Source organism: Dermochelys coriacea, chromosome 16 (assembly GCF_009764565.3).
Source record: "Dermochelys coriacea isolate rDerCor1 chromosome 16, rDerCor1.pri.v4, whole genome shotgun sequence".
Lineage (NCBI taxonomy): Eukaryota > Metazoa > Chordata > Testudines > Dermochelyidae > Dermochelys > Dermochelys coriacea.
The window spans coordinates 8,763,295-8,907,473 of NC_050083.1; the positions used below are offsets into that span (position 1 = coordinate 8,763,295).

The following is a 144,179-nucleotide window of genomic DNA, read 5'->3' on the forward strand; positions in this document are numbered from 1 at the left end:
ATGGGTCCTTGTGCAACGCTGTGAAGAGGTTCACTTACCACATGGACAGGCATGGCATAGCAGCTCTTGCTCTGTATAGTGCCCCCTGCCGATGGTCACGCCATCTCTTGTGGGGGGGTCTCCCTTCTCGTAACTCGGCCCTCTGGCCAAGTCACAATTCAGTCCTTCCCTTCCAAGGTAACAGAAAGTCTGACATAAAACAGTCTAATGTCCTCACACAAGAGTTTTGGCCCCAATTCCATGCTCATGTCAGTTTGCCAGTGGCTGGTAGGGAAACCTGGGCCCTCCCACTACATCAGGTTCCAGCCCAGGGACCCTATACCAGCAACTAAGGTCTGCGCAGCCCCACTCTTTGCTGATGCTTCCCTGGGTCCCTTTCTCCCCAGCTTTCTCCCCTACAACTTCTCCAGGTTGACCTTTCTTTCAGGGCTAGGATCCCAAAGCTTATCCTCCCTTGGGTTTTCTCCTCACCATCATCTAAAAGTCGAGTAGAGTTGGACCTTGCAAAGGGAATTAAAACCAATAGTAAAAGGTTCTATAGCCATATAAATAAGAAGAAAACTAAGAAGGAAGAAGTGGGGCCGCTTAACACTGAGGATGGAGCGGAGGTTAAAGATAATCTAGGCATGGCCCAATATCTAAACAAATACTTTGCCTCAGTCTTTAATAAGGCTAAAGAGGATCTTGGGGATAATGGTAGCATGACAAATGGGAAGGAGGATATAGAGGTAGATATTACCATATCAGAGGTAGAAGCGAAACTGAAACAGCTTAATGGGACTAAATCGGGGGGCCCAGATAATCTTCATCCAAGAATATTAAAGGAATTGGCACCTGAAATTGCAAGCCCATTAGCAAGAATTTTTAATGAATCTGTAAACTCAGGAATAGTACCGAATGATTGGAGAATTGCTAATATAGTTCCTCTTTTTAAGAAAGGAAAAAAAAGTGATCCAGGTAACTACAGGCCAGTTAGTTTGACATCTGTAGTATGCAAGGTCCTGGAAAAAATTTTGAAGGAGAAATTAGTTAAGGACATTGAAGTCAATGGTAAATGGGACAAAATACAACATGGTTTTACAAAAGGTAGATCGTGCCAAACCAACCTAATCTCCTTTTTTGAAAAAGTAACAGATTTTTTAGATAAAGGAAATGCAGTGGATCTAATTTACCTAGATTTCAGTAAGGCATTTGATACCGTGCCACATGGGGAATTATTAGTTAAATTGGAGAAGATGGGGATCAATATGAACATCAGAAGGTGGATAAGGAATTGGTTAAAGGGGAGACTGCAACGGGTCCTACTGAAAGGCGAACTGTCAGGTTGGAGGGAGGTTACCAGTGGAGTTCCTCAGGGATCGGTTTTGGGACCAATCTTATTTAATCTTTTTGTTACTGACCTTGGCACAAAAAGTGGGAGTGTGCTAATAAAGTTTGCAGATGATACAAAGCTGGGAGGTATTGCCAATTCGGAGAAGGATCGGGATATTATACAGGAGGATCTGGATGACCTTGTAAACTGGAGTAATAGTAATAGGATGAAATTTAATAGTGAGAAGTGTAAGGTTATGCATTTAGGGATTAATAACAAGAATTTTAGTTATAAGTTGGGGACGCATCAATTAGAAGTAACGGAAGAGGAGAAGGACCTTGGAGTATTGGTTGATCATAGGATGACTATGAGCTGCCAATGTGATATGGCTGTGAAAAAAGCTAATGCGGTTTTGGGATGCATCAGGAGAGGCATTTCCAGTAGGGATAAGGAGGTTTTAGTACCGTTATACAAGGCACTGGTGAGACCTCACCTAGAATACTGTGTGCAGTTCTGGTCTCCCATGTTTAAAAAGGATGAATTCAAACTGGAGCAGGTACAGAGAAGGGCTACTAGGATGATCCGAGGAATGGAAAACTTGTCTTATGAAAGGAGACTTAAGGAGCTTGGCTTGTTTAGCCTAACTAAAAGAAGGCTGAGGGGAGATATGATTGCTCTCTATAAATATATCAGAGGGATAAATATAGGAGAGGGAGAGGAATTATTTCAGCTCAGCACCAATGTGGACACAAGAACAAATGGGTATAAACTGGCCACCAGGAAGTTTAGACTTGAAATCAGACGAAGGTTTTTAACCATCAGAGGAGTGAAGTTTTGGAATAACCTTCCAAGGGAAGCAGTGGGGGCAAAAGATCTATCTGGTTTTAAGATTCTACTCGATAAGTTTATGGAGGAGATGGTATGATGGGATAATGGGATTTTGGTAAGTAATTGATCTTTAAATATTCAGGGTAAATAGGCCAAATCCCCTGAGATGGGATATTAGATGGATGGGATCTGAGTTACTATAGAAAATTCTTTCCTGGGTATCTGGCTGGTGAATCTTGCCCATGTGCTCAGGGTTTGGCTGATTGCCATGTTTGGGGTCGGGAGGGAGTTTTCCTCCAGGGCAGATTGGAGAGGCCCTGGAGGCTTTTTTTGCCTTCCTCTGTAGCATGGGGCATGGTTGACTGGAGGGAGGCTTCTCTGCTCCTTGAAGTTTTGAACCATGATTTGAGGACTTCAATAGCTCAGACATGGGTGAGGTTTTTCATAGGAGTGGTGGGTGACATTCTGTGGCCTGCGCTGTGCAGGAGATCGGACTAGATGATCAGAGTGGTCCCTTCTGACCTTAGTATCTATGAATCTATGAATCTCTGTTCCCTGGGAGTTACTGCAGCCTCTCTCTCTGCAGCCCCCTTCTGCTACAAACTTCCTCTCCTTATACTAGCCAGCCTTCCCCTGCCCTGCTGGGCTTTATGATCAGTTAAACCTGGCTCTTCCTCCAGGTGCAGCCAGGTACCATAACTGGCCTCCCAGGCCTTCATTAACCCCATCACATAGATTCTATACAGAAACAGAACAAAACCATGGTCCCTAGCCAAAAGGGCTTGCAATCCAAGTATACAACAGGAAACAACAGATGGAGACAGACCAACCAAAGAGGAGTACAAGGAAATGATATCGGTCAGCATGACAGGCTGTGGTCTCAGCACACCAGCAGTCGAACCATTGCCAGATTTTAAATTGACATCTTAGCAAACTAGAGCTTTGGAGGAGGATAGTGAGTTAGTGTTGCAGATTTTACAGTGAACCTCTCCCAAGCCCACTGATACTTTCAGCTATTTCTGCAGTTTTCTGTGCTTTAGAAAGCATGACTAAGCACTTGGACTATCATACTGAACCTTAGATCTTTCTGAAGTTCACCCATCTCTGGGTGATGCTGAGCATATGTTCTTTGGACACTGGGGTACACCCCTGGTGAGCAAGCATCTCTAGGTCATCTCAATCCACATGGGCCTGGCCTCAACTGACAAACACAAAGGAAACAAATTCCTCCTAAGGAAGCTGATGTGGGAGGTTCAGTGAATCAGCAACCATAAGGAGTGACAGCTGCAAGCCAAGCCAGCAGGGAGCAGTTAGCAGGTGGGCAGGGGGAGATTGCGACAGAATAGGAGGGTGTAGCATATGCTACGAGGCAAGGTGGTGAGACAGCAGCAGCTGCATCAGAGGAAGAGACTGGGGGTGAAAAAAGAAGCCCAGGTGTTGTCAGGCTAGTGGGTGGGTTGAGCAGTGAGCACAGACATTACTCACTACTGCTGGGTGAATCCCAAGAGGACCAGAGAAGCTCTCAGGAGTTCAGATGTTTATCGGAATCTCTGGAGTCTACACAACCGGCCTGCAGACCCCACGTGAACAAGCTGTTTTGTAACGTGTCTCATAACTCCTCCATCTGACTTGGACTGACCATAACACTAGCACAGCCTCTCCCAGCACTTCAGCTTCTGGTCCTGGTTGGAAGCAGGAAGGACCGATGCAGTGGTGGGAGAACTGAAAATGATCCAAAACAATCCCTGTATCAACCAAAAGCAGTGGAATTGCTGCCCAGTACTGGTCCCTCTGGATAGGGTGGGAATCTTCCTAAACTAACTCTGCAATCAAGGTCTCCAAGTTAATCACATGCTGTGGGGCTAGTCAGTTGAACCCTTTCCAAGCCTCTTCTTCATCTGTTCAAACAGTCCCACTGCTGGAAGGTATGAAATCCCTTCCTGTGCTGTATGTCCTCCCTTACATGACCCGTAACTGCAGAATCCTCCTGATGGAAAGAAACCATTGGGGTGAAAATGTCCTCCTAAGCAAACTTGGTATCTTTCATAGACAGGAGGTCCAACCTCCAGCACTTCAACCCCCAGCCTTGTGGATCCTATAAAGTTTCCCAGTGGACAGCATGGGCAAGCCCAGATATCTGGATGACAGTGAAAAAACACAGCCTAAAAAACAATTGATTTCATCTGTCTATGTTCACTTCCTCTGTGTCCCTTTAACATTTCAGATGCTAACAACTTTAGACTTGTTTTCCTGGGCCAAAATCACCACCACACTCGTGATAATGAAGGAGATTTGAAATTGAGCCCATTGTTTTAAATATGGGTTAAAACATACAATACAGATGGGGATTTTCAAAGGAGCTACCACACCCACCATATAACCAGCTTCTTTCCATCCTTTTGCTTTATATTTAGTTCTAAATATAATCAGTTTCTGGCCACTGTCACAAATAGGGTGACCAGACAACAAGTGTGAAAAATCGGGATGGGGGGGTAATAGGAGCCCATATAAGAAAAAGTCCCCAAAATCTGGACTGTCCCTATAAAATCAGGTCACCCTTGTCACAAAGAGGATACTAGACTAAGATAGATCACTGCTCTGATCAAATCTGGGAATGCCTGTGTTGTAATAACAAAATATACATCTGGACATTGAGATCAGGTATTTGCACAAGTTGATTTAAAAACTAGACCCAAGGTTTATAAAAGACTGGGCTTAAAAGAATAATAATTATAACAAAAATCATAGAGCATAAAGTTATATATCTACATGAGTGCCAGGGTGCTATCTTGGAGCACAACCCTTTACACCAGAGTGTGGACCTGAAAATACCCTGCCCTCAGCTTCCTCATAATTCTCCCACTAACTTATGCATGGCCTGGGGTACTTAAAATAACATCCCCCTACTTGTTGTCTACTTTATTAAGTCTTTATACAATACCATCTCCTTTGGCAACTTCAGGCCTAAACACATGCCTCTTGGGGCTTACAGTTCCTGTTTGTAGGACATTCAGTTCCTTCCCCTTGGTTAAGGAAGACAACAATTCTCCTGACTGGGCAGCAGGCTTTTCCCCTGCCATGTTCCTTCCCAGACTGTCTGCCCCTTCTCTTGGTCCTTGCTTTGCCAGAAGCTCCTGTTTTTATCTCCATCCCAGAAGGTCTGATTTTAGCCACATGACCTGCTTGTCAAATGACTTTGTTTTCCTCCATCTGGGGAGGCAAGCTACTTGTGTTACAGGTGGAGTTGAACCTATCACCGCTTCTAAGGCCAGTCCCTCTGTCTGTCTGCCTTTCTCTATGTATATCTATTACAGCCACAGAACTGTTAAAAGAATGTTAAGGTTGCAAGTCAAACACTCTAAAGTTAGGAAATGCCAGAAGTAGCATTGATTGTGAAACCTTCTTTCACTCTTTCCCCCCTTCCCTGGTGTGTGTGCATTATAGTACGATCTTTACTTACACGATCACGTGTACATGAATGAGGATTTTCGCAGGGACATATCTAACACCAGCAGGATGGATCTGCCAAATTTCAAGCCCCTACTCTAACACATGGAGGCACAGAGCTTCTCAACTAAATGACAGTAAAAGTTATTTAAACACAGACAAAACAAACTGTATTTTTCCCTAAGCTCGACTGCAGAAACAGGTGAACTATTTTTGCTGACACTTAAAGAAAAATTAAATAAAACATGTCAGCCTGAGGCAGATACCTGGTATGGAAGATTTCAGCCCAAATGGTTAACGATGTCAAAGTAATAAGCAACTGAAAACAGGGTCAGGAAACCAAACAGTGCTACCAGCTTTGCTTATAATAATGAATAAATACAATTAATAAGTCATATTTATTTTTCCAGTATTAATTATTATTATATTTTAATATAAAAAGATAAATTAATACACAGTGGCATTCAAAATATCCTAGCTACTGTAGAAACACACAGGAAGACACAGTCCCTGCCTTGAGACGCTTACAACCTAAACAAACAAGGAAAATAAAAGATGCAGGAATGTGGCGTACAAGTACACAGTGTGAAGCGAGGGTAGGCACTGTTGTGATAATTGGGCCTACAGAGTTACTCCAATTGTGAGTTCAACTTCAAAAAGTGAGTAGAAGTTCATAAGATATCACAGTAAGTGATCATCACAAGTTGATGGGAAGACGTACAAGAGGAAGACAGAAAGACTAAAGTAGTCCTAATAAAAAGGCCTCCTGATATCACTCAGGAACTCTGTTAAGATCATGCTTGGAAATAAGAAAACCAGAAACCAATGATCCAAAATTGGTGTGTTGGAAATTAGGCCTCATTGGTGGGGAAAATAATGAAGGGATGACATTCCCTTTGTGGGTCTGTGGTGGGGCAGTGCCCCACCCCCAGGCCAGATTGGGCTACAGCAGGCCAGAGTAGCTGCGCAGTCAGGCAGCCAATCAGAGAGGGCCTGTGGGGAGCCAATCAGGGCTGAGCAAGAGGCAGCCAATCAGGGCCTGGCTAGGCCCTATATAAAGGCTGCCCAGGCAAGAGGCAGGGGTTGGTCCCAGACTTTCATGGAGGAAGGTCTGTCTCCTGAGCAGAAGATAAGCACCCCAGACAGCCCAGTGCTGGACAGGCTCGGGGGAGCATAGAAGGATCAGGCCCAATACCTGCCAGACTGCAAGCCCTGATAGAAAGGGCCTAGAGGTGTGGAGGGCCAGAGGGGAAGTGGCCCAGGAACAGTTAGACAAGGGGAGAGAAGGAGGGCAGGAAAGCTGCTGCTAGAGGGTCCCTGGGTTGGGATCCAGAGTAGTGGGCAGGTCTGGGTCCCCCACTTCCTCCTTGCACAGCATGTTGCTGTGACCGACTGCAACTGGCCCTTGAACAGAGGGGCTAGACTCAAGGGGTTGTGGTTGGCCACTGTGGCCCGAGCAAACTGGAAAGACTGCTGTTAACCCTGCCCCCCTGGAAGATGGCAAGTGTGGACTTGAGAGGATGCCGTGAGCTCTGAGCAATGTGAGTCAAGATGCCAATGGAAGGTGAGAAAGTGGGTGGGACACCACAGGCAGAGGGCGCTCTGCACTGGACAGAGCTAATTCCCTGAGGGGCCAGTGGGAGGTGCTGCGATGGTGAGTCCCAACCCCATCCCAGGGTCCTTAAAGAAAGAGTTTAGGAAGAAAAATTTGCTGCTGGAGTGAGCTTCACTATCATGGCTGCTGCCACTCCTGGGGTCCTGTCATCTCCTGGGGTCCTGTCATCCTGATCTTGACAGATGTCCTAAGAAGACCAGGCAAGGGAAAGACCCAGATGACCTCACCACTTCTACTGGCTCCAGGTGAATCCCAAATGCCATCTGGCATAAAATGGCATCAGACTTTAACAGCAGCTTATCTCAACTAACTTCTCTTTCCTGCAGAAGGACAGTTACCTTTGTTAAACAAGGGGGGGTTTCTTTTAACTCCCTCTAGGAAAGGGAACCACAGGAAGTTGTTAAAAATGGAAGCTTTATTTAATGCTTTACATTTCAAATGTTTTAACTCTTTTCTAGACCCTATTCTGCATTTCTACTTTTCTTTATCTTTCCTAAAAGGTTAAAAGGAATTTTCTTGGTGCATTTCCCATGGTACTAAGCAGGCTGAGGTCTCTGTACACCAAACCCTGAACCTAGTTTAACACCCTTTAGTTTGGACAGTTTCAGGGTCATAATAACACAGTTGACTCTTTGGGCACCTATATTCCATCTAAATTTAGTAAAACACTTTCGGCATTCCAACATGGGGCTCAAAGAGCTAATACATACAGCTGGCACCTCAGCAAACAAGCAATTGTTTTCAAAGTTAGTTTAAAACAAAAGCTAGTTTCATAAATACTTAAATGGGTTGTGCTTTTACAGGTAAGCAGACAAAGCAAACTGTTAATGGCTTTGCTTTTTTAAAGAGAGATGGGTAACAACTGTTTTAAAGTTTGGGTTTTTTAAAGCTTTTAACAAATGCTGTTTCATTATTTCTCTTTTATTTTGAGTTTCGTTAGTTTCAGTGATTAATAATCATTCTGAAGGCTTAATGAAAAGGTATATTTAAGAAAAAGCAAAAGGGATTAATACAAAGTGTTTGACATTGCTGAAGATTAACATGCTAAAAGACTTTTACTGAAACAAAATCTCAGGTACCCTCTTGTTAACAAAATGCTAGCTTCATTCAGGAGTGTTGCTGCATTAGCTGTGAATTAAAATCTCAATGTGTTCTTTGTCGTTTTGTTTTTGCAATGTGTTTTTGCCCCCCAGTTTTATTTTTGGTGTGATTACTTGTTGTTGTTCTGTCTGACACAGAACAGTTCTAGGGTTGCTGGTTAGGCCCTCATGATGGGCTAAGGTACCATAATGGCCATGCTGTACTCTCAAATGGTGGTGGAATAGGTCTGTCATAAAAATGTGCAGACATTTTTAGTATATCACCTTTGGGTGTTGCAAAAGGCTCATGAATGCAGAATAGGGTCTAGAAGAATGTCCTCTTGCGGCTTCTTTTGTAGAAGGAGGCAACACCCTTGGGTAGATTTGGGGGATTGTTTGTTTTTGTTTTCCTCCAAGTAAGCAAGCTTAACCACTAGTGCATAATATTTTAATAGTTTATATAAATGCACCACTTTAACTGGGTAAACAACAAAAGAGCATGTTTTTTCCAGCTTTACCCATCCTGGATGTTTAGCCAAAGAAGTGATAACAGCTAGTTTGTTCTTAAACGTCTTATAAACATAACAGCAGCAGAAGTTTTACATTTTGTTTTAGCTACAAATTTGAGGGAGTTGTAAGTTCTTAAACTTTGTTAAAATCTGAAAGGTTTAACTGCAATTGTAATATTTGATCAAGTAAGATTTGTAAATCCCACTTTTGGGATAAGAAATTTACAAACATTAAACTATAACAAAGTACCTTTCCCTACCCTGTACTTATCCTCCAAATGTTTAAATTAAAATCATTGCTTTCTAATTGTGCTTTTATGAACAAGTGCCCAACCCTAGGTAGAATTAGTTCACAAAAGAGAAGGATTATATTTATAACAATTCAACCTACACTTACACTAATTGTGAGTTAAACTGTAAAAAGTGAGTATAAGTTCATAAGATGTCACAATAACCTATAACAAAAAATCCCAATGGGAAAAGATGCACAAGGGAGACAGAAAAACTGAATTTTTTCAAACAAAAAGGCCTGATATAACACAAGGACTGTGTTAAAACCATGGTTGGTAAACAAGAACAGAGTGAAAACAGAAAGCTGTGAACCAAGTCTGGTGTGTCAGAAACTAGGCCTAATTGGTGGGGAAAATGAGGGGGTGGGCTATTCCATCCACCACTCCTTTTGTGGGTCCTTAAAGAAAGACTTTGGGGAGAAAAGTTGGCTACTGGAGCAAGCTTTACCATCATGGCTGCCGCTACCACCACAATCTCCTGGTGTCCTAGGCCTTCATCTTGATCTTGACAGAGGTCCTGACCAGGCCAGACAGAGGGACCCAGATGACATCATTACCTCCACTGACTCCAGTGAATCCCAACCATCACCTTCATGAAACAGGCTAGACCTGTTCAAGTCCAATCCTATTTCAATGAACTTCTCTTCCCCAAGAGGACAATTACCATCTTTGATGCCATCTCAGACTGTCAAACTAGGGGAATTTTTTCCTTCTAAAAACTCTCCCCAGCAAAAGGAAAGGGAATAAGGAATGTTGTTAAAATGGAAGGCTTAGTTAATGCTTTACATTTAAAATGCTTGAACTGTTTCTCCTTTTCTGTATCTTTCATAAAAGGTTTAAAGAATTTTAATGGCGTATTGCCACAGTACTAAACAGGCTGAGATTTCTGGATACCAAACTCCAGACCTCATTTAGCATTGGACAGTTTCAGGGTCATTGTCACATCACTGACTCTTTGGGCCCCTATATTCCATCTAAACTAGTACAACAGCAAGTGTCTTGCCCACCCTATGATAATATTATAACCAACATGTATTTATTTTATTAGAAGCATACTGGACTGAGTCTGAATATTGTCTCTAAGGTAGGGGAATTTAAATACATGCAAGGTGACAATGCAACCCAGTGACACAACTGCCAAATGTCAACCAAAGGGAAAAACCATCCCGTCATGTGAAGGAGTGAGCCTGCATGGAGGGATGGTAATAGATTTACAGACTGATATTACAGCTTGGCTTGCTGGCCCCGGTGCCTCAACTTGCTTGGGAAAATGTTCTTTCCTGTTCTCACTGACATACCTGCAATTGAAATCAATGACTCTGAAAGGGGGGAGGGAGAAAAGCGAGGGAGAGAGAAAGAGAGAGGCTGAGGATGGGAACTAACAGAAATAAAAACCAAGCCATGTGAAACTTTAGTGTACCTATGCTATTTTAAGAGCCTGTGAAATAGCTGGCATGTGAATGAAGCCATCTAGTGGTATTTGCTGGGTGTGAAAAGGACATTGTAATGCAACAACTTATAGGGACAGTATCCTCCGCTGTTGTAAATCGGCATACTTCTATTGACTTCAGCACAGCTGTACCAATGCCCCAGTTGAGGACCCTAGCCCATATATTTTGAAGATCTAATTTTGTCACTTGTGCTGTTAATAGCAAGTTAGATGATTAACAGAAGATTTTTAAAACTCTAAAACTCTAATTATCAGGGCCCACCAAGTGTGTGTGTGAGAGAGAGCAATGGGGTGCATAAGTGGCTTTGGATTAGACCAGCTCCTTATCTCACCTTGTGAAAAGGGACTTCCCAGCTGTCTGTCAGCTGAAGAGGGATATTGCCCCCAGAAGAACCAAGAATTTGCATTTCAGTTGTCTGTTTTTTGCATTTTACTCATCCTGGACTAGAAAACGGTCTCAGAAGTTTCACCTTTTGTTTCTGGCCAGTTTCACTTTTTGGTTCCCGCATATTAGGGTGATGCTGCCCTGTTTGGATTGTAGCAACACTGCAGGGGAATGTTTATGTACATATTGTGTCTAAAGACCGTGAGCCTGACTCACCACCGCTTTGTAGCATATGCAGTCATTACACTCATGCAAAATGCTACCAAGTCAGAATGTGTTTTATGCCCAGTTTACATTCACTTTGTGTCACTGCAAATAACTTTGCTTATGCTGGCCCTTGGCATGGTGGTAAATCTCACCCAGAGAGCTTCAGGGAGTGAACACTGCTTCAAGCAATACTGCACTATTTCTATGGCTGCCAAGCAGACTCCATGCTTCTTCTGCAGCTCCCAATGTCCTCCTGTTTGTGCAATGCTCTACCCTGACATGTTAACATGGAGGGCTGTTAACAGCTATGTTGTGTGGTGGGTGCTAATGTATAGCACCATTTCCCCAGACTTTCTGTGGTTTTGTCCAGTCCATGCCATGCAGTGGAGAGGATTATTCAGGACCAGAGGTCAACAGAGAATTATTGGAAAAGTTGATTTGCATGTTGCTGCTGCAGTAAAATTAGACTGTAATGGAAAGACCAAAAGAGGAGCGTTGTGCCAGTCACCTCCTACATGTCTGGTCAACTCTTGGAAATAGCATCCCCACCTAGGAGTAAAGCAAGACAGATAGCCTTTTCTACTTTTGCCTGGGGCAAAATGAAGCTCCCTGGAACCACTAACCTGGGCACAAAACCTACAACACCTACTTTCTCTTGAAGCTTCTTGATGTGAATTTAAAGGAAGAGCACATCAACACAGGATAAAGCAGACTAAATCTGGGGCTGATGATATCTTATGCACAAGATACAGTTGGTTTGCATTTTGTTGCATTGTTGAAATTTCTAGTTGAAGAGAAATTAGTATCTGGAGTGCTGCATTTAACAGACTCACAGAAACAGATTATTGCTCTTCTAGATTACTGGGCAAAAAAATTCAAAATCACTGAAGTGACTTAGACGCCTAATTCTAATTGACTTTCAATGTGATTTAGGACTTAAGTCACTTCAAAGCACTTGAAATTTGTGTCCATTGATCTCAATGCTTGGTGTCCTTAGCTGGGCCAAATCTCCAAACCGATATAGCTTCATGGAAGTCAATGGAGCTGTGCCGTTTAGAATAACTGAGCATCTGACCTAGTTGTATGGCGTCTCCATTTTGTGAGCTTTACAGCTACATTTTTAATAGGGTGGCCTTTTTTTTTTTGTGGGAACAATTTGCACCTGCCAAAACTACACATTTTTACACTCACAGTTCAATTGGGGATGCAGTTTAAGTAGTTTGCTTCTACCTATCTGATTCCAATCACAAATGGGTTAGCTAAATACATAAGAGTATTCAGCTTGGAGCCCACAATTCATTTTGGACTGGCAGATCTGTCAGGGTGCTTCCACCAGGGGTCCATTTCTTCCCCCTTGCTTTGACTTTACTAGCAACTGTTCCTAATGTTCAGCCCTTTGCAGAGGGCCAGCGGAAGACTTTTGAGTCACCCAAGTCCAACTTCAATCCTATTTTGGGGGTATAAACAGGAGTTAAGAGTTGCCCAAATCTGGTGCTGGCCCTGTGCACAGAGATGAATTTCATCTCTTCTGGAGCAGGGGAGAACTGTACCCAAGAATGGTAACTCTAGCATTTTTTGGCCTCAACTGTGAGAAAGCTCACAAGGTTTGAATTACAATACCCAACGCTCACTAGGAACATTGTATGGAAGCTCCTCTTGCTACAGAAAACCGGCCTTGATTGTCAGCACTGCGGAGCAACTCAGACTGCATTCACAGCTGACTTTGGGAAGTGACTGATAAAAAGTGAGCTCAGATTGCTGAATCAGAGCTGGATTTGGTGGGGATGGCTGGGAGGAAGGTGACATTTCCTGTTCGTACTCACGCCATAGAGTGGATGGTGAAGAAGGATCAGATAGTGACATAATTAGAGAAGAACATGTAGAGGCAAAGCATGGCAGAGTGTTGGCACAAGTGTCTGTGCAAATGTCCAAGCAAATGGGGTGGCAGAAAATGGATCTCCAAGAATGGGTTGTTCTAATTTGAAACTGACTGGCAGTTCATCTACTACTGAAACATCTCAGTGCCTAAGAAAAAGGCCCACTTCACCTACTGGAGTGATTAATCTATTGGGTGTAGACCAGGAGCAGCAGAAGCACCCTAAAAGTGTATGGGGGGCAGCAAAGGTACCCAAACTGTGGCTCCACCCTCATGCCCTCCATTCCCCCTGAACCCCTGCCCCCACCCTCAGCCTCCCATTTCCCCCAGAGGCCCTGACCTCATGCAGTCCTTAGTACCCCAGCTCCCCACATTCTGGCACTCCTGCCGTGGGCTGAGTAGACAAAAACTAAATGAGTTGTAGAGAGATAGTCTTTAAAGAAAAATCCAGTTGTTTTTACTGCTGCTTTCAATGACTACTGCCATATTCACTTAGTGCCAGATTCTGTCTAATTCATGTTGAAAAGTACTATATGCCCAGTTCCATAAAGGGACTTGGGTGCCTAAAGCTCAGTTTTAGCCACCCCTGTGATCCACAAAATTCCAGCTCAGTTGTCAGCTAACCCTGTAGACCCTACGATGAAATTTCAACTGAGAAAGTTCTCTAGCTGCCTAAGTTTCTGCCTCTGGGAATGCATGCTGCTGCCTCACTCTAGGTGTCCAGGTGCCTATCTCCCACCTAAGCCACAGCGTGCACCGTATACTGGGGAGAGAGAGGTACTCCTTCACCTCTGTGCAACCCCTAGGTCCCTTTGTGGATCCATGCCTGGCACCTCAAGAGGTCCCACTAAAACCAGCAGGACTACTGATTGGATGAGATCCTACTCAACATGAGCAGGGCGGCAGAATGGGCCTAGAATATGACTTGAGCTACATGCCTAGACATGGGAGCAAAAAGGATATCCCCAGCCCAGGCTGTGCAGACTGTGGGCTAGATTGTGACTAGGACTACACTTCTACTGCCTACCATCCAGAGCAGGTGGCTGGGAAGTAGGCACAGAGGGATAGGCAATGGGTGGGCCTTGACCCTGGCCCCGCAAGATACTGGCCAGTGCAGCTGAGCTAGTGTAAGAAATGGTGCATATTGCTGCCAATATAAGCCAGAAGTAGCTTATTACTTCCCTCCTTCCTCCTGAGAAAAGGGAGGAACTTGTACCCAAGAGGGAGGATTCTGAGGGTAAAACTCCTGGAATGGTGCAGCCTACATACCGCCCACTGCTCAGGGCTGCCCCAGTGTCACAATCAATCCCAGACATTACCACTTAGCGCTGGCTGGTAAAGTTAGCATTGAAAAATATTTTTGATTTTAGGGGAAAAAATGTTTGATGTAAATTTTCTAAGCTCTTTAACATTTTTTCTTCCAGCTCTGTTACAAAGAGCATTTGGAAATGTTGGGGATGTTTCAGAATCTACAGGAACAGGGCAGAAATGTAATCCTGGGAAAGGTGAGATGCTATTTTAATTACAATTCCAATGGGAACAGCTGATCAATCACCTACATCAAGTCAGGAGGATCTGACCTGCAGTCAGAGACACAGGAAGCTGCAACCTCAGATAAAGAGAACAGTGGGAGTTTTCTGTTACATCCTATGTTACTGGAACCTCCTTTAACCAAAGCAGTATGTCCTCACTCCTGTGAGGTGCTGAGCACCCTCAGATCCCATCTGGGGTGCCAGAATAGAGAGGGTAAATGAACACACTTTGTCATGTTTCATGTAGCAGAACCAACTATGAGCAGTACTACTGCCTGCACTTGTAATTAGCCAAACTCTAGTGTAGCAGCTGGTGGCCAATCAAATCCTATCCTGCAAAAGATCAGCGCTTTCACATCTGCTCCCCTTCACTGTACGTGAGTTAAGTGTTTGCAAAATTTTGAAATGGCTTAGCTCCCCCCTAGTAATATCCTCAGACCACTAAAAGGCAGGCAAAGAGGAGAAACACTCAGTTTATGGCACTGGCTGGGGGAACCTTTGAACAAATGGGACGGATCAGTAACAAATCACCACAATCTGGCTGCACATTTCCACCTACTGTTTTATATAATGTGGAAGGAATGAAACAAGAGTGTCCAGGCCAGAAAGGAGCAGTGCATGAAAACAGCTTCTCCAGTGGGGGAAAAATGTTCTTAACACTGCCTTTGATGAGCAGCAGACACAGCACATTACATTACAGCACCACAGTAGTAGATGCTATAGAATCATAATTTAGAGAGGGAAAGGACCTATTAGATCATCTTGTCTATTTCCCTGAAAGGCTGGAGTTGCCAGCATTTGAATAGAAACCTCTACTGGAGAAACAAAGTCCAGGGAACATGTTTCCTTCCCTCAGCACAGCACAGCCACTGTTTTGTTTCCTAGACATCCTTCTTCTGCAATTCTAGTTGCACTGCCCAGAACACATGCAGGCTTAGTGGTCTGAGCACAGGTGTTTCAGACTCCTAGCTCCAGCTTTGATACCAAAGGCTGCTCAGCCATGGTTTTTGAACCCTGTATCTTAGGATGAAAAACCAGAGCTCTTAATGTTTTATTTCCTTCCATAATGACAGGTGTGTTAGTCTGTATTCGCAAAAAGAAAAGGAGTACTTGTGGCACCTGAGACAAATTTGAGCATAAGCTTTCGTGAGCTACAGCTCACTTCATCAGATGCATCCGATGAAGTGAGCTGTAGCTCATGAAAGCTTATGCTCTAATAAATTTGTTAGTCTCTAAGGTGCCACAAGTACTCCTTTTCTTTTTGCTTAATGTTTTAGAAGTAGTAGCAGAGTCATAAGCTTCTATATGTTGGCTAGCTGCTAATGGGTGACAGAGCTGTATTGTGCTTTTGTGGGTAACACAAGCACCTAATTTGAGAGGCCTCTTTCTGAAAGACTGCGACTAAGTGCAAGAGTTGGTTTTGTTATACTGGAAACCTGGCTTCTCTTCCCACTTGTGCTTGAAATGCCCTTCTGTAAGAACTCAGTCATTTTACCTCTAATAGGTGAAAGATCATTACTGGCTGAGTATAAAGCTTGGGCTCATAATAAAGGTTGTGAAGGCTGGAGAAATATCAGTAGAAGAGCTGATACTAGAATGTATGGACTCTGCTTGTAATTCAGTGAACTTTCTCCTAGGCTACAGGGCATAAAGCAGCCTGTCTAGCTCTTGGTATCATTTAGCATAGAATCAGAACTGGAAGGGCCCTCAAGAGGTCATCTAGTCCAGTCCCCTTCACTCAAGGCAGAATTAAGTATTATCTAGACCGTCCCTGACAGGTATTTGTCCAACCTGCTCTTAAAAATCCCCAATGATGGAAATTCCACAACCTCCCCAGGCAATTTATTCTAGTGCTTAACCACCCTGACAGTTAGGAAGTTTTTCCTAATGTCCAACCTAAACCTCCCTTACTGCAATTTAAGCCCATTGCATCTTGTTCTAGCCTCAAAGGTTAAGAAAAACAATTTTTCTTCCTCCTCCTTGTAACAACCTTTTATATACTTGAAAACTGTTGTCCTTTTTCAGTCTTCTCTTTTCCAGACTAAACAAACCCAATTTTTTCAATCTTCCCTCATAGGTCATGTTTTCTAGACCTTTACTCATTTTTGTTGCTCTTCTTTGGACTCGCTCCAATTTGTCCACATTCTTCATGAAATGTGGCACCCAGAACTGGACACAATACTCCAGCTGAGGCCTAATCATCACTGAGTAGAGTGGAAGAATTACTTCATGTCTTGCTTACAACACTCCTGCTAATACATCCCAGAAAGATGTTCACTTTTTTTTTTTTTGCACCAGCGTTACCCTGTTGACTCACATTTAGTGTGTGGTCCACAATGACCCTCAGGTCCCTTTCCACAGCACTCCTTCCTAGGCAGTCATTTCCCATTTTGTATGTGTACAACTAATTGTTCCTTCCTAAATGGAGTACTTTGCATTTGTCCTTATTGAATTTCATCCTATTTACTTCAGAACATTTCTCCAGTTTGTCCAGATCATTAATTTTAATCCTATCCTCCAAAGCACTTGCAACCTCTCCCAGTTTGGTATCATCCACAACTTTATAAGTGTACTCTCTATGCCATTATCTAAATTATTGATGGAAGATATTGAACAGAACTGATCCCTGTGGGACCCCACTCCTTATGCCCTTTCAGCATGACTTTGAATCACTGATACTACTCTCTGGGAGTGGTTTTCCAACCACTTTTTGCACCCATCTTATAGTAGCTCCATCTAGGTTGCATTTCTCTAGTTTGTTTATGAGAAGGTCAGGCAAAGCAGTATCAAAAGCTTTTCTGAAGTCAAAGATACACAATGTCTACTGGTTCCACCCTATCCACAAGGTTTGTTACCCTGTCAAAGAAAGCTATCAGGTTGGTTTGACATGATTTGTTTTTGACAAAATCCATGCTGTCTATCACCTTATTATCTTCTAGATGTTTGCAAACTGATTGCTTAATTATTTGCTCCATTACCTTTCCAGGTACAGAAGTTAAGCTGACTGGTCTGTAATTCCCTGGCTTTCCTTATTTCTCTTTTTGTAAACTGGCACTACATTTTCCTTTTCCAGTCTTCTGGAATCTTTCCCGTCTTCCATGACCTTTTTAAAGATAATCGCTAATGACTCATATCTATTCAGTCAGCTCCTTGAATATTCTAGGATGCATTTCATTAGGCCCTGGTGACTTGAAGACATCTAATTTGTCCAAGTAATTTTTAACTTGTTGTTTCCCTATTTTAGCCTCTTCTGATCCTACCTCATTTTCACTGGCATTCACTATGTTGGATGTCCAACCACCAACAACCTTCTTGGTGAAAACCAAAACAAAAGTCATTAAACACCTCTGACATTTCCACATTGTGTTGTTATTCTCCCCCCCCCCATTGAGTAATGGGCCTACTGTCCTTGGTCTTCCTCCTGCTTCTAATGTATTTGTAGAATGTTTTCTTGTCCCTTTATGTCTCTAGCTAGTTTGATCTCGTTTTCTGCCTTGGCCTTTCTAATTTTGTCCCTACATACTTGTGTTATGTATGTTTCTTTTTGATTTTTAGATCATTGAAGATCTCCTGGTTTAGCCACTGTGATCTCTTGCCATATTTCCTATCTTTCCTATGCATTGGGATAGTTTGCTCTTGTGCCCTTAATAATGTCTTTGAAAAAACTGCCAACTGCCTTCTATTTTTCTTCTTAGACTTGCTTCCCATGGGATGTTACCTACCAACTCCCTGAGTTTGCTGAAGTCTGCCTTCTGGACATCAATTGTCTTTATTGTGGTGTTCTCCCTCTTACCATTCCTTAGAATCATGAACTCTGTCATTTCATGATCACTTTCACCCAAGCTGCCTTCCACTTTCAAATGCTCAACCAATTCCTCCCTATTTGTCAAAACCAAATCTAGAACAGCCTCTCCCCTAGTAGCTTTCTCCACCTTCTGAAATAAAAAAAGCCTTCAATATCTTCCAATAGCTTATTGGATAATGTGTGCCTTGCTGTGTTGTTTTCCCAACAGATGTCTGGTAGCTGAAGTCCCCAATCACCACCAACTCCTGTGATTTGGATGATTGTTAGTTTAAAAAAAGCCTCATCCACCTCTTCTTCCTGGTTAGTTGGTCTGTAGGAGACCCTGACCATGACATTACCTTTTTTTTCTCTTTATCCTTACCTAGAGACTTTCAACAAGTCTGTCTCCTATTTCCATCTCAACCTCAGTCCAAGTGTATACATTTTTAATACATAAGGCAACACCTCTGCCCTCTTTCCCCTGCTTGTCCTTCCTGAGCAAGCTGTACCCTTCTATACCAATATTCCAGCCATGTGTATTATCCCACCAAGTCTCTATGATGCCAACTATTTCATAGTTGTTTGTTTACTAGCATTGAGTTTTCTGCTTATTCCCCATACTTCTTGCATTAGCATACAGACATCTAAGATACTGATTTGATTTTTCCCCCCAGTCCAGTTCAGTCTCATCTCTCCTTTATCCCTGCTATAACAGCCCATGCTCCCCCCAGATTCCAAACCTTCTCCCAGGTCTCCATGTTCTTGACTTACCTGGGGGTTTTGGTCACCTGCCTCCTTTAAATCTAATTTAAAGCCCTAGTTTAAAGAATGAAAGAGACCACCATCCACACTCTGAACTCCTTCATCCGTACTCCCAGAGCCCTGTAGTTGCTGCTGAGGGTCATACCTTCCAGTATCATTAGTGTCCACGTGGATTAGTAGCAGGGGGTAGAAGTCCGAGGGCCGGATGATCCTCGACACAATCCCTCTATAACGTCTCAGATACAGGCCCCTGGTAGGCAGCATACCTCCCAGGATGCCATGTCAAGGCGACGGATGGCTCCATCCCCCTGAGAAGAGTCACCAACCACCACTACCCTATGTCTCCTCCTGGGAGTCATCATGAGACTGCTTTCATCCAGATCCCAGCTCCTGCTACTTGTGAAACATTTATGCAAATTGTTCCTTCCTGTTGCCCAATCCCTCTTCCCCTTGCTGCCATCCCACCAATCCAGAGCTCAGCTGAGGAGCCATTGAACTGTTCTGGGCTCTTTGGAGAGCTGGGCTATAGAGGCAATGCAGTCCAGTGGCTTGGTCAAGATAGGCAGTTGGGAGGCCTGGGTTTTATGCAAGTGGGCAATGACTTCTGGCTGGTGCTTCTTGGCACAGCTAGAATACAAATAATTAATCATAAATGTCAGGCTGGACTCTGGTTATAAACAATAAAACTTCTTATAAATCTTGGTACAAATCTCAACCACAAAATGAAGAACAGGCCAGTCTTCCTCAGCTCTTGCATAAGTAATAATAAGGATGAGCTGTTAGAATTTTGTCCACTGAAAATCTGGGTTATAATAATTTATTGCTAAACCACTAAACAGACACACAATCCTATTGCGCTTGCTTTTTCGGGTCCTCGGTTGGTTTCAATCACTGGCATCTGCAGGAGCACAATCTTCCAGATTCCAGAATGTTGAAAGAATAAAAAACAGCAGGGGAAAAAGTTAGTGGGTTTGGAAAAAAAAAAAAACAAGTACGGCAAATACCAGTATTGGCAACCCAGGGTGCTCAAAAAAGTCAATTTTGGCTGCAAGTGCTTTTTAGTAACCTTTAGGTCACGAGCCTTTAGGGTACATTCAGATAACATATTCCATTTTCCCCCACAGCCAGGAGAGTGTCATGAAGTCCACTCACAGCATCTCCTGCTTACCATCCTGAGAATTAGCTATGCCAGCTTGCACTCTACCTCCGATAGCATCTCTTCCCCCCCCCCCATCCTGTCTCAGTCTGCAGCCCTGCTCATTTCCAGATCTGCAGCCTCCTCTTTGTAGCTTGGCTCACCAGCAAGGTAACTAAAGTCCTCCCCTTTCAGGGAATTCAGTCTTTCCAGACCTGCCAGCTGGTTCCTCCAACACCCTTGCCACTCCCTAGCGGTTGGTGGGGGAACCCAGGCCTGCCCTCCACAGGGGTCTCCAGCCCAGGAACTCTATAACAAGCAGCCACAGTCCCTGTACAGATCTACCTCTTGTTGCTGTTTTCTTGGGCTTCCACCACTCTGGATTTTCCAGCCTCCAACTCCCTCCACTCAAGGATTAACTGCAGCCTTTCTCAACCTCCCTCTCCCCTTTGCTCTCAGCTCCTGGGCTTCATAGGCCCTGTCTATTCCTGCCCAGCTGAGCCTGATTTAATCAACTCCCTGGCTCCTCCTTCAGGTGCAGCCTGGGAAGTTAATTGGCATACCTGGCCACCTTAACCCCCTTCCAATCCTGTTTGTGGTGGACACCCCACCACAGAGAGCTAGAAACATTCATTGTGATTGAAATGAAAGCTGAGATTCTAATGCCATTCACTGCCTCCAGGAGCTGGGATCTAAGACCACCACCAACTATGCAAAAGAATAAATGGACACAAATCTGACATCAGGAATCATAACATTCAAAAACCAGTAGGAGAACACTTCAACCTCTCTGGTTACTCAGTTACAGACTTAAATGTGGCAATTTTGCAACAGAAAAACTTCAAAAACAGACTCCAAAGAGAAACTGCTGAACTTGAATTGATTTGCAAACTAGATACCATTAACTCAGGCTTGAATAGAGACTGGGAGTGGCTGGGTCATTACACTAATTGAATCTATTTCCCCATGTTAAGCATCCTCACACCTCTTATCAACCTTCTGAAATGGGCCTTCTTGATTATCACTACAAAAAGCTCATCTTAATTAATTAGCCTCTTAGAGTTGGTCTGGCAACTTCCACCTTTGCATATTTTCTGTATGTATGTGTGTGTGTGTGTATATATATATATATATATATATATCTTCTTACTATATGTTCCATTCTATGCATCTGATGAAGTGGGCTGTAGCCTACAAAAGCTTATGGTCAAATAAATTTGTTAGTCTCTAAGGCGCCACACGTACTCCTGTTCCTTTCACCAACTATTATGAAACTCGCAATAAAATCACAAGTGTTGGCAACACTGAAACACACATGTACTATGAAACCTTTGAAAATCCCATCCAGATATATTAGCAACTTGCTATAAGCATAATCCTGACTTGAAATTTCCATTTTCAATAGAAATATGAGTGCAGGACTCTCCATTTCATCCCTAGCTAAACATTTTGCACTGAATGTAAAGGCAGGGCTGGCATTAGCATTTTTTCCAGGTGTGTGATCCACGAGCTGGCCCCAGCCTCCATGCATACCTGCCATTCTAGTCCCCCTGATTTAGGGGTAGCTGCATGAATTTTTGCAGGCCAGTTTTGCATAGACAGGCAACCAGAACAAGCTTTCTCTGTAGCAGGTCACACTTGTGATGCTGTTAAATTATCACCTCTTCAACATGTGCCTTTCAAAAGAGAAAATAAATCAGACTGAAATCAATTGATGGGATAAAGTATTTCCCCATTTCCAGCCAGGCCACTGAGAGCACGTACCTGCTACTTTTCCAGTGTAATTTCTCTTCAGAAAAGTGACTCAATTGGACAGAGACTAATGGATTCATAGATGGAAAAAGTGCAGGAAGAAATATTCCTCTTATTCCTTGAAAAAGTACGTCTGCAGAATTCTGGGAAAGACTAACATCATTAGTACTGGATGTTCTACACTCTATACATTTGTATCAATATTATACCCTCAGCATTCTTTCCTTTACTATGTGAAGGCCCCATGATGGTGTTGCCAAGAATCAAGTTGTAAGCCAGACATAAGGCATTCACTGTTTGTCCTGCAAAAGGCTTTTCTACCTGTCTTTCTCCCTATGTCTCCTGCCACACCTGCACTCACTGATGATATGAGTATGGACTCGCAGACCACTAGGGTCAGAGACTGGGTCTACTATCACTCATTGCCAAACCATTAAAAAAAGACATGCAATCCTCTTCCACTTATTTTTTTGGGTCTACTTTTACTTACTGTGAGTAGTATCTTATTCCTTGAGTCATTCATTTCAATACATCTGTGCACGCTTAAAGGAAGCACTGAGGCAGGACTTGCAAGAACTACACCATTGCTCACATTAAATCAGCTAGAGAGAGGACTGGGGGCCTGGTTTCCCGCAGATCTATAGGACTGGCACTGGGAAGACAGAGGCCATCACATTCTAAGGAAAATGCTCCATGTTGATCTATTTCAAACTCTCTATGCTATCTCATCCCCAGCGCATTGTAGGGCTCAAAGCCTAAGTATGGTACTGAATATATGATGGGAGGAGGAAGAATAAGGCAGCAAAAGGTATGGCTAGAGAGTGATAGGGCCCAAGTTAATCTTAAAGCCAAATTAGAATACATTGAAAAATGACCATTTCTGGGAACACCATAGGTGTTTGCCTCCTCTCTAGAAATTCCAGCTCCCTGACATAGAAGCAAAAGCTCAGTGGAAGTTTCATCGGCTCAGACCAAAACTCAGTTTGGTCCTCAGTGAAATTTTCAACTGCGTATACTTTTAGCATGCGATTTCCAGACTTTGTTTCTCCCTACCTCCTTTGGTTCCAACTGCTGTCAATTCTTATGATTTTATTTGTTTTTCTTAAAGCTCCAACTCTGAGTCATGTGATTTTTGTGAGAACCTCTGCTTTCTTGCTTTCTTTCACTAAGCTTCTATCTCCCATAGTTGCAGGGGAAAGATAGAAAATGTGACACCCACCCCTGCAAAGGCTCAAAAACCAGAAGGCAAATAACCTCCCCCCTAAAAAATATGTTTTTAAAAACTATGATTTGTAAGCCAACCTCATTATTTTTGAGTGCTTGGTGCAGGCAATACTGACCCAGCATAGCTATGTCCCGCATATACAAGCACCTCAGCAAAGGCTTTTGCTATGCCAAGATTTATGTTGATATGTTGCAACTATTTATGAGTTTTATATGCATAACGGAAAGAGTGTGACAATTGTCTTTTTGGGTTTTTTACACTTTAACTCAAAAATGGGAGTTAAGGGATTTTCCTCCAGCTTCCCCCAAACTAAACATAAAACGACAAGGGAAAAAAAAAACAAAAAAGACGGAAACCAAGATATGAAAATTTCAGACTGAATAAAAGTTGTGAATGAAAACAGTGTTTATGATGGAAACCTTTCTGCATCTTGAACTATGGGCAGCATGGTAAGGCCTTTTCTGTAAAACTGGCTGTGCATAAAATTCAAAGCTGTGCATTCACAGTTCAGCAACATTGTGGATGGAGGATCTTGCTTAGTTTGGGTTGCATACCAACCAAACACCAAAACTCCACTGAAATGAACATGTTTTGTGTTGTTTGCACCCAACCCAATAAATCCTTGGGATTCTTCCAAAATTCAGCTTAGCTTCTTCGGAAACTCAGACTAGGGTCACTGTAAAGTTAGTCCAGTTTTGCCTCCGCTTCACCATTCGCTTGAAGCATTTTGTCTACAGAAGCTGAGGATCTGGCCTTAATTCTCTACCAAATGCCCAGTTTAGACGTGCAAAGGTCTAAGAGCAGAAATGCAGATATTAGGCACTTAACTTTTTGTGACTGAGTTTGCAATGCTGGCTTCTCAGTTTAGCATGTTCGGCAATAAGTGAAAGTGTGGCAGAGAGGGTGTGAAATACAGATTTAACGTTGAATACCCTTTCCAATTTTCTGAGAAAGATTAGAGAGGATTTATCCATTTCAAAAAGAACTACAGCAAAAGTGGCTACTGTCTACAAGTCCCCTCTCAGCAAGGAGAATCATTTGGTAACACTGAGCTCCACAGATCCCTACAGATCCCTCTTTGCAGAGTCTGCAGTGTGTTCATCATATGGGCATATCTGGTGTGGGGGGGTTATTAAAGGGTGAGTCCCAGCAGAGGTTTGGAATCATCCAGCACTTAAATAAAGCAGCTTGGCTTTGGAGACTAACAGGCAGAAAGCCCACAAAGTGTTTATAGCAAAAGATTTTGGCCATGTGTTTAGTTGAAGGGTCCCACTTCAGATTTAATCAATCATATTCTGTATAAATCATAACTTGAGTTGTATTTAAGGGCTGGAGATTGCTCTTAAGTAGCACTGGCCAAAAAATAAAAAAAAGTCTTGCAAAAAACTTTTTTGTTTTGAATCTCACATCAGAACAAAACGAAGACGATTCCAATTTTTTCATGAAAAAAATACGTATCTAAGAGAGCGGACACTAGCACCCTGCCCCGAATAGCTAGTGGTTAGGGCACTCACTTAGGATATGGGAAACACAGGTTCACATCCTCGCTGTGCCGTATTTGGAGGAGGAACATTAATCTGGATCACCCACATGTCAGTGAGTGCCCCAACCACAGGGGCGGGTCTCTCTGTTTCACACACACCCGAGAAATTCCATCCTGGATCTGAGAAATTGGCATTTTCCAACAAAAAAAAAAGTTCTGTCAAAAAATTCCCAGCCAGCACTACTCCTAACACAGGCCACATATGGTCCCTGTACTTGTGTAGATTGACAAGACTGAACAATTCCCTGAGGATAAGAAAGCAGAGAGAAAATGCTCTTGACTAAACAGATCAGTAGTAGAAATGTGTGAATCACTCCCGTGGTTCTGGTTTCTAAAGCATTCTGGGACCTTCCTCTTCCATTACAAAAGGGTCACAAAAGAATTGAAAGCCGCAGTTTCATAAATGGCTTAAGTTTTGTATAAACACAAAATCTTGTGCTCATTTGAGTGCAAAGGTGTGCACTTGCAGCCATGGTGCAATGCCAACTTGCAGGAGAGAGGTTGCTGGACTTGGAAGAGGGGTAGCAATCATTCTGCAATTGCTTGGTTATAAATAGTAATGCTAGTGTTTTAAAATCCATTGGTAACCTTTCCCCTGTTGAGCAAGAGGACCTGTTATCCTGTTTGTGCAGTTGTGGCTGAGGGAGACTGAGGATGGTAATGTGGCTCTGATCTTTCCTCTTGGATAGATCCTGGCAGTTTCAGATGGCAGGTGCTTCTCTTCAGCAGTAGGGTCTTGTAGTCTTCGTCTTGTCAGTCTCTTGGTCACTATATATTGTGAAATACTATGGTCACCTCAGTATTCAATTGGGCAACCACTCCTATGTCTCCTCCACATCTAGCACAGTCAGGGCTCTTCCCTGAGGACCCAGTGTCTGAAGGAATTAAAGACCCGGATTAGAAGCATCTGGTTCTAACATAATCCTGGAATGATGGGAAATGAACCTGATAGGCAGAGAGAGGCAAGCAGTCTGCGGAGGTGTCAGGGAGAATGGCCTCACTCTCAGTAGAAAGAATCTGCCTTCTGATGGTCAAAGATGTGCACAGTCTTGGGGTTCTTCTAGATTCAATGCAGCTCATGGATGCCAAAACATCAGTAGTAGCTAGAAAGGCTACTTTATCTCCAGCCAGCCAAGGGATTGTGCCCTGACTTCCCAATGTGCAGACCTTGACACAGTGATGATCACTTCAAGGCTGCTCTGCTTTGGACCCTTCCTGCAAATGTGAGTTGATCCCTCAAAGCAAAGCTGACTAGTGAGATCATAAAAAGAAAAGGAGTACTTGTGGCACCTTAGAGACTAACAAATTTATTTGAGCATAAGCTTTCGTGAGCTACAGCTCACTTCATCGGATGCTCACGAAAGCTTATGCTCAAATAAATTTGTTAGTCTCTAAGGTGCCACAAGTACTCCTTTTCTTTTTGCGAATACAGACTAACACGGCTGCTACTCTGAATATGGGTGCAGCCCTTGCTATCTGTACAACCTCCTATTTCGGTTAACCCTGCCATCACATCTTCATTTGATCTGTTGGAAACTCAACCCAACACTTCTCTGCTGTGCTAATCAAATCACTACTAGCAATCAGAATCTTGCCTAAGTTACAACATTTGGGCCAGCATGCAAGACTCATTTCTTTTGTCTGGGAGCCAAGGATGACAGAATGGCCTTACCCGAGAGATTGAGGATGGTTCTGATTTCTGGAGCTCTGCAAATCTGTGGATATCCATTTTATATCTGTGGACCATGTTTGCGGATCATGGATCAGATGCGGATATACATTTTGTATCCACACAGGGTTCTACTGATTCCTCCTAGACATGTGGTTTAACCTGTAGATTCTCTTTTCACACAATTAACTCACCATGGAAAGACCTGTCTCATCATTTGAGTTTACACAGCACCCAGCACAACTGGAGCCTAATCCTGTGTGTGTTACCATAATATAAATGACTGATGATAATAGTCGTAGGGAAGGGAAGAGAGTCCCGATTCTCTCTCTACAGAATTATTGTTCTCTTCAGTTTTATACAACTGGCCCCCAGACTCTGAGGTGATGATTGCCCTAGTACTACACCTGAATACCATACTAGTGGCAAAGCTTACACACTACACTAAGCATGTGCTTAGATATGCCTAGGATTTCAATAATGTGTTTAGATATGCCTTCATAAATCTGTACTCTGGACAAACCGTATTATGACACTTCTCTCTAACTAGAAGAATGAGAGTATGTCTTATATGTATGAGCCTCAGCACAGAAGTAAACTCTTGGGTTTTGTTCTGCATTGCCTAGAACCCAGTAATTTACTTCTATGCAAAAGGGAGTGCAAAGTCTGGAACATGAGCACATCAAAACAGACAGGTCTAAATGCTGGGTGTCAGGCTCTAAGACTCTGTAGAATCTAATGAGATAACTCAAATACCAGGGAAACAAATTTCCCTGTGAAAAAAATGGCTATAAGTGGTCGACGCAAATGTAACATAAAAGTCACTGTCACTGTCCTCAGTGTTTGGAAAAGGTGCTTTACTAAGCCATGGCCTGCCAGGCTCAGGCACACAACAGAGCTAATGAAACACATCTCCTGCCATATTCTCCAGCTTGCTCAGAGAGCTCAACTGAAATGCAGGCCCTTTCTCTGAGTAACCAGAGAAGATGAAAACAAAATGGCTGTTGCTAAGCTGGGCTGACCCTCTTAATCACAAGCTTAGTCACAGAAGGCCTCAAGCAGAAAAAAAAAGTGATATCTACCATGTGATCTGCCCCAAACTTAAAATGCAACATGACCGGCAACCTAGCAAAGTTGTCAGCAATGCATGCAGAGGAGAGAGGCTTGCAGAAACCTTCTATGAATAGGTTGCAGGCAGAAAGAAAATTTGAACTAACCACTGTCATTTTCATAGATTTGCAATCTGGCCAGAAGGGACCACTGTAGTCACCTAGTGTGACCCTCCTGTATAACACAGGCCATAGAACTTCCCCCAAATAAATCCGAGAACAGATCTTTTAGCAAAACATCTAATCTTGATTTAAAATTTGCTGGCTGGAGATGGAGTGATGGAGAACCTACCCCAACCTTTAGTAAATTGTTTTGAAGACAATAGGCTGGACTCATGCAATGGCTTGAGTTCTTTTTTGATTCAAAGCAAAACCGTTCTAGTAAATATATCAATAATTAGGAAACTGCAAATGGAAGTGGAGAGAGACAAAGAGAGTGAAAAAAGAGCACAGAGTTCAGACAGACAAATGCAGACTGACAGAGATGGATGTGTACAGGCAGACTCTCTAGTTATTAATGTGCGTGATTTCACTTCACCTGAACTTTTCTAGGTAAAGAGATCCCAGCAGCTCTCTGCTGCAGATAACATTCCTCCACCACTGCACTGAGCAGTCAGAGTTGTTCATAATATAAACAATGAGAATCCTCAGACATAGCTAAGCTGTGATTAATGTCTCAGGGAATGGCTTTAGCAGAAGGATGATGTAAGATGCATTCCCCCCCCTCCTTTCTTGGTGCAATCTCACTGTGATTGATGTGGCACTTAAAAACCCTGTAACTGAAGAACAATAAGATCAAGGTAACAGACTTTAGCCTCCAACATAACTGTGGCCATGTGATGAGATCATCTTACCTGACCTAACTTTCTCCCATTTTAGGATGGGAGTTTCTGATGTGAACTGATGTTTTCAATTTCCTGGCCACCTAATGGAGGATTATTAGATCAAGAAGAAGTTTATTTTGGGAAGGGGAGTGGCTAGGACCAAACAAAGGAAAATCCATTCTGCTATTGAGCTGAGATCCTCTCTTAGCACTTCATTCCATTTCTGACTCCTGACAACAAGTCCTGGATGAATATAGTGTTTTGGCTCCTTGTAGATTCGTATATATATATATATATATATATATATATAAGTTTCCCATGTGAACAAAGTGCTTCCCTAATCTTTGTTCCATGTTCATTTCACCTTGGATCTCCATTTTTCCATTGCACACTCAGCCTGGATTGGGCCATCTGTCCCATGTTATGTCACATCCTGTCATCAAATCCCTTCTTGGTTTTATATATTTATATTCCCCATGTGTCATAGAAACAAAAATCTGTTTTCTGCCTGTGTGCATTGCTCTTTTTTTCTGCCTGAAATCTCCCAAGAAGAACAGTCATACCTAGAAGAGGTGAAATTAAATAAAGTGAAGTAAAATAAAGAAAGGGGGAAAAAAAGAAAAATCATCTCCCAAAACTCAAATGGAAACCTTTGGGTGCTGAGCTGCCCTGTCTACTATTGACTTTGAAGTCTGCCCTCAAGTAAGTCATTGGGTTCCTACATTAAATAAATTTTGGATCAGCACTACAGGTGTGCACACATGTTCAATTCAGATAACTCCCTGAACTTGCCCTCCTTTTCCCCAACTTTTTGAGGTTGTCCTGTCACTAATAAGTACATTCAGCAAACTTCCTTTCTCTATTATAAACCAGCTATGGAGGATGAGGGGTATTTCATCTGGTTGCTGCCTGTCTGCAAATCTGATGAGTCCTGGAGTTTTCCAGGAGACAGAGGGACAATCAAAGGCTGGATAGCACTACTACTCAGCATTTTATAGGGGAGAAAAAAATCCAACCCCTTTCACCCTAATGAATGTTGTGGGGAACCTTTGCATGCAAATTTCCTCTCCAGAAGCCTCTCCTATGATGTTTTAAACAGAAGGGGATGATTTGAGGACTTCTTATCATAAAAATACGCCCACATTAACAAAAAAGCTTGCAGAAATTGTGACATATTCCAATTTTTGCAAAAACATATAACCGTTTTATTGGTTTGCTTCAAATTCTGGAGGAAAACGAAAGGCATTTTTTTGTGCTTTAAGTAGAAAACAGCCTTTAATCCCTAGAGGAAACATGTGGGTTTTTTCTTTCTAGTTCTCTTCAATCCTAGAGTATAATCAGAAGCCAAATAGATCTGTACTTTTCACATTAGTGAGTAAAATGTCAGTGATTTGCTGCAGAGGCATAAATTAGGGGATGATCCTGCCAGGTGCTGAACACATTGATCCATCAACTAACTTAAACTTATGAGTAACTTGACTCACATGAACAGTCCCATTGGCTGAGGCTTTAATCCTTCAAACACTAACACACATGCATAACTTTACGCATGAGTTGTCCCACTGAATTCAATGGTAGGATGCAAAGGCAAAATAGGGTGAATTTTAATAAGGAATTTGAAGGAGATAAATGAGGATGCTGGGTGTGAAGGGGGGACAATTTGTTCCAGCCATAGGCCATTATTAAGGACTGAATGTAAGCATGTCCTTAAAATTATGCGCATGCTCACAGTTAATCCTGTGTTTAAGTGCAGTCCTGCATGAGGATGTTTTCCCAAGTATGCACCATAGGAAGATCCTGAAAAGAGCTATGGAAGGAGAGAGGAAGGAGGGGACAAAAGGAAAAAGGTGAGAAATAGCTCAGGGATAAGGTGGGGAGGAACAGGAGAGGAGAGATGAGACGCAGGTAGGAGCAAAGCATTAAAATGAAGGGGAAGAAGTCTGAACTTCCTGCAAATAGAGAATGGTCCAAGCAGCATGTGAGCTGGGCCTGTTTGTGCAAATGGCACACAGAGGATAAAACATCTTAATATGGCCGGGTGGTTGGCTCAGACATGTAATTAACAATCTCCCTGTATTCTCTTTGTTATTCCAAAGAGGGCAATACTACCTAATCATTGTCTTCCTGATAGTATTTTGGGGTATAATTCACTCCTATGTTCACACAACATGTATGGCCACGGAAGGGAGACTTAAGTAGTGCATCGGCCCGGCACTTGTCCTCTGCACAGGGGCAAATTTCAGTTTCACGCTTGAAGAATAAAATTTGTGGGCAGCCGAACTGGATGCTTTTACATATTCTCTCCTCTCTAGCCACCATTTCTCTCTGAAAACACAGACACAGTTTACTATATTGTATATTCCCTGAATTTTGCCCAGCCTTATGGGACCCAACTAAACAGTAAGCATCATGATACCTTGACTACAAAGCACCACTAAGAGCTGAAATCTGGTGCATGTTATGAACTCTTTGATGGGAGCGGACTGATACCACAAAAAACAAACCAAATATTTAGAGTCTATACAAATAAGAGAAGGAAAGAGACCAGCTAGTCCCAATTGAGTCTGGTAGATGATCCACAATGGTGAGAGAGCTTCAGAAACAATGTAGCCCTTTGGCTGATAGAGCTTTAGGTATGCAGGGGTTTGATGCTGTTGTTACTTTTGGTTATCAGTAGAAAATACCCACATTCCGTTCTGGGGATACCATAATCGGAAACTAGATTTAAATTTTTCAAATGGCCCCTGTTTCTGTAACAGGCTGAAGCAAAACCATAGAATATCAGGGTTGGAAGGGACCTCAGGAGGTCATCTAGTCCAACCCCCTGCTCAAAGCAGGACCAAATCCCAATTTTTGCCCCAGATCCCTAAATTCCCCCCTCAAGGATTGAGCTCACAACCCTGGGTTTAGCAGGCCAATGCTCAAACCACTGAACTATCCCTCCCTCCACTGAGCTTGACCTAAACAACTCTGAACTTTGTAGATGCAGAGGGATGAGGATGTAGTTTAACATCTGAAGCCCATCTTCACTATTTAGTGAAGATGTTGGGGAGTGCCAGATATGCCACCCATCATGTTTCCTCAGTTCCTGCTCCAGCCCCATGCCAGAACAAACCCTTCCATCACTGGGTCACATGTTTGTAGCCTTTTCTGGGTGCATCTCTTGGAGTCCTCTGGAACAAGCCACACCTTTCAACAGAAACAAATTGTGCTGCTCTGTAAAGGTTACTCCAAGTGGAAACAATGCTAAAGGGAACACATTCCTTTGGAAAAAAACAAGCAGATTTTTCCAAGCTGCATATAGCATTAACTGAAATATTCTTTTTTGTCTTTGGCACCAAAGCCAGAATTTTGTGACTCTCTCAGCCAACTCTTCAGTGCACTTGGGAAATTCAAGATTTTCAGTGCCATGGATCCACTTCTAGAACTCCTCTGATCTCATGCACACCATCATGGGAAAGGCTTTGCTTTAAACCCAGGATAAAGCAGCCCCCATCATTCTTGAGTTCAACTCTTCTTTATAATCCCCAGAAATCCCTGTGAGCCCTGTCTCTCTGATTAGCTCTTCAGAAGGGCATCTGCACCTCCTCGGGCATCTCTCCAGAGCAGTCCCTCCCTTGCTGGAGAAGATACTACGCCATGTTCCAAGACACAAGCACAATGCTTTAATTTTCCCAGTTGGTTATTATTAATAAGGAGACACAGAGAGTACATGTAAATGATCCAACATATCAGAGAGACCACAGTCCTAGTTTTCCACCCTCTGTAGAAGAAGAAAACAGGCTCTTTGTTTCTCATGTGCTATACAAATATCTTCCCATTTTCAGGAGAGGGGGAGCAAAAGCAGCACTGAAAAGAAAACTCAAGGCAAAAATATAGTCCTTGTTGGGTCATTTGTATCTTCAAGGCCATGAAGTCTTTAGCTGCATATGGCATTTGAAAGATGCCACATGAAAGGTGCCCAGCAATGGCTTTCATCATGGTCATGTCAAATCCCAAAGGTATGTTTCCTCCTTGCAAATCAAAAATCGCAATGACTTTGTCAAAGGGTAAATAAAGACACAGGTTGATTTAACCAGAATCATGCAGCCCATGTAATCAGAATACAGAAATATCATGTCTTTGGAACCAGACACCTGCGCGTTCTGTTTTATTAGCACTGTCTTTGTTAATTTGGTGCATCACAGGCCTTGGGGTGGATTTAACCATCTGTTGTAGGGTTGCCAATGCTCTAGGACTTTCCTGTAGTCTCCAGGAATTAAAGATTATGTCATGTGATAAAACCTCCAGGAATACTTCCAACCAAATGTGGTAATGCTAATCTGTTGATAGTTATTATGGGTGTCAGACAATTCAACCCTCAGATCAGTATTATCTTGTTACCATCATTTTCATGTTATATTTATCTATATTCTTATTTTTACACCTATCACTAGCATCAGTAGGACATCCCCGTGTCCCAGAATTGTGCAGGCCGGTATTCAAAATATCCATTATATCCTGCAGGCTACAAATTATGTTTGGATGTACCTCAGCTGTTGCCTGAATGTGGTCCACTCATTGCTGATCTCAGCTGTAAGAATAGAGAGTGAATTATATGTTGTGTTCTTCCTTTCCTGTTTCTGCACTGGGCTGGACTGTGCAGACATTAACATTGGCTTTCCCATCTTCCAGCCTGCCAAGTTTGAAGAAGCAGATGCTCATCTGGGAAGAGACTGCAGGTATGAATAATGCAGCAGCATTTCAATGGACATGGATGGAAATGCAACTTTTCTAGAGGTCCTGCTGCCACTCGACTTCTGGGCTTAGCTTAAGCAGCACTAACTCTTTATCACTACCAGGCATTCAGGGACTGATACGAGGTCAATGGAAAGACTTCTGTTGACCATAGTGGACTTTGAGTCAGGCACTTGCTTCTGCTAAGTCTGGAGGTCAAAGCAAAAGCATGGCAAGTCAAAACATCACAGTTCTATTCTGCCACTTTTGCTGTATGACTTTGGGCAGGTCATGTAACCCCTGTGACTCCCCAGAATTGATATAGTAATACTTACCCACATCATAGGAGTGTTATAAGGCTTATTTATCATGTGAAGCATTTGGAGATCTAAGGGAAAGGTCTTTTTTCTGATGGCTACAAAACTTAGCAGGGAATCTTGAAGGAAACCTTCTCTCAAGAATATAACAATTTCTGATCATACTAATGTAGACAACAATTCCAGCCAGCAGTGACACAAACCAAAAAATATGACCAGTGGCTGGATAGATTACCTTCCTCATGAACTCCCTTCCTCTTCCATCCTGGCTGCATGACTCAGTCCGTTAATCTAAAATCTTTGGCTCATCAGGTTCCCGAGTAATGTCTTCATCTTTCAATGTTGTAGAAAGCAGGGAGAGGAAGTTCACACAGCTCTGAGGAACTTCTATTCTGTTTCCATCCGTTGGCAAATGCCTCTGTTTGTTAGGGGAACAGGTCATGGAGAGTGGTTACTCCTTGGTTCCATCATCACTTCTTACTCCAATGGAGCCCCGACACCATGGTGTGGAGAGATGTATGTGGTCTCACTTATGGCAGGGGTGAACCTTTCATCATTACTGGTTCCTTGTTTCCCATTTTCCTTTGCTCTCCTTTAGGTCGCCGAGTAGATCAACGCACCCAGCCTGATTTTTGGAGTATTCAACAAAATATTTTAGCACTTGTCTATACCTGAAAGTTAATACAGATTCACAGATTAAGATAAGGGGTGATTTTAAAGTGCAGTAGCTATTCATGAATAAATCCATGTGTAGATACTCTTATTTTGGAATAAGAATTACTTGTTCTTATTTAGCTTAATCCACTTGCTACTCCAATCACTATTTTGTAATAATTCTCTATGTAGGCAAGCCCTTACTTCAGACTAAAGTGCTGTAAATGAGATCTCAGCAAGCAGTGGGTGACCAAGGTCAGCAAAAAACAAGAATCATCCAGAGCAGAGTTGGTTAAATAATGGAAAGTGCTCATCAATTATTATTCAATGGGAAAAAAAACATCAAAATTGGCTACAAAAAGTTATTCTCAGTGGAATACTCAATATTCATTTGTCTAGTCTCGAAACTTCATCCCAATCTAATACTAACTATAAACCTTTATTTTAAAAATGATTAAATTAAAATGTATAAACTCATCATGCATCTTGTGTGGCCAAAACAGGAGACAGAAATATCAAAATAGCACAAAGACATTTTTCTTGTAGTATTTCTAATCACATGAAAACCAGGCAGTACTGAAAATCTTTCAAGGAAGCCTGGCTATATGATAAAAGAAAAAGAGTACTTGTGGCACCTTAGAGACTAACAAATTTATTTGAGCATAAGCTTTCGTGAGCTACAGCTTACTTCATCAGATGCATTTGGTGGAAAATACAGTGGGGAGATTTATATACACACACAGAGAACATGAAACAATGGGTTTTATCATATACACTGTAAGGAGAGTGATCGCTTAAGATGAGCCATCACCAGCAGCGGGGGGGGGGCGGGGGAAGGAGGAAAACCTGGGTGCATGATAAGAATGCATGATAGAGATCTTGTAGGTGTTTGTCTCTGTCTGAGGGGTTGGAGCAAATGCGGTTATATTGTAGAGCTTGGCTGTAGACAATGGATCGTGTGGTATGATCTGGATGAAAGCTAGAGGCATGTAGGTAGGAATAGCGGTCAGTAGGTTTCCGATATAGGGTGGTGTTTATGTAACCATCGCGTATTAGCACTGTAGTGTCCACAAAATGGATGTCTTATGTGGACTGGTCCAGGCTGAGGTTGATGGTGGGATGGAAATTGTTGAAATCATGGTGGAATTCCTCAAGGGCTTCTTTTCCATGGGTCCAGATGATGAAGATGTCACCGCATTTGCTCCAACCCCTCAGACAGAGACAAACACCTACAAGATCTCTATCATGCATTCTTACAACTACAATACCCACCTGCTGAAGTGAAGAAACAGATTGACAGAGCCAGAAGAGTACCCAGAAGTCACCTACTACAGGACAGGCCCAACAAAGAAAATTACAGAACGCCACTAGCCATCATCTTCAGCCCCCAACTAAAACCTCTCCAACACATCATCAAGGATCTACAACCTATCCTGAAGGACGACCCATCACTCTCACAGATCTTGGGAGACAGGCCAGTCCTTGCTTACAGACAGCTCCCCAACCTGAAGCAAATACTCACCAGCAACCACACACCACACAACAGAACCACTAATCCAGTAACCTATCCTTGCAACAAAGCCCGTTGCCAACTCTGTCCACATATCTATTCAGGGGACACCATCATAGGGCCTAATCACATCAGCCACACTATCAGAGGCTCGTTCACCTGCACATCTACCAATGTGATATATGCCATCATGTGCCAGCAATGCCCCTCTGCCATGTACATTGGTCAAACTGGACAGTCTCTACATAAAAGAATAAATGGACACAAATCAGACGTCAAGAATTATAACATTCAAAAACCAGTTGGAGAACACTTCAATCTCTCCGGTCACTCGATTACAGACCTGAGGGTGGCTATCCTTCATCAAAAAAACTTCAAAAACAGGCTCCAACGAGAGACTGCTGAATTGGAATTAATTTGCAAACTGGATACAATTAACTTAGGCTTGAATAGAGACTGGGAATGGATGAGTCATTACACAAAGTAAAACTATTTCCCCATGTTATTTCTCCCCCCCACCGCACCCCCCACTGTTCCTCAGATGTTCTTGTTCACTGCTGGAAATGGCCTACCTTGCTTGTCACCATGAAAGGTTTTCCTCCTTTCCTCCCCCCCCCCGCGGCTCGTGATGGCTCATCTTAAGCAATGACTCTCCTTACAGTGTGTATGATAAAACCCATTTTTTCATGTTCTCTGTGTGTGTATATAAATCTCCCCACTGTATTTTCCACCAAATGCATCCGATGAAGTGAGCTGTAGCTCACAAAAGCTTATGCTCAAATAAATTTGTTAGTCTCTAAGGTGCCACAAATACTCTTTTTCTTTTTGCGAATACAGACTAACATGGCTGCTACTCTGAAAACTGGCTATATGATGTTTCCAGTGTTATTTCCAAATCAAACAGATTCGGCTTAGGGTCCAAACTTCTGCATACTCATCTGAATTAAATAAACATTCTGAAATTGCTCTTAGTCTGGGATCAATCTGATCCACCTCTGAAATTATGAAATAAAATCCATTGTGAAGGATATTAAATAGAGCTGTGAAATCTATTTTTGATGTTATCTGAGTCTCACTGAAAAAAGACTGGGCCCACCTTTCAGTACCAACCAAAAATGCTGCCCTGGATCATGGAATTGGCTACTGCAGTTCTCACAAACCTTTGGGCAAACTTGGATTAGGGATGAGCCTGGGAGGTTTTGTGGTTTTGGCTGCAGCTTTGGTTGTGAATTTAGAAATGAAGGATAGTCCAGACATTAGGGCACTTGCCTGGGATTTAGAAGACCCTAATTTAATTGCCTGCTCTGACACAAATAGTGTATGACCTTGGGCAAGTCACTTAAGCATTGTTGAGGGTCTGCTTGAGGGGCCTAACTCCCATGGGAATTGAGTGCCTAAATCTCAGTGAAACATGGATATGAGAAGCATGATGTGAAACCAAGATGTCTTTTCCTTTCTGTCTACTGCACCTTAACATTTTTGAGCACGCTCTTCTGGCCAAATTCACTGACTCCACTGAAGCCAGTCAAATTATATATGATTAATTTGCCCCTCTGTTTGCAGAGTTCAGCAGCCATTTTGTTCTCAGAGTTCCTTAGGGCGAGGAGATAAAAATACTGTGTTCTTCCATGGAAGCCACTTTTGTTCTTTCTGTATTACTGATCTTTTTCTCATTGCTGTTTTATTTTATGTTTAAATAAACCCAGATTGACGGTACACATTTTGATTGTTGGGTAGGAAATGCCTGTCATAAAAACAAGCACATGGAAATCTACAGTAATGAAACCTTGCAAACCAAAAACTAATGAGCTTCACAAAGACTAAGTTTTATCCCTAATCCCATCAGTCTGAAAATAATAATAAAATTTACCAGATTAATATGGTTTTTTGGCTCCTGCCTATCTTTAAAAACAAAATACAAAGGAGATTTGGCAAACATGTTGTCCTTAACAATATCTAATCACTTCTGAAAAGTATAATAAGAGCCATGTTGTTTCCTTTTTAATCTTCATGCTCCTGATGATAATGAGGATGTTTATAGCCCTATAGTCTCTTAACTTGTTCCTTTGCAGGCAGCTCATTCTTCTTCCTCTGTCCTGGAACTGAACAGCAATTGCACAATTGTCACTATTAAAAAAAAAGCCACATGTGATTTGAGTTTTGTTTAAACTCTGCCAGTTCTGATTTCCTAAGTTTCATTAGGTGTTGTTTTCTCTTATTCAAACTCTGCAGGGGAATGAATTTGGTAATTTGAAACAGATTCTCCTCTCAGGCTTCTTCATGCTTTTTAACTTTGTTCTCGCTTTCAAATTCAACTAGTACAAACCCTCCATGGAGATGGCTTCCAGTATTATTTATCTGGAATAATTACACACTTCTAAATGGAGCTGGGCTGGTGTTAAATGCAAAGAAAGATGTTTTCTTCCAAAAATATGTTTGTCCATAAACTGTATGAACTGCTTCCCACAGATCTGTTTTCAGACTTTAAATTTCTAATGGACCACAGAGTCAAAATACTTGGCTTATGGATCTCAACAACCTAGAATGCTGTCAATAAGAGAGTGATGGACCCCTGAGGACTAGAATACTGGATATGCAGGATTATCAGCCACAAGAAAACAGATATGATTTTTTAAAGCTTCCTGATGAGCAAGAAATCTAGACGCTCACCTTAGGAATTGGAAAAATAGGACGAATTGATGAACAAAGGGAAACAAAGTATTTAAACAATGGAAAGGGCTAAGCAGTCAAGCTCTGCAGAAGTCTAAACAAACCCTTTTAAAATTTTATTTATTTTGCATTTGGGCATGATTTTCAAGGGCTTTTTTTTTTAACCAGATTGAGACATTTTTGGAGCAGAACAACATAAAATCTGGTCTTTCCACCATTCAATAAGTGAAATACAGTGTAAAGACCAGATCTTGGACAATTAGAAAACCCCTTTGCAGGAAGGGGAAGAGAAGCATAAATATGAATGAAAACAAATAGTTGAAACACACTGTGACATTTCACTCCATATTCTTTATGAAAATATGCTTATGATATGAATATGACATAACTGAGATATATTGTATGCAAAATGGGTCTTGTAAGGTATCATTGGAAAGGTTATGATTTACTGAATGTGATTATCCAATTTGTATACATGTATCATTTCTGTATCTAAAGTTAGAAATATGGGCTATGTAACAATTACAAGTGGGTGTGTAATGGGAAGACACCCAGCAGATGACAGGCCATCAAATTTGATGAGCCATCAGGAAGGAACAACAAAACCATGAAGATACTAATCTCTCTACCTCTGGGAGGCATCTGGGGATGTAACTGTGACACTACTAGGTCAAGTGGTCTTGTAACCTGATACTAAACGTTACCTGGAATGTCTTGTAACTTTCCACTGGAAGGGAAGGGGGATCAAGTTTGGGAAACAAAGGATTCCTGCCTTATGTAAATCCTATTTACGGGTGGGGAGGAAGGCAAATGGGACTCCTCCTCTCCATGGCCTGCCTGCCCACAAAGAAAGACTGCCGAAGCCATCTGAAGGGAAGGCGGGGAGGGGGAGTCCAGACTGAGACAGGGGTCCAGTCTGAAAAGAAATATAACTGGAACACTGAACCACAGAAACTTTGAAACCTGCCTAAAATAATATTTAGGGTAAGAAATTACATTTTGTAATCTGTTTCTTAAGTATATTGAGCTTAGCTTGTGTACTTTGTTTTCTTTGCTCAGTAATCTGCTTTGTTCTGTCTATTATCTCTTATATTGACTTAAAATTCACCTTTTGTAGTTAATGAAATTTGTTTTGTTTACTATTAAACCCAGTTTCTGTAATTTCTAACCATGGGGGTGGGGGGGAGTTGTACACATCTCCCTCCACATTGGGGCAGGGGGGAATTTCATAAAACCTTTAGGTTTGTACCCCATAAAGGGACTGGGCACCAGGGTGTTGGGGCAAGCCCCTAAGGCTGAATCTTTCCAGAGAGGATCTCGGTCTCTCTGCGCAGCTGGGTGTGGCCCTGCCTATGGGCTTGACTGGAAGAGGCTTGTGAGCCTAACCAGGTAAAGGGGACCCAGGCTAGCAAAATAGGTTGACTCAATGGCACCTCAGCACATCCGGTGACACCCCAAAGGGCCCAAACCTGTCACACACATGCCAATAAGAACAACTGTTGGAAATGGGCCATCCTGATGATCACTACAAACATTTTTTTTTCTCCTGCTGATAATAGCCCACCTTAATCGATTGGTCTTGTTAAGAGTTGGAATGGCAAACACCATTTTTTTTCATATTATCTGTGTATGTCTGTCTATCTATCTTCCTACTGTATTTTCCACTGCATGCATCTGATGAAGTGGGCTTTAGCCCACGAAAGCTTGTGCTCAAATAGATTTGTAGTCTCTAAGGTGCCACAAGTACTCCTCGTTCTTTCTGCCAATAGAAACAATGGAGCCCATGCACTTTCCTCGGAGGAGAAAATCCCCAAAGGCTCAGAGATTTGCCATTCATCAGCCTTCCAGTATTTCAATGTTTATCTCCTTTTGCCCTTCCTCCAATAGCATCTTTCTCCCGGCACAACAAGGACTTCGTTTCCTTCCTCCATTCCTTCTTTTCTTCATCCTTCCATCTTATTCTACTGGACCCCAAATAGCTCCCAGGAACCTCCCCACTGCACCATTCAATTCCTCTGCTGTCATGTCAACAGGTGCTCTGATCCCATAAAGTGGCACCTACCTTTAGTGATACTCATTCATGGTGCAAGTAATGGAAGGCACTAAGCCTTGCAGTCATAGAATCATAGAATATCAGGGTTGGAAGGGACCCCAGGAGGTCATCTAGTCCAACCTGCTGCTCAGAGCAGGAATAAATCATCCCAGCAAAGGCTTTGTCAAGCCTGACCTTAAAAGCCTCTAAGGATGGAGATTCCACCACCTCCCTAGGTGACCCATTCCAATGCTTCACCACCCTCCTAGTGAAAAAGTTTTTCCTAATATCCAACCTAAATCTCCCCCACTGCAACTTGAGACTGTTACTTGTTCTGTCATCTGCTACCACTGAGAACAGTTTAGATCCATCCACTTTGGAACCCCCTTTCAGGTAGTTGAAAGCAACTATCAAATCTCCCCTCATTCTTAGAATCATAGAATCATAGAATCATAGAATATCAGGGTTGGAAGGGACCCCAGAAGGTCATCTAGTCCAACCCCCTGCTCAAAGCAGGACCAAGTCCCAGTTAAATCATCCTAGCCAGGGCTTTGTCAAGCCTGACCTTAAAAACCTCTAAGGAAGGAGATTCTACCACCTCCCTAGGTAACGCATTCCAGTGTTTCACCACCCTCTTAGTGAAAAAGTTTTTCCTAATATCCAATCTAAACCTCCCCCATTGCAACTTGAGACCATTACTCCTCGTTCTGTCATCTGCTACCATTGAGAACAGTCTAGAGCCATCCTCTTTGAAACCCCCTTTCAGGTAGTTGAAAGCAGCTATCAAATCCCCCCTCATTCTTCTCTTCTGCAGACTAAACAATCCCAGCTCCCTCAGCCTCTCCTCATAAGTCATGTGCTCTAGACCCCTAATCATTTTTGTTGCCCTTCGCTGTACTCTTTCCAATTTATCCACATCCTTCTTGTAGTGTGGGGCCCAAAACTGGACACAGTACTCCAGATGAGGCCTCACCAGTGTCGAATAGAGGGGAACGATCACGTCCCTCGATCTGCTCGCTATGCCCCTACTTATACATCCCAAAATGCCATTGGCCTTCTTGGCAACAAGGGCACACTGCTGACTCATATCCAGCTTCTCGTCCACTGTCACCCCTAGGTCCTTTTCCGCAGAACTGCTGCCGAGCCATTCGGTCCCTAGTCTGTAGCGGTGCATTGGATTCTTCCATCCTAAGTGCAGGACCCTGCACTTATCCTTATTGAACCTCATTAGATTTCTTTTGGCCCAATCCTCCAATTTGTCTAGGTCCTTCTGTATCCTATCCCTCCCCTCCAGCGTTTCTACCACTCCTCCCAGTTTAGTATCATCCGCAAATTTGCTGAGAGTGCAATCCACACCATCCTCCAGATCATTTATGAAGATATTGAACAAAACGGGCCCCAGGACCGACCCCTGGGGCACTCCACTTGACACCGGCTGCCAACTAGACATGGAGCCATTGATCACTACCCGTTGAGCCCGACAATCTAGCCAGCTTTCTACCCACCTTATAGTGCATTCATCCGGCCCATACTTCCTTAACTTGCTGACAAGAATGCTGTGGGAGACCGTGTCAAAAGCTTTGCTAAAGTCAAGAAACAATACATCCACTGCTTTCCCTTCATCCACAGAACCAGTAATCTCATCATAAAAGGCGATTAGATTAGTCAGGCATGACCTTCCCTTGGTGAATCCATGCTGACTGTTCCTGATCACTTTCCTCTCCTCTAAGTGCTTCAGGATTGATTCTTTGAGGACCTACTCCATGATTTTTCCAGGGACTGAGGTGAGGCTGACTGGCCTGTAGTTCCCAGGATCCTCCTTCTTCCCTTTTTTAAAGATGGGCACTACATTAGCCTTTTTCCAGTCATCCGGGACTTCCCCCATTCGCCACGAGTTTTCAAAGATAATGGCCAAGGGCTCTGCAATCACAGCCGCCAATTCCTTCAGCACTCTCGGATGCAATTCGTCCGGCCCCATGGACTTGTGCACGTCCAGCTTTTCTAAATAGTCCCTAACCACCTCTATCTCTACAGAGGGCTGGCCATCTCTTCCCCATTTTGTGATGCCCAGCACAGCAGTCTGGGAGCTGACCTTGTTAGTGAAAACAGAGGCAAAAAAAGCATTGAGTACATTAGCTTTTTCCACATCCTCTGTCACTAGCTTGCCTCCCTCATTCAGTAAGGGGCCCACACTTTCCTTGGCTTTCTTCTTGTTGCCAACATACCTGAAGAAACCCTTCTTGTTACTCTTGACATCTCTTGCTAGCTGCAGCTCCAGGTGCGATTTGGCCCTCCTGATATCTTTCCTACATGCCCGAGCAATATTTTTATACTCTTCCTTGGTCATATGTCCAACCTTCCACTTCTTGTAAGCTTCTTTTTTATGTTTAAGATCCGCTAGGATTTCACCATTAAGCCAAGCTGGTCGCCTGCCATATTTACTATTCTTTTGACTCATCGGGATGGTTTGTCCCTGTAACCTCAACAGGGATTCCTTGAAATACAGCCAGCTCTCCTGGACTCCCTTCCCTTTCATGTAAGTCCCCCAGGGGATCCTGGCCATCTGTTCCCTGAGGGAGTCAAAGTCTGCTTTCCTGAAGTCCAGGGTCCGTATCCTGCTGCTTACCTTTCTTCCCTGCGTCAGGATCCTGAACTCAACCAACTCATGGTCACTGCCTCCCAGATTCCCATCCACTTTTGCTTCCCCCACTAATTCTACCCGGTTTGTGAGCAGCAGGTCAAGAAAAGCGCTCCCCCTAGTTGGCTCCCCTAGCACTTGCACCAGGAAATTGTCCCCTACGCTTTCCAAAAACTTCCTGGATTGTCTATGCACCGCTGTATTGCTCTCCCAGCAGATATCAGGAAAATTAAAGTCACCCATGAGAATCAGGGCATGCGATCTAGTAGCTTCCGTGAGTTGCCGGAAGAAAGCCTCATCCACCTCATCCCCCTGGTCCGGTGGTCTATAGCAGACTCCCACCATGACATCACTCTTGTTGCACACACTTCTAAACTTAATCCAGAGACACTCAGGTTTTTCCACAGTTTCGTACCGGAGCTCTGAGCAGTCATACTGCTCCCTTACATACAGTGCTACTCCCCCACCTTTTCTGCCCTGCCTGTCCTTCCTGAACAGTTTATAACCATCCATGACTGTACTCCAGTCATGTGAGTTATCCCACCAAGTCTCTGTTATTCCAATCACGTCATAATTCCTTGACATCACCAGGACCTCCAGTTCTCCCTGCTTGTTTCCAAGGCTTTGTGCATTTGTATATAAGCACTTGAGATAACCTGTTGATCGCCCCTCATTCCCAGTATGAGGCAGGAGCCCTCCCCTCACAGACATTCCTGCCTGTGCTTCCTCCCGGTATCCCGCTTTCCCACTTACCTCAGGGCTTTGGTCTCCTTCCCCCGGTGAACCTAGTTTAAAGCCCTCCTCACTAGGTTAGCCAGCCTGCTGGCAAAGATGTTCTTCCCTCTCTTCGTAAGATGGAGCCCGTCTCTGCCCAGCACTCCTCCTTCATGGAACACCATCCCATGGTCAAAGAATCCAAAGCCTTCTCTCCGACACCACCTGCGTAGCCATTCGTTGACCTCCACGATTCGACGGTCCCTACCCAGGCCTTTTCCTTCCACGGGGAGGATGGACGAGAACACCACTTGCGCCTCCAACTCCTTTATCCTTCTTCCCAGAGCCACGTAGTCCGCAGTGATCCGCTCAAGGTCATTCTTGGCAGTATCATTGGTGCCCACGTGGAGAAGCAGGAAGGGGTAGCGATCCGAGGGCTTGATGAGTCTCGGCAGTCTCTCCGTCACATCACGAATCTTAGCCCCTGGCAAGCAGCAGACTTCTCGGTTTTCCCGGTCAGGGCGGCAGATAGATGACTCAGTCCCCCGGAGGAGAGAGTCCCCGACCACCACCACCCGCCTTCTCCTCTTGGGAGTGGTGGTCGTGGAACCCCCAACCTCAGGACATCGCATCTCATGCCTCCCAACCAGTGGAGTCTCCTTCTGCTTTCTCCCCCCAGACATATCATCTGGTCCACTCTCCGCAATGGTACCTGTGGAGAGAACATGAAAGCGGTTAGTTACCTGTGTCTGTGTTACTGGAACCCGGACATTCCGCTTACCTCTTCTGGAGGTCACATGTTGCCAAGCTTCTTCACTGGCCTCTTGGCTCCTCTGTGCAACCTGCTCTATATCTTTAGAGCTTTGTGCCCCTAGAAGCCTATCCTGAGTTTGGTCCAGAAAATCCTCAGTCTCTCGTATACAACGCAGGGTCGTTACCTGTTGCTCCAGACCTTCAATCTTCTCTTCCAACATGGAGACCAGCTTGCACTTTGTACAGACAAAGTCGCTTCTGTCCTGTGGAAGAAAGACAAACATGGCACATCCAGTGCAGGTCACAACAGCTGAACCCCCCCCTTCCATATCACCTACCTACTATGAGCTTCCTCAGAGACGTTGGCAAGATGTAAGCCTCACTGGGCTCACTCCAGGCGAACTCCCAGGCAAACTCCTGCTGTGAGCTGCTCTGCTGTCCCCGCTGCTCAGCTGGTTCGCTGCCGCTCAGCTGGTTCGCGAGGCTCTGGCTATTTTTAAACAGCCAGGCTTCCCTGACGCAAACACACAGACACCCTGTGTCTTCTCTTCTGCAGACTAAATAATCCCAGTTCCCTCAGCCTCTCCTCATAAATCATGTGCTCCAGTCCCCTAATCATTTTTGTTGCCCTCTGCTGGACTCTTTCCAATTTTTCCACATCCTTCTTGAAGTGTGGGGCCCAAAACTGGACACAGTACTCCAGATGAGGCCTCACCACTGTCTCTCCCATGTTTCCAGCTGCCATCTTGCATGAAAAGAAGCTAACAATGCATTTATACTTTCAGAATGTTACCATATGAGCAATTGCTGTGGTTGCCATGGGGATGTTATATGATAGTAAATGGGAGGGGAGGTGGTTCTCCAGATTACCTCTCTCACCCTATAGAAAGGTTTGAGACCCTTGTGCATAGGGTCTTCCCAAGGACACAGCTAGCCTTGGAAGTCTAAGTGAGGTGGTGCCTCATCCTGGGATATGCATCCCAGTCCACAACCAAATCGTGACTTCTTTTTATTGACAGCACGTGACTACAGCCAGAGACTCCTTTATGCTGCATGTGGCTGTTCCCTCATGATGGCTCATGATGATCATGTCAAACACATACGTAGAGCTGGTTCTGATTTTCTAAATATAAGGCAGGCCGCTCATAAGCAGATAGATCCTAGAATGTAATCAAATGAGTTATAGCTTTCAGTGCAGTGTCATCACTGTGGTTACTTTGCCATCACAACCCAAGAAAACTGAAACAGTCAGCAGATGGAGAGTCACACCTAATGTTGGCATCCAGCTCTTGGTGATGGGAAAGCCTTTTTTCTGTGCCCCAACTCTTTTCCTGTAGCAGAGCATCCACAGGGATACCTTCTGGCAGCAGCATCAATAACTGAGATTCAATGAAAAGAAGTGTTCTCCTGCGACTTTGTCCCAACCAATGCCCCATTTGTCTTGTGCTTTCATGTGTCTCCATGGTTCACCATTTACAGGGCAATATTCTGAAGTACATGGGGTACTGGTTCTACTAACTGAGGTAAGCAGACCAACACGGCCACTGCTCTGGGAGCATGGTCCAGCAGCTGTAATTTCAGGTACGCTAATGAACAGAAAAAGAGAGAATTACTGAGTGAATAGTTAATACTGTAAGAAGCGGAGCCACTACCAAAATTAGGAAGAATTGTTGTAAGCCAACCTACAAATGAAAAGTGTAATATAAAAGTTAATAATTTATAGTCTCTGTTGACCTGAAGCGGGGGATGAGGGTGTGAGCTCAGCACTCAGCCTCGATTCCCTGCCTCTAAAAACAGGAAGGATGTGCCTATACCTCCCTGAACAAAGGGCAAAGGACCATGCCAGGACTTGAACCTTGATTCCTTACCTCCATTTGCAGGAAGGATAGTCTCCTTCCCTTCTGAACCCTGGAAAAAAGAACAATGATGGGACTAGATCTTAATTCTCTAGCTACAGAAACAGGTAGGAGAATGTCTCCCCATGTGCTGACAAGGGAGTTTGGTATTCAAGCTCTATGTGGTAGCTGATAATTTTATACCTAGACCATATTCTTCTTCTTAACGCCTGATTGACATGACATCCTCCTCCTCCCAGATCACAGTCCTGCTGAGGGAGCAAAAACGTTGAAATGGCAGATTTCTATGGATTTGCTAAAACGCGAGTCTGAGCCATCTCATGATTTCCTAGAAGAACAGGAAGCTTTTGACATACAGCCCGAATGCAACATTTCACTCAGACAAGGTCCAGATGCTTTCCACTAGCTTATCAGCTGATTCAGGATCTTGATATTTTTCTAACATTGCAAAGGAGGCCAGAATGTCTCTCACGCCTCCTCCACATATACACACAAGCACCAGTATTTCTTGTTTAAAATAAGAGAGGATGGTTTCCATGTGAAGTAGTGGAAATCCTGACATCATGTATAAAACTGCTTTTTTAAAAATCCTTTCCTGTTCTAATTGCATTAAGATTTCAAAAGTTTAGGAATAAAATATCTTTTCTGGAGAGCAAGGGCAATCTCCAGGGGCTACTGTTTGTCTGGGCTGATGATGACTCACTGTGTTCCCTTTCCAGTTCATTGACAAATTACAAGAACCAGGAGCTGGGAACTTACAAGGCAAATGGGGAAAGCGGGTAAAGTAAGTCAATTGGCAGCTGAGGGAGGGGGAGAGAGGCTATTTATGGAAAGTTCAAGGAATGGTCCCTTATTTTTATTTTGTATATTTTCCTTAATGTTTTAAAGGAAATGGTTTCTATAGCACGAATGACTCATTCTTTGGACATTGCCAATTGTGTGTTTGCCAGTTCCATATTTTATTTACCTCCTTTTATCTCAGTACGGTGCAATTGGGGGGTTTCCAGATTAGTCCAAGGGGGCTGCAAGACAATGAAGGGGAATAACGGGGTGGAGAAAAATACATGACCCAGAGGATCAACCTCAGCCTCACATACTCTTGTAGCTGCAAGTGGCTCAAATTATCCTGAGCTGAATGTCTCAGAGCTTGATGCTGAAAAATGCTAAGCACCCTCTGTGACACTGGCAGACCAGGTGCCAGCTCATGCCAAGGCCCTTTGGCTTCAAATGAGCACTGAGAAACACATAGCTGAATTAGTCTGGCTCATGTGTGTGTTAGCATTGTTAAAATAGATGTTAAGTTTTAAAAAAAGTATTTAAACTTCATGAAATGCCTGTAGGATGTTGCACATATTTATCTGTACTTACAACATGGTATAAGGTGATATTAAATGTTTTTATTGTAATCTTCTGTAATTGTGTAAGTCATGAAACAGGAAAGAAGAATTAATTAATGTATAATGCTGGATTCCTACAAAAGGTTTTTATTTGCTGCCCCCCAAGAAGGCCCGTTGACATCAAATGAGTCCTTGTGAAACATCATATAACAAAGACTTTGTTTAATGCATTCATCCGCCACCCCCAGAAGAGGAGACATGTAGGTGATGACATCCCATCAGCTTGAACTCAGGAGGTAAAGGAATAACAGTTTCTCTTTGCTAGGCACTTAATTTCTGATGCTGCTTGAATTCTGAGAGGCAAGGATTACTAGGCATAAACAAAAGATCCCCGGTGCTTGGCCTGAGTTAGCCCTAAAGGGACATATAAACTTTGCTTATTATAGAAGCTTCTGTTATTCTTTGAAATTTAAGATTGAAACTCATTTGTGTGTATATATGCTTACCTGCTTTAACCTTGTAAATAATTCTCTTATTTCCTTTACCTACTTAATAAATCTTCAGATAGTTTATTATAGGATTGGCTACAAGCATTGTCTTTGGTGTGAGATCTAAGATACAACTGACCTGGGATAAGTGGCTGGTCCTTTGGGACTGGCTGTAACCTCAATATTTCTGTGAACTTTGGTGTAAGGGACCATCTAATACACGTCAGCTTACTTGTTTGGCAGGAAAAATCAGAATACCCAAGGGGGTCGTATCTCATCTCATGTTAAGGCTATTATAGCAATTGAAGACATCACGCTTGATTGGTGAAACTGAAGCATAGAACTCACAACCAATTTGGGGTTTGTGCCCTGCTTCTGAACAGGTCACCCTGAGGTCAGTACTCATGCTCTTGAGCCGCTCCAGGACAGCTTAATACCCTTATGGCACCTCATTTACATCTAAGACGTAGCAGGGTTCACAGAGTTGGTATTCCCCAGCCTCTCACCTACAGGACGAAGCACGCCAAATCCACACCAAATACAGCCAGGAAGAGGTACCCTCCATTACCCTATAGGCCAGTGGTTAGAGAATTCAACTGGGATGTGAAAACCCAGGCTCCTATCCCCCCTCTGCTGTATTTGGTCAAAGGACTGGAACCCAGTTCTCCATTCTCCCAAGTGTGTGCCCTAACCACTAGCCTATAGGGTATCCTATAGTGAATCTCTCCTGTTGAAGCTGTTCCACTTTGTATAGTGTACTTAAATAGTCATTGGAGCATGGAGAACTTGGAGTCTCATATGTCCCAGCTAAGTGCACTAGCCATTAGGCTATAGGGTAGAAGAGGGGAGAGTGCGATACCAACTCCTCTTCTCTTTTGTTCTTGAAAAAGGAGCAAGCAGGCATAGACAACTAATTCTAGGAGAGGGTTCACAACTGTGAATCCCCACTTGAGATAGGCACCTACCTTTGAAGAGCGGGGCCTAAGACCTGCCCCGCAATTCAGCATTCCCTATTGGTTAGCTTGTTGGCTTCTGAGAATCCCATACTTTGGCGCCTCACTCTCTCCATTGCACAGGGAGTCTGGGCATCGAACACAAGGCTCAGGATTCCAATGGATGGCAAAGCAGCTAAAAGTAAAATCACTACATATCGGGCATTGGCGAATCAGCCCCAAGCTATTTTTTAAACACCCTCTGAAATACAAGACTGGATAAAATCCACTGATTAGGCTACAGGCCCAGGGGCTCCACTATTACTGCGCAAAGATATCACCCATCTAGGAGCGTGCGCAACTAAACATTGAATTGTTTTATCTAAAACATAAAAAGAACTAAATGGAAGCAGTGCACAGAGTTATATTCCTGGAGCCGATGCATCAGGTGTTTTGTTGTTTTTATTCGATGGAATGGAAAGTCAAATGCTACTTTAACAATGCTAGTGAAAGACTAAAATGAGGGATTATAAATAACATTAGAGCTGACAGTTCAGCTCAGAGGTTACAGGAAATAATGAAGGGAAGCTGCCAGAATGAATGCTCACTGGAGTGTTAAGGGAAAACTTAACATTAAAAGACTTTAAAAAACAAAACAAAACCCAACTGATATTGTTATTTTAAAAGCCACATCTGAAGGCCATGTTTCTTTATACTTGATCTACAAATTCAAGACATTTTAAATTTTATTTTAAAAAGATATTTGCCAACATTCTTTCCCCCGGGGTGCTGAGAGCCATTGAACCAAACTATAACCCCTGCATATGATGGAAATCACTTCAAGCCAGGAGGTGTAGCAGCACCCCCAGTTCCAGCACCTATGCTCCCACCCCTTCTTTCCATCTCCTCCTCCTTCCTTCTTCAAATTCTCTACAGTGACCCCTGAATGCAGGTTGCAAGTGAGGCTTGTTTACCGCAGATTCCATACTGCCCTTGGCAGATGCAAAGATTTCTAATGAATCCTGACATGCCAAATTCAGCAACTATAGTTGGGAACGCTCTCGGCCATTGGTTCTGCATGCCAGTCCTGGAGTTTCTAATTAAAGAAGCTGGAATAGAAGCGCCATTGTCATGTGACATACCGTCTCACTTCTCCAGAGGCAATATTGGCACTTGCCCTACTTCTTGAGGGCAATCGCCCTAACAGCCTTGTCAGAGGAGATTTATAACAGTTTACAGGGAGCTCTGAGGCAGAACCAGGCATGGGAAACATGCCTGAGAAGTTTCTCTAGAACAGTAGGAGAGTCACCTACACATTTGTCTCAATCTGGCCCCTATCACTGTAGTATCTAAACATTGGAAAACTAGAAATGACTGGGAATTTTTCCACAAAACTTTTCTTGTCAGAAAAATGCTGAAGTCCTTGACACAGACTTTTCACAGGAAAGGGTTGGGTTTGACAACATTCATCAGGGAATGGTTTCCCAGGTCCAGGATGGAAGTTCTGGTCAAAAACAAGAAAGAGAAAGAGAGAGATGCCTCAGAATAGCCCAGAGCCTGGTGATTAGAGTATTCACCTGGGATGTGGGAGACTCAAGTTAAAGTTCTTGCTCTGATTGGGGCAGAGAGGGACTTGTACCCATGGCATTCATATCCCAGGTGAGTGCCCTACCCACCAGACTAGTTCTGGGAGGAATTATCCACTTCTTACACATAGGGCCCTAGATTATCCATATGTTTATAGCGGGTCTTTTTTTGGTTATGGGAGAAGAGCTGCCTATGGGCTGCCCTGAGGGCTTGACTATATGGTGAGTTAGTGTGTGACAAGCCAGGATGTGAATCTACAGTGCGACAGCTTGCTTTGCATTACCTCACCTTGTGGACCCTGACACAGTGCACTGAAAGCCCCGTAGTGCACGCTGATGTACTACCATATCAAGACAGCGTACCATAGATTCACACCCTGGCTTGCTGCACACTAACTCACTGTGTACACAAGCTTTAAGTTGCCTCAGCTGTTCTGCTGTCCAAAAACTAGCCAGTGTGCTGCACATTCCAGCCTCAGTCTGACATAACCAGCCCCACCCTCAGCATATCCCTTCTGCAGAGGGATAGGTGGCAAAGAGCGGGCTACAAGATTCTCCTATTGTGGGGGGAATTCTAACCTGCCCCCTTAAGGAAGCTTTCCAGACACTTTGTGCTGCTGAGCAAAGGATCTGGCCCTTTTAGCTGTGAATATAACTCAAAGGGTGAAATCCTGGCTCCACAGAATGCAATGGCAGAACTCTCATTGACTTCAAAGGGGCAAGAGTTTCAAGTACTTTCACCTGACTTATATTCAGTTACAGGCAGGGAGAGAGTTTCAGGCATGTTCCATTGAAGTCAATGGAGCTGTGCTGATTTACAGCAGCTGAGGATCTGACTCACAAACTTTCAGTTGGGTAAAGCCCATTATAAAGCTAAATGCAGAGTTAGCCTGAATGAAAGTCTGGATGGATCTGTCTCCTCTTTATGGGCTCGGCAATTTCTCACCCGGCTCTTCATTCATTTTTCCTTGGACTTTTTTCCCCAGCAAGTTCAAAGCGGATTTTCATTCCTGAGATACATACGTTTCTCCATTTACTAGGAAATCTCAGCTTTCATACACATTAGACTAAGATCTTTTATTAAAACAGTTATGGGCCCCCTTCTTTTCACCTGTAAGACACATTTCAGGAGCTTCTAAAAAACCATGTAACATAATTTCCCTTAGTCCAAGCAGGTGCTCCTCATCCCAGTGCCATGAGCCCATACGTCTTCGTTTCAGGTGATTCTAGACAGTAAGAAGGTGTTTCCTTTCATGATGCTGTTGCACAGTTCATAGCTTCCTCCTAAATCCTAATGGTGCAATCTGTTTTTGTGTCTCACTTCCAGATGGTTTAATGCTCTTCCTAGCAGCTGATCTAGCTTTCAATCAGAGGCAATCAATAAGCACCCAAACCTTATTGCCTGTTTCAGAAAACAACGTTTGGTGAAGTAGAAATATGCTCAGGTCACTCATTCACAATGGATGTCAATCCCTCTTCAGCCTTAAGCACCAAAGATCCGACTCTCAATTTTTCACTTCTCCTGGTTTATTTTTGTTTCCTGGCATGTTTGTGTCCTCTGGAGAATAAGTAGTTCCTGTGCCTTACTGAAGGCCAATGAGTCTCTCTTGGCTAGGGTTTTTAGACTATTAGGAAGGGTATTATTGTCTTGGTAAGGGTACAAAACAAAGCGAACAAGACATTTCCAGGTCTCAAGAATGTAAGTTGTTCTTAGGGAAGGCTAAGTAAATTGGGTTTATTTCCACTGGGAAAGAGAAAGATTTTTAGGTGACCAGATAAGCACTTAAGATATTTAATAGTAAGGGACTGATACACTTATATAGGTAAAGTCACAAGTGTTCATTCTGGTAAGGCACTTGGGAATTATGGGCTTGCTTTCTCGGAATCATAAAACCTCAAACTTTGCACATTTACTTAAATACCCGAGGTCAAAACCTCAGGCTTCCCCCCGACAACTTCTATAAAGTGGATATGCATCAGCAATACAAAAAATCTGTAGCATAACACGAACAGTCTCTCTCTCTCTCTCGGTGCAGATATATTCATCACTGAAGCACCTGAGCACCTGACAAACATTAAGAAATGGATCTTCACAACATCTTCCCCTCAAGTGAATTGTTATCCCTTTTGTGCAGATTGGGAACTGAGGCCCAGAGAGGTTTGATGACTAGCTTAATGTCACACAGGAAATCTGTGTCAGAGCTAAGAACAGAACTCAGACCTCCTGAGCCGCAGCCCAGTGCATGAACCAGAAAACCAGCCTTCCTCCCACTGACAGTGTGGAGACAGAGTAAAACAAATTTAATATCAAAATAATGAGGAGTGCTGTGAAGCCCTCGAGACCTGGTCCTGAGGAGCAGGGAGGCTGTTCCACATGGCATTGTTTTGTTGTAAACCTCTGTTAACAAAGACAGTTTGATGAAGAGAACTGCAACTGGGCCACATCAAGCATGATTTCACTTTTCCTGTTTGGTGGATCAGCCCAACAGATTACTGTATTTGTGACCTACCTAGTAAAGAGTGATTGGTTTCTACCTAATAGAGGAATCAGATTTTTGGGAGAGCTCAGTATCCAACACACCCAGTTATAGGCACCTAAGCCATATTTTCAATGACATGAGTGGCAGCTGCTGGGTCTGCACTCTTCTGAAAATTCAGCTGCTTTATTCAGTTGACTACCTGGGATATCTTCCCCATAGACAGTGTAAGCCTCGCTTGAGTCCTCCTGCATACGAGGGAAATGAATATATAATGTGAAGTCATGAAATACCTACTCTCTCTGACCTGATTTGCTCTCCCGTGTATCACTGTAGATCTTGAATTGTAATAAACACAGACTGTACTGTACAATGAATTCCCGTCATGGATGCTGATTAATCCGAAGGGTGATAGATTCCTGGCACATGCCTGTTGTACTTATATGGATCCAATGATTGTTTTATTTATTAAACTCTGCTGGGAAGCTTTGGGGATCTTTACAATGTTTTTTTTAATTGACATTTTTTGGAAGTCTCAACTTTATACATCTTGTCACAACTAAACTTATTATAATATATATTTCTTTCTCTCTCAAAAAAAAAAAAAGAAAAAGAAAAGAAAACAGTTCCAAAGACTTACATAACCTGATAGGATTTATTTACATCAATTAGGAGTCTGATTCTCTTGCTTCCCTGGGGATACACCAGAAGTAAATGTATTTAAGTCTTTGGAACAGAACTGTAGGCGCACTCAACCCAGTAAAGGAATGGAGGTACAAAGGTGGCTTTACACAACCTTTTCACCTTCCTGAACTCAAGGCCATCCAATATCAAGCTCGTCCCCTAGGACATCTCAAAGAAGCCTGAAGGCTGCTCCAACTTACTTGAGCTGTCTACAAGCTTTTTATGGAAGTATTCTATAATAGAGATGTAAATTTGGCATACGTAAATATAGATAGTGAGATACATATATGTAGCACCATCTGCTGGCACATAAAATATATAGCATTATTCATAAGTAGTAGGTTTAATAAAGGTGGTGATGTTATGCTTTACAAACGGTTTCTCTCAGTACAGCTCTTAACAGCCCTTTGGGCCTCATCTACACAAGAACATTGCATTAATGTAACTAAGTTGGTTTAGACATTAAATTCAGTTAAATCAGTGCAACCCCACTATTATTTTAGTTTGTAGCTGCCTTCTATTGATTTAGGTTAACTTGATCCTAGTGGCCAGGATGCAGGGTCCTTACATCTTGGATAAGGTTCGCATGGATATATTTCCTGTGTCAGTCTCCAAGAAGCAGGGCATCCTCAGCTCTGTATGCAGGGGTTATCTTTTTAGGGTTGGATAAGCCAGTTTAAGCACCACTTTGCATCTGCAGAGCCCCACAAAGGTGCCATTGCACAGGGGAACTTCTGGTCTAAAACTGTTCATACCCATGTAACAACACCACAAGAGCTAAGTGAAGTCCTCTGCACCTTTTACACTTTGCTAATGATTCCCTTTCACATTAAAAAAAATCAGATTATAGGTTTCTAGTTACACTTATGAGCAAGCTTCACTGTTTTGTGCCTCCTGCACATGGTTAAGAGAACAACTATGGAGGTGACCTTAAGGATGCACCATTAAGGATGCACAAATAGGTGACTGAGGCTAGAAATGGCCAGATACCTCAAAACATGTCCCATGAATATTCTCTCAAATAAAATATTTAATTCTTATCAACTTTGTTCACTGACCTTCTGTGTTCACTTCCCATGAATATCTAGTTACAGCGTACCATATGGAACAGTTTCTTCCTGACCCCCTGCAAGTGGTCAGTGTATGTCTTGCAGCATGGGGATCAGTTTCAACAAGTCACTAGCTGAGCATAAATTTACATCAGTTGAAACTGAGCTTTCATATAAATTAAGGTTCCAGCAGAACTTTAGGGAGCCCCAGTAACATAGCTGTGACCCCCACTGACTTTAATAGGAGTTATACCCATGTAACTGAAGGCAAGATTTGCCCCTTTAGGTTTTTGTAGACCACGGGCCAAATTCATCCATGGGGTAACTTGACTGAACCCAGTAGAGTTGCATTAGGAATGAAAGTAGGGCTCATTCTGCTCTTATGCCAGTGTATATAAGGAATTAGTCCCACTGACATCAGCTGAGTTAGACTGGTGTAAAACCAGCATAAAATGAGACCTTAATAGGAATATTGGGACATATCGCCTGACTGGATCAGAGCCGGGATCCATCTACACCAATATCTTGTTGCCAACAGACCAGAGCCATCTCATGCAGGAATGATGGGAGGGAGGGCACCCTTAACGATGACTCCATCAGGTAGTCCCCTCTGTTTTGTCCAAGATTCCTTACCCCTTTGGGGAAGCTAGTGCCTTAAGAGGGAGCTAGAAAAGGAGAAATCCCTGCACTCAAGGTAGCTCAGGCATGGGAGTGTTCCTGGGCCTTGTGCAAGGGAATAAAGTTGACAGAAGACTTCTTGGTCCCCAACCCATGCATGGATCTGGCCTTAACATCACTCAGCTGTTCACGTCAATGGGTTTCATGATTTGACCATGTGGCTCCTCTGCTCCATTGTCTCCCCATATTTTTGTCAACATTTTTAACACTTCAAGAGGTCTATTGGAGCCAATGCACTGTGGCTTGCTGAACAGAGAAGGCTTCTCTAGAATCTGCTCTCCTGGATGATGGTAGACTGGGAATCCCTGAAGTGCACTCAGCCATCCTCTAGGGGAAATCTTGTTTAAGACTAAAATAAACTGATGATTCTGTGGTTTATGATATCATGCAAGTTATCTTTCCTATGAATTAAAACAGTTACCACTGGATGATGCGGTCATCTTTTAACCAACTCATGAGTTGTTTTTTTCCACCCAGGTTTTCTAACATCCATTTACATGTCACCTTCTGGACCCTCTCAGGTTCTTGCTGACCCATTTAACTCCTTCTACCGTGATTTTAGATATACTGTGAGAGATTGTGGGCTCTCTTCTTCTAGACATTCTACAGTAATATGCATACAACTGTGAAAACACTCCTGAAAACCGTGGGCTGTCAGATGCTCCAAGCAGAATTAACCAGAAGGCTTTGTTCACCCAATCTTAAAGGTGGTCTAGCTGCATATGTGCCACTTGATGTGCGGCAGATTCTGGCTTGCCCCAACACAAGGTTGCCAGGATCCCTCCCTCCCTTGTACTCCTTGTTGGGGGGCATAATCCCCCCTTTTGACTAACTACTGGAATGAAGGGGAAGAGCAAGTTTATGACCCTGCTCTCTCCCCCAACCCCTGATCCGAGCTCAACTTTCTCACAGGGTGATATTGTTCTAGCATGCCCTTCCTAGGAACTGCCACCGGGACTCAATATGCTCTATCCAGCAGGCAGAGGGCTCTTAGACAAAATCTTGTCCATAGACTTGATGTGACCCATAGATCCTGGTGGTCAGCAGGTAGTACTGCAGTAACTGGTGCCCGTTCTGCCCTGCCAGGGTGCAGAGATATTCTCCTGCAGCAGAACCAGCTGGATGGCAGAAAGAGCTCAGAAGCTCTGCAGTGGGCCTCTGTCAGAGACCTAGAGAGAGAGGACTATACAAAGTAAGCCCAGAAAGAGGCTTGGAAAGACCTTATGTTGCCCTGTCTTGGAAGTGGTCTGGGGAGGCAGTAAGAGGTTGGCATAGTCAGGCCTTGGATGCTCTTTAAAGGGACTGTGGACCAGAACCCAGAGAGGGAGGGCTGAGGCTCACCTAGTGGCCCACTGAGGAAGGTGATGTGAAAATCCTCCAAGGTGAGGGGCAAGGGCTACTGAAATCCCCCATAAAAAGGCAAAGACTAGTGAGTCTGGAGTCAGGTGAAGGCTGAATTTGAGGCTGACAGACTGTAGGACTCTGGGTTTACCCCAGAAGGGGTGGGACTGTGTGACCCAGGCAGAAGGTTGAGCCGGAAGAAGAGATGAACCATCAGCAGGCCTAAGTGGTCATTTGACAGAGACAACTGAGGGAGAAGGCCCTGCAACACCATGCCTGCCCACAAAGGGGAGCTCTGTGAGTGAGTCAAACTCTCTCAGTCCCCTTTAGGGTTTCTTGCACCCTCTCCGGAAGCATCTGGTACTTGCCTCTCTCAGAGGCTTAAATGTGCCAAGGCTGAGCCCCAGCACCTCTAGGCTTGGCGATTCATAACCCCAGCATCTCTGGGCTTGCGACATCAGTTATGAAAGTTAAAAAGTTGCTTGAGCCCCAGCACCTAATTAATTGCTTGATCCCCGGCACATTTTTCACTACAAATTAAGCACAGGGCAAGATGCAAGGCTATATAGAGCACTGGTCTGACTCGGTGTGTTAATTCTTATGTTCATGTATTTTCAGTGCTGTGAGCTGGTTGGGAGTTATCCAGCCACTCTCCCACTAGCAGTACGGTTATTCCATTATACCCCTCCAGAGTCCCACTGTTGCTTCAGGATGTTTGTCCACATATTTTTAACATTAGCATTATAATCTAATAGTCTTTCTACCTTTTGGTATCATTTCAGCAAAGATTTAGAAGAATAGCTTGCTTTATTCTTTTTTCCTAGGTTATCACTCTGGCACTTCATTGTTCAGAGATAATTAGGAAAAGGCAGACTCAATTAGAAAAAGCATAAGCAGTTTTCCATACTGCTACATTATTTACCTACTCTGCCTTTTCTCATCTGCCAATAATATTTAGCAATGCAAAAGCTATATTGGTTGGAGGAACAGAAGAATGTACTCAGTCTCCTACTATCTTAAATGGGCTACAGGCCTACCTATTTTGTCACTAGTTAGCATAGTTATTATGCCCAATTCTCCACTCTTACACCAGTTTTATGCCAGAATAACTATGGATATCCACAGAACACCTTGCCATCACCCAACCACTCAGACACTCACATCTAGGGACGGTTAGCAACATTTCCCCAGATGATCTCAAACTGTCATGTTGATGCCCAAGATGGATGAGTGAAATCCGGGGTCTGTTCAAGTTGAAGTTTTGTCAGAAGCTTCAGTGTGGTCAGGACTTGACCCGTGATCTCAGACTTTCCTGAAGTGGAACCTATCTGTATTCGGGAAGGGCTCTTAAGCATGAGGTTAAGCATATACTTTCATGTTTTCCCAAATCAGGGCCTTTGGTACTCGGGCAACAAACCAAGCAAGGCAGCAGTGTTCTGTGGACTATTCCTGGTGAACAGAGCACTTCCACATCTACAGCACAGTTGTCTACTGCAATGGTGCAACATCTGTCATTCTTCATTCAGCAGCACTTCCTGTGTAGCCAAATACAGGACTCTTCTAGTTTATGGGGGGGGGGGTATTTTTAGACAACCTACACTGAAAATTAAACACCTTCTTTACACCTTGTGCAGCTAACTTATTGTCCCTCTGATATAAATTCAACTGTGATCAAATGTGCAGGAGATAATACTTAACTGTTATATAGTACTTTTCAATAGGTAGATCTCTACCATTTCACAGCTGGGGCAATGGAGGAACAGAGCAGTAAATGATTTGCCTAAGGTCATCCACTAACATAGTTGGGAATAAAACCCAGATCTCCTGAGCCCCCAGCCACTGCTCTATTCATTAGGCGACAGTGACTCAAATCTGCCTTTCAAATTCTTCCTGCTAGAAGAGTAGTACCCTGGGGCTTTGTCATTTCCTTGGGTGAAAGGAGAACAAGGGATGTGGGTTTCCTTTAAACAGGAATTAAGCATGTGAATGCAAGCGGCTCTTGGGCCTACCACACAGTGGGATTGTGACTTTCCTTTTAAATGCCCTTCTTCTGAGGATCCTGCAAGGTAATTGAAGGTTGCATGTGATAATACAAACACAGTATGAAGTCCAGGGCATTAGCTGCCATCTTTAGTGTGTCCATTACACAGCATTATGTGGCTGTCTCATGGCAGTAAGCCATTCCTCCAGAACAAGTAAATCAACTCTTTTGTCTCAAGCTAGGTGTAGGGTCCAAGGCAAGGGCAATCATGCCTAGTGGTTAGACCCAGGGTCAGAATCAGGACTGCTCCAAGGTTCGTGATCAGGAGTCACACTGAGGGTCAGGACTGGAGTCAGACAGCTATGCCAAGGGTGGAGCCACAGTTGTAGAACAGTGCCAGGGTCAAGCCAGAATCAGGGTCCAGTATAGTAGCAGGACAGAAGTAAACTCAGATAACTTCCTGGGCCTCCTTCTGGCTTAAGGAGTGTATCCTGGCCAACTGGTGGGGCTGGACAACTGTTCTGATCAGGAGCTTCATGGGTGGAGCCTCTGGTAGGCACAGTTCTGCTAGTCTCTTTCCCTGCTGGTTCCAGAGACCAGTCAGCTGGTGGTCACCTGGTTGCAGTTTGGGCACCCCTTGGGGACCTGTGGGCCAGGGTTTGAGACCTGAAATCCTTCAAGCTAATTTCCTAAAGGGAGACTGATAAGAATGTGCCTCTCCCTGTCTTTGAGATGGCTGAAGATATTTCCATCTCAGTATGTTCAAGAGGGGAAAAAAAATCTGCTTCAATTTAAACACCAGCCGGGCAGCTCAAATTCCATCAGATAAGAATGTCTCGGGGGATGAAGGGGGTGTCTCTCTCACATTGTTGTATGAACTGAAGTAAACAGGCTGTTCTTGGAGAACCATTTGGAACACATTTTAAGGCAAGGCTTCCAAATGGCTCAGCTTTAAAAAGCCTACTCAGGCAGTAGCTAAAAGGGCAGCTTGGGAAAGAGATAGTTTGTTAGCTTCCTTTGGTAGCAACACTTCACAAATAATGGTTTTGAATGATGCATAAGGCATGACAGGGCTCAGCTGAGATTAGAGACTCTCCATGTGTGAGGTCAGGTAAATACTGAGCCATGATGCTCATACAAATGCTGCACATGCCTGGGACAAAGTGTGATGCTGGCAGATCAGTTGCCAGCTCATGCCAAGGCTCCAAGGCAGAGGTGGGCAAACTAGGCCCGCGGGCCACAGCCAGCCCGTGGGACCATCCTGCTCGGCCCTTGAGCTCTTGGCCGGGGAGGCTAGCCCCCGGCCCCTCCCCTGCTTCCCCCCTACCCTGCAGCCTCAGCTCACCGCGCTGCCAGCGTTCTGGACGGTGGGGCTACTAGCTCCTGCCAGGCAGCGCGGCAGGTTCCAGCCAGGCGGCTGCCAAACATGCTGCTCTGAGTGGCATGGTAAGGGGAATGGGCGTGGGGGGGTTAGATAAGGGGCAGGGAGTCCAAGGGGGCAGTCAGGGGACAGGGAGTGGTTGGATGGAGCGGAGGTTTGGGGTGGGGGCGATCAGAGAACGGGAAACAGAGGGGGTTGGATAGGCAGGGGAGTCCAAGGGGGCCTGTCAGGGGGCAGGGGCCAAAACGTTTGCCCACCCCTGCTCCAAGGTCTCTACTGAACACTGGCAAGTACATAACTGGAAGCAGCCTGGCTCACCTGTGTGTTACTATTGCTAAAATAGGTATTAGGGTTATAAAAATGTGTTGAGTCTTTATGAAATGCTTGTCAGTTGCTGCATGCATTAAACTCACTTATAACATCCACAGCCCATGTTATAAGGTAATATTTAAGTGTAAATCACCAGCCAAGAGAAAGGCATTAATGTGTAAAATACTAGTTTCCAACAAGAGGTGTTATCTGCTGCCCAAGGAAGCCCCATCAAAACCAGATGAACCATTGTGAAGGAGGAGAGATAGCTCAGGGGTTTGAGCATTGGCCTGCTAAATCCAGGGTTGTGAGCTCAATCCTTGAGGAGGCCATTTAGGGATCTAGGGCAAATATTGGGGATTGGTCCCCCTTTGAGCAGGGGGTTGGACTAGATGACCTCCTGAGGTCCCTTCTGACCCTGATATTCTATGAAACATCAAAAGACTGTTGATTACTCCTCCCACGCCGTGAAGAGAAGACATGCAACTGAATTCCTCCCAACAGCTGAATTTGCAACTCAAAGCGGAAAGGAATAAAAAGATCTAACAGGGGAAAACTGTATCTTTTCTTCTGCTTGGACTCTGAGGAAACGTCTACACAGCAGCTCAACACCCGTGGCTAATTCTGGTTCGCAAGCATGGGTGGCGGGTATCATAGGCCAGGGGAGGCTAAGCCTCTCTCTTAACCCACGCCATGGCCTCTGCCCACAACCCAGCCCGTGGCCCACCTCGGCTTCACCTCTACCCTCTCCCCCCAAAGCTGGCGGGGGCTCAGCTCGGGCTGGTGGCCTGGAGCTAGGGCTCAGTTGCTAGTCCACTTCAGCCAGTGGCGGCCCGGGGAGCAGCCCAGCACTCGGATCAGCCCGGCGCCCCAGGGAAGTTTGTCCAGGGCTCCTCTGGCTGAAGTGGGGGCAGGCACTTTGGGCTCTGGTGGGCTAGGGGGAGCAGAAGGGGCAGGGCTGGGGCATTCAAGCACCGCCTATGCTTCTGGGGCTGTTTCACTGCTTTGTAGATGTCTGGGCTCGGGCTGGAGCCCAGACTCTAGGATCTTGTGAGGTGGGAGGGTCCCAGAGCTCAGGTTTCAGCCCGAGCCTGGAAGTCTACACAACAATGAAACAGCCTGGCAGCCCAAGCTGGAGCTGGCTGACATGGGCCAGCCACAAGTTTTTCTTTGCTATGTAGACATAACCTGAGGGACAAAGATTACTAAACATAAGCAAAAGTTCCCAGTGCTTGGCCTGGGTTAGCCCTAAAGGCCATGTACAGCTTGCTTATTATAGAAACGTTTATTCTCTTTTGAGATTTAAGACTGGAACTCATTTGTGTGCATATATGTTCACCTGCTTTAACTTTTAAATAATTCTCTTTCCTTTTCCTAAATAATGTCTGTATATATTACAGACATTATTATATATTAATTATATTGTATTGGCTACAAGCTTCTTTGGTGTGAGATCCAAGGTGTAATCAACCTGGTGTAAATGACTGGTCCCCTGGGACTGGGAGTAACCTGAATATTGCTGGGATTTTTGGTGTAAGGTACCATCACAAAGTCAAGTTTGCTTAGGTGACAAGACAGATCAGAGTACCCAAGGCGACGGACTGTAACTCCCTAGTTAGGCTGTTATAGTGCTTGGAGGTGCTGACACTCGATACTTGGTTGATGAAACCTAAATATAGAATTTACAACCAATCTGGGGTTTGTGCCCTGCTTCTGAACAGGTTTCAGAGTAGCAGTCGTGTTAGTCTGTATTTGCAAAAAAGAAGAGTACTTGGGGCACCTTAGAGATTAACAAATTTATTTGAATATAAGCTTTCGTGAGCTACAGCTTACTTCATCAAATGCATTCCGATGAAGTAAGCTGTAGCTCACGAAAGCTTATGCTCAAATAAATTCGTTAGTCTCTAAGGTGCCACAAGTATTCCTTTTCTTTTTTGCTTCTGAACAGTCTGCCCTCATGCTCTTGAGCCACTGCAGGACAGTTTGATAGAGGGTGTCCTTAAGAAGGATGGGTGTGGAAATTGAGCCTCTGAAGAGCTCATCTGATTGTGGCTCATATCCCAGTGTCAGATCTCAAAGGGTCAGATTCCGATTCCCCTTACTGATGCTCAATAGTACCTTCACAAACAGTCCCACTAAAGCTAAGGAGGTTACTTGTGGAGGAAGGCGTTGCACAACATGAATAAGGGCATCAAAATGTGCCCCATAAGTGGACAAGGGGGTTGAAGTACAATTAGCTAGAACCTACCAAACTGACACTGATGCCTGAGTACAAGAATAAATTTAAAAAAAAAAACCCACCCACACACACACACACAGGACTTTTTAAAACTAATACAAGATCTCCAGATGTTCATGTCAGGGTCTTTTTAAAAAGTGGACGTTAAAGATGTATTGTTTTCCTTTGAAAGTGAGCTCAACCAAGCAGTAAGTTACAAGGAGGGAGATATTGGATTTGCTGAAAATGATTTGGGGAGAATAAAACAGGCAAGACGGACAACTCACCAGTCAGGAATGCTGTGACTGTCATTGCAGCCAATTCATTAATGTTAACTGGGGTCTTTGAAGGAGAGAGTTAGACGCTCCATTTTCTTGGGCTGTTTTGCGACACCCATTATAACCATCTCATCTCTTCAGCACCAACATATTAAGTAGCCATTCGTTACCACCAGAGGTTACACAATTTACAGATACGAGTTCTTGACCTCTGGGCTCGTCGAGGGTAAAGTTTTACTATGTTTGGATTAAGCCAGATCATCTGCATAAGGCTTTTTGTCATATCAGTGCAGTAATAACCATGTAACGGATCTCTCTGGCATGGAAATCATCTGCTGAGTGACTGGTGGTATGAAGGTGAAGGCCAACAGAGACGAGTCTTCGCTCTGTGCTTCTATGTTGGCAGCCCAGGATGTTGCCCAGAGGTGCAAGGAGCTGGACATCACTGCCCTTCGCATCAAGCTGTGAGCTACAGGTGGAAATAGGACCAAGACTCCTGGACCTGGTGCCCAGTCAGTCCTCAGAGCTCTAGCTCGTTCCAGAATGAAGATTGGGCACATTGAGGATGTCACCCCCATCCCCTCTGACAGCACTTGCAGAAAGGGTGGTCGCCGGAGTCATCTGTAAACCGTGGCTGGCTTTTGTTTCATCATTAAATCTCTCAAAAGGAAAAACAAACAAAACAAAACAAACAAACAAAACCACAATACCCTGGAAATAGTCAAGTTTATTTTTCACACAAAGAAATAAGTCAATATTTGCCTCACACAAATTGAAACCGGTTACAGTAAAGTGTTCCCTCAGATGCTACTAATTTTGAATTGCTTCTGTATGCCAGATAATGTTTGGTACACATCTTCCGCACTGTGTAATGTGAGCTTCAATGAGGTTCTGTGCACAAGATAGATAATGCAACACTTGCACCCTGGCCAAAGACAGTCAGGACCAGATGAATTATCTCATAAGCATGAAACAGAGCAAGATGGAGAAAATTGCTTTCTTCCATTGCCTTACAATGAAGGGTGATTCATAAAGCATCAAACTAACCAGAGAAGTCACATGCTCAGTGAATATCATGCTTTCCTGGGATGAATGTGACTGTCACCAGGAATAAGTCAGGTAGCACACTGGAGCCTGTCTACTAAGCAGCAATGTAACAATAAGCACAACACATCAGTACTCCACTGGTTACATATTCCTATCTACAAGGTGTCCAAGAGGCTGGATTGGAGCTACCTCCAAGACTGCTTCTGGATCCATGACCCTCCAAGACAGCTATGCCCTCCAGCAATCCTTCAACTAAACTAACCTGCGAGTATGACTGTTGACTGCAAGGGACAGAGCATTTTTTGAGGTAGGTCCCCAGCAGGGGATGTATTCCCAAAGGAGATCAGTTGGAGTTTAACCCTGACCCCATTCTGGTTTAAATTCAAGACCCACCACCTTGGAAAGGCCTTTATGTAATAATGGCATCTTCTCAGGACCCAGCCACTACTGTGGCAAAGAAACTGAAGGCAAAAAAGAAAGAAAGAAAGAAAGAAAGAAAGAAAGAAAGAAAAAGGAAAGACACCCTAGTATGCACATTGAGAACAAAGGAGGCTGTGAGATCATTGCTGTGAGTGCTGTCTTTGGGACCACGTACAGCAAAGCACATAAGCCTGTGTTTTTAAGCCCATCTCAATTCAGCAAAGCAGTTCAACTTCTCCTTACTCTTAGTCATGTTAAGTCTCATTGAAGGAAAGGGGATTTAAACATGTTTAAAGTTATTTTTGAATGATATATGAGGTTTGAAAGGGATACTTTCTTGAATCGGGGCCTAATTGTTCTGTACTTACTAAAGAGATACACACCTTAATTTAAGAAGAACAAAAAGCAATGCCCCCTCCCCTCCCCTCCGCCCACACCAACACACACAAACAGATTGACAGAACCTCCTCATTTGGGCAGGCATCAGGCAAACATTTCCTGGTTTGCCTAGGATAGAAAGTCCATGCCAGTTGGAGATGTTATTACTTGTAGCCCTATTTGGGATCCTGAGCTGATTTAACAAGAGTTTGGCTAATGAGCATTACATCTCAAAACTCTGAAGACAGAGTGTTTCATGTGATCCAGGAATCAAGGCAGTTCACTGATTTGTCATAACTACAGTTGGATTTTAAAGGCTTTTTACTACCTCTCTGCATCTCATTAAGTGCGTCTCTCAGTTGTGCCCCATTAAGTGATTTCTGATAGGGATGGGGTAAATTTTAACCTGCACATCAACCCCCACCTAACAGACAAGCCGTCGTTTGAGCCCCTTCTGTGCATGGGCCATCTCTACATCAGCACAGGGACATGAAAGACACATTCAAGTGCTTTTGTTATTCAGAACTGAACAATGAAGAACCTGCTATTGCTATTCCATTGAAGTCAGACGGATAATCGCCCTTCAGTGGGAGTACAACTGAGGCCAAAGGGAGGAAGATCTCGCCTTTCAAAACAAAATAGGCCAAGTCTTCTTAATAAAGCTGGGGATGTGGGAAAGCAAAGAGGAGAAGACCAGCAGTAAATTAATAAGAAAATGTAATTAATTGTCCTTCCCAGGGAAGGACTGGCCCTTCCTGTTCGGGTAGTTGGCTGGCTAAGGATATTCCGATACATGTTCTAATTTGGAGAATATTGTTATTGCATTGTATCTTAGGAACCCATTATGAGCTGTTCCATCAATACAGATGCCAGTCACCCACACTAACCTTCTGAGATTAATATTTGATCTTAATATTTAAGGGGGGGGAGGAGACTTACACCTGCCCAGTAAATATCACTTTCATATGAGAGAACTTTGCTCGTTCTCAGTTTCCAAAACCCCCAGTCTCTATTTTACAATATGGACTAATGAGCTGAGGCATTTCCAATTTAGAAGACTGGAAGAATGATAATGCAGTGCAAAGAGAGCTGTCCAACACATTAACTTTCAGAGGTTCTCTCACTATAACTCCCGAAGATCCCAGCTTCCATCCTCGACCAATTCATTTCTGAGCTGAGATTTGGAGGAGAATTTGATGGCCCCTGTAGAGCACAAGGACCAGGCTGCCCCTTCTGTTTGATCCTGCTTTTATCTCCCACTGCACGCAATATTAAAATAAGGAGATATGAATGAACATGAACTCCTCCTTGGAAATAAGTGAGCCATAGTGTCTGTGACAGATGCTACGGAGATATGGACTATGCAAAAACTATAGTATCAACCTCATGTGTTATATGGATCCTTATGGTCTAGAGCGTGTATTCCAGCTCAGAGGGGAAGTTACAGGATTTCCTACAGGAACCAAAATCATGGGGAGTTGGGAAGGAAAATGAGTGATTAATACAAATGTCTAACCAGGTAACAAGTCTGAAGTTGCCCCATCCCCTAAAGAAGTTGCATAATCTGGTTTGACTTTATTAAAGAGGTCTAGCAAACAAAGAACTGGAAACTATATAAACTGATCATACTGATGCAGGGAGAGGTCACACACACACACGAACTGAACAACATGAGACTGACTAGAAAAAATAGGCCTTACATGAAGGCCAGAAAGACTTTGAAACCTGACTGGGTATCCAGGTGGCAGATGGATAACATCTGGTAAGACAGACAGGCATATGAATAGTTTATTGTTTAAGTCACATTTTCTCATAATGCTTTTGTTCTGAGTAACTACTCTGCTTTAGCTATAGGCTTGGAAGAATTAGAATTTTAATCAGTAAATGTCAATAAATTGCACTGTACACACACAAACTGATGACAAAATATTTGTTGATAATCAAAATGTACAGATAGCATTTTTCTTTCTTTGCCTGCTTGAGAACTTTAGAGTTTGAATTAAGACTATTTAATTTGTATATTTTGCCATGTGATGCTGACAATTTGTGTGGTAACAATTATAAAGCTTTAACTTTTTGAATTTCAACCTCAACTGTCACTAAATAAATTGTCAGACTTCCTCATTGCCTCACGTCCCAGAAGTTCCCTCAACCATGAAAATTTAAAGTGAATAAAAATTGGAAACTCATACATTTAAAGCCCATGATTTTGCACAACTTGAAATTCTAATTGATAAAAATTAAAAAGGAGCTTAAAAGAACAGATATTTTCCATCAAAGTTATTAAAAAACAAACACATTCTGCCAAGCCTATTTATGAAGGCTGGCTGGTCACTAGTTAGTCCTGTCATTGCCCCGAGAGAACAAAATGGCATCTGTTGAACTGAAGTCAGACTTGCTGAGGCAATCACACTGAAGGAGTCTGCTGCTTAAGTCTCAAGTCTGGAGAGAGTGGATAGCAACAGTCTGCCCCCAAGAAGCTAAGTGGGCTTCCCTCAAGCAGGCTAGGAAGGGTTCATAAGGGAAGTTACCACAAGAACTGTACAGAATCCACTCTGTGATAAAACAAAAAAGCTGCAGTAGTCAATGATCATGGGAACCATAAATCACAACCTCCATGGGCTTGATATAAAAATAACTTTGTTAAATTCTAGAAAACACTCATCAAAAGTGAAGATTAACCATTTTCTCTTGCCACTCCCCTGCCCCAAAGATTTGCAACCTGTACTGTCCTCCCTCACCCAGGACTCCTCTTGCTCTCTGACCAGGTTGCTAGAGTCCTCTGCGATCATAGAGAACAGTGACAAACAGGCTGGACAATGTCCCTGATGGTTGGGTGGTTTTGTTTGGTTGGTTTTTTGGAGCGGGGAGAACAGGTCACCAGCCCACTTTAGATTCCAGAGTCGTAGAAATGAGGGTGCCAGAGGCGAGAGAAGCCCATTTCATGGCCTGCAGGGGGATAGATAATCTTGTGTATCAGGAACAGAGTCTCAACTGGGTTCCACTGTCCCAGAAACAGAACCAAGGGCAGATTCTCTCCCCATTGAAAGACGCTGGTGGGAAAGTGAAGATCGGGACCTGGTTGTCAGCACTGAAAAATGCCACCTGCCCCTCGTCACAGTCCAGACAAACCCGGATCCTGCTGGGGACCCGGTCCAGTGACACTGTAGTCTCAGGGGAGGTGCAAGCCTTGTATTGATCCCCCTGCAGCCACTGCACAGCCCAGACCCCCACCTCAGGGTTAAAACTTAACCACCCCTTCCTCCTCACAGACTCTCTGGCCACCCCCACAGCCCAGCATCGCCCATCCCCCACCTCCACCTCCCAGCAATGTCTCCCCGAGGTGAATCCCTCACAGGCTAGCACACAGTGATTCCAGTCAAATCTCTCAGGGTTGTTGGGCACTTGCTGCCGTGTGGCTCCCAGTCTCACACTTTTCCGATCTGCGGACAGGACGAGTTGGGGATGAGCCGTGTCTGGATCCAGAGTCATTGCTGTCTGCAGTTTAAACACCAGAGCATCTTGGAATTTCTTCAGAGTCTCCTTTAGCACAATGTTTTCTTGGGCAAAATCACCAAGTTTCTTTGCCAGATCAGGAGAAATCTCCACCGGCTGCTGGAACTTCCCCTGCTTGCACCTGCTCAAGGTGCTAGAACTGTGACAGCTTCAATCAAGGCTAAAAAACAGAGTTAAGGAACATTTGCACAGAAGCAGAGATACAGTAGCTAGGTGTCATTCTGTGCCACAGCACAGCCCATGGTATCTGGTACTATATGTCCTGGCATTCAACATACCTGCTTTGAGGGGGAAGATAAATGTTCTGCCTCTTAGCAGAAACTGCCAATAAAGGAAGTCAATGAATTGAAATTATATTGGTTTTGTGAGGTGGGGCAGCACTGTGTGACGGTCATAAGTTGTTTATTCCCCCCACACTTCTTTCTCTTTGTAAAAGGAGAAAATTTCTGCTCAAAAAAGATATTCTATACTAAGAATAAATTGTTTTTGCCAAAATGGCACCAATTCACAACAAAAATGCGACAAAGCCTGAATTATGAGCAATTTCCTATTTCATTATGAATACTTTGCACATCCCTAATGTGGATATATTTCTACTTTTAAAGAAAAAAGAGCGAGATCATGTGATGGGGCATCCACCTACTGAGTGTCTTCTGGCAGCTAGGTGTGTACTGCAGCCCTTTTCTTGTCTCTGGTGCCCCCTGTAGGTTGTCCGCTGACCTTGGTGGGTCTTCCATGGCTTGGCCAGAGGGTTACACCAAAGTTCAAATGAACCTCTGCCAGGGTAGTAAAGAATCCAATAAATGAACAGTCCCATTGCCTTCACTAGGGTCTTCAGCCTGGCTCTGGGCCCTTTGAATGTAATCCTTTGTTCAGGCTCTCAAATAAGCCCAGTCCCATTCTTGGGGTTTATCCCACGGTGGCCATGGATCCTGCCCACTACTTGAGGCTCTAAACCAGAGACCCTACATACATTGCTGCCACATGCTGCTCAATTTCAGTTCCTTGCTGCTTCTTCCCACCTAGCCCCTTTTAGCATCACCCTTAGCTCAAGGTTAAGATTCTTAGGTCCTCTGGCTCTCTCCCTGCAAGCACAGTTTAAGCAAATGCAGCCAGAAAGACTCTGCTTAGCCCACAAGCACTTTTGGCCAGAGAGAAGCACTCTGCCCCCACACTGAACTGACTTGCTAAGGCCTCATGGCTCCTTTTATCTGAGCCTGCTGCACTGTGATTGGCTGCTTCCATGAGGCCTCTCTAGGCAGGCCTAGAGGACCCACCTTTGCTGCTCCTTTCCTGTCACTTCACTGCTTCCTGGGAATGGGTGTAGTAGGACTGCAGAACCTCCTGTAGGGAAGCACAACAGCCAGCTACACCCCCTCACAGACCCGAAGCTTATTTTAGACAGGCTGCAAAACAGCCATCAGCCAATTACAGCTTTTAGTGCCTATCCACCCAGGGTGAATTCAGTGAGAACAGAGATGAAAGCCCCTATATTTTATTAACCTTTCCATATGCTGCCTGGTGCTCCCTTTTCACATCTGCTAGGAAGTTTCTTCTTGCAAGGATGAGAGAAGACCTACTTTTCTTCTCCCTAAAGCCCTCAGAGCCTGATTCCATAGCCCTGCATCTTGTGTAGTTTTACACCAATGCAACATGAAGGCTTTATAACCATTCTGTTTTGGTAGTTTTTCATACAGACTTTGCACTCTCTTTGGAAAGGGCTCCAGCAGGTGCAGGGTAATAGAGGATCAGAGCCTCACTAATCTTTTTGAGGGCCCTCTTCTCCTTCCACTAGATAGGTTACACCCCATAAATCTTCTGTGGAGTTACTCCTGATCTTACAGTCCTGTAATTTAGAAGAGAATTAGGCTCTCTTAGATAGCTATGCCTACTTAAGCGTGGAGGCCTTACCCTTACATATATCTTATTGTATACATACATAGTATCCATATATCTCATCTGCCACTGTCTGGAGGTACACAGAGACTTATCTGCCAGAACAAGTAATCCTGTCATGGGATTATAGTGTTTCATTCCCCTGACCCCCAAATCTTTTATCCAAGAGATGCAAAACCCCAGAAAATAATTTCTGGAAGACACCTAATCCCTAGAGTGGTTTGAATTGCATATACTCCCCAACAATCATTTTCATATGGATACTGGAATGCTATGGTAAACCCTTCCTTCTGCCCTTGGGGATATTCCAAAGTTCATCCGGCTACAAGGCCTAAAATTTGGGGGATTATCAGTGCTTCAAGCTTGTTCCTCATTTGTACTCCAGACCAGAGAGAAATAGAAGGAGCATGCCAAAGAGGAAGCCTGGTGTATATATAAGCTTTATGTTTACATTGTAAGCTTGGCAGGTAAAGACTCTGTCTTCCTCTGTCCTTAAATTCCCACACCATGTAGTACAACAGCATAGCACATACTGCACTCTAGTATCTTCTGCCATCCTCTAGGCTCTGTGTCGGTCCTCTACTGCCCTTCTGCCAGGTCAGCCACCCCAGCCCTTCCAACTGGAGTGCTCCCTGCTCTTCCTCATGGGAACCCCCTAGCCACTCTGCTGGAAGTTCACCCCCCACCAGGGGAGCATCCCTGATTCTCTCTGGACTTCTCCCTGTTTCCAGCATGGAGAAATCAGGGGTAAGCCCTTCAGCTGTTCTCCTGCCTCCAGCCCTCGCTGGCCATGTCTCTTTGGCTCAGGAAGTTCAGCAGGCTAGCCCCTCCCCTGGCTTCCTAACACTTCTCTCCCCCACAACAGAGAGCTTTCTGCAGCTTTCCACAGGGAATTCCTATAGTCTTTTGACTCCCAGGCAGCTCTCCCCAGCCCCTTTTCCTGTCTGAGGTTCCCCACCCTCAGACACTCTCCCATTCTCATAGCCCGGATGCCCTCTCTGAAAACCCACATAGGAATAAGGTTGTCACCTGTTCAGATTTTCCCAGGATCATCCCTTTTTTGAGGTAGCTGTCCTGGAAAGTTGTAAGTCCCTTTTTTGGTGGTGACAGCTCTAGTTAGGAAGAAGCCAATGAATCAGAAGTGTAGTGACCTCTTGCAGGGCCAGTGTCACCCTATGACAAGATCCTTCTGCCCCTCTTGGGCCAGTCCTCAGACCCACCCCAAACTCAATCGTTGTTGTGTCAGGGCTTTTACACCAGTTCCTTGGGGGTAGATAGGGGAACCCAGACCCACCCTCTGCTCAGGATTCCAGCCCAGAGGCCCTGCATTAAGCAGCTACATTCTGCTCCTTTAGATGTACTGCTGTTTCCCTAGGCCACTTCCTACCTCCAAGCCACTCCTTGTACCATTTCCCTGTAGACCTGTAGTTAATGCAGCCTCTGCTCTGGTTCTCAGGCCTCTTCCTAGGTCCTCTCTGCTCCTTGTTCTTCTCCTGAAAGGCCAACCCAGATTCTGTCTCTTGTCTGGGTCTTGCCCCTTTCCCAGAGACTAACTCCATCCCTCTGGCCTAGCCCTTCTTACAGAAGGGCAGAGAAAGAAAGCCCAACTAACCTCTTCTCACATAGGTCCCCTATATTCTCATCTCTCTGTATGTAATTCTCCCTGACTTTCCACAGCTGAAAGAAAAGGAGTACCGGTGGCACCTTAGAGACTAACAAATTTATTAGAGCATAAGCTTTCGTGAGCTACAGCTCACTTCATCGGATGCATCCGATGAAGTGAGCTGTAGCTCACGAAAGCTTATGCTCTAATAAATTTGTTAGTCTCTAAGGTGCCACCGGTACTCCTTTTCTTTTTGCGAATACAGACTAACACGGCTGCTACTCTGAAACCTTTCCACAGCTGGGATCACTAATTTTAACTGAGTCCAGATCAGGATCAGCTGGGGAGGTTAATGGTTCGATCACAGGCAAGGCTCAGCTCTACTTCCCTTAAAGAACCAGATTGACCGCAGACTATACAGTAAAACTTGAGTTCTACTTAGCTATACCTTAACCAATCATTTTACTGAAATTTAACTAACCAATCCTAACATATTGTAACATGATTATTTAACCAATTATATCCCACTATCTTAATTAGTTTACACCCAGCAAAATTAATTATACAGCAGACAGAAACAATCACAGAACCAGCCAGAGATTATACAGAGAAACAATAGGGAAATGAGGACTACAATGATAGAACAACACAGACATGAGGATTTCACACCACAACTATTGATAAGTGAGTTCTTGCCAGACAGGATGCTATCAAACTAAGTTTCCTTTTACATTTTCTAGGCACTTCACTTTCTCTGGAGGCGATGGGCATTATCAGGACAGGATTGTATCCTAACAGCCCAATAGCACCTTATTTCAATGTGACCAGGTTGGAATGTGAGGAGGTGACTGGCGCTTCCCAGCTTATGGCTGCCTCTGTTGCTTAGCCAAAGGCCTTAGCCTAAGCACAGGGCCTCAGACGGTCACAGTGAGAAAAGGCCTTATACAGTCAGACAGTGATTTTGATTCTTCCTTTTATACCTCTAGAACTAGCTAAGAGATAAGAATACACCTAAATTAGAGTATAGGCCTTTACAGACAGGCCTGAATATCTATATCCTAACACCTCCCACATATTATTTTTGCTTCATTTTACAATAGGATCCCCGTGGGCTATATAATCCGTACTTTCTTTTTATGCTTATAATACATTTAGTAAGAGGGACAATCTTTGAGAGACATTGAAAAGGTATTTATTGCAATTTCAGATTCATTTAGGAATTTGCACATACACAAAAAGAAAAGGAGTACTTGTGGCACCTTAGAGACTAACAAATTTATTCGAGCATAAGCTTTTGTGAGCTATAGCTCACTTCATCGGATGCATCCAAAAGCTTATGCTCAAATAAATTTGTTAGTCTCTAAGGTGCCACAAGTACTCCTTTTCTTTTTGCAAATACAGACTAACACGGCTGCTACTCTGAAACCTGTCATTATGTAAGGCACATACACAGTATTTACTTGGTGTGGCCAGCACTCATGTTTGGCATTTAATAACTGAGTAAATGAGATGTATCTGTTTCCCTCCAAACACCTGCCTTATTGCTTACCAATCTACTAAGAACTAATGAGTCATTATTGGATTGTCTCTGGGGCTGTATTCCATTGCTCTGTTATATGGGGTTCTATATACGATAGGTAGGGACATTTTTTCTTTAGGTTTTATGTTGTATTAATTATCCAGAAAAAAACAGATGACACTGAAAGTTAAGGCTTGGTTTGCATTTTCAACAAAGAAAACCAGATTACCCATATCTAGTAACAAATGTTTCCCTACAGTCCAATTTAATAACATTTGCTGCCAACTCAGTTCAACATAAGGGACTATGAAGACCCCAGCTAAGATGCTGGCATTTTCCATCCTGCCAACTAAAGGAGTGAGTGGGAGGATGTACATACTTACAGCTGCCACATCCAAAATAAATTCAACCTCCTTCATAGCCCCTCTGCTTCCAGGCTGTATCTGCGCTGCTGTTATTTCACACAGCAATCAATAGCCACAAAATCACCTTGTGAATATCAAAGGAGACGGTGCTGCATATTTTTCTCAAGAAATGCAAAGAACTGCAGAACATCTGACAAGGAAAATCCAAGATAGGACTGTGAGGTTGTGGCTGGAAACTTGGAATCTTACATGTGGTTAATGTCTATTGCCAATGTTTCCCACCTATGAGGATGATATTTTTGGTTTGAATTCTTCTCAAGTCCCTAGATGTAGCAGGCAATACACCAAGGCTTAGAAATAAATTAAGGGCTAGTGGAACATTTAGTGCCATATACTGCTCTTCATCAGCAGTGGAGCTCCCAGTAATATTAATGGTAGCTACATGTGTAACCTACTGGAAAGTGAATTATAGGTCCCCCTCTGTGCCAATACACAGAGAACAGGAGTCAGTACAGCACTTTGACCCTTTAGCTCAAGCTGTAGCAGCTCATGTGTTAAGGTCTCGAGTTTCCTGGGTCAGTCCCCAGTGTGTTGGCCAAGAGACAATCGTCACACATGTTGGAAGCAGTATGTACAGTCCTTAGTCTTGGTAAACCATTCTATCAGGGAGATCCTCATGGAATATCTAACAGTTAAATTTAGTTCTTAGTAGAGTGGTATGGGGGTGTAGGTCAATGTATGAGACCAGCGTCCCTGGATGAAGCACTGATGTATTCTAGAAGAAGCTCAAGGCCAGGGAAAATTAATCAAGGACATTCTTGCTTGTTATACTGAATCAATTGCACTCAGGATCTGACAAAAGCAGGATCACCTACTGAATATTATTAGCCAACGTTAAAATATTCTTCTTAGATGTACCATGTTTCTGAATTATTTCAGAGAAGATTCTTTCCCCCCCTACCCACCTCCCATTTAAAAATATTTACACCAGGGAAAAAATATGGTCCAAATTCACTGCTGGCATAAGTCCATTGCAGTAAATGGAGTTATGATACCAACAGAGAATGTGTATACTAATTTCCTCATAAGGCTGAAATTAAAGTGCCTAAGAGGAGAAAAAATGTAAGAGATTATCAGATCAAGGTGTGACTATTAAAGATGTTCTAACCTGACAGAACTGTGCTACTTTGATGCCTCACAAGCCCACTTCCTGGCTTTGTCCTCATCACCTTGCATACCTTAGAGCATCATGCCTCTCCAAATCCCCGTCTGCTCTTCATTTCTTACCAGCTAGCTTTTGCCTTCTCTCTCTGGGGGTGCTGACAGCTATTGTTTTGTGTCTGTGTGTCCATTTTGCAGCTATGGGTTGCCTTCTTTGATGTTCAGGATTTGCCACTATTTAAGATGTGTGTAAGGCTTGCTGGAATTCTGCAAACATGGCCAAAGGAAGAAGCAGGGCAGCTAACACAGACAGGCTTTTTTTAAAGTGCTTCCAAATCAGCACTGGATCCAGCTGAAACGCCTTATTCCTCAGCTCTGGTGCCATTGGAGACCAAAAGGTGCAGCCTTGGAGGAACAGAAATTAATAAGCTGGAAACCTCTTCTGCAGCCTCTCCCTATCTTTAAATGCTACAGTGAAACTGCACCTACTCAGACTATTTTTCAAGGTCATTTCACGGTGATTGATAGTAGCAGGAAAGCAAGGAGGAAGCTTTGGATGAAAACTAGGCCCTTTAGGATGATGCTTCTCCTGAAGAAAATAGCAGAGCTGCAAATGAGCAGAAGAGTCTGTTAGATTAGCACCCTCAGCCACTTCAGTTCTTTATCTTCCCCATCGGCCTGAGGTCTTTCCACGGTTGTCTACAATCACTATTAACTAAAAGACCCATTGGCCTCAGCATCATAATTGTGCACAGCTGCAGTTATATCCCCAGCCTACGTCACACATTGATGCGACCAGCCTCTTACATCTGGCCTTACTCTTCTGTTGGTGCCTCATACCACTGAGGGTTAACCAGAGGAGCAACGTCTAGTTGAATGTTAATACGAGCATGAGAAAACAATTCTTCCAGCATAGCAACAAGAGTGTGCTCACAATTGTCTTTTTTTAAAAAAATTGATTATGTTTTTATATACTAAGAAATGGATTAAAAAGTAATGAGTGAATAATTTGGTTGGCAAAATGGTTCAATCTGAACTGCATTAAGCATTTCAACTACTTTTCTCATCTGAGACAGAGACATGATTTCCCTAGATGTTGGAAAACTGCACAGCAGTTCCAATGGAAAGTTTCAATTGAGGAATGATTCCCTGAAGAATCCCTCAAAACATTTGCTTATGTTATCATTATGGTGGTTGTCTGGAGCGGCGGTGATATGAGGTCATATGGACTGAGTTTGGTGTTGAAATGTTTAAAATCATCTTTCTTTGGAAATCTGCTAATTACAGCACATTAAATATTAAAACAACATTTTAAGCAACGTTATCAAGAATAAACCCTACTGTTGTGGTTCATAGCATTGTATTAATCATTATTCACAAGTATTCCAACATCCACCAGGCATTTGTGAACACATTCATGCATCTGGAGAGGGTCACAATGTTTAACACAGATGTTATTCATCCAAAATGTGTTGCCCCGGAGATTCTCTTCATGCCAGGTAGCAGTCAATCCACGTAACATACAGAAACCACAGCCATCAGTGAGGCTCCAACCCAAACCCTTCAGTCTCTCCCTCTCGGGCTGAAAGAGGAACTGTGAGATGGAAATAAGTAACAGGCTCTTCTCATGTAACCAGGATGCAGCCACTGCAGAGAGAGACAGCCTCACACCCTGATCTTATGCAATGCACTTGTTTGTACTATAAAATTAGGTCAACAGAAGCTGCCTTGTGTTGACCTAGTTGTGCATGTGTCTACACTTAAATTTGTCTCCCACTGATGTCAGTGTCCCATTATGCTGTCATAGTAACAACACCACCCCGAGCACTGTTGATCCATGGTCAATGTACTGAAATCGACACAGCATGAGTATAAACACTGCAGTACCTATGTTGACCCTAACAAGCTCCAGCAGCTGTTCCACAATGCCAGGCAGTGACTGTTCTTGTCACAATTGTGAATTCCACTGCCCAGAAGTCATGGAGACTGGAACCCTCCCCCACCATCCTACTGCTGTTGAGGCCTTGAGGCGTTCCCCACACACACATTGTGGAACATTTGACCCAGATAAGGAGGAGAAAGAAAAGGACCCAGCCATGGGCATCGTGACATGTTCAGTGAGATCATGCAAGCCAGTGCTGCCTCCAACCGTGAACAAAGGGCCTGGAAGATGAAAATTGCAGACTGTATAATGAGAAGGAAAGCATGGACAGGAGAAAGGCCCATGAGTCCCAGAAGGAAAAGGAGAAGGAGGTGCACCAGAACGCAAGGGGGCTTCTCCAACAGCAAACACAGACGCTGCACTCTAGTGGACCTACAGGTTCAACAATCACAGGCTTGCCTCCCTTTGTAGTCCATGGCAAACTCCAGTATAACACCTCCCTACACCCTCCACAATATTCTACATGGCATCAGGGGCTGCATCCTTCCCCTACCCCTCCACAGCAGGGAATATAAAGGACAACAGCAGCTTCATATACTCTGACCCATAGAATCATAGAATCATAGAATATCAGGGTTGGAAGGGACCCCAGAAGGTCATCTAGTCCAACCCCCTGCTCAAAGCAGGATCAAGTCCCAGTTAAATCATCCCAGCTAGGGCTTTGTCAAGCCTGACCTTAAAAACCTCTAAGGAAGGAGATTCTACCACCTCCCTAGGTAACGCATTCCATTGTTTCACCACCCTCTTAGTGAAAAAGTTTTTCCTAATATCCAATCTAAACCTCCCCCATTGCAACTTGAGACCATTACTCCTCGTTCTGTCATCTGCTACCATTGAGAACAGTCTAGAGCCATCCTCTTTGAAACCCCCTTTCAGGTAGTTGAAAGCAGCTATCAAATCCCCCCTCATTCTTCTCTTCTCCAGACTAAACAATCCCAGCTCCCTCAGCCTCTCCTCATAAGTCATGTGCTCTAGACCCCTAATCATTTTCGTTGCCCTTCGTTGTACTCTTTCCAATTTATCCACATCCTTCCTGTAGTGTGGGGCCCAAAACTGGACACAGTACTCCAGATGAGGCCTCACCAGTGTCGAATAGAGGGGAACGATCACGTCCCTCGATCTGCTCGCTATGCCCCTACTTATACATCCCAAAATGCCATTGGCCTTCTTGGCAACAAGGGCACACTGCTGACTCATATCCAGCTTCTCGTCCACTGTCACCCCTAGGTCCTTTTCCGCAGAACTGCTGCCGAGCCATTCGGTCCCTAGTCTGTAGCGGTGCATTGGATTCTTCCATCCTAAGTGCAGGACCCTGCATTTATCCTTATTGAACCTCATTAGATTTCTTTTGGCCCAATCCTCCAATTTGTCTAGGTCCTTCTGTATCCTATCCCTCCCCTCCAGCGTATCTACCACTCCTCCCAGTTTAGTATCATCCGCAAATTTGCTGAGAGTGCAATCCACACCATCCTCCAGATCATTTATGAAGATATTGAACAAAACGGGCCCCAGGACCGACCCCTGGGGCACTCCACTTGACACCGACTGCCAACTAGACATGGAGCCATTGATCACTACCCGTTGAGCCCGACAATCTAGCCAGCTTTCTACCCACCTTATAGTGCATTCATCCAGCCCATACTTCCTTAACTTGCTGACAAGAATGCTGTGGGAGACCGTGTCAAAAGCTTTGCTAAAGTCAAGAAACAATACATCCACTGCTTTCCCTTCATCCACAGAACCAGTAATCTCATCATAAAAGGCGATTAGATTAGTCAGGCATGACCTTCCCTTGGTGAATCCATGCTGACTGTTCCTGATCACTTTCCTCTCCTCTAAGTGCTTCAGGATTGATTCTTTGAGGACCTGCTCCATGATTTTTCCAGGGACTGAGGTGAGGCTGACCGGCCTGTAGTTCCCAGGATCCTCCTTCTTCCCTTTTTAAAGATGGGCACTACATTAGCCTTTTTCCAGTCATCCGGGACTTCCCCCGTTCGCCACGAGTTTTCAAAGATAATGGCTAAGGGCTCTGCAATCACAGCCGCCAATTCCTTCAGCACTCTCGGATGCAATTCGTCCGGCCCCATGGACTTGTGCACGTCCAGCTTTTCTAAATAGTCCCTAACCACCTCTATCTCTACAGAGGGCTGGCCATCTCTTCCCCATTTTGTGTTGCCCAGCACAGCAGTCTGGGAGCTGACCTTGTTAGTGAAAACAGAGGCAAAAAAAGCATTGAGTACATTAGCTTTTTCCACATCCTCTGTCACTAGCTTGCCTCCCTCATTCAGTAAGGGGCCCACACTTTCCTTGGCTTTCTTCTTGTTGCCAACATACCTGAAGAAACCCTTCTTGTTACTCTTGACATCTCTTGCTAGCTGCAGCTCCAGGTGCGATTTGGCCCTCCTGATATCTTTCCTACATGCCCGAGCAATATTTTTATACTCTTCCCTGGTCATATGTCCAAGCTTCCACTTCTTGTAAGCTTCTTTTTTATGTTTAAGATCCGCTAGGATTTCACCATTAAGCCAAGCTGGTCGCCTGCCATATTTACTATTCTTTCGACTCATCGGGATGGTTTGTCCCTGTAACCTCAACAGGGATTCCTTGAAATACAGCCAGCTCTCCTGGACTCCCTTCCCTTTCATGTTAGTCCCCCAGGGGATCCTGGCCATCTGTTCCCTGAGGGAGTCAAAGTCTGCTTTCCTGAAGTCCAGGGTCCGTATCCTGCTGCTTACCTTTCTTCCCTGCGTCAGGATCCTGAACTCAACCAACTCATGGTCACTGCCTCCCAGATTCCCATCCACTTTTGCTTCCCCCACTAATTCTACCCGGTTTGTGAGCAGCAGGTCAAGAAAAGCGCTCCCCCTAGTTGGCTCCCCTAGCACTTGCACCAGGAAATTGTCCCCTACGCTTTCCAAAAACTTCCTGGATTGTCTATGCACCGCTGTATTGCTCTCCCAGCAGATATCAGGAAAATTAAAGTCACCCATGAGAATCAGGGCATGCGATCTAGTAGCTTCCGTGAGTTGCCGGAAGAAAGCCTCATCCACCTCATCCCCCTGGTCCGGTGGTCTATAGCAGACTCCCACCATGACATCACTCTTGTTGCACACACTTCTAAACTTAATCCAGAGACACTCAGGTTTTTCCACAGTTTCGTACCGGAGCTCTGAGCAGTCATACTGCTCCCTTACATACAGTGCTACATGACAGCCACGGTTGATGTCTGTGTAGCTGAAATGGGCATGAATGTTCTTTTCCCTTCCTAAACTCTGTTCCTGAAATGTATTAAGTTTTCCGTGTATTTACTTTTCATTTACACAGAATTGTCTGAAGTGTTTCCATCACTCCATAAAATTCTACTCTTTGGAAAACAATTAATCTGTATTCATTCCCAGCATATGCTGCAGAATGCCTGGCAGTAGCGAAAGCACTCACTTGTTATTGTACGATGTGACAACTCACAGGATTGGTGACAAAGAGAGTTTACTAATTATAAACGTACAGCAAGCACCACAAAATTAACCAGTGCATTGGCAGGGTTAGAGTCACCGATGTACACAAAGCCCCACTCAATTCCTAACAGGTCACCAAACTGGGGGGTATTCAAAGGAGAGCACAATACACCACAACACAGTCCTGTGGCTCGCTGTCAAAGTGCTCTTTAAAAGCCATATAGCTCCATATTGAGCTCTTCTAGTAACCTTTGTGTCTGGCCGTTCCAACTCAGCAGACAGCCGTTCCACCCCAGCGGCAACTTTTCCCCTTTTGCTTCACAGGTTTTACAAAGGACAGAGCAAGCAGCTATATCCACTGGGATATTTTTCTCACTGAGAGTGAATCTTGTGAGTAAACAGTGCCAGTGTCCCTTCAATCTACCAAAAGCACATTGAATGAGTATTCTGCACCTGCTGAGCCTGTAGCTGAATCTTTCCGTGATACTGTCAAGGTGGCCAGTGGACAGCTTCATGAACCAGGGGAAGAAGGGATAGGCTGGGTCCCCCAGGATCACTACTGGCTTTCTACATTGCCAAGGGTAATCCACCACCAGTTGCAGAAGTTTCTGCTTATAACTTTCTGAACAGTCGCATGTTGTTAAAGATCTGTGAGTCATGCACTTTCCCCGACCAGTCAACACTGATGTCAGTGAAGCATCCCCAGTGACCCACCAGCGCTTTTCAATAGCCTTTTCTGTTGTTCCCCAAAATCAGTCCTCCTGCCCAGGCAGGAGCTCCTAGGATAGAGCTCTGCTCTCAGAGCTCCCCCTCGCCGTCCTGGTCCTGTGACACCACAGGGGAGTCTCATCCTTTTAAAGTAGTGGGGCCAGTCATAAAAACCTTCAGTTTAGTCAAACAGCTCCCTCCTCCAGCCCCAGGCCACAGTCTCCACCCCACCCCTGCTCCAGGAGAGAGAGGGATAAGAAGCCAGGGATCCAGGCTTTCCCTGGGAAAATATTGCCCAGCTTAGATTCAGAAGGTCCCATTCATATGAAGCACAGGGCACCTCTGTTCCCATTCATTTCAGTGGAGGTTGTGGGTGCTCAGCAACTCGCGGTCTGCCCCCATCCCCCAGGGATTCTTCGCTGGAAAATAGTCTCCTACAAAGGTAGGGATGGGAGCCCCATTACTGGGATGTTTCCAAACACACTGGAGAAGACCCTGCAGGGAACCAGGACCAGGGAGCTGTGTCTGGAATCAAGTCTCAGTTATGGGAGATTCTGCCTCCATTTCTTCTCTCCCTAGACAGAAAGGGGAAGTTACTAAGGCTAAATGCCACTCACACCCTCCAAAAAATGGAGTGCTGATGGCGGATGTTCAGCGTGCCTGTCCCTCACACTCCTCCTCACTCTCCAATACCAGTGAGGGCTGGAGAGGGTAGTGCACTGGCATGTTACACCCTCTGCCAGCAAGGTGGGGTATAGACAATGGCTGTGAAAACAAGAGCAGGTCTTATTGTCAAGGGACAATTACATTTAGGCAGCAGCAGGGTGTCCAGATCACTGATCTCCTAGCTCTTTACACACATTCAGAAACTGCCAAAAAGGGGAGCTGGGATTGGGACCTGAACCCTGCTGCAGCCTGGACAGGGAATGCCATGGGTCACACTAAGCATGAGCAACAGAGCCAGGATGGAGCCCTGGAGTCATTATTTCTAGGCCCCTCCACTAACCATTACTGCACACTCCCACTCAAAGCTGGGAATTGCAACCAGGACCTATTTTCCAATGGCTTTGAGAAAGAATGTGATCTGGTATAACGACTGAGTCGGGACTCTGTGGTTCTATTGTTTGCTTTCTTACTTGTGGGAACTTTGACTAGTCACTCATCCTCTCTGTGACTCAGTTCCCATGAGCACAATAGGGATTGAATACTTACCCACTATTATAAAGCACTGTGAGATTTACCCAGGAAAAGCTGCTCTGTAAGCGGTAAGCCATATGTGCCCATTGAAGGTCAGATCCAAATTCCCAGAGTGTGGAGTGTTTGGACCTGAGGTATCAGTTCAGTCCAGTTCAGAGAGAGGGGCCCCACCATGGAGTTTGGATCCAGGAGGATCAGCTCGTCTTAAGTAAGGAGATGAGCTAACAGGAATTTCCATCTCTAGTATTTAGGTAACTAAGAAGACCATCCATAGCTACTAGAAGGAATGGGATCCAAGAGTCCTGCCTTTCCACAGAAGAAAAATCCTAACCTCTAGGAGGAATAGGACCCAGGTGTTCTTTTTTCAAATTACCCAATGCAGCTCAGATTTCATACATCCAATGCTCACAGTAAAGTGCTCCCAAATGAGCTAATAAGAATTGTGCATATAAATTATTCCACAAGCGTTTTGGAAGAAATAGTAGATTTGAGAGAATGATGAACTGCTCTCAGCCAGCTAATGAAGAGAAGGCAGTAAAATTCATCAGATAAAGGATTTGCTATGAATGACTTACTTGGTGTAAAAAGAGGAAAACAGGGACCTGAGTCTCCTCCCTGTTAATTAATCAATTACAAATAATAATAACAACAACAACAGCCCCATGCTCGGCCAATCAACAGAGATTGAGGCTCAGGGGCTGAAAACTGTGCATCCACACCAGATGGCTCAAAGGACAGCATTCTACACCAAAGGGAGGATCACAATAAGAGCACTTGTCCGGAGCAACCTCTGTGTGAGGGCCCCCCATATTCAGAGCTGAAGAGCAGCTTTGCCCACCACATGGAGGGAGGGAAACAGGGAGAAGGAAGAAAGAAGACAAGAAAGGAGGGAGGGAGGGAAGGGAATAAGAAAGGACATCCTCAAACACCCTCTGTGATTCTAAGGGGCAAAGTCCTAAGTGGGACATGTTTCTTCCATCTTAGCCTAGTGCTTTCTTTGCCAAGAGCTCAGCTGGCAAGAAATGGATCAGAGTGAACAGGTTCCAAATCCTCAATGAAGCTCTTACCTTCAAAATAGGAGAGGCTTTTTTTCTATCAAAATCAGTAGCAAGGAAGAAAAAAACTCTTAAGACTCTCCTTCATAGCATGCAGGCGTGTGAACCTGGATTCTCTCTAAGTCCTCCAAGAGACTTGCTTGGACAAGCCCATAGGGCTCTCAGAAGCTATCCCCTGCCCTGCACACCTGTCCTGCATGTCTGCTGTCAGAGTCTCTGTGAGGTCACTGTCACTTCAGCATATTTACCCAACAGGCTGAGGACTGGCCAAAGGCTCCTCTGATGTCACTGCAACTCCTGTCCCTCCCCTGCAGGGCTGATGTCCTGCCCCTGATCTACCCCTCTGGATATTTGAGCTACTCCCCCTGTATCCTCCAGATCAACCACTCATTCACTGCTGATTCCAGGGAACAAGCAGGCTACACAGTAAAATAGCAGAGCCTGCTCCCCATGCTACCCTGAGTTTTTCATAGTTTCGTAGTTTTTAAGGCCAGAAGGAACCCCTATGCATCTAGTCTGACCTCCTGTATAGAACTGGCCCTTAGATTTCTCCCAATTACCTCTGGATTAAGTTCAGAAGCTTGCTTTTGACAAAGTCCACCTTCTAGAAAGGCATCCACTCTTGATTTGAACATATCTGGAGGTGGAGAATCCGCCAGTTCCCTTCCCAGTAGTTTGTTCCAATGGTTAATCATCCTCACCATTAATTATAGGTTTCAGAGCAGCAGCCGTGTTAGTCTGTATCCACAAAAAGAAAAGGAGGACTTGTGGCACCTTAGAGACTAATAAATTTATTTGAGCATAAGCTTTCGTAAGCTACAACTCACTTCATCCAATGCATGCAGTGGACTGCATGCATCTGATGAAGCAAGCTGTAGCCCACAAAAGCTTATGCTCAAATAAATTTGTAAGTCTCTAAGGTGCCACAAGTCCTCCTTTTCTTTTTACTGTTAATTATGTGTGGCTTATTTCTAATTTGAATCTGTCTAGCTTCAGCTTTCAGCCATTGCTTTTTCTTATGCCTTTCTCCACTGGATGAAAGAGTATCCCCGTAGTACCCTCTATTTTCTCTTTCCGAAAGTTCTTCCACACTATTAGCAACTCACCTCTCAATCTTTTTGATAAGCTAAAGAGCCGTGCTCTTTACAGCATTTTCTCTAACCCTCAAATGATTTTATGGCTCTTTTCTGGACCCTCTCCAACTTTTTAGCATTTTTTTTAAATGTGGACATTAGGTCCTCTCTGCTAAAACTCATAACAGGGATGCCCATCAGGGTATGGAGACTTCTCCACTAAGGACCAAACTTTGACCGTCTACTCATTTCATAAGCAACTGAACAATTATCTAATAGTTGGGATTTTCAGTCAACACCAATGTGGGCAAGATTTTGCAGATGCCAAAAGGTGAAGGACTCTGTGTCCTATTATGAGTCTCTTCTGCAATCCAATCCTCCCAAGGGCAATATTTCTGTGTAGGAGGCAAAGTTGTAATGGAGAACTTCAGTCTCTCGAGAACATGTTCATACATTTTCCAATTTGCAAGCATGATGTTTAGACAGCTGCTTTGCTAGCCAGGTACTCCAACCATATTTGCATGCAAACAACTTTGAAAGATTTTCCACCACTTTCATATATCTTATGCTTTTATTTTGATCAAAATTCACTAAAGCCCAGGTCTGCTGATGAGCCCTGTAAGGGTGAAATTTGTGGCTGCTGATTCAGCTTGTAAGATGATGTGGTCTGGTAGAAAGGTTACTAGAGTGGGAGTCTATAATGACTGGTTTGACCACTGACTAAGGCCTTGTGTACACTACAGAATTAAGTTGATCTAAGTTAGGTCAATGTACAGCTACCACAGTAATTATTGCAGTGGTTCATGTCCACACTACACCCCCTCTGTTGCTGGTGTGCAACATCACCAGCTGCTTCTACTGATGTAACTGAGTGGGGCACTGTAGAGCACTGACAGCTAGACCCCTGCCCTGGGGCCGACAGCCCAAGCCCAGCCCCCTGGGGGGCTCACAGCTGGAACCCCCCACCCCAGGACTGACAGCCTGAGCTCTGATCTCACACAGGGCTGACAGCCAACAGGCAATGTAATTAATGCAGTGTCTAAACAGACGCTGCGCCACCCTAACAACATCAACCTAAGCACTATGCCTCTCGTGGGGGTGGAGTTATTAGGTCAGTGTAGTGGGCAACTTATATCAGCAGGAGCAACTTTGTAGTGTAGACACTTACAGAGTTAGGTCAAAGTAAGCTGCCTTACATCGACCTACCTCTGTCGTGTAGACCAAGCTTACTGTGGGACACTGTCCTTCACCGTTGTGTGCCTCAATTTTTTTTCTTATCTATACAATGAGGATAATGATATTAGCCTTCCTTATTAACATAGTTGGAGGAATGTGAATGAATAGCTTATGTAAGAGCAAAGCAGTTCTATTCATTTAGTATTACTGTTATTAATATTGTACCAGTGGCTACTTTTGAGAATTTTGGCATATATCCACTTAATGCAACTCAGTATCAGGCTGTCTGAAATAAGTAGGTCTACATCTTTATCTTCAATTTTGTGTGAAATCAGAGTTTGTGAGAGCGGAATAAGGATGATGGCCTATTTTTAAGTTGCCTGGCTATGACACAAGAAATCCATTTCTTGTGTGACCTTGGGGAAGTTACCTCATCTCTCTGAGGCTCTTTTTCACTTGCCACCTCCCTTTGTCTATCTTGTTTGTTTGTTTATCTGAAGTTCTTCAGGGCAGGGGTTGTCACTTAATTGGAATGGTGTCCCCAACTAGAGATGAATTTTTTTCTGGTGAATAGTAAACTCACTGAAAAAATGCATTTTGGGGCACCAAACAGGAATAAAAAATCAATTATTTCCTCCACTTTAGCCCTGATCTCAGTTGAGCCCTCTGGCTGCTACTATAATGTAATAAACACAGGTTTCAGAGTAGCAGCCGTGTTAGTCTGTATTCGCAAAAAGAAAAGGAGTACATTTATGCATCCGATGAAGTGAACTGTAGCTCACGAAAGCTTATGCTCTAATAAATTTGTTAGTCTCTAAGGTGCCACAAGTACTCCTTTTCTTTTTATAATAAACACAGTAACTTCTTAGCTGTGCCATACAGAACCCCTTCTAAGCTAATTGATTAGGCAAACATGTCCCTCATTTCCCAGGGATCTTGGAGACTGTACTTCACTTCTGTTACAAGGAAAGAATGGGAAAGCATGCAGTCTCTAACCCACCCTGTTTTCATCTGCACCTAAGGGCCTGAACAGATGGAGTAATCAGAACAAAGCCTGTCACCCTCCAGAACAAAGTCCCAGGGAATTATCACACAACACATTCTTCTGTGCATGAGCTGGATTCCATTCTGTTCTTTTGTCAGCCAGTATTCATGGTCTTCCAGCATCTTCCCCTGAACTGTTGGCTAGCGTTTTACAGCATTCACAAGCCTCGACTGATGTTTGTCAGCATGTAGAGTGGAACAATTAAGTGACAACATTCTAAGCTAATTCATTATCCGTCCTTGAAAGCCTTTGGAAAAAAAGACACCATAGCTGGGTTAGCTTGTTCAGAGAGAGTAAGAGTCAGAACTGGCTGAAACTCAGGGTGCGACTAGGGGCAGCAAGGGGCAATCACTGAGTTTTCTTTTGGTTTGGTCGAAAATCTTTCAAACGTCTCCAATAAAAATCTTCCCCACAAAGCTCTGTCTATTTTTAGAATCAAACTGCAACCCAATCTCTTCTGAAGTAAGAGCCCACTAACCTGATTGCATTCAGAGCCAAAGGCCAAAGCCACCTCTTTGCCTAGACTTTCCCTCCTTGGAACCCTCAATCTCACAGATTCATTGGACACCAAAATCTCCGAGGCTGCATCTTGGTCTCTGGGAATCAAAAAAGAGAGAGTAGTACATTGTCACCTTTTAAATAATGGGAGGCACTCAGATTCTCTGGCGATGAGGGCCGTATTGATGGAGGGATATGACAGATCTGACTGAAAGGGGTGCAGTAGAGAAATGGAATTGCTCCCTCTTTTATTTTACCCTCTCCACCTCTTCTTTACTCTTCTTCCCCCCTCATGGGTCCTCTCCATAAGCAGCCCCCAGGAAGAACCGCAGTTCCTGAGCCACATCAGTGTTGGAGGCAACACTGTGGGCATTGACAGAAGGGAGCTGCTCGGGTCCAGCCAGTGCTTGGGAAGGGGTTATGATAGCAGACCTGGTGGCTGAAGTCCTCTCTTTATCCAAAATACAGGCACAGCGTAATTTCTGCTAACAGAATTTTCCTCCGACCTGTCCTCAGGCCCCAGCGTCCTTCAACCCTGGAACCAGAACTGGACTCAAACACCAGCAATCTAACAGTGAAAGGCTCTTTATCTCAGTACAATCCAGTCCATTTTGTCTCTTCAAGACTGGCTGTATCCTATTTTGGAGACTTGAAGGAGCTGGCTGGCTTGTGGTAATGGAGATTTACTTTCAAGAATTAAACATGCTCCTGTTTGTACCTTGATGTCTCTCTCTCTCTCTCTCTCTCTCTCTCTCTCTGTCTCTGCAGTATGGAATTTCACTGAAGTGACATTCACAGTTCCAGGGACACTGGGCGGGTTTGTTCTGCTGTCTGATTCTGTATTAGTGAATCAGAATTTGCTCCACTCTCTGACCTCATTGCAGCAGGGCCATGGGGGATAAAGTGGACAGATTTGCAGGCTATTGAGAGAGTGCCCCATCAGAGGAGACAGAAGCATTTCTCAGAGGGAGTCAAGGGAGAGAAGCATTAAGAAGAGAAAAATGTTCACTATCATGATGGCTTTGGGGTTAAATCCTCCATGGAAGGCCGAGGATTGGCTATCATGGGTGGCAAATCATTAGGAAGGGGCAAGCACACATGCAGAGGAACCTCAAGCTGGCTGAAGGTAGCCAGCCAAACAAACAAATACAACATTGATGGAAACTGGCCTAGAAATATAGCTATAAAAATAGCCTGTGATTTCAGTAAGCAAGTTGCTTCTTCAAGTTATTTCTCATGCTAGATGCATTCTTTAAGTGGCTGCTCATTCTCTCAATATGGATATGATGTTCTGTGTTCCACATACAGTACGTAACTTACTGTAAAGCCTGGAACAGTCAAACGGGGCCAAGGTTTACAAGAAGCAGTACAGATGCAGCATTTCAGTCTATAGCTGATGGCTTAGCACCAAACCCGAGGCCAGGGCTCCATGCCTGGAAGAGGGGTAAGCAATTTGTCGAGCCTCACCTCACCACGTGCTAATGGTTCTCTTCTCTCCTATTATGTCATCCCTGGGTCTCTCCACATCTGGACCCCAGAACATTCCTCCATTCCTTTTTGCATACCACAAGGAAATGTATTTTTGCGGTTTTATTGAGAACTACCACAGAAGACAAAACAGAGTGTATGTGCTTTAGTCTGGGGCTAACAATAACTTTACATCTTTCCAGCCCAGCCAACTTTTGTTAGAGACTGACAAACAGCACTGCTGGGCTCTGCCTTTGAGATAAAGATCCAATGCCCTGCAGCTCTAATTAAAAGCCACAATCTTCCACCAGGAAGGGAATCACTGTTTGTAAGCTTGATGCCTTCCATATTGTTGTAGCATGTTCCCACCTAACACACGGGCACACACAAGCTAATTCCCCGAACAGCCAGCATGCATTCCAGGTTGAGAATAGCGCAGATGAGAAGATGTCGTATTTCTCAGCCCTTTGCTGAGCCTTTAAATTGCTGGATGACATCCTGAATGAGTAATGGATTGTTAAAAAGGGATTGTGTCAATAGGTCACTCTTACTGGTGCAGGATATGCCAGTGACTCAAAGAAAGGCAAATGGATTATTTCTTTTGACTGAGTGGTGGCTCACTGAGATCTGCATCTTTCTGTTTATATACGTGAATTCCCTCATTGACTTGCAGATTTTTTTAAGCTTAATTTAATTCCCCCCCACCCCCTTTCTATTCTATTTTACAGGAAGTTTTTTTTCCCACTCCTTTAGTCTATTCTGGGCTTTTTACAGGCATCTCCTCTTCTGCTGTTCTCTTCAGAGGATCCTGCCAGGAGAAGCAGAAGTGTAAACTTCACCTTAGCTAGAAGAAAAGGAGTACTTGTGGCACCTTAGAGACTAACAAATTTATTTGAGCATAAGCTTTCGTGAGCTACAGCTCACTTCATCGGATCATAAATTTGTATCATAAATTTGTTAGTCTCTAAGGTACCACAAGTACTCCTTTTCTTTTTGCGAATACAGACAAACACGGCTGCTACTCTGAAACCTGCCTTAGCTAGTGCCCCTATACCATTCTCTGCAGCCAGTCCTGTTGGTAATACTGTAGCCTTGATCTCCTTTGGTGCCAAATGTATATCTTTATTTAGAGCAGTGATTCTCAAACATATTTTATCGTGCCCCCCTTCTTTATGTCTGCAGTAGTTTACATCCCTCCCCACTGCACAAGTATATATATATATATATATATATATATATATATATATATATATATATATGTGGTGTCCATGCTTCACTTGAATCAGTTTCAGCTTCGTTTTTCACTGGAGTTGGGTTTTTTTTTCTGTTACGTGAATGAGCCAACAGTCCATTGCAATAAGAGCAAAAGCAAAACTGCGATCGGAGTCGATGCTTACAATGAAATGCGCACAATGCGTCATAACAAACGGATTAACATACAGATGGCAACGACTTTGTATCATGCTATGCAAGTGTAGCAGAAATGCACAGCACCCTCTGAGGACCCGATACCTCTGGAGGAATCAGCGTTGCTAGTTATTTGTTGCTGTGGATAAAATATGAGCAGTACGTTTTTTTCCCTAAAGCTTTTCATGCCCACCCAGAATACATTCTGCATCTCCCCGCCCCAGGGGCCCGCCCCCTAGTTTGAGACCCTCTGATTAGAGACATTCTTGTTGGGACAAACTGAGGCTGTGACAGCTGTGAGCCAGAGCTCCTGAACCTTTCCCTACAGTGACTTCTACTGGCAGGGGCTGGGAGAGGGGTAACTGAGAGCTTCTCCACAGCCAGTGCTCCTGCAGTGCTCCCTCCAGCAACTCCTGCTGGGAACACTGAGACTCTAGGAGCTGAGAGTTCCCCCACAATGACTTCTTCTGAGCTGAGCTGTGATCTCCTCCACAGTCAGAGCTCCAGTACCTTTCCCTACAGCGTGTCCCGCTGGGACAAATTTTCCCCAACAAACAGCCAGCAGTCACGTTTCCTTACCACCACTAGAAGTCTCAGTATGGACAACTGGCCAGCCAAGAGCATGATTTGTAGTTGTCAATGTGATCAGAGAGCATCTTTCTCTATCCCCTGCCTCCCCCAAGAACGTGTTAATAGATCAAAATGTCCCCATCTGATTCTAATTAAACCGTGGATTTTTGGGTTGTTTTCCCAGTTACTGACTGAGTGCTGGTGATTTTCTTTAATTACAGGCTCAGGGATATTAACTTGTCAGGTGATGTTTCTTGCTCTGTATTGTTCTCTACTTCCATGATATGCTGTAGTATGTTAGGGCTGGCCTAGCCTCAGAGATGAGGATGCTCAGATATGGGGAGAATACGTCCTCCTTTCCTGTGCCAGTGTAACTCTTAGACTGCTCAGTCATCTCTAGGTGGATCTCACCTGGAAGCTGAGCAGTCTGAATCCTGGGAGAAGGCTTAGGACCTGCAACTACTCACCAGGGATTTGTGTTATCCTGCCATTTGGGAGGTACATCAAGCTGAGCTGCATATTCAGCAGGGGGAGCGGATGTCTTACAGGTTCCCTTGCATTTGGCAATGGAGCCTGGAATTGGGGTGAAGGAGGGAACCAATAGTTTGGATAGGGTCTGGTGAAAACAGGAATAGAAGAGGGAGTTGGATGGAGGGTGTATATTGGGAGGGTGGAGAAGAAGAGGGAAATGGCGTCTGGAGGGAAGGAGGAATGGAGGAGATGTTTAGCTGACGCATTTGGCAACGAGGAGAGGGGTTGTGATGGAATGGGACTTCCTGACTGGGACCATGGGGAATTTGGACAATGAGGAGGCATTTGGGAAGAGTTGGTGGGAGGAATCAGCAGCCTCATGTCCCAGGTATACTTGTCCACAATGTCTCCATGTAATTTATGGAAGATGAGCTTGCTGGTCCATTGTTCCCCCTTTCTAAAGTTTATAATGCTAGAGATATCACAATAAGATTCTCTATCCCAAAGAGGTTTATTTGCCCATTGTATCTCTGTTCCTCTCCACAGAGAGCACTCTGTTTGTCGATGTGGTGTGTTGTATAAGCTCAATGTTGGTCTTCATTTTCTTTAAGTCTCCAAGGACTGCCCTGTCAGCAGGTAAAGGCAGCCATTTTGGGTCCAGTCCAGGGCAGACTGCCACGACAGAGAAGCATGCCCATTGTGTAATCTCTCCCTCATGGAGACTTGACTTTTGCCCTCTCTTGTGTTGTCATCTTTTGGGGGCCTGTCTACACTGGGGGGTTTAGCCACTGGGGTAGCTATGCCAGTGCATGCCCCTAAAGCCAGATCCTTAGCTGGTGTAAATCAGTGTGAAGCCACTGTAGTCAATGGCACAACACCTGGCTGCTGGCATAGGTATGGTACATATCTGTAAACTGTAACTTGCGCTGGGAGATAAGCTGAACCACTGCAAATTAGTTTAAACTGTTGCAGCATGACTGCACTCGAGGTGAACACCACTGCAGCGACACCGGTAACTAAACCCCCAGAGAGGACAAGTCTGCAATTTAAAATGAAGAGGATTTTGACTGAAAGTATCTGTTTACTTTGTATATAGGAAATACATAATAGTCTGCATTGGGGGTGAAGGGGCAGTTGAGAAAGGAGTTACTGAACTCTTAAAAGCAACTGCTGAGAGAAGAGCCTTTGAACTTTGCCAGTATCCCTCAAGGGTTGTTGTCTGCCTTATTCTTCTCCCAATAAGAATATTTTTTGCTGACAAAATTTATTGAGGTTGTAAGAAACCGTTTTAAAAGCTCTAAGGGGGGAATGCTCTGATGGAACCAAAGCTAGTCTGAAAGGCTCCTTGTGATGGTAAATAATTCCTTGACTTAAAATGCAGCCTCGATATTGTAAATCATGGTGGGTTTGCATTCATATGGACAGAAATTCATATTTTTGCCTGTTACGGTTGAAAAGTGATCATCTGAACAAAATTCCCTATCTGCAATTTTTTAGCTAACAAAAAATAAAATGACGACTTAAAATCCTGGAGGGGTTCAAGTACACGGGGGCAGGGGGGGAGGAACCCAACATTTTGCCATTTCACAGCATAAGGGAGTTTGCAATGAAATGCAAAAGCCTCTGATTCTTAGGTTGCCTGGGCCCATTGCAAATATTTCACAAAGCCCAAAGTGAGGCACCACAGTGAATTGGGGGTGGGGGGGGGGGAGGGGGAGCTTGCACTGCTCTTGTGTTGTACCTGTTGTGGGCCTAAACAGGCAACTTCACATTCAAAGGTTGTCAGTCAAGCAGCAACCTTTTTTTTTTTTTTTCCTCTCTAAAAAGAGGGACTCAAATCTTCCAGGTTACCGTGGAAATAGCAGTGGGGCTAAAGGGCAATAGTGCTGCCTTATTGTAGACTCTAAGGGCCAGAGCCACAGCTAGAGTAACCTGAGGTCAATGAGTATACCTTGATTAACACCAGTTGGGGCTCTGACCCTTCAGGCCAGGAATGGAATGGAGATGGAAGGGGACATGGCCAGAGACTTGGGACATGGCCCAGCACTTCTGCACCCATACAAAACCCCATGGGGCAACTGAAGCAGGGACACAACTCAAGTCACCACTTAGGGCTGCTAACACCTGTGCTGGGAGCTTCACTAGCTCCTGGAGCCCCTCAGTAGGGGAGGCACAAAGCTACCTCTCTTCTGTTTTTGCACTGACACTTGTGCAGGAATAGATCTGCCCCTCTGAATAACAATGTTTTTCTCCCACTTTGCACAGCTGTAAATGGCTCCATGAGCTGTAGGGCAAAGGTGAAGCAGGCCCTGATTTCATGTCCCTGATTTCAACAGAAGCAGGGCTTACCCCTTAGCTGCCAATCTCAAAAGCTTCTGAGCACTCTCTGCGGCTGCTGACTTGAAGTGGAATGGAGGTTCCCAGCCCCTTTGCAGGATCAAGCTCCAATTTCTTACATGGCAAAAGGGAAATCAAATGAAAGGAAAGGCCTCCAGGAATGGACATCCCTCATCCATCTCTTGCTACAAAAACACTGCACACTAAGCCAACCTGGAGTTCAAGTTTTATAGAAATGGGATGTGATTTCCCCTGCCACTGTTTATATCATCGTTATGCAGCGGTGTCGACTGATAATGTAAACCACATCCCATATCTCGTGACTTCACCACTACATCCCTCAGAAAGCAAGCAAACCACAAAAGAATACAGAGCTTGTCTTTTCCTCTGCCTCATTCCTATAGAGGTTTCCTCAGGGGGCCCCCACCTGCTCCAGCGGGAAAGAGAAGGGACTTTAACTTCATTTTCTGTGGATCTGAGGTCTGCTGTGAGATCACAGCAGATGCCTTCATGGAGAAAGCTACAGGCATTCCTCTAACCTCAGGTTCTTTTCCCTGAACTAAGACTGTGCTCCAACCACCCACAGGAAAAGAAATTGTTTCCAATCTTATCACACTGAATTAAGGAGCTCTGAGAATGGGTGGTTTTGCAGGAGATAAATCAACCCCTGCTCCTAATGCAGAAGCATTTCCTACACATTGGGAGTGATGACTTCATCGTGCCACCTGGCTTTGTACATCAACTAAAACCTTGGCTTGCCTCTTCTTTGGGAATATCATTAGATAGAAGGCCACCTCCTCAACTGGTAGAAATCACTGTAACTCCGTTAAAGGCAATGGGGCCAGATCCTCAGCTGGTGTACGTCACTATGGGTCCAGTAGAGTCAATGCATCTATGTTAATTTACACCAGCTGAGGATCTGGCATCAGAGTTCCCATTTGGATAGCAGATTGGTTTTCAAAGGTGGTTTCTGCCACAGAAGGAAGAGGTGGGGTGGGGCAGGGCAGGATTTTCATCTAGTCAGAGCTCAAGCACCTTGAAAAGTAGGTTAAATACATCTCTGACACAAGCCAGTTGTGTAAGGATTTAGGAAAAGCCCTTTGGGGGAGATAACTCACTCCACTCATAAATCCTGGAGGAACTTTCATGAAAGATGCCATAGGTCTGACTGGAGCCAGGTCACCGCAACTTGTTCACCACCACCCAACCACCTCCTTGCAGCCTGCGGTGGCTCAGTAACACCCTGCCTCAGTTTCCTCTTCTGCTCAGGGCCCCTTAAAAACTTCACCCCATCCAAATGGTATAAGACAAAATTCTGTTTCTGCATTTCTACTTCATTAAGTCCAAATAGAGCCTCCTCCACACAGACTGCAGTTCCCCACCATTACTCCTCACCAAGGTAGAGACGCAGTCCTCCCCCTGGCAGATTCACATAGGCTCCTGCTTCTTCACTGCAGTCTCAGGTAGGGCCCAGCCCCTCTGCCCTGTGGGACTGTCTGTTCCTGGTGTCTGAGCATCTAGACAATTTCCTGCCACCCACACTGTCTTCTCTCAACTCCAGGTTGTAGCTGTCCATCAGCCTGTGTGTTTTTACCCTCCCCAGACCTGGCTTAGTCACATGACCATCTGTTGCTGGACTTAATTCATTCTCTTCACTTTGGGTGGTAAAGCAGCTGTGTCACAGGTGGGTTCAGACCTAACTCCCTTTAAAGGGCCAGACACCCTCTGACACAGACCAGTCAAATTGCCTCAGAACCCACCATCCCTATTGGAGTTTGTCAAGTTCCTTCCCCACTCTGAACTCTAAGGTACAGATGCGGGGACCTGCATGAAAGACCCTCTAAGCTTATTCTTACCAGCTTAGGTTAAAAACTTCCTCAAGGTACAAACTTTTCCTTGTCTTTGAACCGTATGCTGCCACCACCAAGCGTGTTAAACAAACAACAGGGAAAGAGCCCACTTGGAGATGTCTTCCCCCCAAAATATCCCCCCAAACCCTACACCCCCTTTCCTGGGGAAGGCTTGATAAAAATCCTCACCAATTTGCATAGGTGAATACAGACCCAAACCCTTGGATCTTAAGAACAATGAAAAATCAATCAGGTTCTTAAAAGAAGAATTTTAATAGAAGAAAAAGTAAAAGAATCACCTCTGTAAAATCAGGATGGTCAATACCTTACAGGGTAATCAGATTCAAAACATAGAGAATCCCTCTAGGCAAAACCTTAAGTTACAAAAAGACACAAAAACAGGAATATACATTCCATTCAGCACAGCTATTTTACCAGCCATTAAACAAAAGAAAATCTAACACATTTCTAGCTAGATTGCTTACTAACTTTTTACAGGAGTTCTGAAGAGCATTCCTAACCTGGTCCCGGCAAAAGCATCACACAGACAGACAGACCCTTTGTCCCATCCCCACTCTCCTGCTTTGAAAGTATTTTGTCTCCTCATTGGTCATTTTGGTCAGCTGCCAGCGAGGTTATCCTAGCTTCTTAACCTTTTACAGGTGAAGGGATTTTGCCTCTGGCCAGGAGGAATTTTATAGTTCTGTATACAGAAAGGTGGTTACCCTTCCCTTTATTTTTATGACAGAGTTGCTTGACAAAATTGTTCACAGTCTCCACAGAACAGTCCCGGTTTGAACTAGCCTGCGGATTGAACTCTTTCTCAGTCCCAGAAGTGGCCCCTTTAGGCCATGGTTGAGGCATGCTAGCAAAGCAGTGCTGAGAAACTGTGCAATGGCACTACCACAGAGCTCTGACCCTTCAGGTCTGTGGATGAATTCATCTCCCGTTTCCAGGACTGTCGGTCCAGCACCTTCCCCAGCAGTGACAGAGCCATACTTTGCTCCCTGTGATCTTCAGCCCAGTGGTTAGGGCACCTGCCTGGGACATGAAAAACACAGGCTCAAATTCCCATTCTGGAACAGACCTGAAGTGAGCAGACATATCTCTGTCCTGTCATCCACAGATCTTTATGTACTTGACACATTTGAAAAACTGACTGACAAATTACACGAGGAACCCTCCACTGAAATGCAGGTACCCCTGGTGTGGAAGATGGCGGCCTTTAAACAGCATATGACACTACACAACTGTTCAGGACAGGAACTGAGGGGCATACCTTATCTAGCTGGAACTGAATGAGAATCTTAGACAGAATGTAAATACCCAATTAGAATCTGGCCAGGACACCCCAGTCTCTGAATTTCAATGGAATTTAGAGCTCCAGTTCCCTTGGGCTCCTTTGAAAAGCCCAGACTTAGTGTTCTTGGAGAAGTCAAAAGTTCAGCTCCTAAAAGATGTCACTTCCAGCAATAGAGAGCACTCTATCTCTGTCCTGGCAGAGCATTGGTGTTGTTTACCCCAGTAGTCACAGATAGAGAGATATCTGCTTTTCCTGAATTTCATTCTGGCTTGGCACATGCTATACAAAATCATCTTTATCTCCATTTGGTTCCAGTTCAGGGCTTTAGATTTCTTGATATTCTATATATTCACTAAAAAGAAAAGGAGTACTTGTGGCACCTTAGAGACTAACAAATTTATTAGAGCATAAGCTTTCGTGAGCTACAGCTCACTTCATCGGATGCATTTGGTGGGGTTTTTTTTTCCACCAAATGCATCCGATGAAGTGAGCTGTAGCTCACGAAAGCTTATGCTCTAATAAATTTGTTAGTCTCTAAGGTGCCAAAAGTACTCCTTTTCTTTTTGCGAATACAGACTAACACGGCTGCTACTCTGAAACCTATATATTCACTGTTTGGGACTGAGGTAACTAGTGGGACATTTGCTTCATTGCAAAATTTGCATTAAGTGGTTCTAAGGGAAGGTAAAGAAATCCCAAATAAATTGCTCGGTTTCTTCAGGCAAAGAATGCTAACAGGTTAGAACTGCAGAATATACATGTATATATTCCTAAATCTCACAGCGTTAAGGGAAAAATTCTTAAACCTTCAGAGTGAATTAATTTATCTCCTGTTTTGAATTAGTTGTTGTTTTGTTTTAGCAGATATGTTCTTCTCTGAGCTGATTGCAGAGATAGGTTGCCGGGAGGCATCAAACACACACAAACTCAAAAGAGAGAGAGAGGCTTATTTATCAGAAGAAACTGTAAACGCTGTGGAGTGCCTCTTTTAACAGAGAGGGCAGGAAGTTAACATTTTTGTACATTCAAACTGTTTATGGAGTTTTATGAGACATTGTACAGGAAAGACAGGACAGGCCAGATCCTCAATGTAAATCAGTTTTGTTTCTTTGATTTCAATGGAGCTAGGCCAGTTTGTACCAGCTGAGGTTGTGGCCCAGTGGCTAGAGTACATAATTTTTCCAAAGTGTCCAATCTCCTTGGGTGTGGACAATCAGGCAGGAAAGCTCACAAGTTCTGGATTTTTCTATGATTTCCTGGACATCCTGTATCCACTTAGGCTGCAAACACCACAAGAAAAGATTCTCAGATATAAATTCAGTACTTTTTGTTCCAGCACACATCAGATCCAGGGATTTCAGACCCCCCCATTAAAATGAAGATAATAGGGCAACATTAATTAGGCATTTCTAAGCCAGTTAAGGCAGGCAAAGAACCTGGAAATGTCAAATGAATGTGAAAGTCGTTGGCTTTGATACTAAGTGTCTGCACTATGTATCTACTCTATGGATGTCCAGACATATCTGAATTTGAAATATTCCTGGATAGAAAGCCAAGCGGCTATAATGCATTTTAATCTCCATTGTCCCTCTTCTTTATAGCTTACAAAGCATGTACAATGTACTTTTTATTGGTAGCACTGTCACCTTCAGGCAAGAAGGGGGTAGCTTGGATGCATACCCAATACTAATCTTTCAGCAAAGGAACTAAGGGAGTTGATGTGCTGCTGAAGGTGCCATCTTTTTGATTAGATGTTCAGTGCAGGTTTGTCCCTGTCAAAGTGGCTGTGCAGATGGAGGTGAGGATCCCCTGGCTCTTTCTGAAAGAGTGGATCAGACCACAGGTGTGCTGGCAAAGCTCCCTTCTCTCACTGAAAAAGATTTCTTTTGTGAGTAAAGAGTTATAGGTTTAGGTAAAATGTAGTAACAATAAAACTAGAGGCACACCCAAGTAATACAGTTTAAGTCCAAATCTATATGTGAATCCAAATGTGTCCAAAATTCAGGGATGTTCTTATCGAATCTATCTATTTATACTGGCACCTAAAGTCCCAGATTTGGTGTTGTGATTCAAGATAGGAGTTAGGCACAATGCTTAGATTCGAATTTGGCTCTGGATCCACATTTCTCCAAAATGAATTAAGACTCAGATTTTTGGTTAAGTCTCATCTGTAGGTAACACAGGTTCTAATGGCCAAGAATGTAGTGAATGCTTAACATCTGCCACATTAACCTGATACAGTCATTACCCCACTGTTATCTAATAAATTGCATTGTAAAGCATTTTTTGGTATCTCCAGTGTGAAAGGTGTTATATAAAACTAAATACTGTGGTGCTATGTTATTGAAATTCTGGAATCTGGGTTCTGAAGAGCTTAGATGCAAATCACATTGATTAGTCCTCTGAAAGATGCAAATCACATTGTGTTTGCACGTGATTCATGAGTCCAAGAGATCTGAAAAACGTATTAAGAATTCTCTGCTTGGAAGGGTTTCAGTCACTGTAAAATAAGCACAAGCTGGAAGAAATATCTCCCCTGGGTCTTTCTTTCTCTCCCCCATTAATGTGCAATGTAGTCCAGATGCCTGCTTGACAATGGCACTCATATACACTTGAGATTTAAAGGGACATTCTCTGGATTCTAGGTTGGGGTCAGGGGTCCTTTATGGCAGTTTGGAACCTGCAAAGGGGATCTCCAATAGGGCATCTATCTGGTATATGGACATGTGCTTTGCCAAGTCACTTAGTCAGTGAAGATTCCAGGAACAATGTATTTGCTCATATTGCTCTTATCTCACACAGAGTACCATTGAGAGAAAAAGTGCCTAACATAAGCCAGGTTTCAGAGTAGCAGCCGTGTTAGTCTGTATTCACAAAAAGAAAAGGAGTACTTGTGGCACCTTAGAGACTAACAAATTTATTTGAGCATAAGCTTTCGTGAGCTACAGCTCACTTCATTGGATGCATCCGATGAAGTGAGCTGTAGCTCACAAAAGCTTATGCTCAAATAAATTTGTTAGTCTCTAAGGTGCCACAAGTACTCCTTTTCTTTTAACATAAGCCAGTGCTTGTGAAGCTTGCTGCTATATTACTAGAGATAGATGCTGTAGCAGGAGGCTTAGCCAGGCATTTTCACTGATCAGGTGCGGGGGAAGGGCGGGGGAGGAACATGTGTTCCCTACTGAGAACTGAGCTATCCATAAGGAAGAGGGGGGTAGTGGTTTGGGAGAGGCTGTTTGATGCCCCTCAGAGAGGAGGTAGTGAGAACCTGCTGGGGAAAAAGGGACTCTAAGGAGAAAGCCCTGGGAGGTGATGCTCAGCTAAAGAAGAAGACAGAATCCTGCAGGAGGTCCTGAAGCAGGAGGGACTGTGAGTGACAAAAGGGGCAATCCCCTAGAGCTGTAGCTCAGGGTGGGCTGAGGAACAGTGTTTGTATTTTGTGCATGTTAGAAACAAAATAATAATAAAAAAAAACTGGGTGTGGCAGTGGGTCCTTTATGGCCTGGGGATAAGCCAGCCCTCAGAGGCCTGAACTCAAACTCCAGATCAAATGCTCTAGCTCTCTGGAGAAGGCAATCTTGAAATCCTGACCTGAACCCTGATCCATATTCTGTGCTTCAGGTATATCCCTCGTTATTACAACTCCACTCTGTTCACATGAGCTGTCCCCAAATTCCACTGATGCCCAGACTGAAGCCAAACTCTAAAAGAGGCTTTGGGGAGGGGTTAGTTAAGGATACAAGAGTGAGTGGTCTCCTCATGGAGTTCCATTTCCTTCCCTCTTCAGTACTTTCTTCCAGTCTTGGACCCCACCCTGTACTTCTAGCATAACACTGGCTATGGAACCCATCCCATATTGGCCTTCCTGTTACCTGCAAAGATCTGGCTGCTTGTTTATTAAATAATGGGTACAGTGACTTTGGAATTTCACATGCCTCAGCATCCAGTGCTGCATGGGACATATCAAACCCCCCTGACTACCATACATCAAAGCTCAACCAATTAAACAGAAGCAAAATCTAGGGCTCACCAGAGATGCAGCCTGACCCTGCTTTGTATCTTCAAAACTAGGAGGATTCGGAGGACCGGAGCGAAGCCATAGAAAGATAAAGCAATGGGCTTGGCGAAGCTGAGGGTCTGGAAGAGATGTTATGGTTGATGAGGGGTAATCCGGTGGAGCTCCTTAATCTGCCTCAGAGGCCTTGGCAGCAGCTGTTGTTATGGCCAACGGGACCTGCAGAAGTACCTAATTCCAGATTTGGGGTGACAGGGAGTTATGGCCTATTGGAGGTGTTTCAGTAGTTGTAGAAGTAGGCTTGGGACCCAGCTGAATTGTCATAACCTAGCCCATCTGAAACAACTAGCCAAACTAATCTTAAGCTACCATTAGATCATCTAAATGGCATAAGTGGCCCAAGCCACAGAGTTCAGATATTAAACTTCAGGCTACATTGATTTTATCCTTTTTATAAGTAGGGAAAACTTCAAAGTTCTCACCTAGATCTGAACTTCCCACAAAGTCTTCAGTGGTGGTGCTACAAAGTAGTAGTGTTGAACTGGGCTCCAGGTTGCTATTGTGTAAGAAAGGTCTGGGGGCCTGATTCTGTAAATGTAACCCATTCTGGGAGCATGGGTCTTTAGCTGCTTCAAGTAGCTGGTGTACATTAGCTGCTAACAATCTGCTACAAGTGCTACGTAAGGAAGTATTCTGGAAGCACTAGCACTTTGCTTGGTAAATGTATGCTTTCAATAGCGAAGGTATGGGTTTCAAGCCTCACTCCAGCCTCTGCAATTGTAATCCCTGGGTGAGTGTGTGTTACAAGTCCCCAGCCAGAGGATATGACATGTTCTAGCCCGCAGCATTAAAGGGTTGGCTCTTTAGCTCAAGCTGTAGGATGTGATGCTTTTACATTTGCAGGTCCCTAGGTCAGTCCCTGGTGTGATGTTAATGAGCCCAGTCATCACACAGTGATTTTTGCTATTGACATCAATGTTGTTAACCAATATACTAGTGGCGTGAAAGCAGAGCCAGCCCCTGAGAGTCACTATTCAAAACTATTTTATTATAGCTGTAGTTTGCCCATTCTGGGGCTAACCTGAAAACATAGCCCAGGGCCAGACTTGGCGAGATGCTCTGAGAAATGTGGGTTGGTTTTTTTTCTCCCTTTGTTGTTGGCTCTTTAGCAATTTTGGTACAAGGGCAGATGAAATAAATCCTCCAGTGGCAGCTTTGTGACCAAGCCTTTTCTGGGAACCATTATTTTTTTCTGTTGGATTTATTTGCAGGAAACCCAGAACTGGTCCTATGCAGGAAGCGTGAGGAACAATTTGCTCCACATAGAGCTATAAATCTCAGAGCCTGTGGTGCTACTGGGCAGGTTCCCCCTCAGGGACTTTGGGAGCCTTCTCATGAGGAATTTCCAGCCATGCAGGGGCTCTGCTCTTGGATAGCACCAGTGATGTTAGAACACATAGCAGAAGGGCTAAACCGGTATCTATATATCACCCCCATTGAGGTAGCATATAAGCAAGGGGAAATGGGGAGGGGCACACATTAAATCTTACAAGAACCATTTTGTTTTCCTTTAATGCTTCTTTCTCCCTTCCCCTCACCTCCTCCTCCCCTCATACACTCCCCCTTTTTTTTTTCAGTAGCTGACGGGAGTGGGTAGGATTTCAAGGGGCCAAGACAAACTGTTAAACATTCTGATTCCTAACGGTTCCTCTCAGAAAACTGCTGACAGATGCAGGACATGAGATCAGAACTGGAGAGGTTGCCAACCTGAGGCTCACGGCCAGCCATTGATTCGGTCTTTTTATAGTGAAATCTAAATCTAGGGTGGGTATCCCAGCCAAAGACGATGTGTTGCTTTCTCTCATCACCTCCTCTCCCCACCTTCCCTTCCATTCTCCCTGTCACGCTTCCCCCTTTCCCCCACCTCCACAAATTTCTTGCTCTCCACTGTCTTTTTTTATTTACTTTCATTGCTTTCTTCTCCTTTTCCTCTCCCTCGCATTTTTCTGTTTCTTCGTTTCTTTCTTCTCTTGAACAACAAGAATACATGGATGCCTGCCCGGCTAGAAAGGAGAGAAAGAAAAATGCAGGAATTTGACTGATGCAGCAAGTTTCTCTTTTCTTGGAGCCTTTAATTCACTATATGGCCTATTTGTGTCTTGAAATAATAGATGGATAGAGCATGTGAGAGGGATGGGATGGGGACTCATTCACTACTGAGGTCATTCGGGGCCTTGCAGAAGGGGAGAGAGGCCGCTTGTCAATTTAGAAAGGGAGTGTGTTGATTCCAACCAAATAGGTAACAATACTGGTACACACACTGGCTGATCCACAGCTTATGCCTACAATATACCCAAGGCCTGCTCTTCTTCAACACCTGGCTACTCTCACCATGTGTGAGGTTCATCCCTCATTTATGACAGTCTCCTACAGCTCCAGGCTCTACAGTTCATTGTGACAGTACATTCAAGGTCAGGAAGTTGTAGAAGTGGCCTCCTACTGCTGAGGTAGGAGGTGTATAGGGAGTCAGCACAGTGACACTAGCAGGGGAAGGAACCTAGAGATGGAGGGGGTAGGTGCTCTCCCCGGAGGAATTTAAGAAGCTCTGGATGGAATTTAAAGTTGTCATTACCTGAGATTCTGGTGAAAACACTGCTGCCAAACTCCGGGGACACATCCGATGAAGTGAGCTATAGCTCATGAAAGCTTGTGCTCAAATAAATTTGTTAGTCTCTAAGGTGCCACAAGTCCTCCTTTTCTTTTTGCAGATACAGACTAACACGGCTGCTACTCTGAAATCTCCCACCAGATCCTCTTAGGACCATAGAGGATATATGGGTGCAGGGAGGTCCAGTGAATGCAGAGTTAGGCGACCAAAGGAGCACAGTAACTACTGGGGGCTCTGTGCACAGAGGCTGGTGTTTGAGTGCTGGGTCTAAAATTCTGACATAACTGTGAATTGATTTGAGATTGCTCATGGGTAACCGAAGCATGCCTTCTTGGGTGACTTCTATGTAGACTTATACGGCTTGGGTGATGAGTCCAGGATGGATAGATAGACAGAGTTCGTGCCTTGAAAATATTTGCTGTGAGAAACCCTGTCTAGGCATGTCTACGTTCAGACAGGAATACAAAGCATAACCCTTAAAGCTGTCCTGTGGTTTCCTCAGCCTTCCTCGCCTCTCCTGCCAGCCCCATCAAAATCTTCCCAAGCCCTAAACTGCTACAGTCATTCTGAGCTGGAGCAAGTGGGAACTGTTCAGCAGTGCACTGCTTAACCAAAGCCTTCCTTCCACCCCTGCAGCAATCAGCACATCAGGAAATCGTTGGCAGTAGATCCCATTTCCTGCCTGAATGGGGCTCCTGTGTATTCCCGGATGCTCATCTAGCAAAGGAATGTCAGAGGCTGAGATCCATCTGCCAAAGACATGGATCCCCTGCTTTACGGCTGGCAGTGTTAATGGCTGTACTTGCACAGTATTTCCTTATCTCATTAGCAGCTGTCAGCGCCCCTCAGGGAATGTTTCTCACTTTGACTGACAGCCATGGATGAATAATACGCATGATCCCAGAGGCATTGTTTCTTCTGGCTGCTGATGTGCCATAATTAGAACATTAATTCCCAAGCTGGTGCTTGGATCCTATTAATAAACTGATAGCCAAGGATTGTTTTTAGAAGGGGGGTGGGATGCTGCCATATCACAGAGGTTGTGATGCTGGGCGACTGAATTAAAGCACAGCTCATGAGCTATGCAGATATAGCACCTCATTAAGGTAATTTCTTAAAGACCCTATAAATGTCATAGTGCCTGCTCCCTTCCATTGCAGCCTGTGGGTGTAGAGAGATATCAGCACTTCATAGGAGGCATTCAGGCATTTGCAGGATCAGGACCTTCAAGTGTTATAGGGACTTCATCGAAAAAGCTTGAAGTCAGCAATCAATCGGTGGAATGGACAGTCTTCTCAGAGTTTGAGGAACATCATTTCAGTGCAGGGTTACTCATGTGAGAGCAATTAGAATAGAAAGGAAAACTGATCCCCAATGTGAAGATGCAGGTAAAATAATACAGAAATACTTCTGTCCCTATGTAACACTTGGCATCTGAGTTGGTGGGAGACCAGAGGAGTTCTTATCCATTGCTAGGAGAAAAAGTTGCCAGGCTACAAGAATTATCCAAGGGTACGACCCATAACCCTATGGCTATTTATGGTTTACCAATGAAATACAAGCGGCTGGCCCACTGATCTTCTTTGGGAGGTGGATGTGTCATTACACAAAGTAAAACTATTTCCCCATGTTTATTTTTCCCCTCTACTGTTCCTTACACATTCTTATCAAGTGCTGGAAATGGCCCACCTTGATTATCACTACAAAAGGTTTTTTTTCCTCTTCTGCTGGTAATAGCTAACCTTACCTGATCACGCTCCTTAGTGTGTATGGTAACACCCATTGTTTCATGTTCTCTGTGTATATAAAATCCCCCTACAGCGTTTTCCACTGCATGCATCCGATGAAGTGAGCTGTAGCTCACGAAAGCTTATGCTCAAATAAATTTTGTTAGTCTCTAAGGTGCCACAAGTACTCCTTTTCTTTTTGCGAATATACACTAACATGGCTGCTACTCTGAAACCTGTCATTATGCTAGGTCATGATACTGGCTGATATTGCTCTTGGCCACACACCGGGATTATTTAGCTGTTTTAGTCAGGGCTGAGCACACTAAGTAAATAAATAATAGTAATAATAAAACTATTAGAGAAAGTCAAACAGAGGTGCATATGTTTACGCCTACATGGTTATTGCTAATTATTTGTATTGCAATACCACCTAGCTGTTCAAATGAGATTGGGGCCCGGTGAGCTAGGTTCTGCACAAACCCATAAAAAGAAACAATCCCTGCCTCAAAAAAATTATTGTCCAAATAGACAAGAAGTGGGAGAGAAATATCATACCCAGGATCACACCACAAAGCCATGAATAGAACCAAATTCTGCCAAGTTCCAACCCAGTACGCTAGCCTTGGACCATCCTACTTATCTAGATGTTATAGAGAGAGAGGTTTGTATCTGGAGACTGGGAAATATAACATGACTTTTCCCAGTAGCTCCACATTTCTTGCACTGACTATAGCTGACCCAAAATTCACTGCCTCCTCTGAGCTGGGAGCCCTGGGTGTGTAAATGAGGTGAATGAAGAAGCAAAGAAGAAACACAACACTGAAGAGCAAAGTGTTGGTATTATACAATAGCATGGTAAAATTATGTCAATCTTTTTATGTTCCCTCTGATCTGATACATTGCCAAGGACTTCAAAGGTTTTAAGGAGTGCTCACAGAGGAAAGTGACTGATAATGGTATCTTTCCTTTCATGTGTTTTTTCTCTGCCTTCAGATATTCTTTGCAGAGTCAAGGAAAGATGAAAGAGAGATGCAAAAGGCCCAGAAAACATTAATAACACTGACAACCCCCCAACCCCCAACATGGAACAGCTTTGCAACTGTGAGGAAATAACCCTATAGATTAGGACCTAAGAGACTGTCCATACTTGAAAAGCGACCAGTTGTTAACGATGGTTTTCAATGGAAGCCTCAATGGATGCCTCCCCGACCAGGATTGAAAACAGATTGGTCACTAGTGTGGATAAAACCAAACTGTTATCAATACCCATTACAGAAAGAATGCAAGGCCCCTGGGTGAAGGAGGTTTCCATAGAATGGTGCTGAAAATAATCTGATCCTTTCTATCCTGGAAACCAAATTATTATCTATTGAGAGTGACAGGAAGAGGACCAGTAGCTGACATCTGTTGCCAATCCTGGGTCAAAGCCACCCATAATTCAAAGTTACAGGTTCTATTCATGCACGGGCCCTGATTCAGATCTTGCTTACTCTGCAGGAGAATAGGGCATGATCCGGGAAAGTTACAGTGGTTTAGAAACAGTGTCAATGAGATCAGAATGAAGGCTTATGATCTCCATCTCTTGCCTATGTTTTTGGCAGTCGTAGCAAAATATAGGGATACATATATACAAAATATGAGCATATGTGAATATCTATCCAGACAGCCTGTACCTTTTGTCTATCCCTTCCACTCTTCCCTGAGTTTTACCATTGTTAATGCTGCTTTATACAGTGTGTTTCAGATGGAAGAGGAAGTGATGTATTTTGGACCCCTGAGAAAATAGCGTTGACCTTATGTCTTCTGGTCACATGACTGGACATAAGTAACTAAACTTCTAGTTAAGGTCACACAAGCCAGATTCAGCAATATATCTTCTAAACTCATCCCTAAAGCATGACAGGGTTAGTGAGAAACCGGGAGTGGGTGGGTTGAAATTATTTGAACGTCAAAATTTTGACATTTAGAAATGTCAACATTTGAAAAAAGGGAAAATTTTGGATGACATTTTAAGAACATTTCCCTTCACATCTTGGGTTTTTCACCAACTTCAGAGCTGGTCAACATTTTTCAAATTTGAAATTCCAAAAATTTCAAATGTTGATTGTTCATATTAAAAAACAATATGAGAAATATAAAGGAGGAAAAATCACACATTTTCTTCCCTTTTTGAACGAGTGAATAGATATATCAGAAAATATCACTGTTAATAGTCTGTGGATATTTTGTCAATGTTGGTTACTAATAACCCAAATGTGCCTGACCCAATACAGGTTGTTGCTTTCCTTTTCTAGATTCTGTGGGAACCACTACAGAGCTGCTAGGGATGTAGGAATGTCCAGTGGTTCGGGCCCTACTTAGGACTTAGGAATTTTGGATTCAAGTCCCAGCTTTATCATAGTCTTTGTGTATGACTTTAAGTAAGTCATGTAGCTGCTCTGTGACTCAGTTTCCCCATCTATTAAATAGAATGATAGCCCTGCTTTACCTAACTGGGGTGTTGTGAGGATCAATATATTAAAGACTGTAACAGGCTCATGTATCTTGGTAATAAGGGGCCATATAAGTACCATGGATAGTTCAAAACCAAACCTCGGACAGGGGCAGAAATAATGAGTTTGCAGTTCTGTATCACCTTGGACCCAGTGTTTACAACAGGTGTTAGCAATTGGTTCCACCCACTCAGTCTGGAAAGAAGATGATTTGACTGCTAGTATATTAGAAATGTTGCTTAACAAAGCTTTCTCAGCATCCTGGTAAAATGAATATGTATTATCCCTATTTTATAAGTGGAGAATAGAATTTGAGATTGAACTTAGCAATGTTCTGCACTAACCACTAATTCCCTTCACCACCCTTTTCCTTACAGTGATGGCAAAGGATTTGTGGAACTCCAGGTGGCTCCCTCAGGAACAGATCACAGGCCTGCGAAAGACAGCAGCAGGTTGAGATCATCTGGCTTCTGACAAAGAGATGGTTTCAAACAATCCACTCCAGGGAGCCGGTGTACGTGAAAACTCCATGACTTCCAAATGGATGAGGAAGATTCTTTATGACCCCAGCCAAGTGGAATGAAAACAACAAGTAGCTAAACACGCAACTCAAGACAGCAATACACAGAGGTGAGATGAGTTAGCACCAGGGTGGGAAGGTGAGGAAGAGAAATCCCTCATGTTTGGATTGTAACACACTTTAAAGGGAGTGTGCATTGATTGGCATGGTGGAATTTTATTTACTATATCAGAGGCTGAGAAGCTGAGATGCGGGGAGAGTTTAGATGCAGGATCAGGAATGAAATAATTGTGCAGAAGGACTCAGTGATGTTACTAACATGAAGTGGGGAAAGAGAGCTTAGAAAACCATCAGTGTTCTGAATCAGTAAAGCCACATGCCAATGGTTCTCTTAAAACCTCTGAGAGTCCCTCAGTGGAGTCCTGCACCCTGACAACTGTTCCATAAATGCAAATGAGACTTTGAAGGGTAGAGGGGAAAAAGGAAAGGAGATATTTTATGGAAGGGACACAAAAGCTTTCCCATAGAGGGCTCTAGTTTAGTTATGTGAAAAATGAGACCCTCCAGCTTTAGCTGTAATGGATTCTTGGGGGAAGGACAGAAGAAGATGTTCCCCAATGGAGTTAGGTTTTCTTCTCTTGTTAAGAAGATGTGACATTATAATTTATATCGCAGTAGCATTGTAGGGCCCCAACTGACATTGGAGCCCCAATGTGACAGGCACCATACAAACATATGGCCAAAGGTAGTCCCTGTCCCAAGGAGCTTACAATCTAAGGAGACAAGAAAGACAATGGGTAAGAGGGGAAACAGAAGCATAATGCAGTGCTGCCGCAAGTTAGTGACAGATTCCAGACTAGAGCCCAGGCTTCTGGAGTCCTGAGCTAGCAGCCCAGACACTAGACCACTCTGCTTCTCAAGGCATTCAGCCATTGGTTATCCTGATGCATCTAGAAGTACCTTGCTAGAACTCCAATCTGTGACACTCCTACAGCATTTTTCCACCAAATGCATCCGATGAAGTGAGCTGTAAGTCACGAAAGCTTATGCTCTAATAAATTTGTTAGTCTCTAAGGTGCCACAAGTACTCCTTTTCTTTTTGCGAATACAGACTAACACGGCTGCTACTCTGACTCCTACAGCCGTGTCAGACCAGGTTTATATGATCATGCTGCAGATATAACCTGGTATACGCAGGCTGAGGTTTGTATTTTCCTTCCATGGCTTTGAGTGGCACACTAGAGCTCGTGCCATCTTTCTGCAAGTTCCCCTGTATTTCTCAAACTTCCCTGATATGACCATTAAACATCCTTTCTTCCTTCCTAGTCCTGTAATGCATGTGTTTATAGATAGTACGGTGCAGTTAATTATAGGTCCAATCCTGCAAGCACCTTTAATGATGACAGTCCAACCATGAGCATTCAACTCATTCAAATAGTGCTATTGGCTTCAGTGCTCATGTGAGTAAGAACTGCTCTTGCCAATAAGGATTTGCAGGATTAGGTCCTAGTTTCCTTGGTATTATGTTGGGTTTTTTTCTTTTTAAACCTTTCTTTAAACCTTCTCGATTTCACAGTCTACTTTTGTGAAACAGATAAAACCTGGGGATTAAGAGTTTGAAATTATCATAGGTTTCAGAGTAGCAGCCGTGTTAGTCTGTATTCGCAAAAAGAAAAGGAGTACTGGTGGCACCTTAGAGACTAACAAATTTATTAGAGCATAAGCTTTCGTGAGCTACAGCTCACTTCATCGGATGATTGCATCCGATGAAGTGAGCTGTAGCTCACGAAAGCTTATGCTCTAATAAATTTGTTAGTCTCTAAGGTGCCACCAGTACTCCTTTTCTTTTTGAAATTATCATGGGGAGCTTGCCAGCTAGTGGTCACTAGCAGAACTGCAGCTGGAGGGAATGTCTCCATTACTGACATCTGGCTTGTCTTTTCAGGTTCTCCACATCTAATATTTGTGCATAATTAGAGACCAGGAAATTAATGAGTAAAACAAAGGAATTTAATAAAAGTCTCCAATGCAGATGGATCCCATTAGCTGTTTCTCAACCTGCAGTAACTTTCCACACAACCACCCCTGTGACGAAAGCTGTGAGAGGTCAGTGTGATTAGCAGATGCATGTATTTGTCTAGCATTAAAATGCAATGTATTTAGAGTTGGGACATACACATATCTGGGAATCTTAGGAAAAGAAGGTCCTCTTGAGAGACCCTCTATATTAGGAATAAATAAACGGGTTCAAACCTTCCCCTCAAATTCCAACAGAAACTTTTTGCAAACACTAACTTCTCTGAATTGTTTTTCATTTTTTGCTGCACTTTCAGGTTTTCTCCAAATTGTTGGGTTATTCATGGGTTCTTCTAAGATTTCTGTCCCATTCTCATCTACTGCTTATGGGATTTCATATCCAATTTTGAAGACACAAGAGATTTGAATAAATATATGGGGCCAGATCTTCAATTGATATAAATCAACATAGCATCACTAAAGTCAATGGAACTGGGCCATTCTACACTAAGGGAGGGCATGGTTCATGAGAAGTGCTTGTTGAAACCAAATCAAAACTCCTGGCCCTCCAATCTATCTAGGCCTTTATATGTCCCTCATCCTCAGTCTCTGAGTACCTCACAATCTTTACATGTATGTATCCTCACAACATCTCCACGAGGGAGGGAAGTGCTATTATCCCTATTTTACAGACAAGAAACTGAGGCCCAGAGGCCTAGATCCTCAAAGGTATTTGGGCACCTAACTTCCATTGAAAAAAATGGATATTAGGAGCCTACTTCTTTGAGGATCTGAGCTTCTGTGCCTAAGGCCCAGATCTTCAAAGGTATTGCAGTGCCTTACTCCAAGGGGAGTTGAGTGCCTCAGTACATTAGGTGCATCAATACCTTTGAGGATCTCGACCTAAATGATTTGACCAGGGTCACCCAGAATACTTGTTGCTGAACCAAAAATGGAACCCCAGTCTCTTGAATCTCTGTCTAGTAGATCATCCATCCTACCTCTGTTGGCTTGCTGCTAGTCTGTCTTTTTAAGCAAGAGCCAGACTTGCTGTACAGAGCACTGAGATGTTTCAAAGCTAGAGCACTCTTTGGCTTGGCAGATGATTTTAGATAGCCAGTGTGACACTTTCTGTATATTCCTCACTAAGACTTTGAAACAACCAAGGAAGAGACTCCTCAAGCAAATCCATGCCAGGAGGTACACTGAGCACAATGCATACTGGGACAGAACTCAGGACATTCATTGAGAGCTGGGTGGATACTGGTGCAGTACAGCCATAATTAATAATAAACCTTATAGTTGTGTATCTCCTGACCACATCTTAGTGGTTGTATTCAAGGAGCTTCCACTAACAGGGGACATAAAACTTCATTCATCTGAGAGAGCTCCTTAAGTCTTAAGCTTCTTTTTTGTTCATAGAGCAAAACTCCATTAAGCAGTTTTCCCCTGGCCAGCTGCATGGAAATGTGTATCTAATCTTTGTACACCAAAGTGGCTGAAGAAATGGACAGGGCAGAAGGCTTCAGCTGGGGCTGACACATATCCCATTTACCCATGCTATACACTCTCCCAGGCATCATTTATTAGGTCAGTGTTTATCTGGCAAATTGCAAAACAATGCCTGAGGCTTGCCCTGCATTCCACACCAGACCCTCTCAAGTAAAGTACAGCCATTTATAGTCTCAGCTGAAAGATTCATCCAAAGGATGAATCAGAGCAAGAAAAGTGATGGATATAGAAATAACATCAGGGAATAGTGGACATGCCAGAGATTAAACTATGTTCCAGAGAAAGAAAGGGAGAGAGAGATAGAACTACAGAAAGGAATAACAAATACTGGGCACATGACAGCTTTGGGTTATAGAACATCATATATCTTCCAGGCAAAACTCCGCTGTCAAAAAACACCAGCACAGATTTTAAAATCTTTTGCAAAGATCTCACAATTTAGCCAAGATGAGCTCTCCCTCTCTTTCCAGGATGACACATTAAGGTTGGACTTAGAGATCACAGCCAAGTTCATGGCCCTCCTGTGCTCGCAACTCCTTATATGCTACTTGGGGGGTTGTACACTGGAAAGTGGTGACTCTGAAAAGGATTTAGGGGTCACAGTGGACCAGCAACGCAAAATGAGGTCCTACTTCAATGCTGTGGCTTAAGGGATGAGTGGGATCCTTGGAGGCATAGACAGTAGTAGTGAGTAGGAGAAGTGATTTTACTTGTGTACATGGCATTGGTGACAGTGATACCAGAATACTGCATCCAGTTCTAGTGTCCACATTTCAAAAATAATGTTGAAAAACTGGAGAGGGTGCAGCTAAGAGCCATAAAAGTGATTTGAGGGCTGGAGAAAATGCCTGACAGTGGGAGACTTAAGGAATTCCATCTGTTTAGTTTATCAGAGAGACTGTTGAGGGGGGAATAGATCACAATGTATAATCACCTTCATGAGGAGGAAATACTGGGCATTAAAGGGCTCTTTAATCTAGTGGAGAAAGCAGAACAAGAACCAGCGACTGGAAGTTAAAGCCAAGCACATTCAAATTAGAAATAATTTTTTTAAGAGTGAGGGTGATTAACCATTGGGGAAAACTACCAAGGGAAAGGATGGATTCTCTGTCTCTTGGTGTCTTCGGATCAAGACTGGCTGCCTTTCTGGAAGACACCTCTCAGCATGGAACTGACACCATTTATATGCTTCCAGTGGGCCAGAGGCAGAGGTGGTGGATAAGAGCACGCAAGCTGCATGACAGAGTGTGGGGGTGAGCGCGAAAGGATCTAATTGAGAGAGCTGGAAGCTGGAAGCTGGTGTAAGCTGGTGAGATTTGATTGCCTTAGGCTTCCCTTTGAAGTTGGCTCGGCTTCCCCATCAGCACTCCTAGCCAAAGCACAAGCCTGAACCCTGAAAAGTGAAGACAAGCAACCATGCAGTGCCCACATGAATTATTCAATGTGCTAGGACAGTGATAAAGTATTAGAAGGAGCAGCCCACCCTACGTGGGTTTGAGGCGCAAGTCTTGCCTCCTGAACACCTCAAATAAACCCTTCATAATGAATAGCCCTGGGTAGATCCAGTACCCTGCGGAAAGGCATACTTCCAGTGTGTTCTTGAAAGGATCTCCCCAGCCCTGCAGGCATCCGCTGAGCCACTGTTTTCTTTTAATTTCTTTTTATAAACTGACTTAAAGCCAGTATAAATATTTATTGGCAGCTTGGGAAGCATTTTGCTGCCAGTTATTTGAACATTCTGTTTCCCTCTCGCTCTAAATGGGGCAATTAGTAATGAGCATATTTTCAAAATGAATGAGTGGAACATTAATTTCCCCACAGCCTGTGCCCTTAGGCCTCCTACTGCATGGAACACTTTGCATGTTTTAGGCTCAGTCTGGTGGTCAAAGTTTTAAGCTGCAGTCCAGTAAAAGGTGTCACAAGGAGTCTCTAAGGATTGTTTCTGAGACTTTTGTGTCAGTCATGTTCTCCCCTTTAGCTCTTGAAGGGTGGATTCTGTTTCTCAGGGGCGGTGATGGAAGAGCTTTCTTTCTCACCCATATTGATCTGTTAACTCATATTGAAACAATGGGAGCAAACACCCTACAAGCAGATGAGACAACTATATGCTCAGCCCAGCTACTACCCTACCAAATATCTACTACCTATCATTATTAATTAATTATTATCATTATTAATATTGTGTTACCATAGCATCTAGGAGCCCCTGTCAGGGGCCAGGACCCCAGTGTGCTAGATGCTGTACAAACAGAGAACAAAATGACTATTTCTCCTGAGCTGTGCTGAATATCAGAACGCCAAGTGACATTGATTATTGGCATTGTGTAGCCCTGAGGCTGCAATTTGGCCAACTGTGCTCTACCTTGCCTTGCTGATTAATTTTAGTTGGTGGAGGGAAGTAAGGACACAGAAGAAATACTTCCAGTCTTGATGCCTACACACCATCCATCAGTATTAAGCACAGGAGTCCCGTGACAAGGTTCTTTCATAATATCTGAGTCCGCTGGGACGGATGGAGTTGGAGGAAAAGTTGGTGAGAATGAGTCAATTCATTAATTATCACAAAGTAACTCAGTGGAAGACTGGATTTTTTCCTAAACACCCAGCTATTTTTTTATGTACATCCACCCCCACTTTATATATATATACTTGGTGTGTTCTTTCCATCTCTCTGCTAACCTCTCATTGCTGCCAGTTGCCGTACTAAGTTCTGGAGAAGGGGGATCTTGGTATAAAAAGATACCCAGGTTTCTATTAGCCTATAAAAATCCCACGCAAATTCTTCCTTACTGGTGAGAGCCAGTGCCCTGGCATGAATCATGTGGAGTAAGAGGAGTCTGGTCACCCACTGCGCTAATCATAATGGACAGAGTTAAATGGAAGCTACGACTGTATATAATGTTTATATGTGTAGATTACTTTCCAGCTGGGGAGAGAATCCTCATTTATCATTCTAACTGGGGAGAGAATCCACCTTTATCTTTTTTTTATCATAGCAGCTTGGACGGTGATCTCAACAACTCAGCAGGTCAGGCCTGGCTCTTACCTCTGGGACCTCCTAGGAAAGCCCACAGTACCGTGGGAAGCTGAGTTAGTGACTCAATAAGTTGCACTCTTCTATTTCAGCTTCTAAACTAGAGCTGCAGTGAAAAGATACATGGCTGCATGTATACCAACACCATCGTTGTCATACGGAATTGAAGCAGAGATTTTTCAGCACCAGAAAAATCTAAGTCCCTACCACTTTTGTGGAAGGAGAAACTTGAATTAGCTGTAAGTAGCAGGCTCATATCCCAAGGGCAGCAGTGACACTTCCTCTCAAACTATTTTGTAGTGTTGCTAGTATACAATAGGTGCAGTTCCACTTCAGAAGTGGCTGCATTACAGCATGACGCGAAGCCATAGCCTAGGTGCTCATAGGTGTGTCAATAGACAGCCTCTTTAAATTGCCAGTAAATGCTTCCCAGTTTATCTGCCTCTCCATGCACAGTGACTCTGGCCTGACAGACTGTGGAGAGACCAGAGTGTGGATTACATGTTGGACTGATCTTATTTCCTCTCTAACCTAGCTCTCTGTTCACTCTTGTGTTCTCTCTCACACACTCAACGTTCTCCTGAGAATATGAGAGTTCTCCGTTTCTTAAGGGAGGCCCTGCTCCTGCTCTCACTGGCTTTTGCTATTGACGTAAATGGGAGCAGAATCACATCCTTCCCATGAGCTCTTTGAGAGGCCTCCCAGAACACCCTCAAGCATTCTGTGACATTATTATGTCATCTTCGGTGAGCACAGCAGGGTTTCTGGGGCTTAAACCTGCATTATAGCAAAGATTGGGTCAAATCGGGAATCCTTCATCATCTGAGCCAGGCCTACTCCTTCCCCTTCAAGTACCTGCCTTGGGGATAATCTCTGTGCACTCAGTCAATTGCTTACCACCTTTCAGCGAGCAGGCCAGCCTATTGCTACCATTTGAAAACCATGCCTCAGATAAGGCCCTGAGAATCGGGGGAGGGATGTTTGATTGGATGGCCAAAGGAAACCAAGGATGTTCCAGCTACAAACAAATGTCCTCCTGTATGGAGAAAGCATCACATTTTAACCTCTTTACCTAACAGATTGAGGAACAAATGGATGTTTCAATTGATTTTTTTCTAAAATATTGTCCACAAATAGCATTGTTGTAGTTGCTATAGTAACAATGGACATTTATTAGGTAGAAATGAGGACCAAAGAGCCAATTAGTCAGTTACCCATCTTTCGGGCTAGCTTCCCTGCTTCTCATGAGTGAAAGAGACTGAGGTCAAAACCAGAACCTATCATTCCAACCCCTTTGAATTTAAAAGGAGCTGAAGGTGGATTTAAAGCCAGAGATCCAAACTCCCCTTTACACTGGGGTGTTTTCTGATTTTGGTTTGGATGCAACTGAAATCATATGAAAACCCACAATTTTAATGAGATTTTGGCCCAAGATGGCAAAGACATCACATAATCTGATGAGCTCAAGAATTTTAGAAAGTCTAGTAAAGACAGTTGGGAAGATGTTGGCACCACCAAATCCCTCCTGGAATCTGAACTCTAGCCCTGATTTGTTCTTCAGCATAACCCTATCCTAAACCCATCATCTCCTCAACCCATCTCCTGTATTAATATTAGTGATGGCTAGACTTCAGCAGTCTAAACCATTCAGTTTCTTATCCAAAACATTATTGAAACCTCCTGATGCTGCAAAACTGTGTGGGACTCCGCATGGGAATAGGCTTTCTGGTGATCTTACAGGTACTGCTATCTTCCACTGGAGACAGAATTACGTTGACAAATAGCTCTAAACTTGGTATTCCTGCACTTCTGCTTCCAGTCCCAGTAAGTGTTCATGATAACTTTTCAAAGGCTCCAACAGACCACATGGTATCAGAGTTTACATAGTAATATGATGACTAGAGAAAGAAAATTTAAGGTCCTAAACTTAATCCCACAAACCCCAAGAAAAATCACCCTTCATCATAAAAATTCCAGGCTGACATCATAGGGTCTCCAATAGCAGAATGTTAAACAAAGGGCTCTCAGACCTGCCAACCATGGTGAGCAAGCAAAAGAAAACACCAGGTAAGAAGATAAATTGCTTGATAAAACAAACCACAGGCCACTGCGAATACATACACATATCCATAAATATACAGATCTTGGAATGATCAGTAGATCTAGCTACAAGTGATTTCTTCATGGCAGAATACAGAACTTGAGCAGGCTGACCAACATAGAAACCTGCATGGATGGCAGACTATGTGGAGCCCTATGAGTTACAACAATAATAAAACTTCTGTTACTGATTTCAAACTCTTTATAAACTAAAACGGGGCAAGTTGCCATGATGAGTGCAGACAGCACCTCCACCAAGAAGGGGTGCTGTATGTTTATTTTAGCAATAAGTTGTTGTCTTGCTTTGATATTGTGTTGTTGTCTTGGCACAAGTTGGGGCAGGGAGAGGCTAGGAAAAAGTTATGTCCTGCTTGTGTGTGCTGGATACTTGCAGTGTTCCAATAAATCCTTTGATTTCTATAAACAAATATTACAACCACCTTCCTCCACTTTCTGCATTTTAACCCAGTTCTCCTTTCCCCCCACCATGTGGCTGTGACTCTGCAAATCAGTCTAGGATGCAGGAAACTTCCTGGTTTTGTGTTTTGCTTTGTTGGACTGTCCCAAGGGACAGATACTCTTCCTTTTTTCCTCCCACTTGCAAACAGCATCCTGTTCCTGTAGCACCAAGAAGCCTGCACTGCCCACACCATCAAGGCTGGAGAGAAAGAACCCTGAAAGACACTGAGGTCTCTCATGCTGACTCATGGTCATGACAGAATCTTTTCTCCCCAAGTTTCAGAGTAGCAGCCGTGTTAGTCTGTATTCGCAAAAAGAAAAGGAGTACTGGTGGCACCTTAGAGACTAACAAATTTATTAGAGCATAAGCTTTCGTGAGCTACAGCTCACTTCATCGGATGCATTTGGTGGAAAAAACAGAGAGTCTCTGTTTTTTCCACCAAATGCATCCGATGAAGTGAGCTGTAGCTCACGAAAGTTTATGCTCTAATAAATTTGTTTGTCTCTAAGGTGCCACCAGTACTCCTTTTCTTTCTCCCCAAGTGTAATTCTTGGAGCTAATAACACTTACATATCACATGAAAAAGGCTTGGGAGATTTTAAAGTAAATTTAGTGCTAGTGAAAAAAATGCAAGATGGACACCTTTGGAGACTGGAGCCTTCTAGTTGTCTACAGAACAAGCAATAGTTAAAATTCATCTTCTACTGCCCCACCCAATGTACCTCAACCCTGACCTGTAGGGACCACATTGGCTAGGTGAGAGGGTATATGCACTGGTTCTTTAAATCTCTGTCAGGCAATGAGCCTGAAGGGGTTCTAGCCAGAAGCTCCAGAGTGAAGCAGAGATACGAGCACACACATAGTGGTCAAGATGTTCGAAACTGACTTGTGATGTTGGGGTGTCTCCAGTTTTGTGTGCCCAGCTCAAGACACGTTAACCCTTTAACTGCTGAACAGCAGTCCTTTGAAAATCAGGCCCCTTTACTTCAGGTGTCTCAGGCACTCAAAAATCTCTAGAAAATTTAGATAACTTTGAAAATCTTCATCATTAGCTCTAGGAATAATAATGGTTTCCTCCTGTAATAAAGTTCCTTTTCCAGCATAGAATAAAATGATTTTTCAACATTGTTATACAACAGTAGGTGAAGGAGAATGTGGACTCCATGGCCCATTCATCTGGTGACTTATCTGGTGAGACTTCCAGCAATGGGGGACTGGGACAAGTTAGGACTCTTATTTAAGCAATAAATTCAGAATAATAAATTTGAGGGCCAAACCACCGTACCAAGTGTGGTGTAGTTGTGATGTAGACAACTGTCCATTACAACCTAATCTGAGATCTCAAAGAGATTCCACGTAGTTCATCACGCTGTCGTCAAGCTTGCAACAAAACAGTCGGCCACACTGTTTTAAAAAAAATCCAACATCTTTATGTGACCAATTGTCACCATTTTTTCCAACCAGCTCTGGAGGGTGTGTTGTGAGCTTTTCAGCTATGAGTAATAATGATCTGGATAGGCATAAAACAGTCATCAGTAGGGGCTTTCGTTAATTGTCTTGGAAATAATTGTATTATACTGTAAGCTCTCTGGGTAGGGCCTATGAATTCCTGTGTGTTTCGAAAGTGCCTTGGAACCATGTGGAATCTACACTGTGGAAGTGCAAATGGTGACAAACTAACTATTAATAATCATGGTGATAATAATATCAACATAAACAATTCTAAAGCAGATTCCTAGACATGGTAGAGTGCTGCTTTGTCACAAACAATGCAATTGGGTTGCAGTGGGTCTGATTCTCCTCTCTTGTGCATGAATGTACACCAGGAGTGATTCCATTTAAGCCAACAGAGCAATATGTGTGTAAATTGGCTGTGAGAGGAGAATGCAGCCCAATCTCTGTAGCTGTAATTTGTCCTCAGCAAACCACACCGACGATTCTGCCTTTTGTCCTCAACACCTTTGATGGTCATGAATCTCCTGAGATTTTTTGTTTTGTTTTGTTCTTAATATTTAAGACACTAGGGATGGAGAGACAATTTATTTTTATTATTTATTTTTACTATTCTAGCTCTTAGAGACCAGGACCCCATTTACAAGGCTGGCAAAACTCTTCCTGGAACCTAGTTCAGAGCTGTCATGTATATCGTTTCTCTGGTTTTCAACAAATATTATCTCCTTCCCACTCCATATGATTGATGAAGGAAAAGCTGGAATGTTCCCTCTCACACAACAATCACTCTCAAATGTTGTTTCCTTAACCGCATTATACATGACTGGCAAGTTTCACCTTCCCTCCTCCACTTGGCCTAATTCCCCCTTGGCATTCTGTAATATTTTATGCAGAAATCAAATCCTGCCTCACTATGAAGTCATTGTTTTCATGCATAAAATTCTCTGCACTTAGGAAATTAATTTCAATTACTAGATGAACCTTTTTAAGGGCTAGATCCTCAGCAGGTGTGAATGGACATAGCTCAGCTGACATTCATGGAGCTTTGCCGATTTAAACTAGATGAGAATCTTGCCCTCTTTCTTCACCAGTTCCAGAAAATATCGGTTGATATAATCAGAAATTAACATATTTACAGAGAGTCAGATTCTCTCCTGCACTGCGATCTGCCCAATGCAGGAAGAGAAGGACTGCTGGGAATTAGTTATGGCTCCCTGACTCCCAAGCTAACGTAGATCCGGCCCTGGTAATGGTGTAAATTAGAGCAGCTGCCGATCTTCCCTTCACTGGGGTATGGAATCAATACCATAATAGTTAGCTCCACTGACCCACCCACCACTCAGCTGAACAACTGCAACTAGATATCAGTCCCCCAAATGGTACAAAAGGAGGCCATCTGTGGAAGATTGTGGCCCAGAAGATAGTATATATGCCACATGGATAGCTTCAGTGCAACCAAGACAGCTGCCTTCATGGCCAACACACCAGGGATTAAACCAGGGCTCTCCAGAGCTAAACACATCAGCGGCTACAGTTTGAGCTAAAGAGCCAACCCTCCCCAGCTCAGGCTGCAACAGACTCGTCTCCTCAGTGGGTCATACACAGAGAGGGACCTGTATCACCCACTCTCCAGTGGATTACCCAAGCTTCCCTCATGCTGTCCTGCTGGCCTCAGCTGGAGCAGTCACTGCACAGGGGGAGAAGAGAGGGAGGTCTTCATGCCCCTTTAATTTGCTAATGAGCCTGGCAATTTTGCATCTGATGTGGCTGCATACTAATTAGGAAAAGGACTTAGGCCCAGATCTTCAAAGGTATTTAGGTACCTAACTCCCATTGAAAGCAGCAGGAATTAGGTACCTAAATGCCTATGAGGTTCTGAGCCTTAGACTACAATGTATTTGCCATGGGCTCCATCAAGTGGCAGATGCTTTCAGTCAATACCACCCTTGGACACAAACCCATGAGTGCTAAGTACCCTCAAACCCCATGGAAATCAATGAGGGGAAAGGAGGGGCATTTAACATCTTGCAGGTGGTACTGAGCATCTCTCAGGATTGTGTCAAATATTAACTAGAACAAAAGACTCCAGGCTGTGTTCTGCTAACATCCACAAAGCCACCTGGGCTGCAGATTTTTCAAAAGAGCTCAGGGTCGGGTTTGTACTCCCTATATCATGTTTTGTAGGCAGCATGGGATACTTGGCGTGGCCAGAGTCTGAGCTAGTGCCTCAAAATGTTTTGTTCTTCTTGCCACCATCACTTCCATCTTCCTTGGGCAGAGCTTCAGGGAGCTGTTTTCATCCATGTCCAGGCGTTTATCTCTTCCAAATGCGTATTTCTTCCAGATGTAATCTGCCTTGTGGCATTGCCACTGTCAGCCAGGAGGGACATGTGCCTTTGGATATCAGATATGAAGTGGCAGATGGGGTGGAGGCATGATGACAGTGGCATCTCCCAGATGTCTCCTATATGCGTTGAAAAGCAGAAGGGATCTCTCCCCAGATGGGCACTGAAGGATGAGAAGCTGAAACAATTAACAGAAGCCAATTTAGTGCTTTGCCTTCCACTCTCACTGCAGCCAGTATATGGGTCAGCAACAATTTGAGTCCAGCTGGGTCAGAAACAGTTCATAGGCTTTACATGAGTCATGAGGTTTCTATCCACAGTCATCAGCACAGCTAAAGCCATCAACGTGCTGTGGCCCAGTGTGCATCCTGGTTGTGCAAGGTCTAGGAAGCTGATGGAGGACCAGCACTGCTGGAATATAAACTGATCTCTAAGGGTGCTTTCCACAAAAGCATTTAGATGCCTAAATTCCAGCTTTAGGTGCCTAAGTCCCTCTTTGGATCCACAAAACTCCACCAACCCTGTAGGGTGCCTAAACTCACTTGGCGACTCAATCTCTCAGGGTAAAAGTTTCCTAGGCACCTGTGTTTCTGCCTCTGGGCATGTGCACTGATGCCTCTCTCCATGTGTCCAGATGCCTATCCAGAGCCAGTCACAAACCAGTGCAAGACAGGCATTTGGCCACCCGAGTTGCATACTGAGGGCACCTAGAACATTGGGTCCCAATCGAAATCCAGGTGGAGATGGTGGTGGGGCCCAGCTTACAACTTTCAGCTCAGTGGCTAGAGCACTTGCGAGGGAGGTGGGAGACCCAGCTTCAATTCCCCACCCAACATGTGCCAGAAGGTAAAAAGAAAGGATCTGAAAAGGGGTCTGCCCACCACTCAGGAGAGCATTCAAACCACTGAGCTAGGGATAGTCTGATGTGGGGCTCCCTCAGGCTCTCCTGTGGAAGCCGTTCCATTGCAGATAAATAACAAAAGAGTGACTGGAGCAAGGGGACTGGACCCCGCGGCTCCCACCAGGTTGCCCTAACCACTGAGCCACAGAGTCATTCTCATGTTTTCCTGCTAGCCCCAAAATACTTCAAGCGTCATTGGGACAGAGAGTGAGTCGGCAGGAACAGGTGCAACAGGAAAGTGGTCCCAGGGAGAGGCAGAGAGGCCTAGCAGGGGGGATAAGGGGACTCTCTCTTTCTGGTTCCAGCAGATTCTGGTCTGACTAGACAGCAGAGACATTGTTTGAGGACTTTAAATTTGGGTGCTCTCAGTCAGGCTCCTGAGGTGAGGACCTTATGAACTGATAGTTATCATGGCTCCTTCCCTGAACCAGACACACCATTTTGTTAGTGTATGTTGGCTTCTCCTTGCCCAGTGAACTGACTGATGCCCTGTTGGGTGGGGGAGAAGGTGGAACTCGTGTGCAGTACCACAAGGGGGTGTGCAGGGACAACTCAGAGCATTTACAGGAGTGTGGAAGACTGAAGGATGTGGATGGAGGAGAAAGCTCTGCAAGGGAGGACAAGAAATAACCCAAAGAGTAGGTTTTCTTAACCTTGTATTACGTGCGATTATGCACCCCCAAGCACTCGTAAAGGCTGTAATAATATCTCCGAGCACCTCAGGCTCTACTTCTGTGGTTGGTGATGCCACCAGAAGCCCTGGCTGGAATTCCAGTCTGATGAGGTAGAGCAGGAGGCAAGGAGGTGAGTTATTCCCTAGATCATATTGTGTAGGAAACAGGGACATGCTATAGGGGTGCTTGAAGTTGTGTTTAAGGGAACACAATCCACCTTGGAGTGAGTGTCTTGTCAATATATATATATATAAAAAGGTTGGAATGGTAAAAACCTCGAAGTGCTGCCACAGCTCCTCACTCTGGGATCTAAAAGGAAATTCATTCTGTGGCAGCGCAAGCTGAGCTGTGGGTTTAGGGTTTTTTTTGGTCAGATGTCTCTTGTTTTTGTTAGCTCTGTTTCTTGAATGCCACCTTCATGAGGAAAGGTCAACAAAGCAAGAGTGAGGGTTTCACAGCACTCTGGCCTTGTGTCCATGATTAAAAGCTCTGAGTGGGTGAGCCTGACCAAGGTAATAATTACTGGCAATGTATCACTTTCCCTGTTTTATTAAGGCTAATTTCACACTGTTAGCTGGAGTTTCGACTCACTTTGCTTATTTTTCCATGAGGGCCTGACTTTCCTCAAAAGTTCAGATCCCTTTTTTACTACACATATTCCAAATGTAAGTGTGTGTGGAAAAAAATGAACATGCAGTGCTGTTTGTCTCCCTGTTGGCTTTCAGTGTTGCAACACCCAGGAGGCCTGAAGGTCTGCCATGAGACAACAATGTGTCATATCCAGAACAAGGGTGTAATAGGCGGCAAGTGATCTCTTTTCATAAATGGCTCATGCAGGGGGAACCAGATGGCTCTGGGGAACTGGTAGTTGGCCACAAAATTTTTTTTTTGTGGATTTTTTTCTTGAGTCCATCCCAGTTTTCTAGGGACCATTTTTGTTTGTATTATGGTGCCCAGAGGCCCCAACCAAGATCAGGGATTCCATTGTGCTAGGTACCGTACAAACACGTAATGAATGAGAGACTTCCCTGCCCTGAAGAATCTACAGTCTAAACAGGAAAAGGGGTTGGAGTGTATACAGGTGCAGAGAAGTGAGATAACTAACCCAATGTCACACGACAGATCTATGATAGAGCTGGTAATAGATCCAAACTGTCTGACTCCCACTCCAGTGACCTAACCACTAGAAGGTTAATTGGAATAGGACCTGTGTGAAATGAAATGGTGACCCTGTGTCCAGTTCCCAGTGACATCAGTGTCATGACCCGTGGGTCCCAACCTCAGGTCCACATGCTCCAACCCTCCACTTGATTGTTTACTTGTATTAGCCAGAACCAGAACTCATTGGAGCCCAGCTCAGATTAGGCAGCAGCACCCATGGTCCCTGACTGGTGGAAGACCAGAGCTTCTGATTGGCTCCCCCCCCACTATTTAATTCAGAAATGAAACAGGAAATTGTCTGTACAACTGGGCTTCATCCTGCTTTGGCCTGCTCACCCAGGGCTACTGTCTCCTGATTTCCTGATTTCTGATTCTCAGCTCCTGACCTCCTGGTTCTGAACTCTAGCAGGTGTAGGCACCCTGCCCTGTGATAACCACTGGTCCCAGCTGCCTACCTCCAAGGCCTGATAACCTGCCATATACATGGCCATAGGTGGTGACACTTCATGAGCATCTGCTTCCTCCACAATGCCATTGCCCTGCAAAGAGAATGCTGAGAATGCGGCTGTGCAGCTGAACGTTCCTTCTGAGGTGAACACAACGGGCTGCAACAATCAGCAACGTAAATGCCAACATTCAGGGGCTGAGCACCAATGCCTGAACGTCTCTTGTTTTTTTCATAGCTCTGCGTCTAACTCCATCTTACAGTGTCCAAACACTATGGAACATTAGCATGCTCAAAATCCCAGTTGGACTGTGTTCACTCAAGTCCATGTCTGCTTAATCATTCTCCTATCAACTAACCACAAAAGGGCAAATGCAGCATCCTGGAGACAGTCATAACAAAGGGCTGTCTGTGATAGTCACTTTTATAGCATAAACCTTGCCTGAGCTACAGCTATTCCGTCACTGACACAAGAAATCAGTCACAGATGCTTTTTTAATGATTCCCTTTCACACACCCTTCCTTGTCCGCTCCAGGAAAGAGCCAAACACAAAGAGTTTCTCTCTCTGTCTTTTGAATGTGTGTAAATGATGAGCGATGTGAACTGACAGCCTGCCACCTTCTGGACAATTCTGAGTAGTGTGGCTTCCACAGAAATTAAATTTACTTGGGGGAAACATTATTTTTAAAGATAACCCAGTCCAACGAGCAAAGATGTGAGTTCCAATGTTCTTGCTCCTCAGGAACAGAAGGGTGGTGGGGAAGGTCAGGGGAAAAGCAGTGTTTCACTTCCCAGCATTCTTACCCTTGCACCAGAAGGCTGTGAGGTCAAAACCATGGCTATTTTCCCTTCTCTCCCTCTTTTCAACTTTTCTATGGAGTATTGTGCTCATTAAAATAGGGACCATCTAGAGCCACATATAGTGCATACAGATGCTGTACAAGCAACCTGCAGGTAGGCCTATCACTGTACTTCCCTCCTTACCTGTAACTCCTTTGGCTTCTTCATCCCTCTCCCTCCACACACAGTTCCAGCAGTTCACGCCAGTCCTAATTTCTAACACTGCCTGCTCGTCCAGCCCTCAGACTCCACACAGCTCTGCAGCTGCACCTTGCTGCTGATCTACATCCTTTTCTGGTCCACTTCTACTAAATGTGCTGATTTGTGTCAAACCCTGTGGTAGTTTTGTGAGATATTGAGCTGAAACCCTCAGTGCAGTACAAACAACACAACTACCAAGCCCATTTTTACTCGCAACTTCAGGTCCCTGGAGATGAAAGACCATAAAACTCCACTACTGCGTCAAGGCTAGTTTGTGGTGTTTTTGACTCTGATCTAGGATTGCCAAATTTGGTTGGACGTATTCCTGGAGGTTTCATCACATGACAATCTTTAATTAAATATTAATCTTTAATTCCTGGAGACTCCAGGACAATCCTGAAGAGTTGACAACCTTACTTTGACCAATAGGTTTCATAATCAACCAATAACTCTTTATCTGGACAGGGAGGTGCTCTATCATCAGAGCAGGCATACGACGTGCTCGCAGTGAACCATGTAATCTTATATTGATTACATATTTGAAGACTATTATCATGGCCTCCCTCAGCCTTTTCTTCTCTAGACTATAAAAAGGCCATTTCTTTCCACCTTTCTTCATAAGTCCTTTTTTTTCTACACCTCTTATTTTTGTTGCTCTTCCCTGGACTCCCTCCAATTTGTTCATATCTCTAAAGTATGCCCAAAACCGGACACAGTACTCCTGCAGAGGCCTCACCAGTGCCGGGTAGAGCAGAACAATTACCTCACATGTCTTATATACAATACTCTTGTTATTATATCCCAGAATGACAATTGCCTTTTTTTGCAACAGCATCACCCTGTTGACTCTTCAATTTGTGATCCACTCTAACCCCCAGCTCCTTTTCTGTAGTACTGCTGCCGCCCCAGTTATTTCCATTTTATATTTGTGCATTTGATTTTTATTTTTCCTTCCTTCATGTAGTATTTGTCTTTATTGAAGTGTATCTTATTGATTTCAGACCAATTCTCCAATTTATCAAGCTCATCTTGAATACTAATCCTGATAAAGTGCTTGCAAGGTGTCACCTGCAAATTGTATAAGCATACTCTCTACTCCATCATCCAAGTCATTAATGAAAATATTGAACAGTACCAAACCCAAGACAGACCTTTACAGGATGACTTGATACATCTTCATACATGGTCCAGCCACTAGTACAAAGGCCTATACTCTTAGTATGGATTAAAATAACAATGTTCAAGTGGTTGTACTAAAAAGGGTGTTAAATAATCTCCATATCTACATCTGTAAGAAAATCAGAAAATAATTTTCCCTTATTTATTTTTCAAAGGAGTCCATTCTTTGCTTTTGGAACCTGGACACATGTTTGAGTGACCTCAATCTAAATAATTTTGTTAGCATAGCATAGGTTACATTTGGATGGCAATTCAAAAAACACAAAAGTTCCATACCATTCTCCAAGTTCCACCAATTTACACCCCCAAATCCTTGCATTATACCCATTCAGTAACTTAGCACTTCCCAGAGGAAAAGGCCTAGAGGAACAAATAGACTGTCTCCATGGTGGTACCATATCAATATGATTGTGATCAAAATGCTTTTCCAACAGGATCCTCGTACTCCTATGTATGTATCTGATGCTAACTGGTTTGGATAACAGTAATGTATCTATGAGAGAGGCTTCAGCCACGGACGCCACATGAAACTCATTGCCAAACTGAGGTTGCAGAGTAGTATAGGAATAGAAATCAAAGACCTTATGTCCATGAGCAGCCTTATAAATGTGTGTTATAAGTAAGTAGGAGCATCAGGGGATGTCCATGCTTCTGCAGACTGTAGGATGCCTTCAACTCCCTTTGAAGACAATGGAAGTTGAAGATTCACAGCAGGCCACAGGAGACTGTAATTTTTTGCCACTGTTCAATGTGTCTGCTTGCTTGCAAGGGTATTCTGTAGACAGCAGCTGTACCTTAGAAATTATTACAGACTCATGCTGTGAGCAAACTTTACTGGTGATGTGCTGACCTGTAAAAGAATTGCAACACATCTAGCAATATCCAAGATCTAACTGCCTACACATTTACTTCAACAGAACTTGTAAGGCTGTATACCATAGCACCACCTGGTGATTCCCAACAATATAACAGAAGTTCTCAGAACAGGATCCGTCCTATTTTAGTGCATTTTTGCTGTATTACGTATAGCAATTTCATTTCTCTGATTAATATGAATGAATATTTTTCTTGCTTATTAACTTGTACAGCTGTTTCTTCCCAGAATGGAGAGATGGGGCTCTCTGGTATTCAATCAACCTGGCTCAAATCAGTTCTCTGCTAGGCCAAATGGCGGAGACGGCATCAAATATTTAGATTTTGAGCTGAGGCCAGTGCAGCTATCCCTAGTGAGAAGGAGGTCAGAAAGACTTCTGGACCCAATCCAGTCTGTTATGGTGAAGCAGGCTGCTTTACCCTTGAGGTCACAGGTGTAGGAGCACCACAGTGGCCTGTGCAAGCTAAACAAACTCCAGCCACAAGTTTGCATTCAGGAAACTGAGCATGTCTCTTACACAAACATTCACACTGCCAGTCTCAGGGGAAGACCACCCCTCGTTGCCTCCTAGAGACAAGAAAAGGCTCTTTTTATGTTTGCTTGTAATTCAGCAGAGTCTGTTCTCCTGTTGTAGCCATGCCATTGTGCGTCTGTTGTAATGAGCTGGTTAGGGGTATACATGTACCACTGCCTTCTTCCAAGTGGAATCAGAAAAGTGTTCCATAGCCCCAGTACAGCTAACTTCAAACAGAGATTCTCTTTTAATTCAGGAGGCCTGTGCTTTTAGAGCAAGAAGGTTTGTTCCTCTGGTTTTAGAAGTGGGATGTGAACTCTTGTAAGCCAAGCACTCAAGAATGACCCATGTTAAACTGGGGGTATGCAAGGAACAGGCCAGTAAGTAAGTGCGCCACGGCTCTCTACTGGATAAAATCAGAACTCTTCAACTGTGTTTCATAGGCTTTATATCACTAACAGTCAGTGGAGATTCCCCTTTAAAGTACTACGGGGTGTGTACAGCTGGAGTAGTAGGATCTGAATTCTGTCCCATCTCTTACTGTGAAGCTCGGAGTGGCTGTGATGTGCAGCACGGTAACACCCAGGAAGTGCCTATATGACTGTTGAGAACACCTTGGAAACTTCAGTTACCCACCTTACAGCTAACGGGACCAGATATTTCAGATAAAATGCATCACGCGGGACCAGGGTTGCCAGCCTTGGGGTTTTATCCCAGAGAACAAACGTTATCATAGGGATATAGCATGTTTGAGTGCAACACGATGATGTTATGATGCGCCATCAACCTTTTGAATCATGACACCAACCAAGGACACTGCATCAGAAAGTCAGCTTACCTTCTGAAAACCTCAGCACACAGGAGCAGGGCCCACGTCTTCTTACCCTAAAGTAGCTGCTTACCTAACAAAATCAGGACAAACCCACCAACACCAGATCTGGTGACCAATGGACCACTCCTGAAGTTCCACCAGCTGAGCTGTGACTTAGAAGAACAGCACAATATTCTAAGGCTGCACAAGTCCTTGCAGCATAGATGCAGACAAGGCCATTGACAGTCATGTGTGCCAATGCCCCCATCGATCAATAGCAGAACAGCCCCATTATTTGCTAATCTTTGTCTGCCCCCCTTCGTCCGCAGAATTATGTTTCTGCTTGGAGCATTTCATTTACTGGAGCCTTGTTGGAGCCATCTTGAAAGTTGCACTGATTTTTTTTCAGAACTGTTTTCATCTAGAGTGTACGTTCTTCTATTTACAAGAGAGTGAAAAAGAGGCATTATTGTGCGCTGATTGGGTAATTTGGCCTTGCTAAAGTACAGGCATATTCAGGGTTGTGAGTACGTGAGATAAAACTCAGCCTGAATGAAGGATGTCTTGACATGGTCCAAAATCCTACTATTCCCATTACATCTCTCTTCAGAACCCACCCATCGTAAAATTACTGTAAGATCAGCGCAGACCTTGAGATGCTAGCCAAGAAATGTGCTACTGATATTTTCACCCCTCCGCTTTCCAAACTCACTTGGTGCTGTGTGATTATAAGGGCTCCCTTACTGTGTTCTGGGATTAAGAAGTGCTCTTGTGAGCTGCTTGGGCAATACTAAATACTGCAAATTGTAGGCAGCAACGGATGGAGAATGCTGCCTTTATGAATATATTAAGTACCAAAATGAAGACATAGAAATGTCACTTTCAAGTACTTTTTTAAGTGCCTGTAATTTCTATGCTCTGGTAATTTTTGCACCTTGTTGATTGATTAACCTCTTTCTCTCTGATCTCCTCATCTCCCATCTCTTTCCCCTTCCTTTCTAGCCCAAAGGTCACTGCCAACTCCTTTCTGACCATGTCTGTCCACTTCTTGCAACTCTGGCCTGGTTTCCCGCTTCTTCCACCTACAGACCAAGTCCCTCTTCTTGCTTTCAGTTCTCCACATAACTCCAGTCCTGACTTGATCTCAGCCCTCATCTCTTACTGCTTTCCCATTGTGACTCTAGCCCAACTAATCTACTTATACCATCCTTTGTCTTCTACCCCAGTCCCTGACTTCAAGCCACACTCCTCACCTCCTTCATATTTCATGAGGTCTTCCTTCCCAATGATATCATGTGCAGTTAGTGGATAGTGTTCTACCCATTCATGCCTGTATATTTTAAGTAGAGTGATCAAAATGTTTTGGCCAAACAATGGCCTTTCTTTCTGGAAATTAACATATTTATGGAGGAAAAAATCTTTTGAAATGTTTCATTTTTGATGGGAAAAACCCCCAAGCCTTTTTGAAGTGTTAAAGACTGAAAACAACCTTCTAAAACGGAAAAGTTTTCCATTTTTTCAATGAAAAATTGGTGCATTTCTGCAAAATTTTCAGGAAAAAAATGGAAAATTCCTATAAACATTTCCATGGAAAATATTTTCCAACCAGATCTAATTAGGTATTGAGGCCAGCTATGGAACTCCCTTTCATTGAGTCTCAAGATTGACCCCCACACCATCTCACCAAGGTCACCGTGAAATGTGGTCTCTTTCTCCACATTAGCTGTTCCCCAGAACAAGCTTAGATGTAGGCAACATATAAACAATCATGTAATAACTAGGGCTGTTAAGCGATTAAAAAAATTAATCACAATTAATTGAGTGATTAATTGCACTGTTAATAATAGAATACCATTTATTTAAATATTTTTGGATGTTTTCTACATTTTCAAATATATTGATTTTAATTACAACACAGAATACAAAGTGTACAGTGCTCACAAATATTTGCATTGTAAAAAACTAAAGAAATAGTATTTTTCAATTCACCTTATACAAGTTCTGTAGTTCAACCTCTTTATCATGAAAGTTGACTTTACACATGTAGAATTCAGTACCAAAAATAACTGCATTCAAAAATATAACAGTGTAAAACTTTAGAGCCTACAAATCCATTCAGTCCTACTTCTTGTTCAGCCAATTGCTCAGACAAACAAATTTGTTTACATTTGTAGAAGATAATGGTGCCTGCTTCTTGTTTACAATGTCACCTGAAAGTGAGAACAGACATTTGCATGGCACTGTTGTAGCTGGCGTTGCAAGATATTTACGTGCAAGATGCACTAAAGATTCATATGTCCCTTCACCTTCAGCCACCATTCCAGAGGACGTGCGTCCATGCTGATGACAGGTTCTGCTCGATAACAATCCAAAGCAGTGCATGGACCGACGCATGTTCTCTTTCATCATCTGAGTCAGATGCCACCAGCAGAAGGTTGATTTTCTTTTTTGGTGGTTTGGGTTCTATAGTTTCCACATTGGCGTGTTGCTCTTTTAAGATTTCTGAAAGCATGCTCCACACCTCATCCCTCTCAGATTTTGGAAGGCACTTCAGATTCTTAAACCTTGGGTCCAGTGCTGTAGCTATTTTTAGAAATCTTACATTGGTACCTTCTTAAAACAAACAACATGTGCTGGGTCATCATCCAAGACAGCTATAATATGAAATACATGGCAGAAAGCGGGTAAAACAGAGCATGAGACATAATATTCTCCCTCAAAGAGTTCAGTCAAAATTTAATTAACGCATTGTTTTTTTAACAAGCGTCATCAGCATGGAAGCATGTCCCCTGAAATGGGGACCGAAACATGAAGAGGCATATGAATGTTTAGCGTATCTTGCAGTGATGCTTACAAAAGTGCCATGCCAACGACTGTTCTCACTTTCACGTGACATAAATAAGAAGACGCCAGCATTATCTCCCATAAATGTAAGCAAGCTTGGTAATGGTCTCAAGTTGCAGTGTGGGAGGTTTAGGTTGGATATTAGGAAAAACTTTTTCACTAGGAAGGTGGTGAAGCACTGGAATGCGTTACCTAGGGAGGTGGTGGAATTTCCTTCCTTAGAGGTTTTTAAGGTCAGGCTTGACAAAGCCCTGGCTGGGATGATTTAGTTGGGGATTGGTCCTGCTTTGAGCAGGAGGTTGGACTAGATGGCCTCCTGAGGTCCCTTCCAACCCTGATATTCTATGATTCTATGACTTGTAGGCACTATAGTTTTACATTGTTTTGTTTTTGAGTGCTGTTATGTAACAAAAAAAAATCTACATTTGTAAGTTGCATTTTCACAATAAAGAGTTTGCACTACAGTACTTGTATGAGGTGAATTGAAAAATATTGTTTCTTTTATCATTTTTACAGTGCAAATATTTGTAATAAGAATGATATAAAGTGCACACTGTACACTTTGTATTCTGTGTTGTAATTGAAATCAATATATTTGAAAATGTAGAAAAAAATCCAAAAATAGTTACTAAATTTCAATTGGTATTCTATTGTTTAACAGTATGATTAAAATTGCAATTAATCCGATTAATTTTTTAAAATGTGATTAATTTTTTGGAGTTAATCGTGTGAGTTAACTGTGATTAATCTACAGCCCTAGTAATAACCATCATGCTCTTGCTGAATGAGGGGAGAACGAAGGTGCCCATTGATCAGGTAATGGTGGTAGAAGGATTCACCAGGTCTATTTGTCGTTTTTCCAAAGAGATGGATGCTGGGGACTCGTTGGATAGCTGCTCCTCAAAGATGCCAGGAATGGGAAAAAGCCAACCATACATCCCAGCATTGTCAGAACAGCATACAGGGCATACATGCCCTCTTGAAGGCTGTTAAAGATAAGTGGGCTTTAGACCTAAGGTGACCAGGATAGAGAAGAGAATCCAGGTCTGTGGGGAGGTTCAGCAATATGGACAAGGTCTGTATCCCTTTTTGCACAGACCTTGATGAGGAATGTCTAAGCCTAGACTAGAGGCACATGAGATTCTGTGGCAGGGGCCCATCCCACAGCAGGCACCCTTCTGGCTCCGCATGGCCTTGCAGGCACCAATTCTGAGTTCCCTCCTAGTTCTGCCAATAATGTGTTCACAGCCCATCCACTTAGTAACACTTCCCTTCCTGGGGCTCAGATTATTAAGTCTGCAGGAAGTACTGCCTACTTTGGCCTTTGAAGCCCAAATCCTGCCCTCTTGAGGTTTCCAGTTTGCAGAACTCTTGTATGAGGCTTCTTGAGATCATTTTCTTGGCTCACGAGCATGGAAAGAGACAGGCATATGGCACAACACACAGCGTCTAGTGTCCAAAGACATTTTTTGGCTCCAGCATTGTGTTGTCTTCTCCAACAGCTGTTTTATCAAAACACAACATCTGTCCTCCTCTCTCTCTCTCTCTCTCTCTCTCTCTCCTTTTCATTAGAATAATGTCTGGGCTGAGCTTGACTATGAAATGAACATAAAGAACAACAGGAATGTGTGCAGAAAATAAATACTGTGCCTCTGATTCCCCTCTTATGCCAAGGTAAGCCCACGCACTTAAGAGGAGTTATTCCTGATTTACTCCACTGTGAGCGAGATCAAACTCAGTCCTACAGAGTCACAAACAATGGTGAGCAATCTCAAGGTGTATGGAACTTAGTTGATGCCCAGTTATCAGAGCACTCCCTTTCACCCTGAAACATTTTATTTTAACAAGGGAAACCGTGGTCCCTCTCTAGCTCCACTTCCACGACAACTGGCTGACAACTATTGATACAGCATGAGATCATTCACTGCTTCTCTGTCAAATGCATCAGAGTAAACTTCCACTAGATGGCACCAGACAACCAGCTTTGATGTACCGTGGGCAACGTTAGAAATTCATAAACTGGTGGTAAACTCAGAAATTTAGGCTGAGAATTTCACTGGCACTTTAATGGCCTAATTGCCTTAGGAGTCTTGGAAAAATCCCATAAAGTTTCCTGGCCTACAGATTGTGATCTACTTGTAAATGGACCTGGAGCTTTCAAATCCCTCTGGCCCTGCCTGTGTTCTAGGAACTCTATAACATGGGTACGGCTTGGGTATCATAATTTGGTCCTCTGGGAGTAGCCCCATGAAAATAAGTAGGAATATTTACAATGCTCTACTTACCATCTGAAATTGGGCCATAAGTCAAAGACATACTGTAAGTCAATGACTAAGTGGAAACAGACTTTTTTCCTATTCTTTGTATTACAGTAATACCTAGAGCAGGGGTCAACAACCTTTCAGAAGTGGTGTGCCAAGTCTTCATTTATTCACTCTAATTTAAGGTTTCGCATGCCAGTAATACATTTTTAACGTTTTTAGAAGGTCTCTTTCTATAAGTCTATAATATATAACTAAACTATTGTTGTATGTAAAGTAAATAAGGTTTTTAAAATGTTTAAGAAGCTTAATTTAAAATTAAATTAAAACGCAGAGCCCCCCGGGCCGGTGGCCGGAACCCAGGCAGTGTGAGTGCCACTGAAAATCAGCTCTTGTGCCGCCTTTGGCATGCATGCCATAGGTTGCCTACCTCTGACCTAGAGGCTGGTAATGGACCAGCTGTCTCCCATGCACCTCCTCATGGCCTAGGGTCACATTTCAGTTGTTACAAGAAATTTTGTTCTCATTCACGTGTGAGGCTAGGCCAAGAAACAATGGGCTTAAATTGCAGCAAGGGCTGTTTAGGTTGGACATTAGAAAATACTTCCTCACTGTCGGGGTGGTTAAGCACTGGAACAAATTGCCTAGGGTGGTTGTGGAATCTCTTTCTTTGCAGATTTTAAGAACAGGTTAGACAAACACCTATCAGGGATGGTCTAGATAATACTTAGTCCTGCCACGAGTGCAGGGGACTGGACTAGATGACCTCTCGAGGTCCCTTCCAGTCCTACAATTCTATGATTCAAGTGGCCTGCCTAACTTTCCCCTCTTGGACTGTTCAAATAAACTTCACTTCAGGTTTCTTCTTAGTCAAAAGATACCCCTGTTTCAGGACTAGGTTTATTAATATAAACTATAAAAACTCAACCACCCAGAACATCCATTCATAAATCTCCATAGAACAAGGTTTCTCTCCCTCCTCCAAGACCTTCCTGCCTAGGGCTTTTGCAATCTTTTCTCTGCTTAAACAGGGTCTCTCCCAGGCATGGAGCGCTTTCTTCACGCTCTGCCTCCTTGATTGCAACTTCCTGTTCCTTTTACACTGGAATCCCTTGATTTCTCTCAGATGGTGCTCATTCTGTAATCAGGACTGGCTTAGTACCAGGGGCAAGCCAACAAGGATATTAGCCTCATGGTGCTAGGCACTGCAAATACATATAGCAAGAGACAGTCCTTGGCCCAAGGAGCTTATAATCTAAGCAGACAAGATAGAATTACTACCCCTATTTTACGGATGGGAAGCTGAGGCACTAAGTCATGCAGGAACCCTGTACCAGAGCTAGGAATTGAACCCCCATCTCCTGGATCCCGGGGCAGTGCTTTAGCTATAAATCTAGTTGTTCTCTCCCTTACCAAGGCATCCTAATTCCCAGGTCCCTACTCCAGCCACCAGACTGTGGTCCCTGTATTCTGCACCCTTTGTCTGTGTCTCAGAAGCATGGTCTGAATTCCCTTCCCTTCCAACAAAGTGTCAGCCATGTCCATCTTCCACTGCAGCAGGGGCAGTGCAGTTAAGGTTTTGTGCAGCTCAGAAGTGGGAGTTTTAGGCTTTGCTGCTGAATTTTTTTAGTGCTGGAAAATTCTTTAAGGAAAACAGCAAAACCCAATATCCGGAAAAAATCAGATGCGCGAGCTCTGGAGCCTTCACTTCTACTGCTGAAGGCAAAGCGCAAGAATTGAGTGGAGCTTATTTAGAAGCCAACCTTGTTCTAGGCAAAGTGCTCTGGAAGCTGAGACAACAAGACAAGTGGCAAACATTGCAAAAGCGTAACTAGAGGCAAGTGCAATCGGTTACTTGACTAATGAATCTGCTGGGTTCATAGGAGAAGCCCACATCTCTCATTCATCATCTTGATTTAATTAGCAGAGGGCTCAACCTTGTGGGTAAGTGAAATATGTAGCAATCCCACTGATGGTTCAGCAACTTTGCTGCACAATCAAGGAAAGCTCTATACAGTACCAGCTAGTTCCTGTGAGAGTTCATGGATGGAATTTTTTTAAAAAAGGGAGAAAGTTACAACTCATAGTTTATATGGCACCTTTAATCCAAAGATCTTGACAGACTGCCTCACTCAGTACAGTCTAGACTGCATTTTGTTGATACAGTTGAACATCTTGTGAATCCAATGGATTTCAGGTCCCCATTGTGCTCAAACAAACACACAAGAAATAGTTATGACTACGTTGCAATCACAGGGTGCGATTGCAGCTTGAGTAGAGGAACCTGAGCTAGCTTTTTATCTAGCAGCAAAGCAACAGCAGTGTGCCTTTCTGCACCAGCAATTACCCAGGGTTCTGGGTGGATGTGTAGAGCCTGTACTGAAGCACTGCTTCATAGCTATAGGACCTATCCTAGCCAGGTTAAAGCTCATTTGGGTGTGACAACTGTACCTGCAGTATGGAGGCATCCTCAGGAGACAGCCCCAAAGGGCTTTGACAAGCTAGAGGAGAAATAACTTGCCCAAAGTTACACAGCATGTGGCTGAGCCAAGAATAGACCCCAGCTCAGCTGGGTCTGAAGGCCAATCGCTACCACCTGGACCACTCTGCCTCTTTACAAGCTGCCTTGAGAAATGGGGGGCAGGTAGCTGCACTGCTCCAGGACCACATCAGAGAACAAGATGTCACTCAGCCAGCTACAGTCCCTCCCTTGTGAGCTACTTGCTCTGAGTGAGGACCAAAGTACTGCATGCCTTTTTGGCAAGCTGTTTACCTCCGACGTGTGAGTCCAGCCAGCTGGCTGGTCAACAAGTATCAAGTGAGTAATGCCTGCTCTACCCACTCTGGCTGTAGTGGCAGCATGAACAGAGCCAAAGAGGGGGGAATGAGTGGGAAGGGGCTTAATCCCTTTCATTCCTATGACCCAGAAAGGGCTCTGACCTTATGCCTATAGGGGGCAATGCAATGCCTGTTGAAATCAGCAAGAGTTTTCCCATTGCCTTTGACAGGCATTGGATCAGACCCGTAGGGAATACTTTACCAACCACTAAGATGCAGCCACTTCTGGAGCTGAGGAGAGAAGCTGCTTAACAGCATAATATGACATGACCATTTAGGACACAAGATGAAGCAGAATGCCACAGCCAGTTGCAACTGCATGGGGGAATCTATTGCTATTCGCCATTTTGCTGTAAATGGGGGCTTTATCATGAGCCTGGCAGAGCCTGGTGCACTGTCCCAAGAGCAGCTGACAGAAAAGAGAGTCACAGCTGGATTCCCAGTTTCCCTCTGCTTTGCGTGGCAGGGGAAATATACCCAGCACTACGACACTACCTGACATAGCAAAGGTGCCCCAGCAACTGGCATGGTTACACTGCTTGGCATGCTGCATAGGAAAGGGTGTAGTGGCACTTGCTGTTATCCCCTCAGTGCTCCTATTTATGATGCTTATGCCCCCTTACTGCCTTACACAGGAAGGCCATAATTTGGCCTTTTTAGAGAACCATACATTTTCAAATTGCTTTATGAATATAGACTAGGACACCTTCCTTGCCCTAAAGAGCTATGCAAAGTTCAGAGGTGTTTGGATCTGGGGGGCTAACTGGGGCCTATGTCATTTAGATAAACTTTAAAGAACTTGAAGGAAAGAAACAGATTAGTGTCCATAGGCACGTGAACTAGAGATGTGGGGGGGGATGCTGCAGCACCCCCAGGTTTTATGTGGACTCCTGGCTCTCAGCCCCACACCCGGGGCTCTGCTCCTGGCTCTGTGCCTGGGGCCCAGGACGCTGGCCCTGCGCCTACCCCAAGCTGTGGCCCCAGCCTCAGGCTCCTTACCCTGTCTGGGTACCCCTGCTCCAGGAAACACAGCCCTACTCCTGGCCCCAGCTTGGGGGATGTAGGGGCAGACAGGAGTAAGGGGGCTGGCTTTCAGTACCCCCACTATAAAAAGTGTTCCAGCACCACTGTTAGTATCCCCAAATCATAAAGTGTTCTAGTGATTGGAACAGAAAATTGAGAGTGAGGCATCCAAAGGCATGTTCTCAGCTCACTGCATGACATTGAGTAAGCCACCTCACCACTCTGTGCCTCAGTTTCCTCATCTGTGAGATTGAGGATAATAATACTTAACTCGAAGTGATGCTTTAAATGTTAGCAGGTAGGGCTTTGAGGCCCTTTTATGGGATATTTAAAATATTGGGCAAAAACCAGCATTTTAAACTCCTGGTGGTTCATGGTTTGAGTTTGTTACTTATTTTGCAAATTTCTAAATTGAAAAACTGGCTGGTCTGTTAATTTTCTGTGAAACAAAACTAGCACGTCTCTCGTTGGAATTTGCATGATGTCAGCTTAGGTAACCATTGTGCCGGATCCTCCCACAGTGTATGGGAGCCACATATGTATGCAAGGCCCTGTACGTGTATCCATATATAGCTCCATGTTTTAGGGCGAGATTGATTTTTATAATAGATTAGTCTTTTTTTGGGAGCGGGGGGCTTCTGGCCAGTATGTGTGGAGCCACTCAATCTGTTGTGAGCTCAGATTGATTAATGCTTTTGAAAAAATGTGTAGCAAATTGCTCCTTTAATGAAGATAAATCATATTGATGTCACATATACTAAATATGGTATTGCAACGGTGCTGTTTGCATTGTGCTATTGGAGGTGAGTTATCAACTCCATTCTAAAACTTCTGCTTCCTTCCATTGGAGACACTGAAAAATTGAGACTTGGGCACAATGGCAAACATAAAGCAGAGCTCAGCTGAAACAAGAAGTTTTGCATAGCTTCCATCTTAAGTCACCCCAAGTGTGCCTGATGCCCATAGGGCTTGATTCTCCCAGACCTGGCATCTTCTGTCATTCTTATACTAGTGCAAGGTGGGGTTAAAAAAAATCAAAATCCTCTAAGCAGAGTTTTGTCTCCGAAAGGGGAGACATGCTAGCCATGTGGTGCAGCGGAGCCTAAATGCACCGAAACAACATTCTGGCTACACTACAATCATCGCTGTCAGCCCCTGCAGCACGGGGTTGAGGTTAGAGAACACTGGGTGGGAGGATGGGGCTAGAGGGCCAGGCTGTTAAGGAGATGCTTCAGTTAGGACTACACCACTGCAAGCCAGAGATATCATGAAGTCCACTAAGGACTTGGCTGTCGATGTCGATTTTTAGCTGGAAAGTGCTTAGATTAGTACAGTGATGGACGGTGTCTAAAGCCCTAAGAAAGACCAATAGAAAACACTACTAAATTATAACTGTAGCATTTACACCCCATTGGACTGACATAAATGGCTATATGAGATCCAGAGCAATAGAGAATCGGACCCCTAGAGTTGAAGGCCAGAAGGGAACATTACAATCATGCAGTCTGACCTCCTGCCTAATATAGTCCAGCCGAGTAGGGAAGAATAATTTCCTCCAATGGAGGGTTCACTGGGTGAAAGTCTCTGGCCATGGCATTTCATCCAGTGGTTCCCTCCAATGGAGGGAATGAGTCTTCCCTACCATGTAGGACTATGCTGTGCTAAACAGGTGTATTAGGACTATGTACTATCAGCTCAGGGTCATTCCAACACTGGGCTTATAGGAGGAGATGGTCAGATTTTGTTGGCGAGAACTCCCAGCCATTTCCTGGGGCAGAGCTGTCCCCTTGATCTCATCCACAACAGCAATTAGCCCTCATTGGTATAAGGAGCATTCTACATTCTAGCCATCTCAGGGTACATAATGTTCCTTAAAGGTCAAAGTGAACAGCCTCTGTTCCCAGGTCTGCCCCTGACACCATGTGTGACCTTCCACTCGTCACTAAGCCCCCCGTTTTCAGTGTTGATCAGGAGCCCATATTCACCACCCAGGCACCTAAACTGAAGTTACTTTATTTTCAGAGCCGCTGAGCAGCCAGAGATGCTATTGACTTCTTTGGCAGGGGAGAGCGTGCCGTGCCCCTGAAAATCACACTAACACTGTGGTCTGTACCTGTAAGAACCAGGGGGCTTGGGGCCAGCTTGTCTTGTTACCAGACTCAGCAGGGAAGGAGCTCCAGTGAGCCCTATAAAGGACTGGGAGCAGGAGAAGGACCCTAAACGTGGAGGGGGGGCACCAGCACCTGAAATGTGGTCCCCTGCCCCCGCAATGCCCCTTCTCGCTGAGACCTCTCCCCCTGCTTGCTCCTCTCTGCCCCCTTCTCCTCCCCTATCGCTTGCCCTTACTGCCAGTAAAAGGGGGAGGGGGGCTATGTTCCCCCGGCCTCTCCTGCCCCTGACTGAGAGCATACAGTTGAGGAAAGTGGTAGAAGGGCTCCTGCAGTGAGTGCAGGGATGGGGGTGGGTGGAGGGCATTCTCCTTTCAACCCTGAGACAGGCAAGGGACAAGCCTCTCAGGGGTATGTCTACACTGCAGTTAAAAACCCGCCGCTGGCCCGAGCCATCTGTCTGAGGCTCGCAGGACTCAGGCTAAGGGGATGTTTAACTGCGATGTAGATGTTCAGGCTCGGGCTGGAGCCCAGGTCTTGGAGACTGCAAGGTGGAAGGGCCACAGAGCTTGGGCTGCAGCCCTAGCCTCAACGTCTGCACCACTATTAAATGGCCCCTTAGCCCAAGCCCCATGAGCCCGAGTCACCTAGCCCAGGCCAGCAGTAGGTATCTAATTGCAGTGTAGACCTACCCTGAGAGATGCAGCCCTGGGTGAGCAGAGGAACTGTTTTTGTTTTGTCTCAGTTCTATGTTTGAGGAATAAAACTGTGCTTGGAAAGTGTGGTAGAGTATCCTTCCTGGGAAGGCCAGGAAATCCCCTCTGAGCAGGGGGGAAACTGAGGCAGCAGCTAGCCTGAAGCCAGACTGGGTAAGGTGGCCCTGCTACAATGGCTACTTTTATTTAGGTGCTTGCATGTGAATGTAATGCTCTCCCTCTCCATAACATGCTACACCTGGCCACAACACACTCCCTGAACCCTAGTACTGACACCTTTCACTGGTGAAATGCAGGGACCGCTGGTGACTCCCTGTGACAGGAGACAGTTAAACTAAAACAGAGCAGAGCAAAATGCGGAAAACCTCTGTCCAATTCAAACTGCAGAGGCCCTTACAGGGGTTGGGAAATGGGTTCATTACTGACAGAATGATATCACTTCCTCACTTATCAGTTCCTATAGCAACAAGGCTTTCCTTGGAGGTCTCCCCATTGCAAGTGCTGTCCTGGCCTGGCTGTGGGCGAGCTGATAAAAGCACAACCCAGGATGGTACAGATACAGGCATTCTGCACTGAGATGGTAGGAGAACCATCTTTACCTTTGAGGGGCACCTCAGATACCTACCAGCAAGGGGTGGGCTGTCTGCGCAGTATTGGAATGTCTTGCATAGTGTTGAAGTGTGTTCATTGCTCTTTTCCCCCTGCTTCTAGTAAGTGAGAAAAGTGTGATGTTCAGTAACTAACACAGACAGTGAAGAATTTCTCCATGCACCAGGTTTTGCACTCTATCTGCTTCACTCATTATGGGCTATTTTTATTATTATTACTACTACTGTAGCATCTAGAGGCCCAGCCAACACCAGCATCTCAATGTGCTTGGCACTGTATGTGCACCTATAGTAAGAGACGGTCCCTGTCCTGAAGTACTTACAATCTGAATCGTCAAGACAGACAAAGGATGGGGGGGAAAGGGAGAGGACATACAAGCAGAAGACTGGGATCTGAAGTAGGGAAAGTAAGGGTCAAATTTTCCAAAGTCCTCCATGCCCACAATCTGGGCCAGGCTACCGGTTGAGTTCAGTATGCTGGGCTCTGAGACTTCTTGGAAACTATCCCAATGGGAGCTAAGCAGGTCTGAAAATCTGGCCTAATTGAGGGTGCTGATGCCTTGAAATCTGGCCTCCAGAGTCATACACTGAGCTATGGCACAGCCACAAGTTGGATATAGATCTGAGTCCTATGCCAGAACCTTAACCCCACATTACCTTCCCCCATTCCCATAAAATCTGCTTCTGAATGGAGCCAGGACAACACATCGCTCTATTAGTGATTCATGTATGAGGTGGTCTTCCGGCTCTCTGCCCCTTTATCAATATCATTGTAAAATGTCAGAGATTCTTTTCCCAGGACAATCACTGCTACCCTCCTCTGCAAGCTTTGCTGTGGCGCCACTACGCTGGCCCCGGGGGATTTGACTTCATGCTGCTTATGATGTTACATTAGTTAAATTGCCTGAGTGAGGCCTGCAGCCTTGTTCTTGCTTGAGGGTGGTTTTGCCCTGACATTTAAACTAATGGTTCGTTTTGGCTTCACTGCTAGCTGTCACTTCATGCTTAAGGATCAGAGCAACATTTAGCAATGTCAGGCATGGAAAACAAACAGTACAGCCATAAAACTAATTGAGCCCTATATGCCCGCACCCACAAAGTGGTAGCTTGGTAACTTTATAGTTCTGACATTAACCTGTCAAGATTCAAAGCGAGAGATGCCAGCAAGATGGTCTGAGACTGCATTCTTAACTCCCCAGCTTAATAATAATACCTAGCTCTTATCACCAGATCTCACAGTGCTCTACAAAGGGGGTAAATCCTACTATCCCCATTTTATAATTGTGGAAACTGAGACACGGGAAGGTGAAGTGACTTGCCCAAGGTTATCCAGCAAACCACTGGCAGAACTAGTCATGGTCTCCTGCATCCCAGTCCAATGTGCTATCTGCTAGGTCACACTGCCTTTCAAACTTATTGTGAGGAGTCAGAGATATAGAACTAGTGTGATACAGTATAATAGTATGGATTTCTAGCTAGAGGGCAGGTAATTTTCCCCTGATTAAGCTGGCTATAAATAGAGGGGGTAGATAATAGGAACGTGGCAATTGCCTAATATCAGATCAGACCGAAGGCCTACGTAGACCAGTATCTTGTCTCTGACAGTGACCAGTGCCAGGTGCATCAGATCCTGGGTGTTGGAACTGCGGGTGCTGCTGCACCCCCTGGCTTGAAGTGGTTTCCATTACATACAGGCAGGGGTGAAAGTAAGTCGAGTGACTTACCGGTACACTGGGGCCAGCTCTGGCCCCCGGAAGGGGTGGGGCCTAGGGCAGAAGGGGCGGGGCTGAGGGGATCAGAGCCAGCCTCAGCCCACCCTGTAAGGTAAGTGCCTTGCCCCTCCTTTTCCTCCTCCTCCCCCACTGGGGTAGCAGCAGTAGCCTGGGACTCCAGGGGCTATTTAAAGGGCCTGGGGCTCCCCTGCTTCTACTGCCCCAGTCCTTTAGTTAGCCGCTGGAGCCCTGGGGAAGTGGTGGGGCTCCAGGGGCTATTTAAAGGGCTGGGGCGGTAGAAACAGGGGAGCCCCGGGCCCTTTAAATAGCCACTGGAGCCCCGTTACTCCAGGGCTCCAGCAGCAGGGCTCTGGAGGCAATTTAAAGGACCTGGGCTCCAGCCACTGCTGGGAGCCCCAGGCCCTTTAAATTGCCCCCTGGGGAATCCGGGCTGCTCCAGTACGGGGCACCAGCTTACTTTCACCTCTGTATACAGGGTCTATCATTTGGTTGAATGGCTCTCAGCACCCCCACTATACAAATTGTTCCAGCATCCCTGCAATAAATGCCAGAGTGTCCTTTTTCCATAGCAAACACCTTTGTCCAGTCTGTCCCATTGCCAGGAGGGATCTTTAGCCTTTTCAGACCACCGCTCTATATTCAAAATGGTGGCAACAGGCCCCACATCCCAGAGCTCTTTGGGCTGCATTTGGCCAACAGACCACACTCTGACCTGCTCTGCGACCTAAAGTAGATCTCGTCCTTGTTGAGTTATCTGTGTATGTGCATGACAGAGAGAAGAAGGGAATCTTTGTTTTACAGACTGCCTGGATTCAGGAACTCCATTCAGCTGGTGTGTATCTGGAAATCATCCTGCCTTTATTAACACCCTCCAATGATCTAGACAGAGAATCCCAAAGGCAAGGAGCAGTCTAAATAAAACTTCTGGACAAACCGGCACATCTAAGGTGTGGCAGATCCTGCCTGAGTGGATGAAACAAAGTTGGAAATGTCAGCAAAGGTACGGTCATTATTCCTGTCCGAAGAACTCCACTTTTAAAGAAAGACTGCCAGCCTGCCCCTCACCCGCCATGGCAAAGATAAGGAAGGGATGTCCCAGGAAAGGACTTTTCTGCTCCCTAGCCTCATGCTTTGACTCACACCAGAGTTCCTCTAAGGCAGGGGTTCTCGCGCACAACCTCCAAGTGCCAGGGATCCCAGCCACCCAACCCCTTCCATGAGAGGAGAATCCAGCTAGATTCTGGCTTGGTGGGGGAGCCTAGTATGGAAAAGGTCAAGAACCACTGATCTGCGGAATTGTCTTCCTCATGCTCTAGGGCCTCTGCAAGTTTGTCTCTGGAGCACTGTGGGCATTGGGGGCCAATGAGAGGAAAACCTGGAAAAGGAATGGTGGCTGGGGTGATACAGAATGCTCAGAGCTGTGTGGTTTGCATAGGGTGGGGAGCGTGACCTTGTCCTTGTCTTTCCCGATATTTCCAGCTCACTCAGAAAGTCTGGCTTGCACTGAAAAATGTAGAGGAAAGAGATGAGATGTGTTCCTCTTCTCCCAGGTGCATCTAATGGCATATGTCTATCTTGCTAGCTAGGTGGGTGACTGATGGAGTATTCTGCCAGTCTTAATCTGCCTGAGACAGTTGGACAGGAAACGCCGAGGTAGATGTAAAGTCAAAAACTCAGTTTCCCTGATGTCCGCAGAAAGCCCATCCTGTTAG

At 44.1% G+C, this 144,179-nt stretch overlaps 1 long non-coding RNA gene across 2 annotated transcripts; it reads right to left on the reverse strand.

The window, feature by feature from the left end:
* Positions 1–19,755: 19,755 nt before the first annotated feature.
* On the reverse strand, positions 19,756–71,845 carry LOC122456903. 2 transcript variants are annotated; one of them, XR_006276064.1, is made up of 4 exons: positions 71,802–71,845; positions 68,933–69,069; positions 33,385–33,991; positions 19,756–19,989 (listed from the first exon to the last, which is right to left on the reverse strand). It is a non-coding gene; the product is annotated as an uncharacterized LOC122456903 (long non-coding RNA). The 2 variants fall into 2 exon arrangements; XR_006276063.1 differs by lacking the exon at positions 71,802–71,845 and adding an exon at positions 71,577–71,785.
* Positions 71,846–144,179: the final 72,334 nt, after the last annotated feature.